General features: G+C 45.5%; 2 protein-coding genes across 2 annotated transcripts; both read right to left on the bottom strand.

Moving 5' to 3' along the window:
- Positions 1-1862: 1862 nt before the first annotated feature.
- Positions 1863-32594, bottom strand: LOC309545284 (putative G-protein coupled receptor 139; the record flags this gene model as incomplete). Its single annotated transcript, XM_082244422.1, has 2 exons — positions 1863-2830; positions 32522-32594. The coding sequence occupies 2 exons, from the start codon at positions 32592-32594 to the stop codon at positions 1863-1865; spliced, it is 1041 nt and encodes a 346-aa protein (XP_082100548.1).
- A 30923-nt stretch (positions 32595-63517) lies between these two features.
- TMEM183A (transmembrane protein 183A) lies at positions 63518-106934 on the bottom strand. The gene is made up of 8 exons (XM_082244713.1): positions 106676-106934; positions 103799-103888; positions 102158-102319; positions 97384-97546; positions 89638-89818; positions 84794-84874; positions 80156-80311; positions 63518-64075 (listed from the first exon to the last, which is right to left on the bottom strand). The coding sequence occupies exons 1-8, from the start codon at positions 106830-106832 to the stop codon at positions 63890-63892; spliced, it is 1176 nt and encodes a 391-aa protein (XP_082100839.1). The 5' UTR covers positions 106833-106934; the 3' UTR covers positions 63518-63889.
- Positions 106935-144179: the final 37245 nt, after the last annotated feature.

Raw genomic sequence — 144179 nt, forward strand, 5'->3', positions numbered from 1 at the left:
AGTGTAGATTGAGAATGGGAGAGAAAAGAACAGAATTTTGGGGTACCCCAATGGAGAAAGGAAGAGGAGAGGACGAAGTAGAATTGTCAGTGAAGGTGCAGTGGGATGGGTAGGATGATAGCCAGCGAAGAGCACAGTCACAGATACAGACTTTTTTCAATTTTTTTGTGAACCTGGAAGAACTTGAAGATAAGCAAATGTAAACAGATGCATGTTTGTTTACATCCACCTGCCTTAGACTTACATGGACTTTTTGATCAGGCGGACCTGATCGTAGTGCCTGTGTGAAAGAGGTTTGAGGCTTTAAACTAATACACTCCTTTAGAAGTTAAAGCTGAACTCCCAGAGTCCCAGATAACCAAATATTAGCCAAATACAAAAGGCATGTGTATTCTTACTTAACCACTTGCCGGCCGCCGCCCGACCATATACCGCGGCGGTCAGCCCCTCCCAGGCAAAGTGACGTACCGGTACGTCACTAGCCTGGGAGCGAATAGGGGGCGAGCGCGCGCCGCCGGAGGCACGCTCCCGCCCCCGCTCGTACCCGAAGAAGTCGGCGCGTGTGACCGGTGGACCCGATGTCCGCCGGTCACTCGCGATCGTAGGTAGAGAGGGAGAAAGGCAGGCGGCTAATGTAAACAAAGCCGCCTGTCATTCTCCCCTGGGTAAAAGCACAGATCACTCGGTCCTGCTATGTAGGACCGTTGATCTGCGCTGTCACACACACAGCCACATCCAATGACAGTAAGAAACACGCCTCTAGGGACACACTGAACTCCTCCCTCTCCAATAAAGTTAACCCCTTCCCTCCCAGTGTAATTTTTACAGTAACAGTGCATATGTATAGCACTGATTACTGTAGTAATGTCACTGGTACCCCCAAAAGTGTCAAAAATGTCAGTTAAGGGTCCGATCTGTCCGCCGCAATGTCGCAGTACCGCAAAAAAATCGCAGATTGCCGCCATTACTCGTTAAAAAAAAAAAAACAACAAAAATGATTTTTTTTACCAAACATAGGTAGCAGAAAACAAATTGGCCAAAAAATTAAAAAAATTTTGATTTTTACATTTTTTTTGGGGGAATTTCATATAAAAAAAATGTGAAAAATATTACTTTTGCAAAATTGTCGTTCTTTTTTTGTTTATAGCGCATGATCAAAAAATCGCACAGGTGATCAAATACCACCAAAAGAAAGCTCTGTTTGTGGGAAAAAAAGGACGTCAAATTAATTTGGGTACAGCGTCGCACGACCGCGCAATTGTCCATTAAAGTCACGCAGTGCCGAATCGCAAAATACCCCCTGGTCAGGAAGGGGGTAAAATCTTCCGGGGCTTAAGTGGTTAAATCTTGGTGTGCTTTGTGTGTTTTCTTCAAGATCTGTGCAGTATGAAACTGGAACTTCCTGTAATAAAAAATTGTCACCGATGCTATTTCTTCTTGTGCAGGGTATCTGCTCTTGTCTCTGCCAACTTGTATAGTTTTGTGCAAGTTACCTGTAGTGGGTGGGCCTGCTTGGTTCCTCCCACAGCTCTGCTCTCTGTACAGGCAAGGTACAGCACAGTGACGGTATCACTGCTTCTTTTACAAGGGGATAATTGGGCTTATTTATTTACTGGGTTTACTAAAGACATTTGGTGCACACAAGGTGGATTTTTACCTTGTGTTGCTATTGAGTAATATATTTACATGAAAGTTTTTGTGCCTGTAGTTCAGCTGTAAGTGATAAGTAAATAGAGAATGAAGACCCCCCCCCCCTCAATTTTTCCAGCATATTGTCAGAATGTGTTAATGTTTGATGCACACTGATAAGCCTTACTAAATTCATACAGATCTATTAAGAGACACACGTTATTAAGACTTTATTAAGAAACCATGTTCTGTGGCCTACAACAGAGTTTTCTAGATGAAACCTGAAAGATCACAGGAATATTAGCGTGCAGAATGTCCGTTCTGCATGGGTTTGCCCTTATTTTTACCATCTCTTTTAACTCTTTTCGAAACCTGGATTGGGTACAGGCATAAAGATACATATTGATTGCAGTGTTTGTGAGGTCCAGCATGGTTCCAATGTCAGCAGCAATGTTGATAATTTTACTGTAATCTTTTCTTTCTATTTGGTAATGCATTGTCTTGATAATGATTTGTGTGACAAATCTTGTGGTGCACAAGTAGACAAAAGTCAATGAAATGGTCACTAAAAGCACCACTGATTTCACCCTATGCTTTTTTATATGAGGAAATCTCGAACTTCTGCTGTCTTGACCTTCACAGTGGATTTTGTTGCTGTGGCAAATTCGTCTTAACACCAAAGCATTAAGCATAAAGATGATAATGTAGGGCAAGATATACACAAGCGTGTTTTGAAACCACACAAGACTTTCTACATATAGCCTTGATCGACCAGTGTGGTAGACACACTTAAAGCTTCCAGTTCCATTTATTAGCGTAGACTCGTTAGCCCAATAATATGGTATAGAAAAAAGGTGACCGAGGATAAAGACAGACCATATAACATAAAGAGTGCATTTTTTAGTGCACAATTTGGATTTGGGCCACGGAGTCCTAATTGCAATGAAACGTTCAATGGTGAAGCAGACCACCAGCCAGACAGATGAGTTGTAAGCTCCGAAACTAAGTACATCCCTAATCATACACCAAGGAGCTCTGCTCCAAAAAGGTTCAGTTGTAAAATTTTGAAGAATCAGTTCAAGGATGACGATGTGGATGAGGACCATTGTATCTCCTATAGACATTGCTATCATGTAACAACGACAAGATGGTGAGAGCCCACAATCTCTTTTCCAGAAAATTAGTAGTATGAGTATATTTGCTGTAAGGTAAGATATGTATTGATTAAAATTTGGCTTAGACCTTATTTACAACTTAATTTCAATGTAGACAAGTTATGCTAGAGTCTCCAGAATATTCACACACCTGGGAAAAAGCAGCAAGCAATGAATGGGCTTTCAAAAGTTGAGTGGGCAAGGAGGAAAGTTAATTTATGATTGGTTGTTGTGAGTAATTGAACCCAATTGCTCTATACTGCAGCAGAAGTAAAGTGTTTAGCCTTACCTGAACTTTTGTCATAATGGGGAAGTACAGTCAAGTCCATAAATAATGTGCAAGTACAGTCAGGTCCATAAATATTGGGACATCGACACAATTCTAATATTTTTGGCTCTATACAGCACCGCAATGGATTTGAAATTAAACAAACAAGATGTGCTTTAACTGCAGACTTTCAGCTTTAATTTGAGGGTATTTACATCCAAATCAGGTGAAAGGTGTAGGAATTACAACAGTTTGTATATGTGCCTCCCACTTTTTAAGGGGCCAAAAGTAATGGGAAAGATTAACAATCATAAATCAAACTTTCACTTTTTAATACTTGGTTGCAAATCCTTTGCAGTCAAATTACAGCCTGAAGTCTGAAACGCATAGACATCACCAGACGCTGGGTTTCATCCCTGGTGATGCTCTGCCAGGCCTCTACTGCAACTTTTTTTCAGTTCCTGCTTGTTCTTGGGGCATTTTCCCTTCAGTTTTGTCTTCAGCAAGTGAAATGCATGCTCAATCAAATTCAGGTCAGGTGATTGACTTGGCCATTGCATAACATTCCACTTCTTTCCCTTAAAAAACTCTTTGGTTGCTTTCGCAGTATACTTCGGGTCATTGTCCATCTGCACTGTGAAGCTCCGTCCAATGAGTTCTGAAGCATTTGGCTGAATATGAGCAAATAATATTGCCCGAAACACTTCAGAATTCATCCTGCTGCTTTTGTCAGCAGATCTAATGGGATAGATGGAGGACAGGTGACTAGAGGGAGCCCACCCCTCCTTAAAGGCACAGGGTCACAGTGAACACCCAACACATCGCACAATGGCGGCAAAGGTGTCAGTGCGTTGCCTGGCTCAATATAGATATCAACGATAATGCAAAAGGTGGTCACCGCCTCCACCTATAACTGGTCTTAATGGTAAGGGGCACTTGAAGGGCAGACGCAGATCAAAAAAACGAAGAGATTTCCAGTCACAACTTACCAACCAGCCAGCGACCAAACAAATTGAACTGTCTAACAGTATGCGTTAAAAACAGGGGTTTGGTTGCACACATTTGCAAATACATGCGTAAGCTGGTGGCCCTGGCAAGGCATTTTCCCTTCAGTTTTGTCTTCAGCAAGTTAAATGCATGCTCAACCGGATTCAGGTCAGGTGATTGACTTGGCCATTGCATAACATTCCACTTCTTTCCCTTAAAAAACTCTTTGGTTACTTTCGCAGTATGCTTCGGGTCATTGTCCATCTGTACTGTGAAGCGTCGTTCAATGAGTTCTGAAGCATTTGGCTGAATATGAGCGGATAATATTGGCTGAAACACTTCATCCTGCTAATTTTGCCAGCAGTCACATGATCAATAAATACAAGAGAACCAGTTCTATTGGCAGCCATACATGCCCACGCCATGACACTACCACCACCATGCTTCACTGATGAGGTGGTATGCATTGGATCATGAGCAGTTTCTTTCCTTCTCCATACTCTTCTCTTCCCATCACTCTGGTACAAGTTGATCTTGGTCTCATCTGTCCATAGGATGTTGTTCCAGAACTGTGAAGGCTTTTTTAGATGTTGTTTGGCAAACTCTAATCTGGCCTTCCTGTTTTTGAGGCTCACCAATGGTTTACATCTTGTGGTGAACCCTCTGTAGTCACTCTGGTGAAGTCTTCTCTTGATTTTTGACTTTGACACACATACACCTACCTCCTGGAGAGTGTTCTTGATCTGGCAAACTGTTGTCAACGGTGTTTTCTTCACCAGGGAAAGAATTCTTCGGTCATCCACCACAGTTGTTTTGCGTGGTCTTCCGGGTCTTTTGGTGTTGCTGAGCTCACCAGTGCGTTCTTTCTTTTTAAGGATGTTCCAAACAGTTGATTTGGCCACACCTAATGTTTTTGCTATCTCTCTGATGGGTTTGTTTTGTTTTTTCAGCCTAATGATGGCTTGCTTCACTGATAGTGACAGCTCTTTGGATCTCATATTGAGAGTTGACAGCAACAGATTCCAAATGCAAATAGCACACTTGAAATGAACTCTGGACCTTTTATCTGCTCTTTGTAAATGGAATAATGAGGGAATGACACACACCTGGCCATGGAACAGCTGAGCAGCCAATTGTCCCATTACTTTTGGTCCCATAAAAAGTGGGAGGCACATATACAAACTGTTGTAATTCCTACACCTTTCATCTGATTCGGATGTAAATACCCTCAAATTAAAGCTGAAAGTCTGCAGTTAAAGCACATCTTGTTTGTTTCATTTCAAATCCATTGTGGTGGTGTATAGAGCCAAAAAGATTAGAATTGTGCTGATGTCCCAATATTTATGGACCTGACTGTATACTTGAGTATCTGCTCATTATGGCACGCTTATGTAAAGTGTCCCCCTCCATCACTTTGATGTCCACAACCTTCTTTGTTTTTGGCTTCCAACTTCTCCTCATCTTCTTTCGAATTCAGCCACCCTGGTTTGGACAGCCCGGGATGATGTAACTCTTGTGCAGGCACATGGGAGTTCATTCATCTCAGCACCGTGTACTTTCTCCTACATGCACAATTGTCAGTGTACAAAACCATCAAAGATTTTAGGCAGAAGAGACGTACACACTCTCTTCTTATCTAGCAAGAAAAATAAAATGTTTTGGCTCTGTCCCCAAGAAAAATTCCTAAAAAGGCAGTGGTAGGAAAAGTACATCAAGGGAAATCAACACAGAACACAATAATTAAAATATAATTAAAAGCTATTTTTTTTTTTTTTTTCTAGGGGGATTCACACTTTCTATTTGTCCTGATGACCATTATCACAGTAAGTCAAAGTGAAAAAAAAACAAATTTTGAGGGGTCGTCTGAAATGGAATAGAGAGGAAACCTTCCAATGGGGACTGCCAGGGATTTCCCTCCCTTAGGAGATATTTCTTCTCACTTTCTGTTGGGGCTATGAACAGAAAATGAAGAATCTCCCCAATTGGACACAGTTGGTAAAAAAAGAAGCTGACAGGTGTTATAGCCCTCCCTTAGTTTATCCAAAATTAAAATTTTTGGTTTACCTAAAAGACTTTTCTTGGAGTACATCACAAGGCACAGATGACATATTTATTTTGTTTGTTTAAAATCTTTGCATATTTATAAAAAATAAAAATCGCACGTACATAAGTATTCACATCCTTCACACCCAAGAAACATAATTCTTTGGTCTGATGAAACAAAGATTTAATTATTTGGCCTGAATGGCAAGCCTCATGTCTGGAGGAAACCAGGCACTGCTCATCACCTGGTCAATACCATCCCTACAGTGAAGCATGGTGGTAGCAGCGTTATGCTGTGGGGATGTTTTTCAGCGGCAAGAACTGGAAAACTATTCAGGATCAAGGGAAAGATGAATGCAGCAATGTACAAAGACATCCTTGATGAAAATTTGCTCCAGAGCGCTCTGAGCCTCAGACGGGGGCAAAGGTTCATCTTCCAAAAGGACGATGACACTAAGCACACAGCCAAGATAACATAGGAGCGGCTACGGGACAACTCTGTAAATGTCCTTAAGTGGCCCAGCCAGAGCCCAGATTTGAACCCGACTAAACATCTCAGGAGTAATCTGAAAATGGTAGTGCACCAACGCTCCCCATCCCACCTGATGGAGCTTGAGGGGTTCCGCAAAGAAGAATGGGAGAAACTGCCCAAAAATAGGTTTGCCAACCTTGTAGCATCATACTAAAAAAAAAAAACTTGAGGCTGTAATTGGTGCCAAAGGTGTTTCAACAAAGTATTGAGCAAAGGTTGTGAATTCCTATGTACATGTGATTTTTGTAGTTTTTTAATTTTTAATAAATTTGCAAAGATTTCAAACAAACTTCTTTCACGTTGTCATTATGGGGTATTGTTTGGAGAATTTTGAGGAAAATAATGAATTTAATCTATTTTGGAATAAGGCTGTAACATACAATCTGGAAAAAGTGAAGCACTGTGAATACTTTCTGGATGCACTGTTTGAAGCGTCAGCTTGGGTGGCAAAATGTGTCAAACGGGCATGTCCAGTGAAGCAATTTCCGAGCATTGGAGCGCAGGCCGAGGTGGCGTTTCCGGTCTAGTATACATGCTCATTGTACTACTATACTTGTAAGTGTATTCACATTTAATTTTGAATGAAATAAACAGTTTTACGCAATGGAGATCTCTTCTATGATTTTTATGGCATTAATATATAGCACTGGTATGGTCACCATAGTGGAGGAGTTGAAGTAGATTCTTGGGGAGGTAACAAGAAGCCATCATAGAGGAGGAGGAAGTGAACTAGAGGGTGTAGTGGGCAGCCTTATTACGGGAAAGAGGAGGGAGGAATTGTATATAAGCAGAACCTATGAACGGTGCCCCCAGCTTCTGAAGATGCCCAGTGGGAGGGGCGAAACGTGTCAAGCGGGGATGTCCAATGAAGGCATTTCTGGTCATTGGAACGCACCCTGAGGCGGCGTTTCTGGTCTAGTATACATGCTCATTGTACCACTATACTTGTAAGTGTATTCACATTTAATTTTGAATAAAATAAACGCAATGGAGACCTCTTCTAAGATTCTTATGGCATGAATATTTGGCATTGGTATGGTCACCATAGTTGAGGAGTGGAGGAGCAAAGAAGGAGAGGGGAAAACCATACCAGAATTTCCTGGGACAATAAGCAAATGCTATTTTGACTCTAGGAGATAGTAACTGTCGGTGAGTGGGGACACATGAAGAGAGCACAGCACTGAGAACCCACCACATTTAAAGAGAAATCCTTGGACTATTGCACTTTGTAATTGTACTTTAAAAGTTTCAAGGACTTTTTCAATTACTGTATGTATTGACATGCACAGGAATTATAGAGTTTAAAGAGTTTAATGAGTAACTATGTGGATACAGTACTCTTAAAGGAGAACTTTTGCACAATTGCACTTTGAAAATTGCACTTTATATGTTATATATTCTTTTTTTAGTAATGGTTTCATATTGAATATATGCATAGAAATAATATAAGTTAAGAGATTCCATTGACTTATAGAAACTGTCATTGTTGGGGTGTTTACAACCTTTCCAATAGCAGCATCTCTATGATACACTATAACACAGTTTAACACATTATCTCATTGTACATATAATTTAGAATTTTTCACTTATGACTATTTCGTTTTTCAAAAGAGAACACCGGGAGGTAGCACTATATTCCCATAGCATGGGTACAATATCTTAATTTAACACAGCAACAAGGCCAACACTCCCTAAAACCCCTAAACATTGCAGGGTAGAACCCTACTACAAAGTCTTCTACAAGACCTTCCACAAAAAACTTGTGTCAAAGGTAGCTATCTTTAACCACTTCTGGACCGGAAGGTTTTATCTCCTTAATGACCAGGCAATTTTTTGTGATTCGGCACTGCATTACTTTAACGGACAATTTTGCGGTCGTGCGACGCTGTACCCAAATAAAATTTACGTAATTTTTTCCCACAAATAGACCTTTCTTTTGGTGGTATTTGATCACCTGTGCGATTTTTTTTTTTTGCGCTATAAACATAAAAAGAGACAATTCTGAAAAAAAACAAACAAACAATGTTTCTCTTACGTCCTCCGACAGTCGCCGCCTCCTCTAAGTCAACACAATTGGGTATTGTCCACCTATCCGTAGGAATAGCTGGGCATATAGACTTAGTCAAAAGACAAAAGGCATTAGCATGTACACACCCACGGGGGCTGTCCCATCTGGTCAATACCCCCCCTGCATCACCACTCCCAACTCAGTTTTAGTTTGCCTAGCATCAGGAATAGTTCAGGCTACCTTGTGCTGGGGCTTCAGTCTCAGCCTTCCTAAATCTTTTATTTGATTTTCTTTTAAATGTCAGTTTTTTTCTCTCACTTTACTAGCTGTTTATTTTGTCAGCTTTAGTGCTAGTTTATTCTTCGGATGAAGATGGATCATGCGGTGCTGGGATTCGGACTGGCCGCCCTGGTTCTCCAGGGCACAGAGGGTCAGATGGACCCCCAGCCCGCAATCGAGCGTTCAGCTATGGTTCGCCCTGGCATTAAGAACGACCCATCCCTGTTCGCTGCAGGGATGCAGTCGTGAGGTGGCTACCTCACAGGACTCGTCTGCGCTGCTGCAGCATCATGTCCCTGGCTCATGGCACTCCCTGTCAGGAGAGGACAGAGGTTTATCCGTGCATAGAGGCTCCCCCACGCCATCGGGTACAGGTAAGTACTTTTCTGTGTGGGGCCTCTGTCTGGGGTGGCAGTCTGTGTTGCTGTGTGTCCCCATGTCTGTGCCTGTGTGACTCCCTGTGCGATCCCTGCGGGGTTCGCTTTGTGCAGATCTGTATGTTTTTGCTGGGGGTCCCTGTCCCTGTGTCACCTTAGGTGCATGTTTGGGGGTACAGACTTGAGTGTTGTGCGGCGACCGCTGCGGGGGTATGTTCGCGCGGTCCGCCATGTTTTTTACTGCACATGGATAGTATACAGATCGTTTTGGCGCCCTCCGCCGCCATTTTGTGGGCTGTAGAACGATCGGTTCGGCCGCATGTCGGCGGCCATCTTGGTGTAGCCTTCAATGCATTTCCTATGGGCAGCCATTTTCCCTGAGGTCTGGCTTATAGCCAGCCCCTTCCAGCAGCATTTCCTTTTCCTCTCAGGCAGCAAGGACACAGGTAGCAACGATCTGCGGGCTCTGCAGTGTATCTCTCTCAGTCTTCTTCTGTATACTGCTTCTGGTTCAGTTTTCTTTCTCCTTTTGGGGGTCTTCATAGCTGTGACAGTAGCGGTGGGCTGCGCACTCCGCAGCGCTATTTAAGGGGACAGTACACTATTTTTTTGCACTGTAATTTTTTCTTGTCTTGAGCCATGGATTCTCAGGAAAGCAAGTTTCCTCCAGCTTTAGTGGGGGGCCCCAGTTCTCCTGTGGCTCCGCTGCGACCTGATCTGGCTGCTGTGGTTGCGACTTTAGTGGCAAATATGGAAATGCTGATGTCTGAACGGGCTGCGAGAAAACGGCCCAGGCTGTCTCTCTCTTCTGATTCAGATGGGGATAAGGCTGCTGCTGCTGCTGCGAGCGTGCCCTTTTCAGGGTCCCGCTCATCCCTGGACCCCCCGGTGTCTGAGGGGGAGGCTGAAATTGAGGGTGTTGACACATCCTCTCCAGGGTCACCTGAAGAACGGCGACCATGGATGAGTTGATTGTTTCTGTGAAGGAAACCTTGCATTTAGAGGATGAGCCCGATCCTCCGGGCGTTGTGTCCTCTTTTGGTACGCACAGGACCCACAAGTCTGCGCAGGTTTTTCCCTGCCCAGCTGAATTTCATTACACTGTTAATGAAATGTGGCGCACGTTAAAACGTCCATTCGTGGTGCCTAGTCGGTTCAAATTGCTTTATCCTTTTGCGCCGGCTACGGAATCGCGATGGTGTGTGCCTCCACAGATCACACTGTGGCCGTGCTGAACAAGGCTACCTTGGTTCCTACTGAAGATACTCCGGTTTTCCGGGATCCCACGGACCGGCGGTTGGAGTCTCTAGCCCGCCATTCCTATACGGTGGCGGGTTCGTTGCTCAAACCCGTTTTTGCGTCCGTTATGGTGGCTCAGGCGGTAGCTGATGGATCAAGGTGCTTTGAAGCAACCTAGTGTCTGATGACGTGCCGCCTGCCCGACTGGAAATGGTGGACCAGATCCACCAAGGAGTCATGTATTTGTGTGATGCAGCCTTAAATTAAGCCCCCTTGGTGGCTCGCCTCTCGAGTGTCGCGGTGCTTAACCGGCGACTGATATGGCTGAAGAGCTGGTCGACCGACCAGTCCTCACGGAAAACAGTTGCTGATTTTCCCTATGCTGGCTCTCGCCTTTTTGGCGAGGCGTTGGATACCCTGGTGAAAGGCGTCACGGGGGGCAAGAGCACTATGCTGCCCCAGAACCCGAAGAACAAGTCTTTCCGAGGCAAGCGGGGTTCTGCGCCTAGATCCAATCAGGGGTCCTTTCGTGCCTTTCGGAACCAATCCAAGGGCAAGCCCTTCAAGGCCCAGAGCAACCAGAAGAAGCCCTGGGCGGGTAAGCAGAATGCCGGCAATGCCGGCTCGGCGGGACAATCCGCCTCTGCCTGAAGGGGCGCCCTCACCCATTTCAGGGGTGGGGGGACGTTTGCGCGGTTTCCTTCAACCTTGGCTGCTTCGGATATCGGACAGGTGGGTCCAGGAAATCGTTCGATCAGGATACAAGATCGAATTCCTTTCCAGGCCGGCGGACAGATTCTTTCCCTCCAATCTCCATCTGCTTCCGGGGCGTCTGCAGGATTTGCATCGGGCGGTGCAGGACCTGCTTGCTCAGGGAGTGATTGTCCCGGTGCCTCATCGGGACAGGTTTCGGGGGTTTTATTCGAATCTGTTCACTGTGCCCAGGAAGGAGGGCAAAGTCCTATTCTGGACCTGAAAGCGCTGAACCGCTTCGTGCGTGTTCGAAAGTTTCGAATGGAGTCTCTCCGTTCGTTTGTAGCCTCCTTGAGTCCGGGAAAATTCCTGGCTTCGATAGATCTGAAGGATGCGTACCTGCACATCCCCATTTTCGAGGGTCATCAGCGGTACCTTCGGTTTGCTATCGCAGAGGACCACTACCAGTTTGTGGCGTTACCTTTCGGTCTCGCTTCGGCACCAAGGGTGTTTACCAAGGTGTTGGCACCGGTCCTGGGCCTGCTACGGGCCCAGGGCATTGCGGTCCTGGGGTACCTGGACAATCTGCTTCTGAGATCGAGGGCCAGCCAGGACCTTGTGCGCGATCTGTCCATCACAGTACAGACGCTCCAAGAGTTCGGATGGACCATCAACGTTCAGAAATCAGCGTTGTCTCCGTCGCTTCGCCTTCCCTACCTGGGAATGGTTCTGGACTCTGCTCAGGCAAAGGTGTTCTTGCCGGAGGACAAGCTCTGGACTTTGCGGGACAAACTCAGGTCCCTCAGGGACAATCCGTCCTCGTCACTCAGGACCTGCATGTGGGGCCTGGGGTTGATGGTGTCGGCCTTCGAGGCGATTCCCTTTGCCCAGTTCCACACGTGGGCTCTCCAGACGGAGATCCTGGCCAGGTGGGACAGACTTCCTCAGTCCTTGGATCTGGATGTCTCCTTGAGTCGCCAGACCAGATTGGCTCTTCTGTGGTGGATCCAGTCCCCGGCGGTGGGGGAAGACAAGTCCTTCCGCCCGGTGGTGTGGACAGTGGTTACCACGGACGCCAGCCTGTCGGGCTGGGGTGGAGTCCTGGGCAACCTGTCTGCCCAGGGCACTTGGTCGGAGGAGGAATCCTCCCTCCCGGTAAATGTGCTGGAACTAAGAGCAATAAAACTCTGTCTCTTCCAGTGGTCGGACCGTCTCCAGGGCCTGCCTGTTCGCGTACAGACGGACAATGCTACCGCGGTGGCTTACATCAACCACCAGGGGTGCACCAGGAGTGCTCGAGCGGCCCGGGAGGTGACCGATATTCTGTCTTGGGCCGAGACTCATGTCCCGGCGATCTCGGCAGTTCACATTCCGGGTGTGGAAAATTGGCAGGCCGACTATCTGAGCCGCCAGACCCTGGACAAGGGGGAATGGTCCCTTCACCCGGAGGTTTTTCAGATGCTGAGTGCGAAATGGGGATCCCCAGATGTGGATCTGTTCGCATCCCGGCTAAACCAAAAGGTGGAAAGCTTCGTGGCAAGAACGCGCGATCCGTTGGCGGACGCTTCGGATGCGTTGGTGGCCCCTTGGAATCAGTATCGTCTGATGTACGCCTTTCCTCCGATTCAGTTGCTATCCCGGTTCCTTCACAGATTGGCCTCGGAACCGCACATGGTGATTCTGGTGGCACCGGACTAGCCTCGCCGGTCCTGGTACGCCGACGTTGTTCACCTGGCAGTGGCACCTTCGTGGCGCCTGCCTCTGCGGGAAGATCTTCTGTCTCAAGGTCCGATCTTCCATCCTGCTTTACAGTCGCTGGCTTTACTGGCCTGGCTGTTGAGACCCAGGTCTTGAATGACAAGGGTCTATCCTCTGAGGTTATCCCTACCTTGATCAAGGCTAGGAAATCTTCCTCTGGTCAGATCTATTACCGTACCTGGAAAGCCTACTTCACCTGGTGTGAGTCCAGGGGGTTTTCCCCTCGTTCTTACTCGGTGTCGAGAATCTTGGCTTTCCTCCAGTCTGGAGAGGATCAGCGCCTGGCGCTGGCCACAATAAAGGGCCAGGTGTCAGCACTGGCGGTCCTTTTCCAACGCCCTGTGGCGTCTCATTCCTTGGTGCGCACATTCATTCAAGGTGTGCGACATCTGGCTCCTCCCAGGAAGGAGCCTTTACCTCCATGGGACTTGAACTTGGTTCTGTCCGCATTGCAGCGTGCTCCCTTTGAAAATATGAGGGAGATATCGTTGCCTCTGCTGTCGAAGAAGGTTGCTTTTCTTGTGGCGATCACTTCGGCTCGCAGAGTGTCGGAGCTGGCGGCGTTGTCTTGCCGCTCCCTTTACTTGATAATTCACAGGGATAAGGTGGTTTTGCGACCACCCCCATCCTTCCTTCCCAAGGTGATCTCTGATTATCACCTTAATGAGGACATTGTCCTGCCTTCGCTTTGTACGAAGCCTAAACATCCAAAGGAGATTGCCTTGCATTCCTTGGATGTTGTCAGGGCGATCAAGGTTTACCTGTCGTCTACGGAGTCCTTTCGGAAGACGGATTCCCTCTTTGTCCTTCCTGAGGGACCTCGGAAGGGCATGGCTGCGTCCGCAGCGACCATTGCCAAATGGATCAGACGGACCATTGAACAGGCTTACGCCTTGAAGGAACGGGTTCCGCCCTTCCCTGTTAAGGCGCACTCTACCAGGTCCTTGAGTACTTCCTGGGCCTATTGGCATCGGGGCTCGGTGGCCCAGGTGTGCAAGGCGGCGACTTGGTCGTCGGTGCACACCTTTTCCAAGTTCTACAAAGTAGACGTTCTGGCATCAGCTGATGCTTCTTTTGGCCGCAAAATTCTCAGTGTGGCTGTGCCATGATGGACCCTTGATTATTTCTCTGGGTCCCTGGCTGTTGGCATTTGCTTTCCTGGGCTGTTGCTCCTGTTGAGCTTTGTTTTTTTTTTTTTGCTGTTGCCCAGTTGGTTCTTACAGTGCATGTAAGGTTCCTTTCTCTGATGTGGGTACTGCGTTGCCTTTTCTACGGTTGCGTCTCCCACCCCTCATGTCTATACTGCTTTGGGACATCCCAATTGTGATGACTTAGAAGAGGAGGCGACTGTCGGAGGACGTAAGAGAAAACTGAATTTTTGTAAAATCTTACCTGTAAAATTCCTTTCTCGGAGTCCTCCGACAGTCGCTGCCCCCGCCCCTCTTTTTGGGGTTCTTATTACCTACTGCTATGCTACCAAACTGAGTTGGGAGTGGTGATGCAGGGGGGGTATTGACCAGATGGGACAGCCCCCGTGGGTGTGTACATGCCAATGCCTTTTGTCTTTTGACTAAGTCTATATGCCTAGCTATTCCTACGGATAGGTGGACAATACCCAATTGTGTTGACTTAGAGGAGGCGGCGACTGTCGGAGGACTCAGAGAAAGGAATTTTACAGGTAAGATTTTACAAAAATTCAGTTTTTTCACATTCTGTTATATAACATTCCCAATAAAAAATAAATGTGAAAATGAAATTTTTTCATCATTTTAGATCAATTTGTATTCATTACATATTTTTGGTAAAAAAAATCCCAATAAGCGTATTTTGATTGGTTTGCGCAAAAGTTATCACATCTACAAACTAGGGGAAAGATTTATGTCATTTTTATTTATTTCTTTTTTTCTAGTAATGGCGGCGATCAGCGATTTTTAGCGGGACTGCAACATTGCAGCGGACAGATCGGACCCGTAACTGACATTTTTGGGGGTACCAGTAACATTACCATAGTAATCAGTGCTAAAAATATGCACTGTTACTATAATAATGACACTGGCAGGGAAGGGGTTAACTCATGGGCGATTAAAGGGTTAAGTGTATGCCTAGAGGGTGTTTTCTAACTGTGAGGGGAATGGGCTTGTGGAATCAACACAAAGACCCGTGTTCCTAGGGCCGCCATCAGGGGGGTACAGGCAGTACTGGTGTAAGGGGTCCGAGCCTCTACAGGGGCCCGGGGGCCGCTTCCCCCTTACATACTTTAAAAACAATGGCTCCCAATCTTCTTCACCGCTGCAAGCCGCCACCCCCCCCCGCTGCTCGTACACCGGGGGGGGGGGGGTCGAGCTGATAAGTGCTATTGCTTGCGGTTTGGTGGGGGTGTTCTAGTAGTCAGTAATGAGCAAGATGCCCCCCTCACTGCACAGCCTGCACTATAGTCTGACTGAGGAGAGAAGGAGTACCTACATACAGCAGGCTTTCTTCTCCTCCCAGTGGCCGCGGGTAGATCCTGGCAAGCTTCAGTTACCTCTTTGCCTGAGGCGGAGCCTGGTTCTGAAAGAAAAAGTTTGGGCAGTAGCTGATTGGCCAGCACTCAGCATAGGGGTGTGGTTATCTGCCTAATGGAGGAAGTGGCCCCAGTCCTCGCAGGTGAATGGAGCAGAAAGAAGATCAGCGTGGAGGGTAAGTCACTGAGTTTTGTTTTGTATGTGCTGGTGCTGTAGCCTGCTGCTGGTCCACCTGTGCTTTTGTTTGGACTCCTGATGGGACACAGACTCCAGACATGATGGAGTTGCAATGCAATTGTAAAAATGGCTGGGGATAATTCTGAGTGGGGAAAGGAATTACACTGTGGAGAGCCTCTTCACTTAGTAACTCTCATCCCCACCCAGAATCATCCTCATCCATTTTCACAATGCATTGCAACTCCATCATCCCCGCCCAGGCCAGATTCCTCCATCCCTGTCCACAATGTATCCCCATCCCCACCTGGAATTATCCATCCCTTTCCACAATGTATCCCCATCCCCAACCAGAATCCTGGAGAGAGATGGATAATTCTGGGTGGGGATACATTGTGGACAGGGATTAGGGTGGACCAACATTTGGGCCCATGGGCGGTGCCCCAAGGGCCCGATGTCAGTGGGGGGCCCCATGAGAGGCTCATGGTACCTCGCAGGGATCACTAAATGGAGCCACGGTCGGTCCATGCCAAATGAAAGTCCTGTCATGGCCAAGGTCCACCACTTAGTAGCTGTGTCCTTTTTGCTGGGCCTCCTGCCAGCCACCACTGCCATGGTCACAGGGAGTGGGAGGTGCTGCAGGACTATCTGCAGAGAGTGCAGGAGCCTTTTAAAATTAACAAGTGGATAAGTACCCACTTGTTAAGTTGACCAGCTCCTGCCTTCTTTCCAGATCTGCAGCACCTCCAGTCTCCGTCCCCTGTGGGCATGGCAGTGGCTCCCGGCTTGAGACCAAAGGGAGAGGACACCCCAGGCTGATCAGTGCCTATGACTTGCCAAGGTGGTACACTGCAGGAAAGGCTTGCAATAAAAGGGGCATTGTGTCATAAAGGTGCACTGTGATGTTCGGGCGCTGTGATGTATTGGCACTGTGATATAAGTGGCATTGATGTATGTAGATTTGGTGGGACGGACAGTGGATGGGCCATGGGGAAGGTTGGTGGTCCAGCACCGGGGGGCCCAGTCCTAAAGCTGTGTAAGGGGCCCCAACATTTCTGATGGCTGCCCTACGTGTTCCTAAATAGGAGGATCACAAGCACTCTGGGCTGATTCCTGAGAGAACAATGGTCTGCTGTGTTTACAACATTCTCTCTCCACAGGGAGTGATCGCGGGTGCGAGACCTGTGAATTAGCTTCCCTGCTGGCTAATGGGGGAGCGCGGATCACCGTACAGGTACGGTGATTTGCACAGCCAAGCCAGCCTGCCGTAGTATCTTTGTGGCGAGCGGTCAGCAAGTGGTTAAAAAAGTCTGGATTGGATGCTTTGAGGTGGGCGGGACTGTGACTTTATCATGATAGGTGGGACCACCAGACTGTATAGATTGTTCTGTGATTGGTATAGGAGTGCATTGTTTACAGATGCAGCTGTTTGCTTTTACCGATTGTAAACATTTACTTTATTGATATTTTGCCTTTTCCACACCTAACCGACTGTTTACAAATTCTTGTGTTTTGTTGTTGCTCTCATTCTGACTCCACTAATGCTGCTTTATGTATTCAATTCCCTTATGTTCTTTGTACGATGCACTACGATTTATGTTCTTTGTTTGATATTCCAAATAAAAATTATTGCAAGTAAACATTTACTTTATTAATAATATATATATATTTGAAACTGGACAAAGGGAACCAATTTAAAGGGGGCAACCATCTTCCCCAGTGCTTTAACCACTTAAGCCCCGGAAGATTTTACCCCCATTCCGACCAAGGGGTTTTTTTGCGATTCGGCACTGCGTGACTTTAACGGACAATTGCGCGGTCGTGCGACGCTGTACCTAAACAAATTTGACGATCTTTTTTTCCTACAAACAGAGCTTTCTTTTGGTGGTATTTGATCACCTGTGCCATTTTTACTTTTTGCGCTATAAACAAAAAAAGAGAGTCAATTTTGCAAAAATAACAATATTTTTCAAATTTTTTTATATGAAATTCCCCAAAAAAAAATGTAAAAATCAAAATTTTTTAACATTTTCGGCTGATTTGTTTTATGCTACATATGTTTGGTAAAAAAATCGCAAAAAGCGTATTTTGATTGGTTTGCGCAAAAGTTATCGCGTTTACTAACAAAGGGAAAGATTTTTGTCATTTTTGTTGGTTTTTTTTAACGCGTAATGGCGGCGATCTGCGATTTTTTTTGCGGTACTGCGACATTGCGGCGGACAGATCGGACCCTTGACTGACATTTTTGACACTTTTGGGGTTACCAGTGACATTTCTACAGTAATCAGTGCTATACATATGCACTGTTACTGTAAAATTACACTGGCAGTCAAGGGGTTAACTTTTTTTGAGAGGGAGGGGTTATTTGTGTCCCTAGGGGCGTGATTCTAACTGTGATTGGCTGTGGCTTGAGGTGTATGAACAGTGATCAACGGTTCTACATAGTAGAAACGTATGATCACCATTCATACACAGGGGAGAATGACAGGTGGCTTGTTTACATTGGCCGCCTGCCTTTCTCCCTCTGCACCGCCGATCGTGAGTGACCGGCGGAGGATCGGGTCCCCCGGTCACACGCGCGGGGGGAGGTCCGTGACCGCGCGGGAGCGGGGGCGCGCCTCCGGCGGCACGCACTCGCTCCCGAGACCCTCGCAGGCTAGCGACGTAGTACTACGTCGCTCTGCCTGTGAGGGGCTGACCGCCGCAGTAAATAGTCGTGCGGCGGTCGGCAATCGGTTAATGCAGGCCCAAAACGGGGGACTTTCCAAGGACCTCCGGAACTCCACCTTGGATTAAAGAGATCATTTACTCTGTGGAAGCAGTACATTTTCCTGATCTGTATATTGGACTAAGCCTAAGTTCTCCAGGTGTTGGGTCTGAATCAAGGCTAACTTCTGAGGGTTCAGAACCCACCCGAACCTCTCCAAAACTAGCACATTTTAAGTCAGTTTTTGTGTACTTTCAGGAACTTTTTGAGAACTTGAGGTCCAGAATAGGCTGGATGTCTCCATTTGGCTTGGAAACCATGAAAAAGTTGAAATAAAAGCTGTGAGACCTCTTCTGTGCCAACACAGGTGCAATGATACCTTGTGACAGCAGTTTTTCCAAGGCTGCAAAGAAAACCTCTCTTTTTTTGGATCTGAAGATACCCTTAAAGAGGGTAATAATAATGATTATTGGTAATGATAATAAAGTCTTGTCTTTTTTTGTTTAAAAATAACAAATATGTTATACTTACCTGCTCTGTGAAGTGGTTTTGCACAGAGCAACCCTCTTCTCAGGACCCTCACTGGCAAGCCTGGCCCCTCCCTGCTGCCAAGTGCAAGCTGCTTGCTGTAGGGCAGCCAAGCCTCTGTTCTGTGTGTCCATTCAGACACGGAGCCGTGGCTCACCCCCACACTCTTTCTCTTCTCATTGGCTCACTGACTGATTGATAGCAGCTGGAGAGGATGGTGGGTCTCAGCCAATCATAAGGGAGAGTACGGGACAGCCGATGCTCTTATGCAACATCGCTGGATTGAGTTGGGGTTCAGGTAAGTATTAGTGGGGCTGAGGGGAGCTGCTGCACACAGAAGAATTTTTATCTCAATGCATAGAATGCATTAGGATAAAAAAATAACCTTCTGCCTTTAGAACCACTTTAAGAGCATAAACCATGGAGGGGGAAGCAGCAAAGCCTGAATTTTGTAGCGTCTAGAAGCCACACTTTAGACCCAGTCGTCTGACTTCCTGAGTCTAAATGGCCATAAAGGTCAATAGACATCTCTCCAGCTGGTATATAGCAATGAATGGTATAGCGCTATAAGATAACAATAGAGGCAAACCCCACAGTCCATCAGTCTCTAAGGTTTCCACACATATCCACTATGATGTTAGTAGTCTTCCAAGATTATAGTGTGTAATCCCAAAAGCATGCAGATACTCCAAACTCCAACCGCCAAGTGCAGGAATAGCCACCACCAAGGGAAATAAATTGGCCTCTTACCACAATATCATGATCCTCATTACAGGGATCAAAATCAGCATGAAATGTAATCCAGAGTCGCAACCAGATCCCACACCGGCTTCCTTACTGATCGTACCCGCTCCTCTCAAACAAGGTGTATATGGAAAATAAGGGGGACAACTTCCATAGTGTAACACCATCAAGAGACGTTATTGGTAGGTAAAACAGCAAAATGGCAACTCACATTTCAGCTGGAATATCGAGCGTGTAGCATGGAGTATCCTTAACTCGGTAACCCACAGAGAAAATGGCCGCCGCGTCCCCTCGTTGGTCACAGCGTGACGTGCCGCAGGCTCCTCCTACGCATTTCGTCACAATTCTGACGTCGTCAGGGGTTTTTTATTCATATTTATGCGCAGCAAATTTCCTATTTTTATCTCTCCAGCTGGTCGAGTGAGAGTGCCCCTCCACTGTGAGAAGGATTTGGAGGACTTGGGGGCCCAGTGTTTCTTAAGCCTGGTACATAATTGCTCTGGTGAGGTAATTTCTTATTTCAATTCAATGGAGTGCTGCAAAAAACACCCTCCGCCACCAGTCTCACTAAATTACCTCACCAGAGCAAGTTGCTAGTCTAAGTATAAAGCAAATCATAAACCAGCATGATGATGTTACATAGTTACATAGTAGGTGAGGTTGAATAAAGACAATAGTCCATCCAGTTCAACCTGTGTAGGTGTGTGTGGCTGTAATCATCTCAAATACCCCTTAATGTTCTGATCCTTGAGATGTACGTCTAATAGCCTTTTGAAAGCCACCATACTACCCGCAGAAACCACCTCTTGTGGTAGAGAATTCCACAATCTTGTAGCCTTAACAGTAAAGAACCCCCCACGTTGCCTGAGGTTAAAACGCTTCTCCTCTAATCGCATTGTATGCCCTCGAGTCCTCATGCAATCCCTTCGACTGAACAGCTTTTTTTCTAAGCCTAGATCCCCATTGAGATATTTAAAAATTGCTATCATGTCCCCCCTCAGGCGTCTCTTCTCCAGGGAGAATAAATCAAGCGATTGCAGACGCTCCTCATAATCAAGGTCCTCCAATCCCCTAATTAGTTTAGTTGCCCTTCTCTGGACCCTCTCCAGCTCCAACACATCCCTTCTGAGGACTGGCGACCAGAACTGGACAGAATACTCCAGATGCGGTCGGACCAGAGTTTTAAAAAGTGGAAGGATTATAGTCTTATCTCTGGAATACATCCCTTTCTTTATGCATGCTAATATTTTGCTAACCTTGGTAGCTGCCGCTTGACATGTTCATTCATAATAAACTTTATTATTCTTATATTAATTATAAGTAGATGTTCAGAGCACAATATTCCCCCCCCCCCCTTATATCAAAAGCTCCCCTCCACCATCAGAAGTCAAGTTCCCCACCCTCCCTTATATCACAATGCACCCCCCCTTACCTTGTGCTGCTGCCGGGAAGAAGCTGAGGGCAGAGCTTGAAAGCAGAAAGTGCAGGGTCTGGAGGAGGACAAGAGGAAGCCTGGAGTCAGCTGCTGCAGTCTGCTGAAAGCTGATACCAGGGAAGGCAGAGACAAGGGGGTGCTGCGGCTGCACAGAGAGGTGCAATATCTGTAGGAGAGTTATGTCCTACTCTCTTCTGTCGACTGCTGAGATGGGGAGGGGGCAGAGACAAGCCGCTCCACAGCTGCATGGAGAAGCTCAGGATCTGGTGGAGGAGTTCTGTCCTCCTCTCTGCTGCCAACTGCTGAGAAAAGGTGGAGGCTGAGACAAGGGGGTGTAACAGCTGCAGGAGAGGTGTGGAGACCACATGAAATGCCCTGGCATGTTTGACATGTGATCTAGAGCAGAGATTGCCAACCAGTGGTCCGTGAGAAATTTTTTGTGTTCCCCGAGGTTCTGCCGCAAATCAACATTGTGGTGGATGTATACCACCCAATGTTGTTTCCAGTATCCAGTCAATACTGTCAGACAGATTGATACCGGATGCCTTCTCTGTAGTTCCGGCTTCTGGAGCTGCTGGGAGCAGTGCAGAGAACAGGAGGTGGAGAAGGAAGGGAAGTCCAATGGCAGTGCTAATTACAGACTGTGGAAGGGAGCACAGAGCTTGAGAACATGGCTGGATAAGGATGGGAGATCCAATGAGGTGTCTGTGGTAGGCAGCAGTGTGTAAGAGGATTTGTTTAATCTCTGTGTATCACCTGAAACTAGTCACTTCACTGGGTATATGTTAGGGTTTATTTGTAAGGGTTTACAACCATTTTAAGTATTTTTACCATGAAAATGTCTTAATGCTATACATTATTCAGTTCCTTGGTGTACTATGCTGTGGTGAATTATGATTTTAGTAAGGTTACTGTAGCACCCTCCGAAGTAGGTGCTAGGTAAAGTATAGTGGGCCTTCCTTGTCTGCTTATCAGCATGGCCATAATTTTCAGCTAGGCTGGCATGTGTTCCCAGGTGTGCCTGTTGAGTTGGGGAGTCTCCCCACTGTGTCCCAATGAGGGCTCTCATTGGGCAGTGGAGGAAACCTGACCAATAGTACACCAGGGCTTGTATGGTCTGTGGGGAGCACATGACAGGTGGTCTTTGGCGGGAAGCAGAGTCCCAGGAGGGAGGGTACCGCTGTCTCTCCTCCTGTCAGGAAGAATCGGGTATCCCAGGCAGCTGGCCTGAGGGATACAGGGCTGAGCTGAGCTGCCATAAGGATCCAGTGTGCTGAGGACCAGCGGAGCTGTGAGGGATTGAGTTCCAGGAATGCATTCTTAGTCGTGAGTACTGCGAACTGTCCCTGGGGATCTGCCTAGTCAGAGGGGACCACTCCAGAGAAGGTCAGAGGGATCCAGGAACTAGCTAGCCGGTGCAGGTATAGAGTAAAGGGGGGTGCCAGCAGTTGGGCCCTGAAGTATACAGTATTACAGTGTTGAGAGTTGCAGCAGTGTCTACAAGTGGCTACCTCAGTCAGGAAGGACTGGAGGAAGCAGTGTAAAGGACTTTTGAGCTAACCAGAGTGTCGGAATTGAGTCTTTAGTTCAGTCACAGCAAGTAAGTATCTACAAGCGCCAGCAAGCGTTGGTCGGCATTCATTGGGCATCAAGCCAGCGTTTAAAGGCATTTTTCTTCAAGTGTCCCAATTTGTACCTAGTTGAGCCAGAGGCGTATCCCACTCCTTCCCTTCTCCCATCCACATATAAAATAAACAAAACAAACCAAAGATGCCGGACTATTCATTGTCTCAGACCTAACACTTGGGCAATCAACTTAAATGTGTTGTTGGTGTTAACGGTAACCATGGCAGACCCACATCAGGCTCATTGCCTGGAAACACTGCTACATTACTATTTTATTGTAGGTCATAGGCTGTTATTATGGGAAATAGCTACTTTTGGTGTTGATGAATTGTAAATAAAGTCTTGGTTACCTGCCAAGCCATGATTGCTTAGTAAATTAGTATAGGATTTTCAATGTTTTCCTAATTTTCACTGTATTAAGACTATAATAAAAAATACAAAACTGTAGGAACATTATTTAGAGTGACGCATGAGTAATAATATAGTGAAAAAAGGCAAAAAAAGATTCTTTACTATAAATATAGCTATTATATTCTCTGCACATCTAATAAATCTAATTTAGTGAGAGCCTTTGTTGCTGTGCAAATGTGGTTACATCAAGCAATACCAATCTCTAAATAAGAAACAAAAGGAACCATAACAATTTCTACATTTCAGCAAAAGCTCCACTCACAGTAAGGTCCGTTCACATATGGGTGATTCTGACCGGGACTCCAAATCACAGCAAAATGGGCAATGCAAGTTTGGGTGCAATTCATCTTGCATGGCACCCCAAACGTAGCGTGATTTTGCCACGATTGCTGCATGTCAAAAAGCACATGAACGGCACCAAAAGAAGAACGTAAAATCACTTCTGGCTCAGAGCCGAAATTTGAGCCCTGAGCTTCTTTGGAGCAACAGTTGTGCATTCAATTGAACTGGCTGCCCTATATGCGCCATGCGTTTTCGTGTGTGAATTTCTCAAAATAAATTGTGCGCGGGATCGCAGGTTCCCGCTATGCATAGTGTTAACGGGGCCTAAACTTTCCTAAATAGATGTCAGCAGTCAGCCAAGTTCTGTTACAGAACTAGATTTTCTTAAAATCCTGGAGTTCATTGAGGGACAGGATTCAGGGACAACCTGGTTATACAGCCACCTACAAGAGTATTTGGACACTGGCAAACAAAAAACAATGACCACCATGGCTGATACCACCCCTCCCACGCCTAGTATGCTTCAATTTGGTAAACAAACAGAACCAATAGCAAGGACTATAAATGAAAATGAGTGGAATCTGTGCCCCTCAATGAATTTCAAAGAAAAGGATTTTGAGGTGAGTACAAAAATCCAATTTTCTTTCCTGCTGAGTCCAAGTTTGTCTGTCTTGTAGAAGAAAAACTTTGGCTTGGGCTGTGTCTAGAATCAGACCCAGATACTCCAAGTGAAGAGTCAGCTGCAATACAAACTTCTGAAGGTTCACGATCCAACCAAACCCTTAAAGTCTAAACTGTTCATGCAACATTGTTGATCAGGACATGTGCCAACTGTTACTTCCAACTGGAGGTTGTCAAGATGTCCCCCAGTAGGGATGCCCTGGGGGTGTAACAAAGCACTTGGGCTTGGCCCTTGGTAAACACACAGAGTGCATGAAGACAGGCAGAATGGTAGGGTTATGAGCCGGATGTGTTGGGGACCCCCAGCAAAGCAAAGGAATAACTGATGTGCTGTAAAAAGAGAAACATGAAAGTACTCATCCTTAAAAGTCTCCTTGATGGAAGGAGGCTATGGCTGATTTGGTGGATTCCATATAGAAATATACTATCTCTGAAACCCCTTCCTCCAAAAGACCCACAAGGACTGCATGGAGGTCTGCTTATCTGTGTGGGGACCTTTAGGGTCTGTATGCTGTTTTTTTCTTATAAAAAAAAAAAAAAGCAAGGAGGGAGATGTAATTTAATGGCAATTTAAAACTTTTTTATCCTCTGTAAATGGCAGTGCTAAAAAATCACTGCCCCTGACTACATGCAATGTTTACTTTTCTTTTTTTTTTTTTTTTTTTTTTGCATTGGTACATGTTTCCCAGGGTTGTGCCCACCACCCCATGCTATTTTTGACACCCCCTTGCCTATTAACACAGAAAGTTAGCATTTTTAATTTGACAGATTTGGCTCCCATTGATTTCAGTGGGGTTCAGCATCCAAACTTCTTTGAAGTTCTTTGAACTCTGCTCAAACTGAACCCAGATCAGTTTGCCTCAACCCTAGTCTTGAGAAAAGGAGAGAAAGAGGGATCATGTTTGGCAGCACAGTGGCTACGTTGTTAGCACTTCCACCTGACAGCACTGGGGTCATTGGTTCAAAACCCAACCATGGCACTACATGAATGGAGTTTGCATGTTCTACCTGTGCCTGTGTGGGTTTCCTCCCACACTCCAAAGACATGGTGGTAGGTTCATTGGCTCCTGTCTAAAGTGGCCCTAGTGTATGTATGAAAGTGAGTTGAGGACCTTACATTTTAAGCTCCTTGAGTGCATGGACTGGTGTGAATATATTATATACCGTATCTCACCCATCTTTTGATGTGACAACACTGAAGAAATTACACTTTGCTACAATGTAAAGTAGTGAGTGTACAGTTTGTATAACAGTTTAAATTTTCTGTCCCCTCAAAATACCTCAATACACACCCATTAATGTCTAAGCTGTTGGCAACAAAAGTGAGTACACCCCTAAATGAAAATGTCCAAATTGGGCCCTATTAGCACATTTCCCTCCCTGGTGTCAGGGGACTCGTTAGTGTTACAAGGTCTCAGGTGTGAATGGGGAGCAGGTGTGTTAAATTCGGTGTTATCACTCTCACTCTCTCATACTGGTAACTAGAAGTTCAACATGGCACCTCATGGCAAAAAACTCCCTGAGGATCTGAAGAAAAGAATTGTTGCGCTACATAAAGATGGCCTAGGCTATAAGAAGATTGCCAAGACCCTGAAACTGAGCTGCAGAACGGTGGCAAAGACCATACAGTGGTTTAACAGGACAGAATCCACCCAGAACAGGCCTCGCCATGGTCGACCACAGAAGATGAGTGCACGTGCTCAGTGTCATATCCAGATTTTGTCTTTGGGAAATAGATGTATGAGTGCTGCCAGCATTACTGCAGAGGTTGAAGGGGTGGGGGGTCAGCCTGTCAGTGCTCAGACCATACACCGCACACTGCATCAAATTGGTCTGCATGGCTGTCATTCCAGAAGAAAGCCTCTTCTAAAGATGATGCATAAGAAAGCCGTAAACAGTTTGCTGAAGACAAGCAGACTAAGGACATGGATTACTGGAATCATGTCCTGTGGTCTGATGAGACCAAGATAAATGTACTTGGTTCAGATGGTGTCAAGCGTGTGTGGCAGGAACCAGGTGAGGAGTACAAAGACAAGTGTGTCTTGCCTACAGTCAAGCATTGTGGTGGGAGTGTCATGGTTTGGGGCTGCATGAGTGCTGGCGGCACTTGGGAGCTACAGTTTATTGAAAGTACCATGAATGCCAACATGTACAGTGACATACAGAAGCAGAGCATGATCCTCTTCCTTTGGAGACTGGGCCGCAGGGCAGTATTCCAACATGATCATAGGCGTGCGCAGCCTATGGCATTAGGGTGTGCACCTCAAACCAAAGCTCAAACACGCACAGTGTATACACACACACAGTATATACACACACTATACACACACAGTATATACACACACTATACACACACAGTATATACACACAGTATATACACACACACACAGTATATACACACACTATACACACACAGTATATACACACACTATACACACACAGTATATACACACACACACAGTATATACACACACTATACACACAGTGTATACACACACTCACACAGTATATACAATACACACACAGTATACACACACAGTATATACAGTACACACACACAGTATATACAATACACACTATACACACACAGTGTATACACACACAGTATATACAGTACACACTATACACACACAGTATATACAGTACACACTATGCACACATACAGTGTATACACACAGTGTATACATATACACACACAGTATATACAGTACACATACAGTGTATACACACACACACACACAGTGTATACAGTACACACACAGTATATACAGTACACACTATACACACACACATACAGTGTATACACACACAGTGTATACGTATACACACACAGTATATACAGTACACACTATATACACACACAAACACAGTATATACACACACAGTATACACACACAGTATATACACACACACACAGTATATACACACACACACAGTATATACATACACAGTATATACATACACACACACAGTATATACACACAGTATATACATACGCACACAGTATATACACACACACACAGTATATACACACACACACACAGTATACACACACACAGTATATACATACACACAGTATACACACACAGTATACACACACACACACAGTATATACATACACAGTATATACACACACACACACACACACACAGTATATACATACACAGTATATACACACACACACACACACACAGTATATACATACACAGTATATACACACACACACAGTATATACACACACACAGTATATACACACACACACAGTATATACATACACAGTATATACACACACACACACAGTATATACATACACAGTATACACACACACACAGTATATACACACACACACAGTATATACACACACACAGTATATACACACACACAGTATATACACACACAGTATATACACACACACAGTATATACACACACACACAGTATATACACACACAGTATATACACACACACAGTATATACACACACACACACAGTATATACACACACACAGTATATACACACACACAGTATACACACACACAGTATATACATACACACACACAGTATATACACACACACACAGTATACACACACACACAGTATATACATACACACACAGTATATACATACACACACACACAGTATACACACACACAGTATACACACACACAGTATACACACGCACAGTATATACACACACACAGTATACACACACACAGTATACACACACACAGTATATACACACACAGTATATACATACACACACACAGTATACACACACACAGTATACACACACACACACAGTATACACACACACAGTATATACATACACACACACAGTATACACACACACAGTATACACACACACAGTATATACACACACACAGTATATACACACACACAGTATACACACACACAGTATACACACACACAGTATATACATACACACACACAGTATACACACACACAGTATATACATACACACACAGTATACACACACACACACACACACACACACACACACAGTATACACACACACAGTATATACACACACACAGTATACACACACACACAGTATATACATACACACACACACAGTATACACACACACAGTATATACACACACACAGTATACACACACACACAGTATATACATACACACACACACAGTATACACACACACAGTATACACACACACAGTATATACACACACACAGTATATACATACACACACACACACACACACAGTATACACACACACACAGTATACACACACACAGTATATACATACACACACACAGTATATACACACACACAGTATACACACACACACACAGTATATACACACACAGTACACACACCAGCACTTTCCATCTAAATATCAGCCTGCCTGGTTGAACACACTGCTGCTGCCCCAATTTCATGGCATGCTGGTACTTGTAGTGCTCCAGCAGCTCACGGACATTGAATGTAGTAATGCAGAAGAGGAGGAGGTGGGCAGGTAGTGATTAGGGAGGAGTAGCAGAGATTGGGGGAGAAGGTTAGAGCATATCCTCCCTCCAGAAGCAGTGCACAGAAAAAACAACAGACTCAGAGATAGGAAGAGAAAACACAGCCTCCTCCCCCCCCCCCCCCTCCCCAGCAGGGGAAGCACTGACAAGAATACATTTAGTTTTATCTTCCCCAGCTCACCTTCTTCTATAAAGGCTGCAGCCCCTCCCACACTGCAGGCTGTGTACTCTCCTCTCCTCTCTTCTCCAGGTCGGCATCTCCTGCTCTCATGTCAAACAAGGCGCGCTGGGGAAAGGGGCGTGTATACTGTGCTCCTATTGGTTGAGGAGGCAGCAGAGAGGCGGAGCAGCTATAACCAATGGATTTTTTTTCAGTGTAAGGATGTCCGTAACTGACATTTCAGGGAGTCTCAGAGACAGTGAGACTCGACTGAAAAAAGTCAGTGGTGGTGCGACGGACCTGCAAGGACCGCTGATGGACACCAGTGTCTGTGTGCGGACACCTTGCCGCCCCTGGACAGGGGAGGGTGATTAGGGTGTGCCTGGGCACACCCGGCACACCCCGTGCGCACGCCTATGAACATGATAACGACTAGGGATGCACCGAAATTTCGGCCGAAAATGCAACTCTCTCATTTCGGCCGATAGGGGGTTAAATATGCCGAAAATGTATGGCCGCTGATCCGTGCAAAAAGTGAGCTATTAACTTCCCTGTCTGCCGCAATCCGATGCCTATGCCTTCATTGTGATTTACAGCTTGCTAGACCAGTGACATCCCGGGGGAGAGGGACCCAGAATGCAGAGTGTAGGAGGATCTCATTCTCCTCCGCGCTGACTGCTGCATGCTCAAACCCACCTCCTCCCTTCAGTGCCTTCACATGGTGTTCGCTGCGGAGGAAGGTAATGTTGATATGTGCTGTAAAAAAAAAAAAACGGTTTCTCCCCTTTTGTCCTGCATAAGTGTCAGTAGTAGAACGGATTCACAGCCTAGTGCTCATCCCCTTCTAATTGCAGCGTGCGAGTTAGTCAGTGTCAGTCAGTCAGTCAGTGTCAGTCAGTGAGTGTCAGTCAGTGAGTGTCAGTCAGTCAGTCAGTGTCAGTCAGTCAGTCAGTGAGTGAGTGTCAGTCAGTCAGTGTCAGTCAGTGTCAGTCATTGAGTGTCAGTCAGTGTCAGTGTCAGTCAGTCTCAGTCAGTGAGTGTCAGTCAGTCAGTGAGTGTCAGTCAGTGAGTGTCAGTCAGTCAGTCAGTGAGTGTCAGTCAGTCAGTGAGTATCAGTCAGTCAGTGTCAGCCAGTCAGTCAGTGTCAGCCAGTTAGTGAGCGTCAGTCAGTCAGTGAGTGTCAGTCAGTGAGTGTCAGTCAGTCAGTGAGTGTCAGTCAGTGAGTGTCAGTCAGTCAGTCAGTGAGTGTCAGTCAGTCAGTGAGTATCAGTCAGTCAGTGTCAGCCAGTCAGTCAGTGTCAGCCAGTTAGTGAGCGTCAGTCAGTCAGTGAGTGTCAGTCAGTCAGTGAGTGTCAGTCAGTGAGTGTGTCAGTCAGTGTCAGATAACTTATTTAAAATCATTTGGGGAAAAAACGGAATTTTTGTAAAATCTTACCTGTAAAATTCCTTTCTCTGAGTCCTCCGACAGTCGCCGCCTCATCATATTCGTCACATATGGGGTATTAGACTTTGCTCCGAAGGAGTAGCTAGGCAACAGAATATGTTAACATTAAAGCTTTTAACATATCCCACCCTCAAGGGGTGGTCCCCTCAGTCAATACCCTCCTACTTCCTGCAACCATATCTCAGTTTTAGTGGAATAGCAGTAGAGTATACAACCAAACCCCAAAAGAGGGGCGGGGGGCGGCGACTGTCGGAGGACTCAGAGAAAGGAATTTTACAGGTAAGATTTTACAAAAATTCAGTTTTCTCTTACGTCCTCCGACAGTCGCCGCCTCATCATATTCGTCACATATGGGGACGTCCCAAAGCAGTGCAAACATGAGGGGTGGGAAACGCATCCGCGCCGAAAGGCAACGCAGTCTCCGCATCAAAGAAAGGAACCTTACCAAAGGAAGGAACCCAGGAAAAAACAGGTGCTCAACAGGAGCAACAACCCAGGAAAAGACAAACAACCAGGGGATAAAAAACTCATCCCAACAGCCAGTGGTCCCTACAAGGGACCCTAGGGAATCGCCGCACTAAGAACCTTGCGGCCAAAGGAAGCATCCGCCGATGCCTGAACATCTACTTTGTAGAATTTTGTGAAAGTGTGCACGGTCGACCAAGTCGCCGCCTTACACACCTGGGCTACAGAAGCCCCATGACGACAGGCCCAAGACGTACTCAGAGATCTAGTAGAGTGCGCCTTCACAGGCACAGGGGGAACCTTCCCCTGCAAAGCATAGGCCTGTTCAATGGTCTGCCTGATCCATTTGGCGATGGTAGAGGCCGACGCCGCCATGCCCTTCCGAGGACCTCCTGACAAGCTAGACATTAAAACTGAGATATGGTTGCAGGAAGTAGGAGGGTATTGACTGAGGGGACCACCCCTTGAGGGTGGGATATGTTAAAAGCTTTAATGTTAACATATTCTGTTGCCTAGCTACTCCTTCGGAGCAAAGTCTAATACCCCATATGTGACGAATATGATGAGGCGGTGACTGTCGGAGGACGTAAGAGAAAAGTCATTTTCGGTTTCGGTTTTCGGCCAAGGGCATCCTGAATTTTCGGTTTCGGCCCAGAATTTTCATTTTGGTGCATCCCTAATAACGACCCCAAACACACTTCCAAGATGACCACTGCCTTGCTAAAGAAGCTGAGGGCAAAGGTGATGGACTGACCAAGCATGTCTCCAGACCTAAACCCTATTGAGCATATGAGGGCATCCTCAAACAGAAGGTGGAGGAGCTCAAGGTCTCTAACATCCACAAGACTCCAGTGGCAACCTGTGAAGCTCAGGTGAACTCCATGCCCAAGAGGGTTAAGGCAGTGCTGGAAAACAATGGTGGCCACACAAAATATTGATATTATGGGCCAAATTTGGACATTTTCACTTAGGGGTGTACTCACTTTTGTTGCCAGCGGTTTAGACATTAATGGCTGTGTGTTGAGTTATTTTGAGGGGACAGCAAACTTACACTGTTATACAAGTTGTACACTCACTACTTTACATTGTAGCAAAGTGTCATTTCTTCAGTGTTGTCACATGAAAAGATATAATAAAATATTTACAAAAATGTGAGGGGTTACTCACTTTTGTGAGATAATGTATATGTAAAGCTCTACGTAAATTGATGGCACTATGTAAGTACCTGAAATAAATAAAATGATTGAAACTGTAAAAAGGGTACATAAGGGTAATATTTCAATATCAAGCTAGGATCAAGAACACGGGACAGGATCTGAAACTATCAGGAGGAAAGTTCTAAACTAACCTTAGAAAATGTTATTTTGCCAAAAATGTAGTTGATGCTTGGATCAAACTTCTAGCAGAGGATATTGAGTCAGTCAACAGTAAAATAATTTAAACATGCTTGGGACAAACATAGGTAAAAAGAAAAAAGTGACAGATTTTTTTTTCTTCTACTGTCACTCTTCTATGTTAATATGTAAATAGGGGGATATCGCTTGTCAAAAAACTTTTGTGATAAAATGTGAAAAGAGGGTTAAGTGCTTCAAAAACGATAGCAAACTGGAAAAAGTATATGAAGGGTATATTTATAAATGTATCACACAAAATGCACATAAATTTCACACTGGATGCACAAATTTTTAAACTGAATTCAATTATAAAAAAATAGTTAATTCTGGATGAACGTTGTGTGAAAATTTAAGAAGATCCCCAATCATTACCTGTGAATATAAAGATAATTGAAAAAGATCCATGAAGGAAAACCGAAGACAAGAATGGTCTTAAGCAAATGCCTGAGACTAAAAAAAAAAACAACACAGTAAATAGCATACACAAACTTACATGGGATTCCGATAACAGCCAAAAATGGATAGAAAATTTTCTGTAGTGTTACCATCCAATGCTCATCCTTCATTATACAGCATCAAGATATCAGTTGCCGCTCAGTTAATCTTATTCAAGGTTATTTTGTTAAATCCAGTTTTGATGAGAATGATACCTTTGGCTTTTGTGTATCTCCTCATTAATCAAAATAAATCTTTCATTTACTTAGGCAAACAGCAAAAACCCACACAATAAAACAGATGGTAATAATTAACTGAGACTGACGCATTCAATACTGTCACCTTCTATCATGCATAGAAAGAAAACAAGCTGAATGTAATTAATTTAGAAAGCCCTTTAATTTGTTGGCTGCTCTGGCTGGTTGGAAGCTTTATGCTTTTTACTTGCTTTTTGTCTATAGACTGCTCTATAGACCCCGGGCTATAGTAGAAATACCAGGTTTATATAAACCCGTGAAACTTTATATCGTAATTCGAGGCTGCCTCCAAAAAATTGCATTTTATTTTTGAGACATTTTTGCAAACTTTGCTGAAAATGAATTAATTTGTCTAATGTACATTTCTTTTTTCTTAACTAAGCTCCATCCTTACACCAGTCTTGCACGCTTATACTTGGACTGTACTGGAATTGCTTACTCTGATTACACTGCACAGTTTGCATAACTCCTCTCAAGAGCAAGCCCACTGCTTGCATCAGGACTGGGGGCTTTTAGAAAGTACTGAAGATGGGTGCGATGATGTTTAAGGATGCTATGTGCAGCACAATGCTGGCCCCTCCCACGGGCCACAATTTGCCTTCATTCTATAGAGAAGCACAGACACCCAGTGATGATGTCACTGGTTCCCAGGGCTTTTTCTCAGCAGGAACGCGGGGGAACGCAGTTCTGGCACCTCCAGCACTGAATGTATGTAATGGCAAGGGGTGCTGGGTGTGCTACAGAATCTATTGATTCTGGCTGCTGGGGATCTATTGTCATTGGAGGGGATCGTTCTTTGCCTGAAGGGAGGTCTGTTGTTGCTGTGGGGGGCTCTAGTGTTGCTGGAGGTGGCTCTTCTGTTGCTGGGAGGGATCTGGAGAGTCTATTGATGCTGGCTGTGGGGGGGGTGGATCTGTTTTTGCTTCCGGGGGTTTATTGTTGCTGGGGGGGGGGGGCGATTTTGTTGCAGATGGTCCATTGTTCCTGGAGGGATCTATTTTTACTGCTTTTCTCATTATCGTTAACAAATTCCATATAAATTACTTTATACTACAAATGTTACTTGGTTCTATATTCTCTAACATGGGCAGTACTGGGAGGTGGGTGGGGTTGGAACCAAGGAACGATGCTCAAAGGTTGGCAGGGGTGGAGACAAGGGGATACTCGGAAAGGAGGAGTTCCTGCATCTATTCTCTGAGAAAAAAAGCCCTGCTGGTTCCAACAAAAGGTATGTAATGAAAACAGAAAGATTTTTATTTTTTTTTACTTTCATTTAATTTGCATGTTAATGAATCGGCAAAGGAGAAACCATAGAAGGCAAAAAATAAGTTGTTTAAAACTTCAGCTTTGAAGAGTAACTCTACTTTTGTTGAGGAAAATAAAGTATTCCACTCTGGATGATCAATATACATTGCAGGGATTTAAAAAAAAATTGTTACAGATTCCTACCTTTTTTATTCTGAAGAATTAGCTTTTTGTTTGTGTCCATGTGCACAGTGAGGCTCGGTTCACACTACTGCGACCTAAAAGTCGCTCGACTTTGCCAGATGACTTGAGCACTATTTTTATGTGACTTTAGAAGAGACTTTCGGGAGTGCCTGGGTAATCTTCCTGTAATGTCGGATCCAAACCATATCAATATAGATGAGGATCCGACTTGGAGGCGACTTCCATTAAAGTCTATGGGCACAACTTGGGTACACATTGTCTTGAAGTAGTAGAGGAACCTTTTCTAAAGTCGGAGCGACTTCAATAGTGCTATTTAAGACAGCTCTTATTGACTAACATGGGATTCACATGTCATGCGACGTGGGGTCTCACAAGTCGGATACCAAGTCGCTGCAGTGTGAACCAAGCCTGAGGCTGGTTTCACACTATGTGCAGTGCAGCTCGCAGCAAGGAGTCCACTGCATCCCCGTTCACTGTTTTAGGTCCGAATTTGGTCTGCATTTTGGCCTGAATTCGGACCTGAAACAGAGACAAAGATGCCCAGGATCCTTCTGCAGTGCAGCCAGTGGCCACCCCAGAGATGTGTGATCCATTTAGAGCCGGTCACACTCTCCTGTCATGTGAATTGGATGCAGGGAAGCCCGCATCAATGTGAACCCAGCCTATACCTGTTTGAAAGTGATTTTATAAGTATCAATCAGCTGATGTACCCGGAGGGCTCTAATGAGGAAAGTGGCAAGGTCTAGATCCATTTAGACGTTATTTCCCATTAGGAGTATCTCACAAAAAAAATGGGATTTTTGACTTACTGTAATATCCATTTCTTCTATGTTAATTGACGGACATAGCTTCTTAACCATTGGGTTATACTGCCCCTACAGGAGTAGGCACTAGGCAGAAAAAAGTCTGGCTATGCCCATGGGCAGTCCTAGAGTGTATAGTCCCTTGCTCTGCTATAGGTACTCAGTTTTGTTACAAGCAGTGTCAGAAGAATTACAACTCCACAGAGGGGTGGGTGCTATGTCAGTCAATGAACATTAGAGAAATGGATTTTACTGTAAGTCAAAAAATCCCATTTTCTCTTTCGTTCACTGATGGACATAGCCCATGATCTTCTTAACCATTGGGACGTCCCAAAGCAGTGTTAAACATGAGGGGTGGAAACAGCGAAAAAAACTCCCAAGCCTAACTATACCCAACCAGGTAAACAGGAACACAAGCAAAACAACTGGAGCTCACCTGAGAAAAACAATACACCCTCAAAGAGGACCAGGTTTTCTAAATAGCAGGCTGCAAAACCTTGCGGCCAAAGGAAGCATCCTCAGATGCCAACACATCCTCTTTATAGAACTTTGTGAAAGTGTGGAAAAGGAGGAACCGGACCCGTAATGGAATAGGCCAGAATCACTGTCTGTCTAATCAATCTTAAAATGGTCGCAGAGGAAGTGGACAACTATTTCCGAGGCTCATCCGGAAGCACAAATAGTGAGTCTGACTTCCTAAGAACCACCTTATCTCTGTGAACTACCAAGTAAGGTGAAAGACAGGATAACGCCGCCAACTCCGACACCCTGCACGCAGAGGTGATAACCACCAAAAAGGCCACCTTCTGTGACAGCGTAATTAGGGGAATCTCCTAAAGTTTCTCAAAAGAAGGCTTCTGGAGGACTGAGGGAACCAAATTGAGGTACCAAGGCAGCAACGGAGACTGCACTGGTGGAGTCAAGTGCCTAACTCCCTGAAGAAAAGTATGCACCAGGGAGTATGTGGCCAAAGGCCATTGAAAGAAGACCACTGAGGCCGACACCTGACCCTTAAGAGTACTCAAGGCCAGTTTCTGCTCAACACCCCATTGAAGGAAGATCAAGATCTGAGCCACCGAAAAAGAGCATGGATGAACCCCAAGAGACTCACACCACGCAATGTACGTCTCCAACGTACGATGGTAGATCTTCCTAGAAGTAGATTTCTTAGCTTTTACTAGCATTGGAATCACAGACTCAGACAAACCTCTATCCATTAGCACCTGGCGTTCAACAGCCAAGCCATCAAAGCCAGCGACTGTAAAGGAAGCTTCCAAGGAACATCGGCGACCAGCCGCACCAGATCGGCATACCAAGCCCGGCGAGGCAAGTCCGGGGCCACAAAGATGACCGGAATCCCTTCTGCCTCGATCCTGCATAAAAGTCTTGGTAGAAGCTTGAGGGGAGGGAGGTGTAAATCAGACAATACTGACCCCAGGGGGCTACCAGCGCATCTGTGGCATCTGCCAGAGGATCTTGTGACTAAGCCGCGAAGATCTGCACCTTTCTGTTTAGCTGGGACACCAACAGATATACCTTGGGGATGCCCCACCAGAGACACAACTGATAAAACACCTCCGGATGAAGGGACCATTCCCCTTGGTCCAATGCCTGCTGACTGAGGCAATCCGCCTGCATTTTTCCCCCCGGGAATGTGTATGGCGGAGAGGGCTGGACCAAACCAGTCTGCCCAACTTAGAATGCCCGCTACCTCCAGAGCCACCAGGACACTTCTTGTGCCCCCTAGCACCGGGGCCAACACTTTCATGAAGACTCATGGAGCAGAGGCAAGACCAAAGGGTAAGGCCACAAACCGATAATACTCCTCTCTTGAGGCAAAGCGGAGGAATCGCTGGTGACCGACACATATTGGAATGTGAACGTAAGCGTCCTTGATGTCGATGGAGGCAAGAAAATCCCCTTAATGCAGGGAAGCCACCATCGTGTGAATGGACTCCATTCTGAACTTCTGCATCCACACAAAGCAGTTTAGCCCCCTGAGGTCCAGAATTGGACACACCTTGCCTTCCTTCCTGGGGACTGTAAACAGGTTTGAGTAAAACCCCTAAAAAAAGGTTCTGAATTAGGAGCCAGGACAATCACCCTTTGAAATAAAAGGTCTTGCACCACCCCAAAAAGAGCCTGTAAGCGGACCGGGGACAGTCGCACGTTGAAAGGAAGAACCTTACCGGAGGGCAAGAATGAAACTCGATCTTGTAGCTAGACCAAATGACCTTGTGAACCCACTTGTCTTGTACCAGGGAAGTCCACAGGTACGGGAACCAGCGAAGACGCCCCCCCCCCCACCCAGATACGGGTGAGGGCGCACCTTTATCATGAAGGGGCCTTGTCTGCGGGTCTAGAGAAGCCCGCTCTTGACTTGCCAGACCAAGTTCGCTTGGATCCTCTAGAGGAGGCCCCCGAAGGGCTTTGATCTCTTGTCAGTCGACACTGAGAGACAAAAAAAACTTGTTTTGAGCTGAGAAGGAGGGCCCACGTCTACGACGAGGGTCCTTCCCCCTAGTAGCCTGCGAAAGAAAGGTATTCTTTCCCTGTTAGACCTTTAAGGATGTCAGCAAGGGTAGCAGCAAACAGGCGATCTCCTTGAAAGGGAAAATCTTTCAAGGCCTTTTTAGAAATCTGGTCCAGCATTTGAGCCAAAGGACACGTTGAAGGACCACTGCCGAAACAGACAGCCAAGCCACCAGGGGAGCTGCATCCAAAGAGGCATCACAGATAAACTGCATCCCCTGGACCAGCTGGTACGCTAGCTCAGCAAAGGCAGGGGGAGCTATTCCCCCTCCAGGTCACGGCACAAAAGCCTAGCCCTTTCGGTCAGAGTCTGTGACAACAGGGCAATAGTGAATATCGGCCTCAGTGCTGAACCAGCCAGGGTGTACATATTGCAGGCCACAGCCTCCGCCTTCCTGTCAGCCAGATCCTTAAAGGCCAGGGACTCTTCAACTGGAATTATGGTTGCCTTGTTTAATCTTGAAACCAGATGGTCCACCACCAGTGGAACAGTCCACTTCTCAGGGACTCCTCATAGGGGTATCGCCTAGCAAATCGCTTAGGGACCTCAAGAGGACGCTTTGGTCGTCCCCACTCTTTAGTGAAAATTCTGTCAAAACAGGAGGGGAAAGGGAACACCTTTGCTGTACTGAATGGTTTGTGAGTGCCAAAGGAAACCTGTGCCCCTGTCGCAGCTGCGTCCTCCATCTTTAAGGTCTCATGCAAAGATACAATCAGTGCATCCATCAGCGCCTTTTCATGTGCAGTTGCAGAAGTGGTGGAATCCTCCTCACTATCTGAGGATTCAGGGCACGTGGTCGCAGATCCAGCAGGGTGACCCATGTCCATGGTGGCCAAATCAGATTCAGGATCTGATAAAACAAATGAGGCAAGGGGAGGTGGGGCACTTTTTGCCAGCACATCGCCCAAAAGCCAAATCCAACCGGGACACCAAGGACTCCAGGACCGCCGTCAGTGCATCGATGGATGGGACACGGAGGGCCCCGCAACCTCAGAGAGGAGATCAGGTGGGGAGATATGCTCCAAAGACTCCATGAGTCACTATGGGGACCCCACAAAAAAAGTGTAAAACACTGCTAAGGGACAACCCCCACCCCTCTGGCAGCACCACCCGGTTGCCAGTCACAGAGCACCAATCAATCCTCAGCAGAGGGGGAGAGGACCCTGGTCCTCTTTGAGGGTGTATTGTTTTTTTCAGGTGAGCTCCAGTTGTTTTGGTTGTGCTCCTGTTTACCTGGTTGGCTATAGTTAGCCTTGGGAGTTTTTTCGCTGTTTCCACCCCTCATGTTTAACACTGCTTTTGGACGTCCTAATGGTTAAGAAGATCAGGAGCTGTGTTCATCAATGAACAAAAGAGAAAATTGAATTTTTGACTTACAGTAAAATCCATTTCTCTGATGTTCATTGACGGACACAGCACCCACCCCTCTGTGGAGTTGTAATTCTTCTGACTCTTCTTGTAACAAAACTGAGTACCTATAGCAGAGAGAGGGAGCATAGCCCCTGGGACTGCCCATAGGCTTAGCCAGACTTTATTTCTGCCTAGTGTCCTACTCCTGTAGGGGCAGTATAACCCAATGGTTAGGAAGATCAGGAGATGTGTCCATCAATGAATGAAAGAGAAATGTTTCAGGGGATGCCAAAAATATGATTTGCATCTTAGTGCAGACTTCTAGGAAAATCAGTAAGCTGATCACACACACAGGAAATTACATTTCTGTGGAGTGTTCTGTACACCATCTGTATACAGAACAACTCCAGGTAGCTATATTGAATTTTACAGAATATTACAGAGATGCAGATTGACAAGAAAAGGTAATTTTTAATAACATTAAATTACAATATGACATGAGTCGCAATTGTACATGCTATAGTATTTTTTTTATTTGCTGATTTTCTCCCATGAAAGTGAAGTTAACTTTTAAGTTATTTCTTTTTCTAAAATATATGTCATTTAGAACAATTGTTTAGAATCAACAATCTTAGCAAGTCAGAGTAAAAAGCAGCAGACACATGCAGGTTAAGGTCCGTGTACATGTTTATAGTGTATGCTTCAAATATATATATATATATATATATATATATACATACAGTATCTCACAAAAGTGAGTACACCCCTCACATTTTTGTAAATATTTTATTATATCTTTTCATGTGACAACACTGGAGAAATGACACTTTGCTACAATGTAAAGTAGTGATTTTACAGCTTGTATTAAAGTGTAAATTTTCTGTCCCCTCAAAATAACTCAACACACAGCCATTAATGTCTAAACCGCTGGCAACAAAAGTGAGTACACCCCTAAATGGAAATGTCCAAATCGAGCCCAAAGAGTCAATATTTTGTGTTGCCACCATTATTTTCCAGCACTGCCTTTACCCTCCTGGGCATGGAGTTCACCAGAGCTTCACAGGCTGCCACTGGAGTCCTCATCCACCACTCCATGACGACATCACAAAACTGGTGGATGTTACCAGTTTGACCTTGCGCTTCTCCACCTTCCGTTTGAGGATGCCCCACAGATGCTCAATAGGGTTTAGACCTGGAGACATGCTTGGCCAGTGCATCACCTTTACCCTCAGCTTCTTTAGCAAGGCAGTAGTCATCTTAGAGGTGTGTTTGGGGTCATTATCATGTTGGAATACTGCCCTGCGGCCCAGTCTCAAAAAGGAGGGGATCAGGTTCTGCTTCAGTATGTCACAGTACATGTTGGCATTCATGGTTCCCTCAATGAACTGTAGCTCCACAGTGCTGGCAGCACTCATGCAGCCCCAGATCATGACATTCCCACCACTATGCTTGACAGTAGACAAACCACACTTGTCTTTGTACTCCTCTCCTGGTTGCCACCACACATGCTTGACACCATCTGAACCAAATAAGTTTATCTTGGTCTCATCAGACCACAGGATATGGTTCTAGTAATTTATGTCCTCAGTCTGCTTGTCTTCAGCAAACTGTTTGCGGGCTTTCTTGTGCATCATCTTTAGAAGAGGCTTCCATCTGGGATGACTAGTTTGAGGCAGTGTGTGGTGTATGGTCTGAGCACTGACAAGCTGACCCCCCACCCTTCAAACTCTGCAGCAATGCTGGCAGCACTCATACGTCTATTTTCCAAAGACAACCTCTGGATATGACTCTGAGCACGTGCACTCAACTTCTTAGGTCGACCATGGCAAGGCCTGTTCTGAGTGGAACCTGTTCTGTTAAACCACTGTATGGTCTTGGCCACCGTGCTGCAGCTCAGTTTCAGGGTCTTGGCAATCTTCTTAAAGCCTAGGCAATCTTAATATAGAGCAACAATTCTTTTTTTCAGATCCTCAGAGAGTTCTTTGCCATGAGGAGCCATGTTGAACTTCAAGAGAACAGTATCAGAGAGTGAGCGCGATACCACCAAATTTAACACACCATCTCCCCATTCACACCTGAGACCTTGTAACACTAATGAGTCATATGCCACCGGGGAGGGAAAAGGGCTTTTGGGGCCCAATTTGGACATTTGCACATAGGGGTGTACTCACTTTTGTTGCCAGCGGTTTAGATATTAATGGCTGTGTGTTGAATTATTTTGAGGGGACAGCAAATGTATACTGTTATATAAGCTGTACACTCACTACATTACATTGTAGCTAAGTGTCATTTCTTCAGTGTTGTCACATGAAAAGATATAATAAAATATTTACAAAAATGTGAGAGGTGTACTCACTTTTGTGAGATACTGTATATATTTATATATATATATATATAATATATATATATATATAAATCCACAGTATCTCACAAAAGTGAGTACACCCCTCACATTATTGTAAATATTTTATTATATTATTACTAGTGGGTAAGGAGTCTAAATTAAGTTTCCTGTATGCGAGCATTAATGGAACATTTATGAGAAAATATGCAAGCGTGTGACCACTGCTCATCAGTGAATGTAGTGTTCAAGACTGTTTCCAAGAGTAATTTATGTCCCTTTGGTCCCATTCACTGCCCGGTTTCATCCTGCCTCCCTGTATGCAATGTTTAGCTAAGAGGGTTTTGGAGTTATAGGTATAAGCTTGCGTCTGCATTTTTAAACCTGGAATGAAATCTGGGTTAGAACCCAACGATGTCAGGAGTCCTGGAGAAGATGAAATGGCAAATTCCTTTATAGCTTTTTGGAATGGTTGTAAACCCACTTTTATGACTTTTACCTATAGGTAAGCCTTTAATAGGGCTTACCAGGGGCGTAACTACAGGGGTTGCAAGTGCAACCGGGCCCCATGCTCTAGGGGGCCTGTGCGGCTCCCCTGTACACCTTGATAGGAGGGGCGGCGGGGGCAGCATGTAGAGAAATCACTGTCCTCTTTCCTCCTGTTGCTGCGGAGGAAAATGGAGGAGATTGGTTTCTCTGTATGCTGCCCACGCCACTCCTATCCAGTTAATTTGTGTTCTGCTGTTTAACAGGACAGGTTCCACTCAGAACAGGCCTCGCCATGGTCCACCAAAGAAGTTGAGTGCACATGCTCAGCGTCATATCCAGAGGTTTTCTTTGGGAAATAGCCATATGAGTGCTGCCAGTATTGCTGCAGAGGTTAAAGGGGTGGGGGGGTCAGCCTGTGATTGCTCAGACCATACGCCGCACACTGCATCAAAATGGTCTGAATGGCTGTTGTTCCAGAAGGAAGCCTCTTCTAAAGATGATAGCCCGCAAACGGTTTGCTGAAGACAAGCAGACTAAGGACATGGATTACTGGATCCATGTCCTGTGGTCAAATGAGACCAAGATAAACTTATTTGGTTCAGATGGTGTCAAGTGAAAACAGCAAAGTGTAATTTCTTCAGTGTTGTTAGTGTACTAGCATGTTAAGAGGCTGGTGCAGTTACACCGATCAGCCATTATTTTAGGACTACCCACCTATTATTGAGTAGGTTCCCTTTTTGCAACAAAAAACAGCCCTGACTAGTGGAGACATGAATGCCACTAGACCTCTGAAGTTATGCTGTGGTATCTGGCACCAAGCTGACAGTAGTAGATCCTTTAAATCCTTTAATTTGTGAAGTGGGGCACATCCCACAGGTGCTTGATTGAATTGAGATTTGAGAAATTGGAGCCCAAGTCAACAACTCAAACTCGTTGTGTTCCTTAAACTATTCTTAACTATTTATGCAGTGTGACAGGGCACATTATCCTGCTAAAAGAGGCCACTGCCAACAGGGAATACTGTTGCCATGAAGGGGTGTACTTGGTCAGCAACAATGTTTAGGTAGGTGGTACATGTCAAGTTAAGCCCCGTACACACGTAGCGATTGTCGGCCGTAAATATTCGGCCGACGACCGATTGTAGGCTTGTTAGTATGATGCTTCCGACAGCCGACAGCGCATTTTCGGCCAAACAGAATCGGGTGTGCAGGCATTAAAATTTTTGTTGGCCAACGCCAGAACGGCCGATTGTTCGCCACTCAGTACAGAATTCGGCCGACAAACAGCCGATTAGCAAGACTGGGCATGCTCAGAGAAGAAAAAACACATGGAAAGTTAACCATCACATGACATCACTTCTGCAGTCCGCTGTTGTTGGCCGACAAAACTCGTGTGCAGTCTTTTGCAGTTTTCAGCCGACAGGACAGCACCGGACAAAAGACGGCCGATCGTTCGGCCGACATTCGGTACGTGTGTACGGGGCTTAACATCCAGATGAATGGCAGTACCCAAGGTTTCTCAGCAGAACGTTGCCCAAAGCATCATAGTGCATTTACTAGCTTCCCTTCTTCTACTACTGCATCCTGGTGCCATATCTTTCCCAGTCAAGCGATGCACACGCACCCGGCTGTCAGGGAAGAATTCAGAGAAGACCTGGAAAATATGCCAATGTCAAGTAATATATAAGGACAGCAGGTAAATTGATGGATTTTTGTCAGCCTTTGTATCATGTGTTCTTGTGCCTTGTGCTTCTGCTTGGTTACATGTTACCAATCCCGCTTACCCCTGACTTCTCTCCTGGCTCTGACCCCTGCTTGCTCCCTAGACCTGCTCCTGCCTTATTCCTGATTGACATCCTGTGTTTGAACCTGGCTTGATATCGACCACGCTTCTGCCTCAGCTCCAGCTGAATGACCTCCTGTGTCTGACCCTAGGCTTCTGACTTTGCTTCCTGCTCTACCCATCTGTCAGAATCCGCCAGCGCTTCCAGAGAATCACCTGTCTTGGCTACTTCTCTGCTCTTGAGGGTCCTCCTCTTATCTGGAACCATCAGGCAGCTTCATCTTCAGGCAACCTTTGCATCTTTGAGCATAGCATCCTCTGTCACCACCTTCAGGGGTAGTCTGCAATCAGCCACAAGGGGAGCCCTCTCGACACCTCAGCCTCCAGTCAGGTACGGGACACTGGCCAACCACATGATGTAAAGGAAACATGATTCATCAGACCAGGCCACTTTTTATCATTGTTTCTTGGTCCAGTTTGGACTCTCATGTGCCCATTGTAGGCACTTTTGGCTGAGAACACAGGTCCGTGGCCGCAGTCCTATACACAACAATCTGAGATGCCCATTTTTCTGCTTTCGACACAATTTTAGGGACAACATGTTTACTTGCTGCCTAATATATACTACCAACTTTTGGATGCCATTGTAGTGAGATAAATCAATGCTATTCACTTAACCTATCAGTGGTCATATAGTTATGGGTGATTGGTGTATGTGAAGGTATCTGCAATGGCCTACACTTTACAGTTTATCTGACAGCATTTTTTTTTTTAGGCTCAAATACATATGGTATTAGCTAACCCTCTGTCACAATATGTAAGAACACCTACCCCGTGCTTAGCAGATGAGCAAAATAAAGATGAGATACGTTTTTAATCACCTTTTCTCTATACATAAAATACATACTTTAAACGAGTCCACAGGTTGGCTACACCTTTTGAGAAAGGCAGGTTTGCTGAAACGTGTCAAGGTTACGCCACGGACAGCCTATCCATGTACTTTTGATGCACTATTCTTGAAGTCTGTAAGTGTAATTGCTTTATTTTTATTAATAAATCGTAGCAGTATTACACTATTTCTTGCTCCTTTTTGGTTTATGTTCATCATGTCCGAATGAGAGCCATCCTTATACCAGCTACAATATTACACTAAAGCATCCGATGTCATTGTACGGACTCGAATATCCATCATATACCATCCAAGCCTTAGCCCCGGTTCACACTTGTGCGTGTGCGGGGTTCGCATGTAATGTCGGAGCGCACTGCTCCTTCATTACATGCGATCGGCTGTGCGGTGCGAGTTTAGCCATACAGTTTGTATGGCTAAATTCGCACCGCAGCCGCAGCAAACACGCACAGGGACCCTTTTTGGCAGCCGCATCAGGATCGGATCGCACAGCAGTTCACACTTGTGCGATCCGATCCTGTGCTAACTGCACGATCGCACTGCGATATGCGATCAAACTGGGGGTGTCGTTAACATTACATTGACACCCCCAGCGTATCGCATATGGCAGTGTGAACTGCCGGGGGTGCGTGTGCGATGCGGAAACAGGCTGCGGATTCGCAGCCTTCCCACATCGCATAACTGTGAACCGAGGCTTATTGATCTAGGTACTATATAGTATTCTGGGTCCTCTACTTCTGGCGAGTGCATTTAACATCTCCTGTCGGTGTTGGGAATTCACATGCACTTAAATCACCCATTATAATTTTTTGGACACCATTCCCTTCACCTTATAGACACTTGTGATTTTTGTTATGGACACATCACCATGGACTTTATTTTGATTGTTTATATTTATTTATATGCAATTGTTTATTAGCGCTGCACTGTTTACTATTTTTTCCAAAATAAAGATGAGGCTTTGAGCCCTTCCAGCATCAAAAGGATTTGGCTCAAGAGCATCACAGGTTGACAGGCCACATGAATATTCAGGGTACCTTGAAATTTGTAAAGGCTAAATACTGGTGGGAGACAATGGGTAACACTATCTGACAGGTAGTGCAGGAATATCCCTGGTAGTGCAGGAAAAAACCCCTGGGCAACTGACCCAGAAGCCGGCAGGTGGTGCTGTGCTGCAGGAGGAAGAAAAGCGTGCGGAATCAGAGGCAGCTAAGCTAAGCGCGTATGAGGAGCACGTGTGTGAGGGAGTGAGCCCCAAAAACAGTGAGTGTGTGAGTGGTAATATACTGTAACCCCCCCCTCCCCAGAAAAGCAGGCGGCAAAACTGTGCCCCCCCCACCGAGACAGAGAGAGAGCGGGGGAGTCGAGAGAGACCGACAGCATACCCCACTAGCTGCCTGGCAGGAAGAGGAGCCGAGGCGAGACCAGAAAGTGACAGAGGAGGGAGGCGGAAGCAGTGCAGAGGACTGACCGACCGAGGGAGGAATCGTCAACAAGCACTGCAAGTGTCGGGTTACAGGAGCACAGTGACACATACTTGGTAAGTATGACTGTGACTGTGATTGAAGACTGACGGAGGGTGTAGTGTAGTACCTGAGTGTCAGTGAGCACCTGAGTACCTGAGTGTGAGTACCTGCGTGTCAGCGAGTACGTGGGTACCTGAGTGTCGCCGATTGCCTTGAGTGTGAGAAAGTATAGTTAGGAAGCTAGAAAACAGCTACACAGGACAGACTTAAATTTCTATTTAGAGTAAATAGTGGGTACAATGCCCGGCGCGTGTGGAGATGAGACTCGGTGCACATCTTGTGGCATGTATACAGTACGTTCCTCGATCATGTGATCGAGGGTGAATACAGCTGCACAAAATGTAAGCACGTTGCTACCCTGGAAGCTCAGGTTCTGAATCTAGGGAAGCAACTGGCAACACTGAGAAGAATCTCCATACTGAAAGAGAGCTGGGAACGTACCCGTCAGATCCAGGCAGGGGCCTGCACAGAGGAGGGCGGAGATACAATGGTGCAGGCATGAGAGCAGAGTAGTTGGGTGACAGTTAGGAAGGGTAGAAGGGAACAAGGCAAGGAGACCAGTCCTGGGCTGGAGCATTCCAATAAGTACGCTCTGTTGCGTGATGTTGGGGAAACCAGTCAGGGACCAGCATTGTGGGAGCAGAGCGACGCCCCTAGCTGCAAGGGGGAAGAACTCCTCCAGTGAGGGTGAGAGCAAGGGAAAGGAAAGACAGGTTCTGGTGGTAGGGGACTCAATTATTAGAAGGACAGAGAGGGCAATCTGTCAAAAAGACAGCAAGTGCCAAACTGTCTGTTATTTACCGGGCGATTGGGTTCGGCACATCACGGATCTGGTGGACAGATTATTGGGTGGAGCTGGGGAAGACCCAGCTGTCATGATACACGCAGATACCAATGACAAAGTCAGAGGGAGATGGAGAGTCCTAAAAAACGATTTCAGGGACTTAGGAGCTAAATTGAGGAGTAGGACCTCCAAGGTAGTATTTTCAGAAATTCTACCTGTACCTCGAGCCATGCCAGAGAGGCAGCGGGAGATTAGGGAAGTGGCTGAGGAACTGGTGTAGTAAGGAGGGTTTCGGGTTCTTGGAGAACTGGGCCGACTTCTCAGTCGGCAACCGGCTCTTTAGTAGGGACGGATTGCACCTAAATGGGGAGGGTGCAGATGTAGAATTAGCCAGTGGGGAGCAGGGTGCAGTGGGCACAAATGGGGACATTAGCAGTAGGGTATTCAGAGTTCCTAAACCCATGGTGGGTATGGAGAAAAATCGCAAGACCAGCCTAAAAACAACATCAAACGAGGTTATAGTATGCAATCGGACAAAATTACAAGGTTGTATACCAATGCTAGAAGCCCGGCCAACAAGATGGGAGAGCTGGAGCTGCTGATGTATGAGAAGGACTTAGATTTTTGTGGGAATTAGAGAGACTTAGTTTGACAGCTCTCATGATTGGCTGAGGACCATTCAGGGGTATTCCCTTTATTGCAGAGATAGAGATGGTAAAAAAGGGGGAGGGGTATGTCTGTATATTAAGAACAGTGTACGGGTAAGTATGAGGGACGATATTAATAATGGAGCTAAGGAGGAGGTAGAATCCCTATGAGTAGAACTTCAAAGGGAAGGCACTATGGGGAAAGTAATATTGGGAGTATGCTATAGGCCCCCAAACCAGAGGGAGGAGGGGGAGGCGGACCTCCTTTCACAGATTGGAATGGCAGCAAGGATGGGAAATGTAATTATAATGGGGGACTTTAATTATCCAGATATAGACTAGGCAGGAGGAACCACGCATTCTTCCAAGGCTCTGCAGTTCCATAATGTTTTGCAGGACAATTTCATGGGTCAGATGGTGAACGCACCGACAAGAAACAATGCAGTACTGGACCTACTGATTACCAACAATACTGACCTAATCACGGATATAGAAATACGGGGCAACTTAGGAAACAGTGACCATAGGTCAATTAGTTTCAATGTAACTCATAGTAATAGGAAACACAAGGGTAATATAAGAACATTGAATTTCAAAAGAGCCAACTTCCCTAAACTGCGCTCTTTGCTAGACAATATCAAATGGGATAGAACCCTGGGAGCATGGAGGAAAATGGGAGTGCTTCAAGAACATGCTAAACAAAGGGATTGGCCAGTGCATTCCAAAGGGGAATACATTTAAAAGAGCAAAAATAAACCCTGGGTGGCTAAACTCCAACATAAAAATGTATAAAGCCTTCAAAAAATACAAGGCTGCGGGGTCATTGGCAGCATTCCAACATTACAAAGGGTGCAATAAGTATTGTATTGTAAATGCAAAATCAAGGTGGCTAAAATAGAACACGAGAGACAATTAGCGGAAGAGAGTAAAAAAAACCCAATAAATTCTTTAGGTATATAAATAGTAAGAAAGCAAGACCAGAACACATTGGCCCCATAAAAGATTTCGAAGGGAATCTGGCTACAGAGGACAGAGAGAAGGCAAAACTTCTTCACAAAGGAATTGGGGGGGCTACACTAACCCAGCTTGTAATGTTATATTAACCACTTTAAGACCGGAAGATTTGACCCCCTTCCTGACCAGACCCTTGGTCATGCGACGCTGTACCCAAATAAAATTTACGTCCTTTTTTTTCCCACAAATAGAGCTTTCTTTTGGTGGCATTTGATCACCTGTGCGATTTTTAATTTTTGCACTATAAACAAAAAATGAGCGACAGTTTTGAAAAAAAATATATAATTTTTCACATTCTGCTATATAACATTCCCTTGCATAAAAAAAAAAAAATTAAAAAATCAAAATTTTTTAACATTTTAGGCTAATTTGTTTTTTGCTATATATTTTTGGTAAAAACAAAATTGCAATAAGTGTATTTTGATTGGTTTGTGCAAAAATTATCGCGTTTACTAACTACGGGAAATATTTACGTCATTTTTATTTTATTTTTTACTAGTAATGGCGGCGATCTGCGATTTTTAGCTGGATTGCGACATTGCGGCGGACAGATCGGACACCTGAAATTTCTGACACTTTTGGGGGGACCAGTGACATTACTATAGTAATCAGTGCTTAAATATGCACTGTTACTGTAATAATGACACTGGCAGGGAAGGGGTTAACCCTATGGGTGATCAAAGGGTTAAATGTGAGCCTCATGCTTACTGACATGTGTGTGTGTATGGGGGAGGGTTCAGTGACACAGACAGAGATCGCAGGTTCAGCTATGCTGAATCCTGTGATCTCATCCTGTGTGTCACTGAGAAGATCCGCCTGCTTTGTTTACATAAGCAGGTGGGTCTTCTCTCACTTTCCCCGACGATCGGGGAAGAGAGGCGGCCGCTGGAGGGAAGAGAGGCGGCCGCTGGAGGAAAGTCTCCGGCAGCGCATGCGCGCCTCCAAAATCACTAGGAGTTTAGCGACGTAGGTCTATGTCGCTCGACCCAGGGGAGCAGCACTGCCGCAGTAGGATTACTGTGAGCAGTCGGCAAGTGGTTAAATAATACACCTCAGGAGGTACCCCCATGGTTAACAGAAGATAGACTTAGAACTAAACTAGAGAAACCTAACATAAATAAATCACCGGGACCGGATGGCTGGCACCCGAGGGTTCTTAAAGAACTCAGCCAGATGAAAGCCAGACCGTTATTCTTGATCTTTAAGGATAGTCTACAGACGGGAATGGTGCCAGCTGATTGGAAAAATGTCAACATGGTACCAATATTTAAAAAAGTGCCGAGATATATCCCGGGTAACTATAGACTGGTTAGCCCAACATCAGTAGTCTGCAAGATTTTGGAGGGTATGTTAAGGAACTATATACAAGACTAGTAAAGTAAAGAGTAAGAAAACTTTGGATTCATGAAAAATTGTTTTTGCCAGACCAATCTATTAACCTTCTACGATGAAGTGAGTTGCCATCTAGATAAAGGAAGGCCTGTGGATGTGGTGTATCTGGACTTTGCAAAGGCATTTGACACAATTCCCCACAAATGCTTACTGTACAAACTAAGGTAGGTAGGTATGGACCATAGGGTGAGTACCTGGATAGAGAACTGGCTCCAGGGGCGAGTCCAGAGGGTGGTGATAAATGGGGAGTACTCGGATTAGGCGGGTGTGGAAAGTGGGGTCCCCCAAGGATCTGTCCTGGGACCAATCCTGTTTAATTTATTCATAAACAATCTAGAGGAGGGGATATCCAGCACAATCTCTGTATTTGCGGATGATACTAAACTAAGCAGAGCAATAACTTCAATGCAGAATGTGGAAACCTTACAAGCAGGCCTGAACAAAATAATGGGGTGGGCAACTGCATGGCAGATGAGGTTTAATGTTGAAAAATGTAAGGTAATGCACTTGGGTGTCAGAAACACAAATGCAAGCTACTCGCTAGGGGGAAGGGGGGGACCTCTGGGTGAATCTAAGATGGAAGAGGACCTGGGGGTCCTAGTGGACAACAGGCTTGGCAGTGGCATGCAATGGCAAGCCGCTGCAATCAAAGCCAACAGAATTCTGGCATGTATAAAAAAGGGATTCACTCCAGAAATAAAGAGATTATTCACCCACTTTACAAGACTTTGGTCGGGCCACATCTGGAGTATGCCGTCCACTTCTGGGCACTGGTCCTCAGAAAGGATATGCTGGAACTGGAGAAAGTCCACAGAAGAGCAACAAAAATAATTAGGGGAATGAAGGACATCAGCTATGAGGAAAGACCACAAGCATTGAAAAATATAGACAGTTTGGGACTTTAAATGTCCCAAACTGTCTATATTTTTCATGTAATCAGGGATGAAGACGCTGTGCCTTACAGGCTGGTGCCTCATTTAAAGTCCCATCATGTTTTTGGTAGATGCAGTCCACTTTATCTTCAGTTTTTTCATATACAGGGATGGAGATGCAAAGCATGACCTGCCTGTGCCTCATTTAAAGTCCCAGAATGTTTATATTGCAATCAGGGATGGAGACGCTGTGCCTTACAGGCTGGTGCCTCATTTACTGCATCTACCAAAGGGATGGAGGTGCGTGCTTTTCAGCTAGTCAATTTCAGTTTGCATTCCATTGTTACAACACAGCCAATTATAGCTATGATACATTTAGACCATAGATGGGAGCAGGTTGGGGGAGGATTGGACCACCTCCAGTCCCACCTGTTTCCCATCCATCCATTAGCAACCATGTGCTTCTACTGTGGAGACACTCAGATTCATTAGTGTTAGGACTGCAAGTTACACAGGGTGCCGTGAAGGGGCCTTGCTGCTTACACATGCGTTTGTAAATGCGTGTTATCTAAACCCCTGTTTTTAACCTACATTGTTAGATAGGTTTATTCAGTTTATTGGCAGACTTGAGGGTGAGTACATCAAACTGGGGGCTGGCTGTTTTCCATGCACCTCTTTTAATACTCTCTATCTTCAGTTTTTTTTCAGACTACAAGCATTGAACTTATTCTCTCTGGAGAAGAGATGCTTGAGAGGGGATATGATATCGATGTACAAATATGTATGGGTGACCCTAGCATAAGGAACAAACTTTTCAGAGAAAGGGAATACAATAAGACATGTGGCCACTCACTTAAACTAGAGGAAAAATGGTTTAACCTTAAAATACGTAAGGGGTTCTTTACTGTCAGAGCAGTAAGGATGTGGAATTCTCTTCCACAAGCAGTCGTATCAGCAGGGAGCATCGATAATTTCAAAAAACTATTAGATGGGCACCTTAAAGACCACAACATAAAAGGGTATATAGAGTACGGTTAACAACACACACACCATAGGTTAAACTGGATGGACTGATGTCTTTTTTCAACCTCACTATGTAACTATGTAATATTTGATCTGTGCACAAATGAACGCTAGGCCTAAGGGACAGAAACCAGAGTTAGCAAGGGTACCTTTACTCGAGGGACCCTAGGAAAGTCTGCAGATTGACTTTATAGGTCCATTACCAAGTTCCCCTGGAGGGTATAGATCAGGGTTAATGAATTAAAATTCAAGAAGGTCCGGTTGCTAAAATTCTTTGGGCTGAAGTCCGAATCTCAAGTCTGTGCCCATCACAGTACTCCTTTACATCAGGTGTCCCCATGACAGTGCCAACTTACATCAGGCATTCCCGCTAGAGTGCCCCCTACATCAGGTGTCCCCATCACAGTGCGCCTCTACATCAGTTGTCCCCATCACAGTGCCACCTTACGTCAGGCATTGCGGTCAGAGTGTCCCCTTACAGCAGTTGTCCCCATGACAGTGCTCCTTTACATCAGGTGTCCCCATCACAGTGCCACCTTACATCAGGCATTCCCATCAGAGTGCCCCCTTACATCAGATGTCCCCATCGCAGTGCTCCTTTACATCAATTGTCCCCATCACAGTGCCACCTTACGTCAGGCATTCCCGTCAGAGTGCCCCTTTACACCAGTTGTCCCCATCACAGTGCTTCTTTACATCAGGTGTCCCCATTACATCAGGTGTCCCCATCACAGTGCTTCTTTACATCAGGTGTCCCCATCACAGTGCCACCTTACATCAGGCATTCCCTTCAGAGTGCCCCCTTACATCAGTTGTCCCCATCAGTGTGCCCCCTTAACATAAATTGTGCCCATCAGTGTTCCCCTTAACATAAAATTTGCACATCAGTGTGCCCAATAGCATAAATGTGCCCATCAGAGTGCCCCTTAACACACAATATGACCATCAGCCTGTCCCACAGCATAAATATGCCCATCAGCGTGCCCCTTAACATAAAATATGCCCATCAGCGTGCCCCTTAGCATAAAATTTGCCCATCAGTGTGACCCTTATTTTATGTTAAGGGTCACACTGATGGGCAGAACAATATGTGCCCATCAGTGTTGCTCTTAACATAAAATGTACCCATCAGCGTGACCCTTAACATAAAATAAGTAGCATGCACTTTTTATGTTAAGGGGCACATTTTAGTTTATGGGGCACTGATGGGCACAACAAAATGTGCCCATCATTGTGCCCCTTAACAAAATATGCCCAACAGTGTGCACTTTAACAATTATTCTCATCAGCAATACTTTTTAAAATGTGCCCCAAATACCTTTGGGGCAGGAGTCAGAAGGTCAGGAGGTCTGCCCTCGGACCACGTTCCGCCATTTAATGACAGCTGGTATAGATAATTGGTAGCTGTGGACGTTTTTTGAAAGTGGATGGAAGCTCTACTGCTGAGAAAGGACTCAGGTACTGCTACAGATAAAGCCTTGTGGACCGATGTATTTTTAAGATGGTGTGCCCCAGAGTCCTGGAATCGGATAAGGTGACTCACTTTACTGGCAGGGTCAAGAAGAGTATCTGTGAGCTACTGTGAGTAAAACAAAGATTCCACATACTGTACCATCCACAATCTGCAGGGATAGTTAAGAGAATGAATCAAACACTAAAAGAGAGGCTTAAGAAGATGGATGGTATTGCAATCAGGAAAGAATTGGCTGATCCATCTGGCTTCAATCCTGATGGCTTTACGAGGATCTGCAGCGAAAGGTACATCATTAACCCCATGTCAGTTGATGACAGGGAGAAGGATAAACCACAGCCCTCCAGCAGATTTAATACTTAGTACTCCTCTTAGGGAGAGTGCTGAAAGGGACAAATTTCTGGTCCAGCTGCAAGAACAAGTACAGGTATATTTGCAATTCACTGTAAATAACATGGCACCTAAAGAGATGGAGCAGCCTGAAAAGCCTCCAATTAGCTTGAAGATTGGAGACAGTATTATGGTGAAAAACTGTTTCCAAATTTTCCTGGGATGCAAACTGGACAGGACTTTTCACAGGTCATTATGACCCTTAGCAATCAGGTTGTCAAAGTGAAAAGGCTCACAGAGTGAGTGGAAAAGGCATGAAAAGGAGAGAGATAGAGAAGTAGGGTTCATGCCGATCAATGTAGGAGGTACTGCTGAGAAGCATTGATTTCACTTTTGTTCTTATTTTTCCAGAGTCCTAACGATAGCTAGAGGTGCATGGTGTGCCCTGGGCAATGTCTCTAAAATCCAGGCAAAGGGATGAAATTATGTGGTACCGTAGATTGCCAATCTATCTGTAGACGTCAACTATAACCGCCCTGTTAATCTGAGAGTCCTGAGTCTGGGTATGGGAAGGAAGATACAGGAATGGTTGACAGATTGGGATAGGAAGGAGAACCTGATGAGGATACTACAGCAAGGGAGAGCTAATGCTACTATAGTAATTTACCATGATAAGAATAAAATAAAGGAAAAGTTGCACCGCTTTTGGAATGGCATAGTGAACACCATTAACAATACTTTTCAAGTAACCGTTTCTCTTGACACTAAACCTTGCTTATTGGTTATACTAGATGAGGTTATAATCGACATATATGTCAGAGAGGTGGTGTCCAGAGCACTGTTCCAAGCTCGAAAGCTGATCTTGCAACATTGAATCTCTCAAACCTCTCCAACTTTAGAGATGTGGTTAGCCAACATGGGATTAACTTTGAGATGAGCGCTTGATATATCAGCATAGAGGCAACCCGACCCAGTTCAATAAGATCTGGGGATGCTGGCTTACTTGCCCTGGGCTTGACCCCATTGGACCTAATTCTTGATAGGCTATTAACTTGAAGTGGAAACTAAACCGCTCTGTTTGCCCCCTTGGAGTGACTTTAATTTAAAGTACTGGGGAAGAGATATGATGAGAATGTCTTAAACCATACCAAGGGATGCATATGCTGTGAGATATAATGACTAATTACATCTCAGGTTCAATTGTTTTTTTTAAACCTGCTTTGGCTTTGTACAAGAACATTATTCTACTTTGTATTCTGCGAAAGTGTTGTATAATCTAATACTCCGGAATGTGCATTGTTTATTGTACTGTTAAAAGTTAATAAACTTTATTCTGATTTAAAAAAGAATAAAATAAAGGAGGTAGTGCATCAACTAGAGAGCGATGCAAGAGGGTATTGGGGAGAGGTAATATTTGGACATTCCAGTAAGGCCAACGGTCTTTTGAATTATTTGATACATCCCGTTGTAGTATTGCTCATTCTTGCTGTGGTTTTGTTATTGATTCAGGTTTGTATGTGTTGTTGGACCTGACCTTTATATTTATTTGTCTATGCGAGCTGAGGGATGAATTGACGATAAAGTCTCTTTATACAAGTTAGAGGCTTTGTTGCCAATTAGGAGTCCTGAAGTACCTCTGACATGCCATAATTGCGGTAGGAAAAGCCATAGTGAGCAAGTCTGCCTAATCCTAACCTGTATATACAATGAAGGTTTATAGGAGGTTGGGAGTGGGATATGTACTGATAGGAACATATTAGGTTGTTACTAGGCTCAATATATATATATATATATATATATATATATACACACACTGTAACTTGGTGATTTGTACGCTATTATAGTACATGTATTATGTTAGTGATATAGTTGGGTAAAGGCCCTCCTCAAAGTTCAGTATCTGAAAGCTGTATGGTTCGGAGTGTGTGCTAAAGAATGGTTGAGTGAATGGACTACCCTGGCCTGTAGTGGACCCCCATCTTGAAAATGCCAATAAGGAGAAGACACAGAATGGTGCCAGGAGAATGTTTACCCAGCAGGGTGTTTGTAACAAGGGGTACCAAATGGGAATTTCATTTAGTGAAGGATGTTTTCGCATGAAGTAATGTATTTGGGGGGGGGGCAGAGGAACATCATCTCAGACCTCCTGGTGAGGTGAAAATTAAATTTCCTGACTTGCACCAACATCAAAGGAACCAGATGTGCACCAGAATAACCTGTTCACATAGTAATGCTGCCCCCTTGTGAAAGACAGTAACATACGTCCTGGAGGATGTTTGGGGTAATAACATACTTCCCGGTGATTAATAAGAACAGCCCCTATAGCTTCTCATTGGACAGAGGACTACACAGGCGCCAGAGGGTGTTTGTGTGGGTTATGTCTGAGTGCTTTAAAACGTTGAGGGCCAACGATGAAAGCCCCCTCTTTTTCCTGGAGCCCAGCGAACATACAGAACACTGAGGAAGATTTCATGCAAGGTATCATCTATGCTATTTTGTTTTATAGGCTCTGTATTACTATTCTTAGATTTTATGTTAGTAGTCCATTTTCTTTGTAAATAAGACCTTTGCTTCTTTGAGCATTGTGTTCGTTAATATTGTTGTTATATCATCAGAGCGTTGATAGACTAGCTAAATTATAGGAACAGACAAGATAGTACATATTTATAATTCAAATAGGGGTAATTGGGGGGGGGGGAGGGGGGGTTAAGAGAACGGGTACTTGTTTTTGACAGGTTCCCTGTCCTCACTTCCATCAGACCTCACCGTGACGAGGTAAGTCAGAAGTTCGACCCCTTCCCCCCTCCCTTTGCTTCCAGACCAGTTACCGAGCGCAGCATACTTCGCGCATGCGCAGTAGGGCCACGGTTGTGAAGACGCAAGGCTTCACTGCCGGATTCCCTTAGCGGCAATGGCGGCGGCAGCACCTGACAGCTGATGGAAGCATTGGCTGCGGTGCCGACATCGCTGGACTCCGGGACAGGTAAGTGTCCTAATATTAAAAATCAGCAGCTACAGTAGGTGTAGCTGCTGACATTTAATTTTTGGAGGGGGGGGGGGCGGGACTCCCCTTAAACAGTTATTTAATATGTTCAAAAAATGCACAAAAAAATAAAATAAATAAAAATGCTTTTATAGTAGCATATTTACCCCCCCCCCGCAAGTTCATGGTTTTGAATTTAACCTGTTAAAAGTCTGAGACACTCTGATGATAAAAGGATCGTTCTGTGAAGGTCAACAAAAAGCAAGCAAACAGTCAAAGAAGAAGGAGGTATAATATCCGCCCACGTTAAGTGCGCTTGCAATATATCCATAACCAATATTAAAGTGCTTATAAATGAGAACACTTCAAATAATGTTGTGCAAACAACCAGGTAAGTGCAACCATACAAACATATGCAACAACCAGCAAAAACAAAATTGGTCCAAATAAATTAAAAAAATTGACCATAATAAATCAATCTAAGTGATATTCATTTCATATGCATGGTGGATATAAGTAAAACTTGAGTCCAAAGGTTCCCAATGTTATTATTCCAAAAAATAGGAACAAAAATACAAAAACAGGAAGCAGTGATAGAAGTGTTCATAAAGGGTCACCAAAGTGCTCAAGGGGGGTTTGTCAGAAGGCTCACCGGACTTAATGGATCCCCTCTAACCTTACGGTAGGGGGATCATTCAGGCTTAATATTAAGATGGAACCTCTCCCTCCAGAGCTCAGATGCAGCTGGTCTTCACACTGCTTCTGGTTATGGGGTCCCCTTTGATACTCTCCGTGGTCAGCCAAGTAGGATTAAAGGAAGATAAGGAGCCTCATAGTGAAGTCCGTTTGGAAATATATGCTTTATTCAAAAATAGTTGGTCTGTCATATAAAACAATTGTACATGCGTAGGAGACAAAGACCAAAGGAACTAGTATAAAAAAACTAAAATACACAGTAGTGAGGAGGCAGGCACGGGTGTTTTGGAGTCACTTGCAAGTGAGCTAAGAGACAAGGAATGCCGGCTTCCACGTGCGTTCCACTCCGTCTATCCAACTACCGGTCACGTGCCCCCTGCGTGTGTTCCAAAATGACGCGTTTCGTCATCAATATGCGACATCTTCTGAAGACACCCGTGGCTGCCTCCTCACTATTGTGTTTTTTTTATACTAGTTCCTTTGGTCTTTGTCTCCTACGCATGTACACTTGGCTGACCATGGAGAGCATCAAAGGGGACCCCCATAACCAGAAGCAGTGTGAAGACCAGCTGCATCTCAGCTCTGGAGGGAGAGGTTCCATCTCAATATTAAGCCTGAATGATCCCCCTACCGTAAGGTTAGAGGGGATCCATCAAGTCCAGAGAGCCTTCTGACAAACCCCCCCTTGAGCACTGTGGTGACCCTATATGAACACTTCTATCACTGCTTCCTGTTTTTGTCTTTTGTTCCTTTTTTTTGGAACAACAACATTGGGAACCTTTGACTCAAGTTTAACTTATTTATTTCATATGCATGATGGATATATCACTTAGATTGATTTATTGTGGTCAATATTTTTAATTTTTTTAGACCAAATTTATTTTTGCTGGTTGTTGCATATGTTTGTATGGTTGCACTTACCTGGTTGTTTGCACAACATTATTTGAAGTGTTATTTATAAGCACTTTAATATTGGTTATGGATATATTGCAAGAGCTCTAAACGTGGGAGGATATTATACCTCCTTTTTACATGCACTTACCCGTCCTTTGACGGGCAGGAGTTTATTGCAGCTGCACTATATATATATATATCATAATATTTATATTTCTATTATACAGTATTACTTCATTTTTTAATATATATTCCCTTTATTTAACATTTATACTTGGTGGACACATTTATATTTATTTATTATTAGACACCCATTGGCGCAGGTGTATCCCCCCCCCTTTTTTTTATAAACATTCAAAGAGAATCTTTATTATCTCTTCCTTTTTCCCTTAGATACAGTATATTAATGTGATTAGGATATATTAAAAAAATAAGAATTAAAAAATCTGCACTTGCTGACAATCCAGTATAGTTTCTCTTTGAAAGGAAATAACCAGCCGAGATGTTTTTTCACAAAATTAAAGCTCAGTCAGGACTGAAAACATTTTTTTTATTCTGCATTTATTAGCACACCTTATCCAGCTTTCAAAATGACTCTTTCGATGTAACAGTGAATGAAAGTGTTTGTACTCGCGTACATCTGTGGAATATTTGATTACTACATTATTGGTACAAAGACATACAATTCTGAATAAAATAAAGTATATATTTTTTGAAAATACAATTTTTTTTTTAGGAAATCAATACATGAAGAATTATAAATAGGGAATCGATTTTACTTTCTGCATATGAGCTCAAAAAAAAAAAAAAAAAAAAAGACATCCAGTGCCAATTATTACATTCGATACAGAAACATTATAGCCACTGAAGCAATCATGGTATGCAAAACAGTCTGCTAGCAGCATATAGAAGACAGTGTAGCCTAAAAGAACCTAAAAATCACTGAATTATAAATAAAAGGGGTATTCTCAACACCAACTGCTTAATAAAGCAGTGCAGTAACCAACGGCAACAAAGTTTGTTATGTTTACGGATTTTACATCATTTGTTTTTTGCAATACCCTACTGATTAAAGCAAGCCATGAATATGATTTTCTTTCTGGCAACCATTGGTTGGCAGAAAAAAAAATTGTTCAATTCCCCAAATCAACACAGTCAGGAATCCCTCCCATGGGGTACAATCAGCCCACCCATAGATGGTTGGAATCTCTGCCAGTCCTCACTGAACCGGCCGAGATTTGAACTATCTTTGGCCAGCTTAAGACCAGTTATGTTTGTGTATTCTAAAGCCTTAAGGTTTTTCACCTTAAAGGGATTGAAAACGCAGACTTTTTTTTTTTTTTATCTTAATACATTGTATGCATTAAGATAAATATAACTTTCTGTATGCAGCAGCCCACCTTAGCCCCTCTAATACTTACCTGAGCCCATCTCTATCCAGTGATGTTGCCGGTGTGTCTCAGCTGCCCTGAACTCCCCTCCTCATTGGCTGAGACATCAGCGTGGCACGACTGGCTCTCGCTGCGGTCAAATCAAAGTCAGCCGATCAGGAATGGGAGGAGGCAGTGCCAGATCACAGCTCTGTGTATGAATGGACACAGGGAGCTGTGACTCGGCTCGGGTTCCCCCACAGCAAGCTGCTATCTGTGGGGGCACTCAACAGAAGGGAGGGGCCAGGAGCACAAAAGGAGGGACCAGAGAAGAGTATGACATGTTTGTTATTCAAAAAAAAAAAAAAAAAAAAAAAAACTGAATTTACAATCACTTTAATGCATTCTTTGCATTAAGGTGAAAAACTTTCCGGTCTGCAGCTCCCCAAGAGACCCCCCTTTTTGAGCCCGATCCGATTCAGTGACTTGCACATGAGCAGTGGCTACCGCTGCTGTCTCCCTTCTCATTGGACAGATTTACTAGCAGCGGATTCTGGAGTGAGCATGCACAGGTGCCCCCATGGAAAGCAGCTTTCCATGGGGGAACCCGTCTAAGAGGAAGGACCTGGAGCGCCGGTGGGGGACCCCAGGAGAGGAGGATCAGGGCTGCTTTGTGCAAAAAGAGGGTTTAGTAACACTTTAAACTACTTAATATAATTCAATGGCATTTAGGGCATGTAGATAAAAGTGAAACTAAAGCTGCCTATACTTCCCTCTGTTCCAGCAAGCAGCCTCCCTGGCATCAACTACCCTGCCTGTTTATCTACAGGGTTCAACATTTTCAATCATCTTGACTGGCAGGCCCAGGTTGATGTAAGAGCTTTGAATGCATGACACAGTGTTAAATTATGAAGAAGTTTGCTAAAAGGCAGGCAGGAAGCTTTTATTGCAGAAGAGACATAGTATGCCTTCCTGTTTGTAAAGTTTTTTTTTTTTTCCACTTAAAGCGGAGTTCCAGCCATTTCACTCACCTGTCCCAACGGTCCAGCGATGCGGCCGCCCGAAGCCTCGATCCTCTCCCTCGGCGCCGGCATCACTGCTGTGGGCACCCGGCTGTGACAGTTTGCGGCTTCACAGCCGGGTACCCACTGCGCATGCGCGAGTCGCATCTTGATTGGCCGGCAATCTTCGGGACCTCTGACATGTCCGAGAAGATTGCAGGGAGGGAGGGGGAGAGGAGAACTTCCGTTCAGGGCACCGCGGCGCTCCGAGCGGAAGTGGTTCACGGGGTTTCTACCTGGCTTCTTCGCATTTTTAATTGCAGTTTGTTGAGCCAGCTTAAAGGTCAGCTGATTCAGCAGGAAGTGGCTGAAATTTGAGCCATGTATGGCTAGCTTTAGGTTGGATTCACACGATTGTGGTACTGCACGTCACTGCAGTGTGGCACTCCAACCTTCCCAACGCACCACACAGTAAAGCACTACTATGCCCTGCACGTACCCTTTTCTATTCATTTTAGGGTGTTAGGCAGCCCATTTAAATAAATGTGCTATCTAAGCACAATGCAAACAAACCAGGCATACTGGCTTTTTTGCAGAGATGGTGCAGGTGGAAACATCCCATACTGCCATAATAACCCTGGTCCTTTTTCATCTCATTGATGTCAGAGTGACTAACAATCTATCTGGTTTAGGGCTGGTTCACACCAGATGCATTCCGGTGAGGTTTTTTTCAGCAACAAAAATGTATGAACAGTTCCAATGGCCTAGTGCGGTCAGTCCCGTGCGTTTCAGTGCAGAAAAAACAAAAAACAAAGTAGAACCTGCTCCACTGAACTGTACAACAGCAAAATGTATAAAATAAAAAAAAAACGCACTGGAATGCACATGTCCCTATTAAAGGATAAAGGGAAAAAAGAAAAAAACGCAGCGGACTGCATTAAAACAAAACAAAAAAAAACAACACATGCAGAAACACAACAGGACTGCATTTCTATAGTGTGAACCGGCCCTTAAAAGCATAGCTGTAAGGAGGGTTAGCTTGTGTAACTAAACCTACTTACTCTCTGGTTTGCAATTCTCAGGCAAGGAAGAGCTCAGGGTGTTAAATGGTAGTAAAGCCATTGTAATGATTTATACGTGCAGGAAGCCTATAATATAAGGCTTACCTGTAGGTACAGTAATTTCCTAAACGTGCATGGTTTAGGAGATATTTAGTTTATTAACACCAGTGGGGTCATTGGCGCATGTGCACTGCGCTCTCTATGTATGTTGTCCCATCCATAGAGAGCTATGCCATGGCGCATGCACTATAGTGACGTCATTGTAGCTTGGCCAGTCAAACGGCCATAGCACGCAAACCCGGAAGGAAGTCCCAGTAAACATGGAAGCCCCAGGGGCAGCAGTGACAACATGACAGCACTCTGCTTTGTTTTTAAGTATTTCATAATATGTGATGCATACTAGCACATTATGCTCTTAACTTGCATAAAGAAGAATTTTTTTGTTTTCTTTTTTGCGATTTACTACCACCACATTCTACCAAAGACTAAAAACTTAGTGTTGATTTGAGAAGTTAAGAAGAGAAATATTACATCTCACCAAGATAATTCAAACAAGACCACCATGATGCTAGTTTTTCATCATATTCAGCAAATTCAGAAAGCTTTTCTAACCCAAAAAATGCTGAATTTCAGAGTCACCTGCAACAACTGTGTTTCCTTTTGCAGCTTCTCTGACATTGTTCTTCTAAATTCAGACCGAAGTCTTTGGAAGTTGGGTAATCTACTGTAATACTGCAGCTTTCTATTTACAAGAAACATGAGCGTGAAGACATTTCTCCTGCCATGACAAAAAATAAAAAATACCCTGCCGAGGTCAAGATGTTACAAGTTAACAGAAAGATTTTATTCTTTCTACATTTGCTTAACCCTACTAATAAAGTATTATTAAAAGTAAAATGTATCTAAACTCAGGAACACAATTGGAAATACTGCAGCTTAACAGTCCTATGATACAGCAGCTGCGTTTTTTTTTTTTTCCAAAGCCATTTTCCTTTATTTTCACATGGCGATCCTGCCAGTAATACACTTCTTGTGCAAAGGTGACAATTGCACACTTATCAGCATTGATAACCCCAAGTCAGGCAGTCTGTTAGGACTACAGAACATCATCCCCTCCCCTCATCTACATAACACAGAGGGGAGTTTCGGTAGTCATAAAAGTGAACTAGGCAGGGTCGAGAAGACTGCTTGAGATTTCTCTGCAGAGAGAACAGAATGTCACAAGCTTGTTGGATGGCTAGTGGGAGCAACGGGTATAATTTTTCATTTATCAAACAGATAATATAAAATTGAAAAAGTGTTTGTTTTAACAGACCAAAAAAAGAACCAACATCATACGTTTACTGTTAGGGTTTACATACACTTAAATTATTGAGCCCAATATTTATAGTAGGCATAATGAAAATATATTTGCTTAAGCGCCGGTTCACACTGCAGCGACGCTACCTCGGAGGTCGCGGTGCGAGCAGCGCGCCGCTACCTCGGAGCGGCCGCCACGGACTTCATAACATTGAAGTCTATGGCGGTCGCCTCCGGGTCGCCCCAAAGAAGCTCCGGACCCTTTTTCTAGGTCGGAGCGACTTGTGTCGTTCCTATTAGAACGGGTCCGCAGCTTCCCTATGGGAGGCGACCTGCGGCGACCTGTGAGGCGACCAGGTCGCCCTAGTGTGAACCGGCACTTAGAAATGACCGGACTCAGAGGCTGAACACATTCATTTCACTAACAAACAATGCTATAAACAGTAAGAAACTGATATTTTCTGCAAATAAAATTAGATTTTTTTCATTCAAAACTTTCAAGTATACACTTAAATAATAACGTCTGTTGTGCTTTGGCACTGAACTGTAAAAATGCCTGTTACATCAAAAACCAAACTGCAACCAAAAACTTTTTTTCTTTCATTTTGAATAGAACAGTGAAGAATTAGAACCTCAGATTATTGACCTCAGTGTTTCTGCTAGGCCAAGAAATGATGACAAATCTCTCAAATAGGTACAAAAACAAAAAACGTCACAGACATTTTATTTAATGTTTATTGCGGTCAGTGTCGTCTTGTTACAATGAAGACTTCTCCCCCCATTTCTTGCACATACAATATAATGTGGGCAGAAAGTGGGGTTCAATGTTCCCAACAGGAGAAGAAAAAAAATTGCTTCAGTTAGGCTTTAAGTATTAAAGAAATTCTGTACTGAAAGTAATATCTGGGCTTCTATTGCTGACACCTAAGAATAGTAGCTGCTTGTCTGCTACTGGCCTCAACACTTTCAGGATCATTGACTAGAAATCTTAACAGCCAGGCAACTAGCATTTTCAAGAGGAGAGTTTAGCAATGGCAGCTTGTATATTTCCTTAGTACATATTTAACAACCCTGTAATTCATATTTTAATGTTAGGCATTCTCTTTGGTTCTTGGAGGGCCTGCTACCAGAATGGAGGTCTCAGTTGAGATACTAAGCCTTGGTCGAGAAAGGATATTTAGGATGCCACCAGTCTAGAAGATGTACGCTATGGACAGGATCAAGAACTATTTGTACTCCTTGTTCTCCACGAGGCTTCTTGCCATTGAACAATGGACAGTCTTGGAAGATCAGTCGCACACGATGATGCCTCATGTCCGTACTGACGTTTATTGTGAGCTGAAACAAAAATTAAAAAAAAATTAGCTTCCTGATCAACACAGAAAACCATGAATCATATTTCACAATAACGATAGGTTAATGTGTGCTGTGGAGCTGTAAAACTTGTACATTCATGCACACAATCTCAAGATTTTTCTGACAGGGAAAGCCTTGGTACTTCTTAACAAAGTTTGCCTTGCCTTTCTCTCTCTGCCATGTAATCATACCCGTCAATGAAGCTGCCCCTTATAGTGATCGGTCAATATGAAGGCATGTGTGTTTGGGTGGCAGGGCAGAGAGGTGCTTAGCAGTAAGCTCTAATAATACCAAAAGTGCAGAAGCTTTGCATGTTATGACAGCCTGGCATTTTGATATGACAGAAAATATTGGGAAGCCTCAGCAGGTATGCACAGAATTCATAGATGCCTACACTTCATATCTGCTAGGGATGCACCGAAATGAAATTCTTGGCCGAAGCCGAATAATAATGAAATGCTTGGCCGAAGGCCGAATACCGAACGCAGTGTTTCGCATTTTTTCCATTTATTTTGCCAATTTTTTGTCCTCTCTCTTGTCCTCTCGTGTCTCTCTCTCTCTCTTGTCCTCTCATGTCTCTCTCTCCCTAAATGTTACCGTAGGGAATGGGATTCAGTGCACACTGCAGCCTTGTACCATAGGGTTAATGTTAGTGACACTGTAGGGATTGGGAAGGATGCTGGGAATGGAAATCAGGAAGCATGCAGGCAGCCTTGTAAATTTTAATTGCAGATACAGGGCACTGGGCAGGTCAGGGTTAATATGGTAACATCAATTACTCAGTGACAGTCAGTCAGTGTCAGTGTGGACTCGATCAGATTATACAGTGACAGACAGTCTCTCATAGTGGTGGTAGTAGGAGGCTGGAGGTGGACTAGTAGGAGCCTGGAAAGGAGCACAGCCACATACATACATTACTCACTCGTGCACTGCAGGCCGCCCCACACATTCAGTGAGTCTCACTCTCCTCCCTAGTTTTTTCAATGGCACATTCAGGAAGCCAATCACGCCGTGAGTAGCGGCACAGCGGAACCAATCAGGTGTGCAGGCACGCGTGATTGGTTCGCTGTGCAGCTAATCACGGCGTGATTGGCTCCCTGAATGTGCCATTGAAAAAACTAGGGAGGAGAGTAAAGCAGGCCATAGACGATTCGAATTTCGTACGATTTATCGTTCGATAAACGAAAGCGGCACTCGTGCACATCATCGAGTGTACCATCAATGTGAGCCGAAAATCGTACGACAAAACACTATTTTTTGTGCCTTTTAACCACATCTCTACCCGACACACTCCCTACTGTTCTGTGTTTTGTTAGGCGAAATCATACAACTCCCCCACTAATGATACGAAATTCGGCCGATTTTCGCAAAAAAAACCAACATGTTGGATATGTGAATTTTTGCTGTCGTACGAAAATCGAACGTTTTAACATACCACACTAAAGATACGAAAATCGTTCGATAACACTGCCATTTACGATTTTCGAACGAAATTCGAATCGTCTATGGCCTGCTTAAGACTCACTGAATGTGTGGGGCGGGCTGCAGTGCACGAGTGAGTAATGTATGTATGCTCACCGCTGAAGTGTCCCGGCTTCCCCTGCCTAACACGGAAGTCTGTGAGTCCTCCTCCGAGTCCGTTCCCCCTGCCTATGTAAATATCGTGACCTCGGCGATATGAATATCGCCTACGGCCACAGAACGATAGTCGATATCATATCGACTATCGTTCAGCCCTATTGTTCGGCACAAATTTATTCGGGCCGAACACCGAAAGTGCTTTTTTTGCTATTTTCGGCCGAATAATGTTCGGTTGACGAACATTCAGTGCATCCCTAATATCTGCAACAGTTTGCTCCTTTTTCCCCTCAGTGAAATACACACATACAATAATATACACCTGCAACCAAAATGTTTTTTTTATCTTTGGTTAAAAGAGAAGTTTGGCCGAAGTTCTTTTGGCCATACTTCTCTTGTGGGTCACTGGAGTGCATTTACTTGTGCACTACTGTGACCCAGGATCAGGGTAAAGGCTGCTGTTGGGTGATGTCACAAAGCCACCCAATTAATCAGCTGGCTCAGCCTCTCAGTGCGTAGTTGGGAGTCTGGGCCAGCCGCTCTTCACTGCCTATTCGTTCCAGTGCTCCAGTGAGTACTGGACATGCAGAGCAGAGAACGGTGACTGACAGTCATTGCTTTCTACTCAGAGCAGACCTGAGAACTGACTGATCAGCAGTCACATGATCACTCGGTTATCGGGCTTAGAGGCGGCGGGGGGGGGGGGGGGGATGGGAACAGCTGCAGCATCAGACCAATGCTGCAGCAGGTAGGTATGTTTTGTTCATTTTTTTTACGATTCTCACACTTCTCCTTTAAAGCTTTTTCTGCACCCCTGTGACCAGTGTTCAGCTGGCAGAGGGCTAAAGCCCACTTTTGGCTGCTGTCACAGAGCAGGTCCAGGCTCTGAAAAGATCCTGCTCATATGGCCGGGATCTGCCAAGAAGCCTGGACCAACAGCTGGCTCAACCTTTTAGCAAGCTGCTGAGAGCCTGAGCCAGCTGCTCCTGCCCCCTCCACAGCCTAGCGTTCCAGTGAGCACTGGAGAGGCAGAGCAGACATCCAGTGACAGGCAGGCTGAGGACCGAGAGCAGAGAGATCAGCAGTGTTCTATCGCTCCGTTCTCGGCCGTAGAGGCGGCGAGGAACAGCTGCAGACGCTGCATCAGTGCTGTAGCCATCTAGACGAGTATGATTTTTTTTATTTTTGTGATTTCCATACTTCTCTTTTAAGTTCTGGAAAGGTATAAGGGTCGGAAAGTGTCAAGTTTATTTTTATTGATGTCTGTCTTCTTTCGTAAACATTTTCTAATCCCTCCTCACTCTAAATAGCATAAATATGCTTTTGTCCTCACGAAAGATATCCTATCACTTCTCGTCCTGGTGACGCCTTGTCAGTCGAAAAGGAAAACTGGAAAACAGATGGCAATGAAAACCTGACAGAGGGGGTGGGGTGGGCACATTACTGTATATGCAGATGTGCTGGGAAGCTTTACAGCACAAATCACATCAACAAGAAGGCCGGCAGCAAAAAAGGTCAGCACTGCGGTGAATGTAAGAGTTACATCGCCAGCAGCAAGAGGATTAAACTGCATTTGTGCCAAAAGTACAGACCTGGGCTAATGCCCGAATGCGCCCCACACCCCAAGCACGCTCCCCTCTCTCTCCTACGTCATGTATCCTGGGCTCCACTTGTCTATTTGCAGCCCCCGGCACGGCATACCCGGTGCCACAGAGTGGCGACGGTGGGAGGAAAGTGGACACGTCTGCTCTCCTCCCGTTCTAGTTGTTGACCTGGAAGTGACATCATTTCCAGGACCCCATTGACAGTTTCCCCCGGGAATCAAGGCCCGGAAAGAATGTAATGCAGTGCAGACCCTTGAGGTCTCATTAAAGAGAACCGGTCACCAAAAAAACCTTTGTCCACTATGTGACGTAATTAAATTTTTTTTTTTTTTTTTAAATAAATTGTAAAAAAGCACATAAAATCCCCCCCTCCCTTTAAATAAATTGAGGCCCCCTTACCCCCATACATACGCACATACAAACACATGCGGCAGGGTGCATATGCCTCAAAAAGGTAATCTGCAATGCACGTTTCATATCGCCGCGCAAGCTGGAATGAGCAATAATTCTAGCACCAGACCTCCTTCGTAATGCTAAACTGTTGACTTATGGGGGGCTTTAAAGCGTTGCCTATGGAAAATATAGGGTACTAACAATTTTAAGGTTTGACATGCAGGGTATCTATTTAGTTGGTGCATCTTCCACTTTTATATATTAACCCAAAAAAATTGGATTTGGACTTACTGTAAAATCCATTTCTCTGATGTTCATTGACAGACACCACTCCTAAACTTCTTAACCACTGGGTTAAGAAGTTTAGTTTGCACCCTTCAGGAGTAGGACACTAGGCAGAAAAAAAAAGTCTGGCTACGCACATGGGCAGTCCCAGGGGGTATACTACTCTCTGCTATAGGCACTTAGTTTTGTTACAAGCAGTGCCCGAAGAATTACAATTCCACAGAGGGTGGGTGCTGTGTCCGTCAACGAACATCAGAGAAATGCATTTTACGGTAAGTCAAAAATCCCATTTTTTTCTTTTGTTTATTGACAGACAGCGCCTGATCTTCTTAAACATTGGGACGTCCCAAAGCAGAGAGGGGTGGGAACAGCAAAAAAATAACTCCCAAGGCTAACTATAGCCAACCAGGTAAACAGACGCTCAACCAAAACAATTGGAGCTCACCTGAAAACAATCCACCCTCAAAGAGGACCAGGTCCTGTAACAGCAGCCTGCAAAACTTTGCGGTTAAAGGAAGCATCTGCAGATGCCGACATGTCCACTTTACAGAACTTTGTGAAAGTATGCACCGACGACCAAGTGGCCACCTTGCAAACCTGCGTCACTGACGATTAATGACGGAAGGCCCATAAGGCACTGAGCGCACGAGAAGAATGCGCCTTGACAGGGAAGGGAGGAACCTGACCCTTGAGGGAATAGGCCCGAACCACCATCTGTCTGATCCATCTGGAAATGGATGCAGAGGAAGCAGACAACCTTTTCCGAGGCCCATCCATGAGCACAAATAGGGAGTCTGATTTCCTAAAAGACTCCATAGCTGCCAGGTACACCCTTAATTGCCTGAACCACATCCAAGGCATGCAAGGCAATTTCATTTGGATAATTTGGCTTAGGACACAGGGAAGGCAACACAATGTCTTAATTCAAATGAAAATCAGAGACAACCTTTGGAAGGAACAACGGACAGGGGCGAAGAGCCACCTTATCTCTGTGAACCACCAAGTAAGGTGAACGACAGGATAACGCCTCCAATTCCAACACCCTGCACGCAGAGGCGATAAGACACCAAAAAGGCCACCTTCTAAAACAGCGCAAGCAAGGGAATCTCTGGAAGATTCTCAAAAATGAGGCTTCTGGAGGACTGAGAGCACCAAATCGAGGTCCCAAGGCGGTAACGGAGACTGCACTGGAGGAGCCAAGTGTCAAGCTTCCTAAAGAAAAGTACGCACCAGGGACTGTATGGCCAAGGGCCATTGAAAGAAGACCGCTAAGGCCGACATCTGGCCCTTGATAGTACTCAAGGCTAATTTCTGCTCAAGAAGGAAGGTTGAAGGAAGGTCAAGATCCGAGCCACCGAAAAACAAAGGATGAACCCCAAGAGACTCACACCACACAATGTACGTCTTCCACGTACGATGGTAGATCTTTCTAGAAGTAGATTTCCTAGCTTTTAACAGCATTGGAATCACAGACTGAGACAAACCTCTATCCTTCAGCACCTGGCGTTCAATAGCCAAGACGTTTGTCTACAGAAAGGAGCATTCTGGCTAAGGCCAAGTCCAGAGTCAGACCCAGATAGTCCAGCTTTGTGGATGGAACCAGAGCAGACTTCTGAAAATGCAGAATCAAGTCGAACTCCTTCAGAGGTCGTATGGTGATTTCCAGGTTTTCCACAAGAGCAGTAGGAGACTCCACTTGCAGAAGGAGGTCATTCAATTAGCCCAGTACCACGATGACCCATTGGCATAAAAATGCTAACACTGGGGCTGACACTTGTGAAGACCCGAGGAGCAGAGGCGAGACCAAAGGGTAACGCCACAAACAGATAATGCTCCTCTCCCACGGCAAAGCGCTGGTGATCAGCACATATTATAATGTGAAGGTAAACATCCTTGATGTCGATAGAGGCAAGAAAATATCCCTGATGCAGGGATGCCACCACCGTGCGAATGGACTCCATCCTGAACTTCTGCACCCATACAAAGCAGTTCAGGATTGGACACACCTTGCCTTCCTTCCTAGGAACTGTAAACAGGTTTGAGTAAAAACCCTTAAAATGCTCCAATGTCGGAACCGAGACATTCAACCCTTGAATAACCGCCCCAAACAGACCCTGTAAGCGGGGACAGGCGCAAGTTGGAAGGAAAGGACCTTGCTGGGGGGTATGAGTGAAACCATCTTGTAGCCGGACAGTATGACTTTGTGGACCCACTTGTCTTGTACCAGGCAAGTCCAAAGGTCCCGGAAACCAACAAAGATGCGCCCCCCCCCCCCCCGATATGGGTGAGGGCGCACGTTCATGCTGAAGGAGTCTTGTCCGCGGGTGGATATGCCCGCTCTCTACTTGCCGGACCAAGTTTGCTTGGATGCACCAGAGGTCGCCCTGAATGACTTTGATCCCTTGTCAGTCGCAAAAAAAAACTTCTTATGAGCCGAGAAGGATGACCCACGTCTAAGACGAGGGTCCTTGCCCTTACTAGCCTGCGGAAGAAAGGTACTCTTCCCCCCTTGTCATCCAGGGTAGCTCCAAACAGGTGATCGCTTTGAAAAGGAAGATCAGTCAAGGCCTTTTTAGAAGTCTGGTCTGCAGACCAGCATTTAATTAAAAAAATACGCCGAAGGACCACTGCTGAAACAGAGAGCCTAGCGACTAGGGGAGCCGCATCTAAAGAGTCATCACAGATCAACTGCAGCCCCTGGACCATCTGTTCCGCCAGCTCAGCAAAGGCAGGGGGGAGCTGCTCTCCCTCCAGGTCACGGCGTAAAAGCCCAGCACACTCAGCCAGAGTTTGCGACACCAGTGCAATGATAAATACCGGTCTCAGTGCCGAACCAGCCAGGGTGTACATATTGCAGGCCTCCGCCGCCTCCTTCCTGTCAGCCGGGTCCTTGAAGGCCGGGGACTCTTCAACCAGAATCATGATTGCTTTGTTCAATCTGGAGACCGGAAGGTCCACCACCGGTGGAACAGTCCACTTTAAGAAGGGACTCCTCATAGGGGTACCGTATAGCAAATCGCTTAGGGACCACAAAGGGACGTTTTGGCCGTTCCCACTCTTTAGTGACAATTCTGTCAAAAAAGACAGATGAGGCAGGGGAAGGCAGGGCCCGCTTTTTGCTAGCCTGTCGCTGAAAAACCACCTCCACATGGGACACAAAGGACTCCAGGACCGCTGTCAGTGCATCGATGGATGGTTGGGACCCAGGGGGCCCTGCAGTCTGAGAGGAGATCAGGTAGGTAAATGTGCTCCAAAGACTCCATGAGTCAATAAGGAGAATCCACAAAAAAAAAAAAAAAGAAGAAGGACACCCCCACCGCTACGGCAGCACCACTCGGTAGCCAGTAACAGAGCACCTAATCGATCCTCAGCAGAGAGGAAGAGGACCCCACCAGAAACAGGCACCTGCAGCCACCAGTATAATCTGCACTCCACGTGCGGCGATCAGTAAGGGCAAAGATCCAGGAGTCAGCACCAGGGGATGAGGAGAGGCTCCCACCGCCAAAATCGCCACCCATAGTGCTCAACTGTCATGGCCGCCGCTATTTTCAATGGCAACAGCTGCCAGCCTACACAAACATGGCCAAGCACACAGGCTACAGCAGAATGGTGGCCCCTCGAGGATCCCTACCCCCACCCCAGACAGCGGACCAGGCCACCCCACAGCTCCAGCGTCAGTGAAGAAGGGGGGGGGGGGGGAAGAGACGATATGGCCCACCAGACCGATGAGGGGGTGCCTAACGGAAAGAGCCCAGGTCCACCCCAAAACCCTCCAGGGGGGGACAGTTACATACCATACCAGGTGGGCATCGCTCCAGACAGAACCTCCTCTCCATCAAAATGGGGGACTGTCGGCCAGGAGGAACACTGCGACTCTGGCCAAGAGCAGGTTGTATGCGAACTCACAGGCCAGCCCCCAACCAATGGGGCAAAGTGCGGCCCACCTAGCGCGGAGCTGGCAAGACTGGGGTCTAGATTATCCAAACCGTCGCCCAGTCCTTCAGTTGATTGTAGATCTCTCAGGAAAAAAAAAACAGGAGAAAAAAAATGAAATATTCCAGATAAATAAATCCAGAGATCCCTGCAAGGAACTAGGTCCTTACTCCTGACTAGGCAGAAAGAAACCTGGAGTACCTTCAGCAGAGAGAGGGAGTATACCCCCTGGGACTGCCCATAGGCATAGCCAGACTTTTTTTCTGCCTCGTATCCTACTCCTGTAGGGGGCAATATAACCCAATGGTTAAGAAGATCAGGAGCTGTGCCCATCAATGAACAAAAAGAGAAATTGGGCAATTTATTGCGTTTTTGTGCCCCCTAAAATTACCTTTTAATGTTGTTTTTACCTTTGCAGTAATATCGTGTGACATAAAAGAATTGGAACTACCACTTTTTCATTCTATAGACTTTCAGAAAAGATATAATGTTCGGGTGTTTTATGTAGTCTTTAGGCCCTAAGGGATTTTTTATACGTGTGCAGAAAAACACAAAGACAACTGACAGCAAAAGGGTTAAAAGGAGAAGTTCGCCTTCGGGAACATGTTACAACCGTAAGGTTGGCTAGTAAAAAAAAGAAAAAAACTGGCTCCTAACATTTTTAGCTGGCTCCTAGATTCATAGCAAACTTGTCAAGCCCTGCTACAGCCATTAAATTTACACACTCTTAACAAGCCATGAAAAAATAAAAGTCAACCCTGTTATTTCTAGAATAATCCTTCAACATCACAACAAAGCATCTAAAGGATTTCAGCCAGTCACTTTCTAACTGTTCAGAAAGGGAGTCCTCAAACTTTCTAAACAAAGGGCTAGCTCACGGTCCTCAAGACTTTAGAGGGGCAGACGGACCAGTGGGAGTAGAAAATGTCCAATGTCAGTGGGAGAAAACCATGCCCCAACCTCCATTGTCAGTGGGAGTAAAAATTGCCCTAGGGTTGGTGGTTAGTGAGAGTAAAACATTACCCAGCACCTGTGGAGAAAGAATGTTGCCCCAATTTTGATTTTAGTGGGGAAATAATGCCCCATCTTTAAAGAGGTTGTAAACTCATTCAAAATTATTATTTTTTTTTTCCAACCTGAAAGAGAAACACATAATGAGCTAGTATGCATACTAGCTCATTATGAAATACTTACCTTAGAACGAGCCCCCGCTGTGCCGCCCGCTTACCTGTATGACGGGCGACATGTACAGTCGCCCGTCTTTCGGGATCGCGGCATCCGGCCATCTGATTGGCCGGACCCGCGATTACGTCACTCCCGCGCATGGGCGCAGGAGCCGACGGTCACGGCACGGGGCTCTGAAGGAATGGCACCAGCGGCCGTTCCTTCAGAGCGCATGCGCCAGTGATGTCACTGGCTGCATTTAAGGTAAATATCTCCTAAACGGTACATGTTTAGGAGATATTTACAGTACCTATAGGTAAGCCTTATCATAGGCTTAAAGCGGAGTTCCATCCAAAAGTGGCATGTCATTTTTGGGGGGGGGGGGGGGGGGGAGCAGGTACCTAGTTTTGACATGTACCCGCTGAGCGGCGCCCTGAGCGGAAGTTCTCATCTCCCCCTCCCTGCAATCTTCTGGAACATGTCAGAGGTCCCAGAAGATTGCCGGACAATCAAAACGCGTAGCGCAACTCGCGCATGCGCAGTGCGTACCCGGCTGTGAATCTGCAAACTGTCACAGCCAGGTGCCCACACCAATGATGCCGCCGCCGCAGAGGAGAGAGGGAGAAGAGCGAGGCTTCGGGCGGCCGCATCGCTGGACCATTGGACAGGTGAGTGTGTTTAGGCTGGAACTCCGCTTTAACTATAGGTACAAGTTGCAGAGGAGGGTTTACTTCCTCTAATATCTGTGGGAGGAATAGTGCCCCATCCTTGGTGAAAGAATAATGAATAGTGCGTCATCGCTGTATTAGCGGGAGACATAGCGCCTGGTAAGCTGATTAAAAGCAAGCAAAGGGTCGCTTCTGGCCCACAGGCTGCAGTTTGGGGACCATTATCTCAGCTACAAACTTAAATAAGAGCCAATTTTCAAGTTCCTTTCTCATAAGACACAAATACTTTATCATGTATTGGCTGGGAATAGATTTACTTTACAAGTAAACTTTATAAAAGAGATGGCACACAAATGTGAATGGGCTTTTAGGCCTACAGCAGATTCCACTGTCAGCAAAAACTGAATTTTTGCAAGATCTTACCTGTAAAATTCTTTTCTCTGAGTCCTCCGACAGTCGCCGCCACTTCATATTCATCACTAATGGGGTTATTGACCTTTGCTCCGCAGGAGTAGCTAGGCAACAAAATAGTTAATATCAAAGCTTTTAGCATATCCCACCCCTAGGGGGTGGTCCCCTCAGTCAATACCTCCCTGCTTCCTGCATTCCCAACTCAGTTTCAGTAGCATAGCAGTAGAGTACATAAACAAACCCCAAAAGAGGGGCAGGGGCGGCGACTGTCGGAGGACTCAGAGAAAGGAATTTTACAGGTAAGATCTTACAAAAATTCAGTTTTCTCTTACGTCCTCCGACAGTCGCCGCCACTTCATATTCATCACTAATGGGGACGTCCTATAGCAGTGTAAACATGAGGGGTGGGAAAAAAAAGCAGCCGCGCCTAAAGCAACGCAGTACCCACAGAGAAAAGAACCTTACCAAGGTAAGAGAACCAACTGGGCAACAGGAAAAAAAAAAAAAAAAAGTGCTCAACAGGAGCAACAACCTAGGAAAACAAGTAACCTAGGGATAAAGACATCCCAACAGCCAAGGACCCAAAACAAGGGGCCCTAAGGCACTGCCGCACTAAGAACCTTGCGGCCAAAGGAAGCATCCGCCGATGCCTGAACATCCACCTTGTAGAATTTTGAGAAGGTGTGAACTGACGACCAAGTCGCCGCCTTACACACCTGGGCCACAGAAGCCTGATGACGATAGGCCCAAGACGTACTCAGAGACCTGGTAGAGTGCTCCTTCACAGGGAAAGGGGGAACCTTCCCCTTCAAAGCATAGGCTTGCACAATGGTCTGTCTGATCCATTTGGCGATGGTCGCAGCCGGCGCTGCCATGCCCTTCCGAGCACCCTCTGGAAGAACAAAAAGAGAATCCGACTTGCGAAAGGATTTTGTCGATGACGGGTAAACCCTGATCGCCCTAACATCATCCAAGGAATGCAAAGCCACCTCCCTTGGATGCTTAGGTTTCGCGCAAAGCGAAGGCAAGACAATGTCCTCATTGAGGTGAAATTCCGAGATCCTCTTCGGAAGAAAAGAAGGGTTAGGTCGTAAGACCACCTTATCCAGGTGAATCACCAAGTAGGGAGAGCTGCAGGAGAAGGCCGCCAGCTCCGATACCCTGCGAGCCGAAGTGATTGCCACCAAAAAGGCAACCTTCTTAGACGAGACGAGATCTCCCTGAGCTTCTCAAAGGGAGCATGTTGCAATACGGACAGAACAAGGTTCAAGTCCCATGGAGGTAAAGGATTCCTCCGAGGAGGAGCCAAGTGACGCACCCCTTGAACAAAGGTGCTAACCAAAGAATTAGACGCCACAGGGCGTTGAAAAAGAATGGCCAGCGCAGAAATCTGACCCTTAAATCGTGGCCAACGCCAAACGCTGGTCTACTCCAGTTTGGAGGAAAGCCAACACTCTCGATACCGAGTACGAGCGAGGGGAATACCCCCTGGACTCACACCAGGCAAAATACGCCTTCCAAGTACAGTAGTAAATCTTCCCCGAAGAGGCTTTTCTAGCCTTGATCAAAGTGGGAATGACCTCAGGGGAGAGACTCCTATCCTTCTGGACCTGGCTTTCAACAGCCAGGCCGTTAAAGCCAGCGACTGAAAAGCAGGATGGAAGATCGGTCCTTGAGACAGGAGATCTTCTCGAAGAGGCAGACGCCACGGAGCGTCGACCGCCAGATTCACAAGGTCTGCGTACCAAGACCGGCGAGGCCAGTCCGGTGCCACCAGAATCACCGTGCGCGGTTCCGAGGCCAACCTGCGAAGGAACCTGGACAGCATCTGAATCGGCGGAAAGGCATACATCAGACGATACTAACTCCAGCACGTCACTAACGCCTCTGAGGCGTCTGCCCGAGGACCGCGCGTCCTTGCTACGAACCTTTCCACCTTGTTGTTTAGACGAGACGCGAACAGGTCCACATCTGGGGACCCCCACTTCGCGCACAGCATCTGAAAGACATCCGGGTAAAGGGACCATTCTCCCTGGTCCAGGGTCTGGCGACTCAGATAATCCGCCTGCCAGTTCTCCACTCCCGGAATGTGAACCGCCGTTATCGCCGGGACGTGCGTCTCGGCCCAAGACAGAATGTCGGCCACTTCCCGAGCCGCGCGGGCACTCCTGGTGCCCCCTTGGTGGTTGATGTAGGCCACCGCTGTGGCATTCTCCGTCTGCACCCGAACCGGACAGCCTCGAAGCCGGTCAGTCCAACGCAGAAGGCAGAGATGTATCGCTCGCAATTCCAGAATGTTGATCGGAAGGGAGGATTCCTCCCCCGACCAAGTTCCCTGGGCGGACAGAACGCCCAGGACACCACCCCAGCCCGACAGGCTGGCATCCGTGGTGATCACCGTCCACGACAAAGGACGAAAAAAGACTTGCCCCCCGACACCGCCGGGGACTGGAGCCACCACAAAAGACCCCTTAGGGAGAGGCGGCTCAACGAAATCCGCAGATCCAGAGATTGCGGACGCCCGTCCCACTTGGCCAGGACCTCCGCCTGAAGATCCCGTGTGTGAAACTGGGCGAAGGGAATCGCCTCGAAAGCCGAGACCATCAATCCCAGACACCTCATACACGTCCGGAGGGACGAGCACTGATTGTCCCTGAGGGACCTGACCTCGTCCTGAAGTGTCCGGAGCTTGTCTTCCGGAAGACCCGGAACCTTGGCAGCCACCACCGAGCGCAGGGAATCCATGCGAAACTTGCGAACCCGCACAAAGTGGTTCAGAGCTTTCAAGTCCAGAATCGGACGTACCTTGCCCTCCTTTCTGGGCACAGTGAACAGATTGGAATAGAACCCCCGAAATCTGTCCCGATGAGGCACCAGAACCACCACTCCCTGGGCCCGCAGGTCCCGCACCGCCAGGTGCAGATCCCGCAAGCGCTCCGGAGTCAGCTGAAGGTTTGAGGGGAAAAATCTGCCCGCCGGCCGAGAGAGAAACTCGATCTTGTAACCAGATCGAACGATTTCCTGAACCCACCTGTCCCGAATGCGGTCCAGCCAGGGTTGAAGAAAACCGAGCAAACGTCCCCCCACCCCAGAACTGGGTGAGGGCATCCCTTCAGGCCGTATTGTTATGGGCAGCGGACCCGGACTGGCCGGACTTCTGCTTACCCATCCACGGCTTCTTCTGGGAGCCTTGGCCCCTGAAGGGCTTGCCCTTATAGTGCGACCGATAGGCACGCAAGGACCCCTTAGAGGGTCTATACCACGAACAAACTTATTCTTGTGAGTCTGGGGCAAGAGAGTGCTCTTACCCCCAGAAATACCCTTTATCAGAGTATCCAAAGATTCGCCAAAAAGGCGAGATCCCGCGTAGGGCAAATTAGCTAAAGTCTTGCGAGAAGATTGGTCAACAGACCAACATTTCAGCCATATCAGGCGACGGTTCAATACCGCCACACTTGAAAGACGCGCAGCCAAAGGGACCAAATCTAAGTCCGCATCACACAAATACATGACACCCTGATGAATCTGATCCACCATAGCCAAAGTTGTCGGCGGGGCAGAGTCAGCCACCAGGGTGCGCCTGAGCACCTGCGTCCAATCCGCAATAGCCTGGGCTGCCATAATGGAAGCAAAAATTGGCTTCAGCATAGAGCCAGCAACCGTATAAGAATGACGGGCCAGAGACTCCAATTTCCTGTCCGTAGGGTCCCGGAACACCGGGGTATCCTCAGCAGGGATCGCAGTGGATTTATTTAAAATCGCCACTGCATGATCCACCTGAGGCGGCACACACCAGCGCTCATCAGTGGCGGGTGTAAATGGATAACGCAGCTTGAACCTACTCAGCACAGCAAAAGGCTTTTTTAAATTGCGCCATTGCTCATCAACCGCGCGCAGAAATTCCGTAGAGCAAGGAAAACCTGCGATGTTTTGCGTTTCCTTTGCGTCCCATAAGAGGACATCAAAACAGGAGGACATGGTTCATCCTGCAAATGCAGCGTTTGCTTGATAGAAGCAACCAACTCATCCATGAGTGCAAGCTCTTCAGACGAGCCAGGGGGAGAATTATCAACCCCTTCCACCTCAGCCTCCCCCTCAGACCCCACAAGGTCTAGAGATGAGTGAGACCCTGAGACATCCAGCCATAGCAGCCCCATCGCCCTCTGAATCAGAGGAAATAGACACTCTGGGCCGTTTTGTGGATCGATCAGCCACCAGCATCTGCACCTGAGCAGCCAAATTTGCCACAATAGTAGCCAGATCAGCTCCCTCGGGGGAAGCAGCAGCCCCTTGGCCCCCCACCAAGGCGGGAGGAAACTTGCAATCCTGAGAATCCATGCCCCAGTAGTATTAGGAAAAAAGGAGTACTGCCCCTTTAAGATCGCGGAGAGCGTAGCCCACCGCACCCACTGAATACACCGACCCCCACAGGGATAAGAACACTAGGCAAGGAATACAGGAAAATGGAAAGGTAAAAACCTGGAGAGATCACACAGGCTGCTGCCACCGATCGCTGTCCCAGAGCAAAAGGAAATGATGCAATGACTGACCGCCCCTGTAAAGCCTGTAAAGGGGCGGTCTTCATAGGCAAATAGAAAATGGCGCCGACATGTGGCCTGATCAATCGCCGCCAAAACGCCACACCGGACCGGCCACCATCATTCTGCCGCAAAAAAATGGCGGATCGCCGCAGCGATCGCCGCACAGCATGTCCAAAACCAGACTGCTTCATGTATGCACTCAGCAGAGCAGGAGAGCCCCCCCCCCCCCCCCCGCAGCCCACACACAGGCAGTAATTCCACACAGGAACTGACAGGGAGCTCAGCAGCCACACAGACATGCAGGGTCACACAGTCCCAGACTGACACCCAATAGACAGGTCCCCCCACATAGAGATACACTTACCAGTCCGGATGGCGTGGGGAGCCTGCTCCAGCGACCAAACCGCTGTACTGAGGACAGGGAGTGTCGCAGCCGTGACGCAATGGAACTGCGGTGCGAAACCGCAATGGCGTCCAGTGAGGTAGCCACCTCACAGATAGCCTCCCTGCAGCGAACAGGGATGGGTCGTTCAATGTGCCAGGGAAACCTGTGCTGAACGCTCGATGGCAGGCTGGGAAGCCCCTGGCCCTGAGCCCTGGGATCCAGGGTGGCCAGTCCGAGACCCAGCTCCGCACGATCATCTTCATCAGAAGAAGCTAACTAATGCTGAAAACAAACAGCTAAGTAAAAGAAAGAGAAAAAAACTCTAAATAAAATCAAAAAGAGAAAAGAAGCCGAGACAGAGCCCCAGCACAGGAACAGCCAGCCTACTCCTAAGCTAGGCATTAGAAACTGAGTTGGGAATGCAGGAAGCAGGGAGGTATTGACTGAGAGGACCACCCCCTAGGGGTGGGATATGCTAAAAGCTTTGATATTAACTATTTTGTTGCCTAGCTACTCCTGCGGAGCAAAGGTCAATAACCCCATTAGTGATGAATATGAAGTGGCGGCGACTGTCGGAGGACGTAAGAGAAATAATATATTAATAAGAGGTCAGTATCCTATTCTCTCAGAAGTAGTGCAGTACTTCTGGGACAGACCAGAGCGATTCACAGAGAGGAGGGAGAAGAGCGGGAATTTCAAATCCCAGGACCAGCAGCATTGGCATTGCCAGCTCAACATCCACAAAGGTAAGTACAGGATTGGGGGGGGGGGGGGGGGGGAGCTGGGGAGGGTTCACGGTGTTAGTTTACCTTTACTTTTTTCTGTAAAGCTGAAACACTTTCAGCTGCAAGAATTCAGTCGCTTAACCCACTTAAAGAACAGCTTACGTAAGATTCATGTACTGTACATTTCCCCTGTAGTGTTAACATGAGTCAGAATGACTATGGAATACGCCTGGCATAACATAAGTCACATTGCACCTATTTTACATTGTTGGTTTGACTTTGTGTAGTATTTCAGTGTATGACTAGTATAGAGATACATACGAGTGCTTGCAGGCAAGATTTTCAGTGCAATGAAAGAAATAATAGATTACTTACATAAGCCAGTGTCATGCCCATGACCACAGGGATGAAGATAAAGTTTAGGGTAGTAATCTGAAGAAGGCAACAGTCTTGGTCTGGGTTATAATGGACTTCTTTGTACTCTGTGGGAGGCTGCAGATAACTAACACAATGATTCTTCTGTTTTAGAGGCTAAAAACAGGAAACAGAACACCTTTAGGAGATCATATGTACTAAATGTAAAGTGTTTTTTTTTTTTTCAGTATAGCACACAGATATAAAAAAAAACAGTTAAATTTGAGAAGTCAAAGAAAAACAAAAACACTTTCATGAGAGAATGTGTAAGGGTCCATAGCTGTTTTTTTTTAGAATGCTAGTGGCCTGGCTGTTTTATTGATGCTCTGGCTGTCATCCTGATGCTCCTTTACAGCATGCTTGAGTTAAGGTTGTGGTTCACATGTAGCCAGACATGGCTTGTCAATTAGTATTTTCATAAAGCATCCAGCAATAGAAGCCCCATGTACTTTAATAAATAGAGTTGGGCCTTATGTTGTCAGGAGGGTGAATGGGAAACAATTACTACAATACACATATTGCTCCCTAGATATTATGGAGAACAACTATAAAAACTTAATGCGTGGTGGTTTAGAACAACAGCTTTGCTTCACAAAATGTCCCCAAAATCTATTGACCACTACTTGAGATGCGAGGAGGAAGGCTAGACCCCGTTACATATTTAGCTGCAGTACCATGCTATACAAACCCACTGGTTGGTAGGCTATACCGAATGGCTGGTAAGCTACACCTATAGACTTCTCTCCTACCCACTACCTCCAACATCATATCGCCTAAAGCCCCGTACACACGCTTCGAAAATTGGCAGGGAATTTTCAGCCAACGTCCGATCTGCCGATTTTCAGCTTGTTAGTATGATGCTTCCGACAACCAACTCCGACTTTTCGGCCGAAAAAAATCTGGTGTGCAGACTATAAAATTTTTGTTGGCCGTCAACACAACGGCCGATTTTCGTGCAGTCAGTACAGATTTCGACAGGGAAAAATCTGATGAGCAAGTCTGGGCATGCTCAGTGAAAAAAAAACAAAGAAAACAAACCAACACATGACATCACTTCTGAAGTAGAATTTTGTTGGCCGAGAAAATTTGTGTGCAGTCTAGGCACATTCCAACCAACAAAACAACTTGGACAAAAGTCGGACGATCGGTCGGCCGATAATCGTTGCGTGTGTACGAGGCATTATTTGGGAAATTCTACTTTAGGTCTTTGATCGTGCATATGGTCAACACAGCTATCATGTGTACCCCAGTTTATTGGTGAACTAAACAGCACCCACTTTGAAGGACTGGTTAACAAGACCGAACAATGAAGCTTAAATGAAGAAACGTATTAACCCAGCTCAAGACACACTAACCAAATACACTTTGACCTGGGCATTCTGGATACACTACAAAACTACAGAGTAATGTCCCTACCCACAAAAACTACAACAAGATTTAGTTCCCACATTCTTGGTGTCGAAATAGGACCCCCCTTTCCAAAAAGGTACTTGCAGGACCAAAGCCCATGGGAAGGCACCAGCACTCAGTGGGTAGTAATTTGCTAGACCTGCTTATTTGCCCAGCTCCAATCATGAACACTCACCTGGTTCCTCTTTCTTCAATGTTTGATGTCACCACTTTGCCCTTCCACCTCATCTATTAAGAGAACGCTTTGCATTCATTCAGAGAATACAACACATTCTCTAAATGGTACATGAGCTGAGCGACTGACCTCCTGTGTTCACAATGCATCAGGCCAGCCACCCAACACAGGACCCGGGAGCTAGTGGCGATCACTGGCTTAACAGTGTATACTTTAGTGATTTCCAGCTTCCAGGGGCATTGGCCAGGCATGGTACAGTGCCTTGCAAAAGTTTTCACCCCCTTGACTTTTTACCTATTTTGTTACATTAAAGCCTTAAGTTCAATGTTTTGTTTATCTGAATCTTATGTGATGGATCAGAACACAATAGTCTAAGTTGGTGAAGTGAAATGAGAAAAATATATACATAAAATTATTTTTTAGAAATAGAAGAAAACAGAATATTGGCATGTGCGTTATGTATTCACCTCCTTTGTTATGAAGCCCATAAAAAGCTCTGGTGCAACCAATTACCTTCAGAAGTCACATAATTAGTGAAATGATGTCCACCTGTGTGCAATCTAAGTGTCACATGATCTGTCATTACATAAACACACCTTTTTTTAAAGGCCCCAGAGGCTGAAACACCTAAGCAAGAGGCACCACTAACTAAACACTGCCATGAAGACCAAGGAACCCTCCAAACAAGTAAGGGACAAGGTTTTTGAGAAGTACAAGTCAGGGTTAGGTTATAAAAAAATATTCAAATCTTTGATGATCCCCAGGAGCACCATCAAATCTATCATAACCAAATGGAAAGAACATGGCACAACAGCAAAAATGCCAAGAGACGGCCGCCCACCAAAAACTCACGGACCGGGCGGCAGAGAGGCAGCACAAGGACCTAAGGTAACCCCGGAGGAGTTGCAGAGTTCCACAGCAGAGACTGGAGTATCTGTACATAGGACGACAATAAGCTGTACGCTCCATAGAGTTGGGCTTTATGGCAGAGTGGCCAGAAGAAAGCCATTACGTTCAGCAAAAAACAAAATGGCACGTGTTGAGTTTGCGAAAAGGCATGTGGGAGACTCCCAAAATGTAAGGAGGAAGGTGCTCTGGTCTGATGAGACTAAAATTGAACTTTTTGGCCTTTAAAGAAAAACCCAACACATCACCCAAAGAACACCATCCCCACAGTGAAACATGGTGGTGGTTGACTTTTTCTGTTATTTTGTCCTATTTTTTATTTGCTTCACAATAAAAAAAAAAAAAAACACACATCTTCAAACTTGTGGGCATGTTCTGTAAATTAAATGAAGTAAATCCTCAAACAATCCATGTTAATTCCAGGTTGTGAGGCAACAAAACAAAAAAAATGCAAAGGGGGGTGAATACTTTTGCAAGCACTGTATATGTATAGTTACATAGGTCCATTTTGGACCAATGTAAAAAATATCCATACCAGTATTCTTTAAGTCTTTAGACTGGGTAAAAATTTGCAATTTTTACTAGAGATGCACTGAAATTTCGGCAGCAAAATTTTGCAGATAGAGAAAAGTGTTACTGTGTTTATGGTATGTTTTTTTATAGGTCACGTGACTCAAAAACTGCATCAAAAACATAACATAGATGCATTATTGATGCATTCTTGCTGCGTTTTCAATGCATTTCAACAGGGAGGTGCATTTTTGGTGCTGGTTTTTTTTAACTGACCAAAAATGCAGCAAACAAAATTTTTAACACCACAATGGAAGCGCAACGGACCAGTATGAAGACATACATAACATTTAAAAGGGATGCATTTTTCTTGAGCTTTTCTTGCACTAAAGATGTCAATAATGGCAGACAATAAATTCATATTCATTTAAAGTCATAAGTCCAATACAATGCAATTCTATATTTAAAAAAAATGTAATTTTCGGTTTCAGCCAAGTGCATCCTGAATTTTCAGTACCAAAATTTCCATTTGGTGCACCCCTAATTATCACAATATCGTATTTTAAAAAAGAGCTTTGTGTGCATTACTTTAACAGTAACAAATAAGTAATGACAAAGTACTGTATAGCTGAATAAGTAAGCTCATAAAAGAAATGACAAATTTGACAAATTTGCTATGATATATAAGGATTATACAGGTGAGGAAGCTCAGTTATTGACTGCAAACTTTTCAGAGCACTTAAAAAGAAAAGTGTGGGATTTGAGGAAAAAAAAAAAAAAAAAAAAAAACTCTAAACATTTAACTATATCTTAATTCACTCACAGACCTGGAACATGTGAGCTGTAACGGAGTGTAAGAACCAGGTAAACTTGTTTCAAGCCAGCAATTCAGACAGCATGAAAGTCAAAGCATCAGAATGACAACCAGGTGGGTAAAATTATCAAAAGAGAGTTTAGCAAGGGCTGCCTTCAATAATCTGTCATGAAAGGTACACTGTGGGAATGCTGAACACCATCTCAAATAATAGCTTGCTACTCTTAATAGAGAAGAAAAAAAACCTACTATCCCATTGTACCAAATTAAAAATGAATGGCATGCACATAAACTCAAATTTTATTCACAATGGAAAATAAAAACATTTCAAAATGGTTTAAAAACAGAGATGTACATACACACACACATATATATATATATATATATATATATATATATATATATATATATATATATATACATACACACATATACATACACACACACACAATATATATATATATATATATATATATATATATATATATATATATATATATATAAAAACACACCACGAAACAAAAAACGAGGTACAGGTAATTTTTAAATTGATGTCATCAACGACTTTCAAAAAAGTTGGGTCAGGGCAACAAAAAGCTGCAAAGTAAGTGGTACTAAGAAGATAGAGCTGCAAGAGCATTTTTTTGAGATTTCCAAATCACGGGAGTCTGTATTTATGTTGATTTAACATAACTGCCCAACTTTTTTTTACATTGGGGTTGTATTAAGCAAAGTAGTTCTGCTTTGATGCAAAATAAAAATACCATAGTAGGTTATTCCATACCAGCTTCTTAAACTTGAAGTAAAACTCCCACAATGGCTCAGGCCTGTTTCCAGTTGCTTTTCTGCACCAGAAGAGTAAACACTAAAAAACAAAATCAATGTCTTAGCACATGTTAAAGGTACTATCGTAAAAGAAACAAAAAAAAATATATATAAATATTACACAGCAAATCTACACATTATCTAGCTTATTAGTAGAACACAGAAAAATAAAATGAAAAAGTAAGGCAAGCCAACAGCAATACATAAACATATAAAAAGCTCCTGCACCATTTGCATTATTCAGCTCTTTATTACCATTTTCATAAAAATAGCTTAACACCTTTTTTTCTTTTCAGTTGCTTTACTTTTTATGTATCTGTCAATGCATTATTGCACTTGCTACGCTTCAGGCTGTGGGTGAACTGAAGGAAAACTTCTACATCCCCTCTCTCCAGCACTGAATGACATCTAGAGGAAAATTGGTCCTGGTCTACAATGCAGCTCTGGTAACAGAGTGAGAAGGCAGAGATGGACAACACTTGTATGTTAAAGCATTAGGCGATATGACGACATTTCAATTTACATGAATTGGAGAGTAGATCATCAACCCTTGTATGCCAATGCAATGCAGAGACGTTATGTCACTATACATGAATGGGAGGCCACAGATCTGTTGGCTGACAACACTGCAAATTCAGCAGTAGGACTGGGGTGCTGTCTGCCCAGCACAGGACATGAGTCTACATTAGAAGGACTCTCAGGATCAATAGGTAAATGGGACAATAAATGGGACATTAACGCAGATCTTCATCCTGAAAGGAAAGTTCCCTCCTATCCACTCCTCCTCGCCTACAAAGACTGGGTACTTTTTGTTTTTATTTACCTTTTTCTTCCCCAGGAAAAGATGCCCCTCCCCCCACCATGCATGTCACTTGGCTAGACGAATAACGTGCACTGTGCTCCCTGGGATATGCACGTTACATACCCAGGAGGTATAGTCCTTCATTCAGAAAAGAAGGAGGAGGAGGTGGTGGTGGGGGCCTAGCAGCTCATCATTGGGAGGCCAGCCGATAGCCTGCTGATGACGTTACACAAGAAGATGGCGGTGCGGGACTGAGCAAGGGCAGAAAAGAAGAAGATCTCAGCAGGACAATGCTGGATCCACTGGGTAGGCGAGTATCTGAAATGTGTAAAACATCAGGTAAGCAAGGGTTAGAGAGAAAAAAAAAAAAAACTGACGATTGTGCATTTGTGCAACACTGTACCCAAATAAAATTGATGTCCTTTTTTTCCCCACAAATAGAGCTTTCTTTTGGTGGTATTTTATCACCTCTGCGTTTTTTTTTTTTGCGCTATAAAACAAAAAAAATTCTGGGAAAAAAAATCCCCAGTAAAAAACAATATTTTTTACTTTCTACTATAAAACATACCCACTAAAAAAAATTTTCATTAGGAATCTGGAGTAGTTCTGTTCACTAATCCTCAGAAGGGATGTGCTGGAGCCAAACAAAGCGAATAATGAGATTGGAGGACCTCAATTAGGAGGAGTGACTACAAGCATTCAATTTATTTTCGCTGAAGAGACGCTTGAGAGGGGACATAATAGCGATTTACAAATACCTCAATGGTGATCCCAGCATAGGAAAAAACTATTCAGTCTCAGGGAGTGTAAGAGGGCACGGATCCACAAAATGAGATTGGAAAAGGAGAAGCGGTTTAACCTTAAGCTGCGTAGGGGGTTTTTCACTGTCAGCGGTAAGAATGTGGAACTCTCTTTAATAATTGGTGGTGTCAACAAGAGTATTGATATTTTTAAAAGACTCTTGGTCATGCATCTTAAAGAACACAATATACAGGGATATGGGAAATTATAATCATCACTGACACACACACCTACACAGGTTGAATTGGATGGTCTGTTGTCTTTATTCAACCTTACCTATTATGTTACTATGCTGCAGTATCAATCAGTACAAATTTAGAGATTGTAGTCTGTGCAGAAGGAAAGTTTGAAGTAATACACCAGCAAAAAAGTGTTGAATTATTATTATTATACAGGATTATATAGTGTCAACAGTTTGCGCAGCGATAGATGTACTGGATTATTAAAGTGATTATAAAAGGTTGTAATTTTTTAAATACCAAACATGTTATATTTACCTGCTCCTTGAAATGGTTCTGCACAAAGCAGCCCCGATCCTCTTTTTTCTCGGTCCCCCGGCAGGGATCCTGGCTCCGCCCTCCTGCCGAGTGCCCCCAATAGCAAGCCTCTTGCTATGGGTGCTCCTGAGCCACCCTGCTGTGAATGGACATTGTCCACTCACACCCAGAGTGCAGCACGGCGCCGCCCCCTCCTCATTCCCCGTCTATGATTGACAGCAGCTGTGTGACCAATGAGAAGAGAGAACACACATGCACATTGCTGGATCGGGGTGGGGTTCAGGTAAGTATAAGGGGGGACTGGGGGGAGCTGCACCCAGAAGGTTTTTTATCTTAATGCATAGAATACATTAAGGTAAATAAAACCTTCTGCCTTCAGAACCACTTTAAATACAATGTGCAAAACCAAGAAACGTAAATGTTAAAACAGACAAAACACAGTGCGACACTGCATTATAAATGTAGTGTGTATAATTGAGAAGCAAATATGTTCAGTGCCGTCATGTATACTGAATGGGAACATGTATGTTCAGCAATCAGTGGCAGACTGACATCTATGTTACTAGGAATCAAGCGTATGGAGAAATCAGGTAGTCTAGCCATCAACAGAAATTATCCACTATTCTCAATTACTTGGTAATTAAAAAAACCCACACACTTCTCAGAATTCTATTGCTTGTTTCCAACCAACCAGGTTTTCCTGAGTACAGGGATCTTGACATGTTTTTTCAAGTGAAAAACTTACACTTCTTTCAAAACTCCACAGGGTGACTTCAGGAGGTTGATCAACTCACCAGTTATGTAATTCTGCGGCCAAACATGCAACTTCCTCACACATTTTAGGTATAGCTGAAGGCGGTCTATGTTAACATTACAGAGTTCTTACAGTAGAAATTCAGCGTACTCCACAAGTTGCTAAAATGCAAAAAATAAAGTACAAATCCACTAGGGCCTAGCTTGGATTATGAAGCACGAGAGCTATGGCAAATGCAAACTCTTGCCTTAGTGCTCTCCCCCCCCCCCCATCCACCATTAGAATGTCTTGGCTAAAGCAACTTTTTTGGACCTGTAATCTTTGTATAACCTGCAATATAGCAGCGGATCATTTTACCAAACAGTCCCATCCAGGGCTTTTTTTCTTGAAGAATAGGTACAGGAACTCCCCCTTTCTGACTCACTCCTTTTCTCCACCCCTACCCACCTCCAAGGACCGTTCCCCGACTCCACCCCCTGCCCACCTCCCAGTACTGCCCTTTATAGAGAACGCAGAACTATTTTTGGTACCAAGTACTGTAAGTATGGAATTTGTTAATGATTGTTATTAATAACAAGAAAATCTGTAAAATAGATTTCCTGCAGCCAGCAACATCAATACACCCTCCAGCAACAATAGATTCCCCCCAACAATGCACCACCCACAACAAAATATCCCAAAGTACAACAATAAAGCCCTGGCAGCAACAACAGATCTCCCCACAGCCTGCATCAATAAACCCCCCTTAACCTCCCTGGCGGTATGATTCTTTTGGATTTTAGGTGCTGAAAGCGGTACCATTATTTTGCATGTAATTCTTGTGAATGAGCAGCCCAAACCAACTGTATACATTATATATATATATATATATATATATATATATATATATATATATATATATATATATATATATATATATATATATATATATATATATATATATATATATATGTATACAGTTGGTTTGGGCTGCTCATTCACAAGAATTACGTATATATATATATATATATTTACATAAAAAGTACAGTAAAACTGCAGGAAAGGGCACTGGGGGGCAATGTAATGTGATTTTATTTTATTTTGAATGGTATCAGTGTGTTTGGTGCATTTTACATTTGAATTTGCCGCCGGTTCCACCCCCCGGCGGACGTCACGTCGCTGGAGACGGAAGCCGGGGCTCGCAGACGATCGGGAGGAAGCTCCGTCGCCGCACACCGCTCGCAGTCTTCGCTGGATCCCGGAGAAAAGGTAAGTAAAACCTCCTCCAGCATCCAGCGATCTTCTTAGCGCTACCCCGAGTGTGACTCGGGGTTACCGCTTTTGGCACTAAAATCTTACCCCGAGTAACACTCGGGAATACCGCTAGGAAGGTTAACAGTAGATCTCTCCCAGCAACAACTGACCCCCCAGCAACATAAGACAATCCCCAGCAACAACAGATCCCCCCTGCAGTGCAAATATGGATCCCCTCCAGCTACAATACATCCCCTAGCAGCCAGCATCAGTAGACCCTTCAGCACACCCCAGTACCCCTTGCATACATTCAGTGCCGGAGGTGCCGGAACTGCGTTCCCCCGCGCTCCTGCTGAAAAAAAGCCCTGGTCCCATCAATAAAAAGAGGGCTGAAATACAAATACAATGACTGATATTTTGTTATACAGCACAGAGGCCCTCTAGTGAACAATGACAATTCTACAGCACATCAAACATTCCTCCTGCATTTTAGACTGCAACTATTTGTCGTTTTATTATTAATATTTTTACAAGAACAGCAAACTGAGCTGGTAGAATCAGCTTGAAAGAAGACCAGGTGCTGGTATGAGAATATACATATAGAGGTTTCTCACTTTCACTGGCAAGATATATTTTATTATGAAATGCCTAACTATCATGTCATGTGACACTACATAGTTATAAAAAGTCATGCAAACCAAAAACAAAACACTTACTTTTGAATTCAGTAAAGTGCCTGGGGTTGACTCAGGTAATGATGGATTTTTAGCAACTCTTGAACTAAATGGTTCGTACATGTGATACAAGGAACGGATAACACATACACGTAAAGATCTCAGCCTGTACATACACTCTGGAAGAAGACGAATAGGAAGGTAGGTGCTTGTTCTGTAATGCCTGAAAAAACAAACAAAAAAAAAAAAAAAAAATCAATGTGAAATCATGTGGAAACAGCATAAAACTAAAATGTAGCTTACTTTCATTACCTCATATTCTTAACCACTTGCCGACCGCTGCCCCGACTATATACGGCGGCGGTCAGCCCCTCCCAGGCAAAGTGACGTACCGGTACGTCACTAGCCTGGGAGCGAATAGGGGGCGAGCGTGCGCAGCCGGAGGCGCGCTCCCGCCCCGGCTCGTACCCGACGCGTGTGACCAGCGGACCCGATGTCCGCCGGTCACTTGCGATCGGACAGAGAGGGAGAAAGGCAGGCGGCTAGTGTAAACAAAGCCGCCTGTCATTCTCCTCTGTGTAAAAACACAGATCACTCGGTCCTGCTATGTAGGACCGTTGATCTGTGCTATTACACCACTAGCCACATCCAATGACATTTAGAAACACGCCCCTAGGGACACACTTAACCCCTCCCTCTCCAAGTTAACCCCTTCCCTCCCAGTGTCATTTTTACAGTAACAGTGCATATGTATAGCACTGATTACTGCAGTAATGTCACCGGTACCCCAAAAGTGTCAAAAATGTCAGTCAAGGGTCCGATCTGTCCGCCGCAATGTCGCAGTACCGCAAAAAAAAACAAAAAAAAAAAAAAAAAAAAAAAAAAAAAACGCAGATCGCCGCCATTACGCGTTAAAGAAAAAAAAACTACAAAAATGACAAAAATCTTTCCCTTAGTTAGTAAACGGAATAACTTTTGCGCAAACCAATCAAAATATGCTTATTGTGATTTTTTTTTACCAAACATAGGTAGCAGAAAACAAATTGGCCTAAAATTTAAAAAAATTTTGATTTTTAAATTTTTTTGGGGGGGAATTTCATATAAAAAAAATGTGAAAAATATTGTTATTTTTGCAAAATTGCTGCTCTTTTTTTGTTTATAGCGCATGATCAAAAAATCGCACAGGTGATCAAATACCACCAAAAGAAAGCTGTTTGTGGGAAAAAAAGGACGTCAAATTTGTTTAGGTACAGTGTCACACGACCACGCAATTGTCTGTTAAAGTCACGCAGTGCCGAATCGCAAAATAGGCCCTGGTCAGGAAGGGGGTAAAATCTTCCGGGGCTTAAGTGGTTAAGGTAACTAATACAGAGGTTAGGATTTCAAGTCCAACCTAGGTTTCACAGCATACACACTTTTTTTTTTTATAGAAAAGTGTGTACTATTGCACTATCTTTGAGGGCCAGTTAACACCAGAAAACAGTGCAGAAAACCTGCGTTCTGTGTGCATTTCCCATTCAGTGTTCAAATCCAACTGCACATGTGATCAACAGCGGGTGTCACTGCAATGCTAACACCACCCCAAATGCAGGTGACAAACCTGAGAACAAAACAGGAGTACCATGCGATCCTCTATTCTGAGTTTTGCAAGGTACTGCATGCACTACTTTTTGCTGCCGTCCTGGCGCAATTTCAGCCCACTCAAAAGAATGGGCTGAAATGGCACTGTAACTGGAGCGCATATGAATCACACAGGAACGTACAGCACATTCCTGTGCGATTCATGGTGTGACTGTGAGCTGGCCTTAAAGTACTATTTTAATAGCATTTATTTTAAAACACACATATAACATGCAAGACACCTATTCTCTCCTAAGCTAAAGATCAGACAGACAGTCTCCCTTTACATGGTAAACAGTTTCACTTATCCCTGTTGGCCCGAAAGGTATTTGCTTTAAAAAGGAAGCAATTATTTTTTTTAACCACTTAGTGACCGCCCGCCTCATAGTAGCTTTATTGCTACAGGGCGGCCGTTCTGCACAGAATCATGTAGAAGTGATTTTGCTCTTCTGGGCAGCTGGCGCTTTACTTCTGCTTTGATTAAGTCACAGCAGAAGCCAATCAGCAGGTGCCAGGCAATGGATGTCTGCTGGCACCCGCTGATCGGTGAGGAGATAAACTGGATGGAAGTCTGCCTAAGTAAACAATGCACAGCTCCGTCTTGGCAGCTTGGATAATAATTGAGAATAAAATGTAGCACATCCCTTAGTGAAAGCAGTCTATAGGGCACACAAAAACACTGGTTAGGCCCACATTTATCTCTGTAATCTCCCTGGAGGTTTAACCCCCTACCAACCAGTGTAAAAAAAAAAAAAAAAATTTATATATATATATATATATATATATATATATATATATATATATAGGATAGGTTTTATAGCAGAAAAAAAAAATATTTTTTAAAATTTTGTCGGTCTTTTTCTGTTTATAGTGCAAAAAAAAAAAAAAAAAAAAAAAAAAAAAAACAAACAGTGGTGATCAAATACCACCAAAAGAAAGCTGTATTTGTAGGGTAAAAAAATACATTTTATGTCATTTATGTACAGTGTTGCATGTCCTTGCAATTGTCAGTTAAAGTAACAGTGCTGTATAGCAAAAAATGGCCTGGTCATGAAGGTTCCGGTTGTCAACCTGCATACACTCTGAGCACTTTATAGGTTTTCCTATTACTTCTTTTGCACCCATTACTTTTTTACCATGCATTATTCCGCACTGTGTCTGGTGATGAGCATCTTGGTAAAGGCAGAGCTTTGCATCCTCGTGCCAAAGCTGTGCCCTTGATGACTGTTGGGGTAACGGTCAAGAAACAGCAAGAGAGATGTGGGGAAAGCACAGATCCACAGAATACATGAAGCAGAAGCAAGTGATCTTTAGGCCTCACACACATGAACAGTGAAAGGCTGATAATATGCCCAATGTAAAATTATGTGCACTTTTCTGCACCCAAGGAGCCACAGGCCTCACTGACAGCCTGGCGAACAAGTGAATGGCTGTACACATGCAAATGCTGAGGATTCTGTGCAACAGCATTCACCCGCACATGTGTACAACTAATTTCCTGGACATTAAACTAACTGGCCTCGGAAACGCATGCATTCCAAAATCAATTAAAGTGTTAATAAACCCACAACAGTAAAATCTAAAATCTGTCTGTAGATGCAGAATAGCATGCTTGGTATACTCACTGTATAACCTAGGTGATTAATCCTCTGCATTGTGTATGCACAGATCCTCCCCCTCCTGCACGTTCACTCTGGACAAGTGCAGATAAGCACAGTAAGTGTAGTTTGGCTGCACATGCTCAGTTTGGTCTCTATTGCTAGATAGGACACTTCCCGGTTTTAGCTGAGTTATTCAGGTCACATGGTATTAAACATCACACATTTGGGCCTGTATACAAATCTTGAAAGGAGTTGTAAAGTCAGGAAGGTTTTTTATCTTAAGGCATCATCCTTATCACACCTGACAGCCCACTGCAACCTTGCTAACACCCCACCCCCTGTTATCCTTATCTTCATCACACCTGGCAAGCCACTGATCCCTCATCTCCATTACACCTGGCACCCCACTGCAACCTTGCAAACACCCCACCCCCTGTCATCCTCATCATACCTGGCACACCACTGCAACCTTGCTAACACCCCACCCTCTGTCATCCTCATCACACCTGGCACCCCATTGCACCCCTCCTAATACATGGTCATCCTCCTCCCCCTTTAAAGCAGCGTATTCCAATGTTGAGAGGACAGAGGGTCTCTTCTCCACAAATGTGTTGTGGTGGGTAACGTGGCCTGTGGACGGGGGCATACTGAAATATGGAACACTAGGTTAACCACTTCAGCCCCGGAAGGATTTACCCCCTTAATGACCAGGCAATTTTTTGCGGTTCGCCACTGCGTTATTTTAACTGACAATTGCGCGGTCGTGCAACACTGTACCCTAAAATGAAATTGATGTCCTTTTCCCCCCACAAATAGAGCTTTCTTTTGGTGGGATTTGATCACCTGTACAGTTTTTGTTTTCACATTCTGCTATATAGCATTCCCCAAAAAAAATTGAAAAATCTAATTTTTTCATCATTTTATGCCAATTTCTGCTACATATTTTTGGTAAAAAAAAATCCCAATAAAAGTATTTTGATTGGTTTGCGCAAAAGTTATCGCGTCTAAAAACTAGGGGAAGATTTATGTAATTTTTATAATTTTTTTTTTTTACTAGTAATGGTAGCGACCTGCGGTTAACCCAGGTGCGATCAAAGGGTTAGGTGTGAGCCTAGGGGGGTGTCTTCTAACCGAGGGGGATGGGCTTGTGAAATCAGCACAGAGACCTGTGATCCTAAATAGGAGGTCCATTCCAGAGAGAACAACAGTCTGCTGTGTTATTCAACAGCAGACAGGGTTAATAATTCTCTGCATTGTGTAAAAAGGCTGTTCGATCCTGTCTTCTCTGATCATCTCCTCCTACCACAGACTCCAAAAAACAACCTTATATTTACAGAGTCTATAGAGTCAGGCTGCCCAGTTTGGTGTGCATTGCTGAAGAGTTTTTTTCTTGAGAAGGTACATGTGATCAGTACAGGGCCAATCAGCACTGTCCAGACATGTTCAGACAGAGAACCAAGGGTCTTGAAGCCTGATAGGACAATCGTGGGAGAAATAAAGACACCTACAAGCTATCAGCACTCACTGATAAAAGTCACAAGATTGCTCTAATTGCTATATAATGCTGATGAGAAAAGGCATTTATCAGTTTATATTTACTAAAATAATTGCATTTCCATGTTCTGTGTACTGTAGGAGACCAGATATAGTGAATGCAGGATCTGGGTTTAGTAACACTTTAAAACACTAAATTGATGGACGTAAAGTAGTAAACACGATCACAAACACCAGTCTGTCAATTTGTACTGGTTTCTGACATCACCTAAGAGGTAAAATATCAAAATTTGAAGGCACTAGCATTGAAAGATCAAATTCCTACTGCTTGGCTAAGAGGTTAAGGAATATATCTACATGTTCCACATTGCATACCTCCAATATAATTTAAAATACATGTTAGAGATCTGGAAGCGGTCAAGATCTGTCAACTTTCTGCTATTAGCATAATCGAGGCAAGGAACTAAGCACACAGGCATAGCACTTTAAGGTATCAAGTCTTGGACTACATATTAACTTGTCTTCTCTACACTTGTGTTATAATTTGAATATTCATATTTATTGGCAACCAATTTAGTGCTTTTCTAGCAATGAGTGGATTGCCACTAAAACTGCCTATGCTTTGTGGCTCTAGCAGCAACTCGTCAATTTTCTGTGCAGATTCAAAATCTTATAAAATTGTAAAATCTGCCCACTTTCTGCAAGCTCAGATTGTCCATTACAGACCCCCTAAGGGTTGCATCATCACTGGCAGGCTGAGCTTACAGTACTACAGAACTGAGTGCCACTGGGTAGTGAGACCTCCGGTGTTAATGTGGTCTGGTGGTATTTGGCACTTTTCTATAGTTTAATCACTTGTCTACCGGGACAATTTTTTCATTATCTGCACGTCAAAATCTGCATTTTTTGCTAGAAGTTACAATAAACTTCCCAAAAAATATTTCCCGGAGACTAAAATAGTGGCAGTTTCAGTTTTTTTATACATCACACGATACTTGCACAGATTTTTCCCCAAACACCTACTGTATTTTCAGGAAAAAAAACACTAAAACTAATTTTAGCGCGAACAATATGATACACAATTTTCTTGGGTTTCATTAAGTAAATAGATACCAAACATTTCAAGTCTTAAAACTGTGCATGCCCATGGAATCGCAAAAATTCTTTATAAGTAATGCTTTGAAAGCCTTTAAGTTATCAGTTTAGTGTTAACTACGAATTATTATCCTAACGTCGATGTTTGCAACGATACCTCACATGTGTCGCAATTTATGTTAACATATACAGACTCACCCTGTGCTGCACTTTTTTTATGGGGTGTGTGCAAGGCTGCTTTAAATTTTTTATCTTTTTTTACTTTATTGCCATCACATGGGGGCGAACAAGCCCCATGTGTGAAAGCATCAGTGTAAAAGGTCCCCAATACTTGGACGAAGTATTTCTGTCTTAGGGCTCCAGAATCTCAAGTGATGCAGTGACCTGGCCCCTCAATTCCCCCCAAACATCAGCCTAAGCTCGATGAAGGGAAAAACAAAAGACTTTATTCAACAACTCACTTTCAATATATACAGTCTCATGAGTTTGATTTCATTATATGCAAATGCAATTGCATACAGAACATAGTCAACATACCTTGGTCATCTGGCAAGAGACAATAGGTGAATGAAACTGCAACACTATCACAATTAACTCAACAAACAACAAGCCCCCAAAACAAAGCCGAATATGTATTCCTAGAGGTGTTAAGACAAAACCACCTCTAAACAGATGACAACAGAAGACATAGGCTCGCAGACTGCCCGTCTTTGTTTTCAAACACCCTACTATAAATGTCAATACATATCCCCATAGTAGACAATAGCTGGGTTTGACGTCATTAGCATCTCTTTAGTCTCTCAATGTGTGGAGAAGTCCTCTGCTGCAACAGGCAGCTTTAGGCCTGTAACATTGATCCCAGTCTGAATCTGTATCTTGGGGTGACATGGATTTGAGTCCAAAGCAGCACTACTCCCACTGTCCTCCAGCATATACCCCCACACAGAGGTGCAAGCCAGGGCCCATAGTCCGTGGGCAGGAGTCTGGCCTCCACACACCTCTAGTAGCCCGTGGCAAACGTCCCAGCAAATGGGCGTTCATCACAATCGGCAAGTGACAGGTGCTCTTTATGGAGACATTGGGGGTCAATTAGCCCAATCACTTTCATCAGAAAACCCTTCACTGGCTCTTAAAGCCAGTGTCAAGCTCGCAACTGTGGGCTTGATTTACCCATTTGTCTACCGTGACATTTATAAAGATATACCTCGTCTTTGATAGACAAGTGGTTAAAAGAGAATTTCAGGATTTTTTATTTTAGAATCATACCTTACCTAGGTGGATTCAGCAATGGTCCGATGCTGCATCTGTCCCCTGTCAGCTCTAAGGCTGAGAACCGAGCGATCAAACACCACTGCTCCGTGAGCAGAGAGCTGGCGACTATCAGTCACTGCTGTCTGCTCTGCCCCCCTGCGCTCACTGGAGCAGTGGGCTGTGTAGAGGGCTCCAGCTCTCAGTGGCTCGTCCCAGAATGAACTGCAAATATGGCTTTTCCACATTACAAAAATCATACATATATAAATTGTTTTTAATGGCCTGTCCTCCAAAAAGTGATATTTCAGTTCTAGGTGGAAATGGGATAGGCAGAGACACACACTAGTTTCTTATTACTGAGTATTGCAGTCAAGATATCTTCCTGTAATAATTCCAGGTTAGAAGTGAGCTCAACTTAGAATTCTGGGTGTTTGCACCCACCATGGATGTTGTCACTCCTTCTACATAAAAGTAAAACTAATTATACATACAGGGAGAAGATTGTAATGGTTGCTGCTAATACACAGGTTAGTGAACTGAAGAAATGAGGTCTTTCCATCTAGATCCCTGAGGGTTTTTTTTTTTTTTTTATAAAACAAAAACAACATTAGGTGGTTTATCTACTTGGCATCTACCAAAATCTGAAATATCAGTCTTGGGGGGACTTGTCCATTAGGGTGATTAAAATATAAGCTGCATCAATAATATTCTACACTTCTTATCACACCTTTTGTACAATCTCATCCAAAAGACAGCAGTGCAAGTAACGGTCCAAGCTTTCTTACAAATGAGAGCAAATGTCAAAACATCTTCAGGTCTTATGTAGTTGGCAAGGACAAGCCAAATGTCGATAGGATAGTCACCTCCAGTTCCGTCTTCTACAAATGCCTCTGAAAAATAAATACATATTTTTTCATGCCAATTTATTCAATATTTCTAATCTACAAAGTGCTCAGGCACATTTCTTCACTGTAATGTCCCCCTGTCCTCTTCCTCTGACAAAGCAGTGTTTTGACTGGGATTGCTAGTGGTTGCTACTGTAGCAGATTCAGTTTAGCCCAACGGTGCCCCTAGTGTTTGCCTGTTGGTGAACACTAAAGCAGATAAGGATGCTGAGTAGAGTTAACCTCACTTTAGTGCCGGTTCACCTTTCTGCGATCACAGATCGCATGTAATTCGGAGCGCACTGCTCCTAAAATGACATGCGATCTCTGTGCGGTGCAAATTCAGCCATACAGTTTGTATGGCTGAATTTGCACCGCAATCGCACCCAACACGCACAGGACCCTTTTATTGGTCCGCAGCAGAATCGGATCACATGGTGGTTCACACTAGTGCGATCCGATTCTGTGCGAACTTTCAGATCGCACGGCGATATGCGATCTTATCTGGGGGTGTCCTTAACTTTTAATTGACACCCACAGCATATAGCATATGGCAGTGTGAACTGCCAGGGGTGCGGATGCGATGCGGGAACACGCTGTATATTCGCAGCGTTCCCGCATCGCAGAAATGTGAGCCAGGACTTATAAATAATAACACAATCTTTTGCAGGTAGGAAGGAAAAAAAAAAATATAAAAAAAAAAAAAGAAGGTTCATTTTTTTTTTTTGGAGCCTATAAAGCATTGCAGCAGCGATCAACAGATTGCTGGTGCCAAACAGGTCTCCTGCAGATCTGTCAGCATATCTGTGTGCCCATACAGGCAGGCAGATACACTGGCAGGAAGAATCAATTACCTATCACGGCGCTCCACAGTGCGATGGTAGTTAATTGAGAACTACAAGCCGACAGCTGCAAAGGATGTCGGGCTTGTAGTTCATGTACACACAGTGCTGTGTGAATAAATGACCCGGCTGCGTGGGCAGAGCCTAGCACGGCCACACTGATTTCAAAAAGTTACAGCTAGTACGGGGGACTTCTACCCATACTGCGGTCACAGAGTGCAGGGATCGGGCAGCAGCTGCAGCATTGAACATGTTACATGTACCACCCGAAAAACAATGAGCTTATCCCTTAAGTCCTAGTAAAGCTAGGTTTAGACTTATGTCTAAACCTGCCACTCCTCTAAAAGCCGATCCACATTTGGATCGTTTTTCAAAGGCTATTTTGACAGGCGGTGAGGAAGCAATGCGGCACCTCTTCACGGTCTGTTTTAACCACATTTTTGCGGAATAAACCCTTGAAAAGGTCGCGTTTGGTGGGCTTTCCGCCCACCGACTGCAATTTGTTGGATAGTTTTTGCTGCAGGCAGGAAGCAAAGCACAGTGACTGCGGCAAGGAAACACCCACATTCACTGCCACCAGAGTAGGAGGGGCAGTTGGGGTGCAATTTAAAGTGGCTTACCAACATGTTTTTAAATGCAACCTCCCCCCCAGCTACTAGTCTACATGAGGCAAAATAGCAGTGCAAAAATTGATCAGTCCTGGCTGTCTCCCATATCTAATTTTAATGAAGAAAAATTGTGTTGCAATCTGTGTCCCTACCGGAAAGATTTCCCAAAGCGTCTTGACCTGACATAAGAAGGGGAAATTTCCCGTAAGAACACAGATATTGGCAAACAATTGCTGGAAGTTCTAGGCCTTCCCCACTCTGTTCAAAGCTAAAGAAAAAGAAAGGAAAACCTAGTATGTATCAAATACAAGTCATGACAGGAATTAGAGCAAAAATGGCAAAAGCTGTCTGGCATTTATGACAAAGTGCCTGACAGGACTGCCATTATTAACTACTTTAAGACCAGGCTTTTTCTAGCACTTTTTGTTTACAGGTATAAAACTGTATTTTTTGCTTGAAAATTACTTATAACCCCCAATTATTATATACCCTAGGGCAGTGATAGCGAACCTTGGCACCCCAGATGTTTTGGAACTTCATTTCCCATGATACTCAACTACAATGCAGAGTGCACGAGCATCATTGGAAATGTAGTTCCAAAAAATCTGGGGTCCCAAGCTTCACCATCACTGCCCTAGGGTATAAAATGGCGACCGTTGCAATTTTTATGTCACACGGCATTTGTGCGCAGTTTTGCAAACGCAATTTTTTTGAAAAGAAAACTTTAATGAATTAAAAAACAAAACAATATATACTATATTTTTTTGTAAAAATGTGAAAGATGTTACACCGAGTAAATAGATACCAAACATGTCACGCTTTAAAACTGCACACATTCGTGGAATGGCGACAAACTATAGTACCTAAAATACGCTTTTACAGGTTACCTGTTTAGAGTTACAGAGGTCTAGCGTTAGGAGGTATTGCTCTCGCTCTAACGTTCGCGGTGATACCCAACATGAAGTGCGAATACAGTTTACATATGCATTCGTTTTTGTGTCTGAGCATGAAGGGATGGGGGATTTTGATCACTTTTATTCCTATTTTGGGGTCAAAAAGACCCCAGATGTCTCTTTTACCTTTCAAAAGCAAAAGATCAAAAAAAAAAAAAATGTTTTATTTACTTTCAGCCTGGACCGGAAGTGACATCATACCGGTCCTCCAAGGCCATAGAGCAGGGGTCTCAAACTGGTGACCCTCAAGCTGTTGCAGAACTATATAATTCCCATGAGACATTGCAAGGCTGACAGTTACAAGCATGACTCCATAGGCAGAGGCATGATGGGACTTATAGTTCTGCAAAACCTGGAGGGACGCCAGTTTCAGATCCCTGCAGTAGAAGCTCTGGGACTAGCCAGCCGCACAGTTGGATAGTTTCCCAGGCAGGTCCAGCAGAAACGTTAAGCCTGAGAAACACTAGTGAGCGGTGGAGGACATCTCCTCCTGCTGCTTCTAAAAGCGTTCCAGAGGTTCATGAGCTTTCATGAGAAAGCGATCCGCTGGCTGTAAAAAACAACACCGGGTTATTGCCATCTTCGGCCATAATCCCGATAAACCACTTCAAAGCCGCAATGTATATATACGTATTGCTGTCTTGAAGTGGTCAATATTTGGGAGTTGTTAAGGGCACTTACAATTTGACATCAGAAAAAAAATTAGTACTTCTATGTAGTAGCTACATTTTTCCAGACTATTTTCATCAAGTACAAAAAATACCCGTTAAACAACTTCAGCTTATACCTGTATACACCATATGTACCAGAGCAATTTTTACATTTCTGATATATGAACCCATTTGGCAGCAATATTCTCATTACTTAAGATGATAAAAGAAAGTACGCCGATCAGCCATAACATTTGGTCAGGACCCACCAAAAGTCATCCACGCAAGGAAAACTGGCAACAGGGTCATGTGCAGACAAGTCTCGGGAATGCATGTGGGGAGTGAAGGCTCCTATTCTGATTCAATGGAAGAGCTACTGTAGTTTAAATTGCTGAAAAAGTTATTGCTGGTTCTGATAGAAAGTTGTCAGAACACACAGTGCTTCACAATGTGATGTGTATAGGATGGTTTAACAGCAGACTAGTCAAGGTGCCTATGCTGACCTATGTACACAGCCAAAAGCACCTACAATGGGCATGTAAGCATCAAAACTAAACCACTGAGCAATGGAAGAAGCCGAGGCCTGGTCTGATGAATTCAAGAATGGTTTGAGGAACACAATGAGTTTAAGGTGTTGACTTGACAACCAAATTCTCCAGATGCCAATTTAAATCGAGAATCTGTGGGATGTGCTGGAAAAACAAGTTCAAACCATGGAGGCTCCACCTAGGTACTTAAAGGATCTGCTACTGACGGCTTGGTGCCAGATACCACAGCATACCTTTCGAGGTGTATTGGAGTATATGCCTTGAAGGGTCAGGATGTTTAGGTAGCAAAAAAGGGGACCTACTCAATAATAGGTATGTGGTCATAAAGCTATGGCTAATCCACGTGATAGAAAATATGGACGCCAAGTCAACACCTTGAACTCGATGTTGTGTTTACCAAACCTTTCTCGAACCATTTTTGCAACGTGGTAGGGTATTTTATCCTGCTGAAAAAGGCCACTGCCATCAGAGAATACTGTTCTCATTAAGGGGTGTATTTAGTCAGCAACTATGTTTAGGTGGTTGGTACTTGTGAAGTAACAGCCACATGAATGGCAGGACCCAAAGTTTCCCAGCAGAACATTGTGCAAAGCATCACACTGCCTCAGCCAGCCTGCCTTCTTCCCATAATGCAGCCTGGTGCCATCTCTTCCTCAGGTAAGGGATGCACACGCACCCGGCCATCCGAAAGAAGAAGAACAGACCGCCTTCTTTCATTGCCCCATGGTCCAGTTCTGAGGCTCATGTGTCCATTGTACGTGATTTTTGGCTGTGGAAACAGGTCGGCATTTGTACCCAGATACAACCCCATAAACAAACTGCGATGCCCATTTTTTCTGCTTTCGAACTAACAACTTCAGTGCCAACATGTTTACTTGCTGCCTAATAGATCCCACCGACTGTCAGATGCAACGATGTAACGAGATAATCAGTGTTATTCATATAACCTGTCAGTGGTCAAAAAGTTATGGCTGATCAGTGTATAAAAAAAAAAAAAAAATTGTGAACTTCCTTACCTTTATGTTTTTTACTTTTCTTTTTTCTACAAGAAGTATCATTTTGATTTTCACTATCCTCCAGTTCATCGCTGCTCTCATAATGTTGTCCATTCTCTGATAATATAGATAACCCATCTTCAGTAGGCACTTGGGAAGCTTCAAGACCACAAAGTGCTTTTACTATTGCAGGAAAATAAAAAACACAGATCACTTTGCTATAGCATGATAAAAAGAGTGATCTTTTTTAAAGATCATTCCTAAGACCCTTAAAGCGGTTGTAAACCCCCCAAAAAAAAAAAAAAAAAAAACCTGCAAGACAAAGGCATAATGAGCTAGTATGCATCGCATACTAGCCCATTATGTGTTACTTACCTTAGAACGAAGCTCCGACACGGACCACCGGACATCGCTGCGGGCGCTGCCATGATCCCTCGGCAACTCTTCTGGGTTCGGCGGCTCCGGCGCTGTGATTGGCCGGAGCCGCGATGACGTCACTCCCGCACGCGGGAGTGATTTTCCGGCAAGCTCCCGGCAAGCAAAACTGAAGGTCCCCCCGGACCTTCAGAGCGCATGCGCCGTGCCGGTTTAGGAGATATTATTTGTACCTACAGGTAAGCCTTATTATAGGCTTACCTGTAGGTAAAAGTGTCAAAAAGCGGGATACAACCGCTTTAAGATCAAAATTGCTAAGGACAGAACACAAGAACACCCATTGGTGAAATAATTACAAAGGCAGATATCACCTGCAGTTTTACTATACAATCTATATAATCTCCTTTAGATCTACCATCAACTAGGACTGGATATAGACTGATTGGATAAATAGGTGTGTCCTCCTATTATAAAGTTTTGGTAAATCTAAAGGAGATTGTACAATCAGATTGTATAGCGTATGGCCACCTTTATGGCCCCTCCACACAATCAGAAAATTGTATGAATATTACCCCGTATGAATCGATCGTATGATAATCTGATCGTTAAGCTGGATACACAATATACAATTTTCATTACATTTTTTTTCCCTTTAAACCTAAACACTTTAAATGTGTATGCAATCAGGCAGGCCCTTGCACTACATAGTTTAAGGTAAATTTAAAGGAAATCTAACAACAAAAGTATTATAGTGTGTATCCAGCTTTAGTACACAGCATTCTAGGAATTTAACTGTTTTTGAAACCAGTAAATTAATGGGTTTAGTTCTGCTTTATGATTTACTGCTGTTTAAGGGACTCTGGGCTTCAGCAAAATGCCAGCCTCTTGCAAGAAGAAACAGGAGCAATGCTGGAGGCAATTTACAGCACACACTAAATGTTGGTAGCATAATTATTCATGTGGAATGTATGTTCCTTGTTAAACAACATTATTTTTCCAAGTTGTTATGGGTAAAGTTCTGCCTTAACTTGGTACTTGTTTAGACCCTCATGTAGGAGCTTTTAGTTGTACTTTAATTGCCATGTGCAGGCAGTGGGGAGATTTCCTGTCACTTACCATGTGATCACCAATTGGGACACGGGCAGCAATAAACACCTAACAAAAGAGACTAAGATTTGCCAAATGAAAATAGCTTTAGCCCCAAGATCTACTTTAGGAATCAATAGAACCTGCTATTGTGTAATCAATATCAGAACATCTTGTCTCAATTAACTGACATGCACTCACCTTCTTTTTGAACAGCATTGGCCACCGCCTTTTTTATTCGGCCAGACTTCACAACTGCTGGATCTGAATTTGCATAATCTGCCACAGTAACTGAAAACAAATAAAGGACATTCACATCAATGTAAATTTTAGTTTTAGTCAGCAGTAGAAACAGAGATAAACCTGTAGTATACATATTTTTCATTGCATAAGTCAATCATATTTACTAATACATAGTAGGATATAACCAAATAAATGTATGGAAATGGGGTATAAGTAACACTTCTAAATAAAGGCGGGCAATTTAAAAAGGAGTGCACAGAGCATTCTCCTACAGGACGCTGCAGTGTTTACTGCACACCGTGCCTGCATTTTAGGAACAACTAAAAAACTGCAAGCCATAGTGTGGAGACTGGTATCCTTCGCAGTGTCCTCTTCAAAACTTTACAAAGAGCCCACCCTGATAGGGGGAGATGCTGAGCTCAATTCATCATTTGAGACTCCTAAGCAAGCTAAATGGAGTGCACATATATAAAGAACAGCACTTTGCTTTAGAAATGGGACTTTATATATTTTTTTTTTAAAGCAGTGGTATGACAGATAAGGCAGTTCCTCGGTTTTATAAATAGGCCTCAAAGTGTTAAGGCTCCTGGTCGATCTTCCCATGATTTGTACAAGAACCAAGACCTGCCACGTTCTTGCAAAGTCAACATGACTGACAAACATGACTGGGACTTCTTGGTAATCGAAAACATTACTGACAGCTCATATGTTCATTGGCTGTCAGGAGTATTGTAGGAACGGACCATTTGCTGCTTGCATTCAAGTGGCTTTCTACATCTTAGGAGTCCCTTGTTAAGACTTGTCTACTTAGGAGTCCCTTGCACCTTATGTGTCCCGTTAGCTTTGTCCCTTTATGTTAGTCTTGTGCCTTTATGTGTCTGTTAGCCGTGAACACCTTCAGCCTTGCCCCCTCACCCATGCCCCTGTCAGGCCTGTCCCCATCAGCCCTGTCCCCTCACCCGTGCCCCCCATCAGCCCTGTCCCCTCACCCGTGCCTCCCCATCGGCCCTGGCCCCTCACCCATGCCTCCCCGTTGGCCATGGCCCCTCCCCCGTGCCCCCCCGTCGGCCCTTGCCCCTCCCCCGTGCCCCCGTCAGCCCTGTCCCCTCATCCAAGATAACTATCAATATTCCCATCGCACACATTCCTGAAAAAGGCTCTAGGATACTGGGTGCTGCAGAAACCACCACCTGAAAACTGGATCAAACATGACACAGTGTAGATTTGTGCCAGCACACCACGGATCTTCAGATTGACTCCAAACATTTTTTTTTATTGAAGTATGATCACATCACAGACAAGAGTGCAACGTTTTAAAATCACGCAGGACCCCTTTGTCAGGCATGTAATCATACTTCAATAAAAAAAGAACTTTGGACTCAATCTGAAGATCCATGGTGTGCAGGCAAATATCTACATTATTAACCAGTCAGTCACACATATGGGGGCTAGATTAACAGGGGACGCATAGGGGGGACGTGTCCCCTGTTAGAGCTTTCCTCCCCATCGTTCCCCTGTTAGAGCTTTCCTCCCCATCGTTCCCCTGTTAGAGCTTTCCTCCCCATCGTTCCCCTGTTAGAGCTTTCCTCCCCATCGTTCCCCTGTTAGAGCTTTCCTCCCCATCGTTCCCCTGTTAGAGCTTTCCTCCCCAGCAGTCCCCTGTTAGAGCTTTCCTCCCCAGCAGTCCCCTGTTAGAGCTTTCCTCCCCAGCAGTCCCCCTGTTAGAGCTTTCCTCCCCAGCAGTCCCCCTGTTAGACCTTGCCCTCCCCCACAAGCGTCCCCTGTTAGATCTTGCCCTCCCCCACAAGCGTCCCCTGTTAGATCTTGCCCTCCCCACAAGCGTCCCCTGTCAATCTTGTTCCCCCTACGCATCTCCTGTTAATCTTGTTCCCCCTACGCGTCCCCTGTCAATCTTGTTCCCCCTACGCGTCCCCTGTCAATCTTGTTCCCCCTACGCGTCCCCTGTCAATCTTGTTCCCCCTACGCGTCCCCTGTCAATCTTGTTCCCCCTACGCGTCCCCTGTCAATCTTGTTCCCCCTACGCGTCCCCTGTCAATCCTGTTCCCCCCCTACGTGTCCCCTGTTAATCTTGTTCCCCCCCTACGTGTCCCCTGTCAATCTTGTTCCCCCCCTACGTGTCCCCTGTTAATCTTGTTCCCCCCCTACGTGTCCCCTGTTAATCTTGTTCCCCCCCTACGTGTCCCCTGTTAATCTTGTTCCCCCCCTACGTGTCCCCTGTTAATCTTGTTCCCCCCCTACGTGTCCCCTGTTAATCTTGTTCCCCCCCTACGTGTCCCCTGTTAATCTTGTTCCCCCCCTACGTGTCCCCTATTAATCTTGTTCCCCCCCCTACGTGTCCCCTGTTAATCTTGTTCCCCCCCTACGTGTCCCCTGTTAATCTTGTTCCCCCTACGTGTCCCCTGTTAATCTTGTTCCCCTTACGTGTCCCGTTAATCTTGTTCCCCCCTACGTGTCCCCTGTTAATCTTGTTCCCCTTACGTATCCCCTGTTAATCTTGTTCCCCCCTACGTGTCCCCTGTTAATCTTGTTCCCCTTACGTGTCCCCTGTTAATCTTGTTCCCCCCCTACGTGTCCCCTGTTAATCTTGTTCCCCCCCTACGTGTCCCTAGTTAATCTTGTTCCCCCCTACGTGTCCCCAGTTAATCTTGTTCCCCCTACGTGTCCCCTGTTAATCTTCTTCCCCCTACGTGTCCCCTGTTAATCTTGTCCCCCCTACGTGTCCCCTGTTAATCTTCTTCCCCTGATCTCAGTGTCATGGAGTTCAGGAGGTCCCCAGGTGTCAGTGACAGGTCCACGTGTTTCTCCTCCCCTCACCTCTGTGGGAGCTCACATCATCGGCCCGATACTTCAGCCGTTTTCTGTTCCCTTTCCTGGGCATGCCTTTCCTGGGCATGGCTGCAGCTTGACAAGTGAGGAGGTCACACTGGCTGTGGGTGAGGGGGTGCCGGCCCGGGCCATGACTACAGACCATGGAACGGGCAAAGGAATGGAGGAGAAGATAGCAAAATTCTGCCGGGATCTTCGGCCATCATGGAACTGCGTCACCCCAGCACGGCATGACGAGGCTGACCTGGAAGCGCTCTCACTTCCGCCAACCACTGCGACCCGCATTGGATGGCTAAACCACAACTGCACAGACAGGGCTCACCTGACTGGGGCGCGTCTGCTACCTCCATGTCCCATAGAAAAAGAGGAGGAGGGCTCGTATTTCTCCTACTTGTAGTCATGAGTGCTGGGGGAAATGAGAGCAGTGGTTATGTGTTTATTATACTATTTCTTGCTGCTGCCATCACATACAATTTGGTGGCAGTGGGGTGAGCACATATGATAGCCATACATGTGATTAGAAGATTCTTCAAAGAATTGGACGACACAGGCATATTCATAGACAGCTAGGTTATATGTTGCTAGCTTCAGATGATTGGACACTAGAAAACCGAACTGTAAAGACCCCCCATATAACCCCTCCCACTTACAGGTAACCTCAGCCTTTTGCTAGTGTTCCTAGGTAGTGGATGCTCTTTTATTTATTCTTATATTTTCTGCTCCATATTAGCCATGTACTTCCATAGCTTCCAGATCAGTACAATAGGCATGCCACTTGGACTGTTCCCAGACCCTGCTAAAATGATGGCGAGGAGTGCGGAGTGTATGGCAGTGGGTGGTATGTACAGGAGAGGAGTGCGGAGTGTATGGCAGTGGGTGGTATGTACAGGAGAGGAGTGCGGAGTGTATGGCAGTGGGTGGTATGTACAGGAGAGGAGTGTGGAGTGTACGACGGTAGGTAGTATGTACAGGAGAGGAGTGCGGAGTGTACGACGGTAGGTAGTATGTGCAGTAGAGGAGAACGGAGTGTACGACGGTAGGTAGTATGTACAGGAGGTGAGTGTGGAGTGTATGACGGTAGGTAGTATGTACAGGAGGGGAGTGTGGAGTGTACGACGGTAGGTAGTATGTACAGGAGGGGAGTGTGGAGTGTACGACGGTAGGTAGTATGTACAGGAGAGGAGTGCGGAGTGTACGACGGTAGGTAGTATGTGCAGGAGGGGAGTGTGGAGTGTACGACGGTAGGTAGTATGTACAGGAGGGGAGTGTGGAGTGTACGACGGTAGGTTGTATGTACAGGAGGGGAGTGTACGACGGTAGGTAGTATATGCAGGAGAGGAGTGCGGAGTGTACGACGGTAGGTAGTATGTACAGGAGGGGAGTGTGGAGTGTACGACGGTAGGTAGTATGTACAGGAGAGGAGTGCGGAGTGTACGACGGTAGGTAGTATGTGCAGGAGAGGAGTGCGGAGTGTACGACGGTAGGTAGTATATGCAGGAGAGGAGTGCGGAGTGTACGACGGTAGGTAGTATGTGCAGGAGAGGAGTGCGGAGTGTACAACGGTAGGTAGTATGTGCAGTAGAGGAGAACGGAGTGTACGACGGTAGGTAGTATGTACAGGAGGTGAGTGTGGAGTGTATGACGGTAGGTAGTATGTGCAGGAGAGGAGTGCGGAGTGTACGACGGTAGGTAGTATGTGCAGGAGGGGAGTGTGGAGTGTACGACGGTAGGTAGTATGTGCAGGAGGGGAGTGTGGAGTGTACGATGGTAGGTAGTATGTACAGGAGGGGAGTGTGCAGTGTATGACGTTAGGTAGTATTTGCAGGAGGGGAGTGTGGAGTGTATGACGGTAGGTAGTATGTACAGGAGGGGAGTGTGGAGTGTATGACGGTAGGTAGTATGTGCAGGAGGGGAGTGTGGAGTGTATGATGGTAGGTAGTATGTACAGGAGGGGAGTGTGGAGTGTACGACGGTAGGTTGTATGTACAGGAGGGGAGTGTGGAGTGTACGACGGTAGGTAGTATGTACAGGAGGGGAGTGTGGAGTTTACGATGGTAGGTAGTATGTGCAGGAGAGGAGTGCGGAGTGTACGACGGTAGGTAGTATATGCAGGAGAGGAGTGCGGAGTGTACGACGTTAGGTAGTATGTGCAGGAGGGGAGTGTGGAGTGTACGACGGTAGGTAGTATGTGCAGTAGAGGAGAACGGAGTGTACGACGGTAGGTAGTATGTACAGGAGGTGAGTGTGGAGTGTACGACGTTAGGTAGTATGTGCAGGAGGGGAGTGTGGAGTGTACGACGGTAGGTAGTATGTGCAGTAGAGGAGAACGGAGTGTACGACGGTAGGTAGTATGTACAGGAGGTGAGTGTGGAGTGTATGACGGTAGGTAGTATGTGCAGGAGAGGAGTGCGGAGTGTACGACGGTAGGTAGTATGTGCAGGAGAGGAGTGCAGAGTGTACAACGGTAGGTAGTATGTGCAGGAGAGGAGTGCAGAGTGTACGACGGTAGGTAGTATGTGCAGGAGAGGAGTGCGGAGTGTACGACGGTAGGTAGTATGTGCAGGAGAGGAGTGCGGAGTGTACGACGGTAGGTAGTATGTGCAGGAGAGGAGTGCTGAGTGTACGACGGTTGGTAGTATGTGCAGGAGAGGAGTGCGGAGTGTACGACGGTAGGTAGTATGTACAGGAGAGGAGTGTACGACGGTAGGTAGTATGTGCAGGAGAGGAGTGCGGAGTGTACGACGGTAGGTAGTATGTACAGGAGAGGAGTGCGGAGTGTACAACGGTAGGTAGTATGTACAGGACAGGAGTGTGGAGTGTACGACGGTAGGTAGTATGTGCAGGAGAGGAGTGTGGAGTGTGCGACAGTAGGTAGTATGTGCAGGAGAGGAGTGCGGAGTGTACGACGGTAGGTAGTATGTACAGGAGAGGAGTGCGGAGTGTACGACGGTAGGTAGTATGTGCAGGAGAGGAGTGTACGACAGTAGGTAGTATGTGCAGGAGAGGAGTGCGGAGTGTACGACGGTAGGTAGTATGTGCAGGAGAGGAGTGTATGACGGTAGGTAGTATGTGCAGGAGAGGAGTGTGCGACAGTAGGTAGTATGTGCAGGAGAGGAGTGCGGAGTGTACGACGGTAGGTAGTATGTACAGAAGAGGAGTGTGGAGTGTATGACGGTAGGTAGTATGTGCAGGAGAGGAGTGTATGACTGTAGGTAGTATGTGCAGGAGAGGAGTGCGGAGTGTACGACGGTAGGTAGTATGTGCAGGAGAGGAGTGCGAAGTGTACGACGGTAGGCAGTATGTGCAGGAGATTAAAAAAAGAATAGCGCACACATGCAAAAGAAAAGGCTATCAAATATGGAGACAATCCATAAATAAAAATGGGGATTTAGTTCCACCATATGGCCATATCGTGCTCAAGCCCACCACTGCGTCAAAGTACCCCATTGTCAGTGCGTCCTACACTATCCATAAAAAAGGGGTGAATCCAGCCTCTCTAACCCTTGGAGACAACACTCCTTGCTGGGAAAGATGTGCTAATGCACTACAGGGGACTCCTCCTATATCTACTTGATAGTGGACTCTGATAGAGTACAGGTGTGTGTGTGGGATGGGGTGCTCAACCCCAGAAGTCTGGTCAGACCGAATACATAATAAACAAGCAAAAAAATTGGGGGCGCAAACCCTGAACATGTATATCTAAAGAATGTGTGGCAGTGGGTAGTATGTGCAGGGAGAGGGGTGTGGAGTGTATGGAGGTGTATAGTATATGCAGGAGAGGAGTACTGAGTGTATGGCATTGGGTAGTATGTGCGGGAGAGGGGTGCGGAGTGTATGGCATTGGGTAGGATGTGCAGGAGAGGAGTGTGGAGTGTATGGCAGTCGGTAGTAAATACAGGAGAGGTATATGGCGTTGGGTAGTATGTGCAGGAGAGGAGTGAAGAATTTATGGCAGTGGGTATAATATGCAGGAGAGGAGTGAGGAGTGTATGGCAGTGGTTAGTATGTGCTGGAGAGGAGTGCAGTGTGTATAGCTTTGGTAGTATGTGCAGGAGAGGAGTGCAGGGTGTATAGCGGTGGGTAGTATGTGCAGGAGAGGAGTGCGGAGTGTATGGTGGTGGGTAGTATGTGCAGGAGAGGAGTGCGGAGTGTATGGAGGTGGGTAGTATATGCAGGAGAGGAGTGCAGTGGGTAGTATGTGCAGAGAGAGGGGTGCGGAGTGTATGGTGGTGGGTAGTATGTTCAGGAGTGGATTGCAGTGAGTAATGGGCCATACACACTATAAGATTTTCTGAAGACTTTTTCCTTTAGATTTACCAAAACCATATAATATGAGGTCAAACCTTAACACTTTAAATTTGTATGCAATCTGGCAGGCCCTTGCACTACATAGAAAAGGTAAATCTGAAGGAAATCTACCAACAAAAGTTGGATAGTGTGTATCCAGCTTAAGGAAGTGGGTAGTATGTGCAGGAGAGGAGTGCAGAGTGTATGGCGGTGGTTAGTATATGCAGGAGAGGAATGTATGGTGGTGGGTAGTGTTTGCAGGAGGGTGTCAGTAGGACAGTGGACAGTGTCAGTAGTTCTTTTTATTTTTACAATTTAATTTTGTATTATTTTTATCATTTTTTCTAAATGCTTTAGGGGAGCCAGTGGATGGTGTCATCAGTAGAGATGTCCCGAACTATTCGCCGGCGAACAGTTCCCGACGAACATCGCTTGTTCGCATTCGCCGCATTGGGCAAACATATGCGATGTTCGGTCCGCCCCCTATACGTCATCATTGAGCAAACTTTGCCAATCAACATATCCTCCCTCCCAGACCCTCCCACCTCCTATAAAAAAGCAAGGACAGCATCCATCTTAGATTTATTCTGAAGCTGCAGTGTTAGTTAGAGCAGGGAGAGTGCTGCTGCTGCTGAATTAATAGCTAGGCCAGTGTTCTGTGTCCACTCCAGTCCTCAAAGACCCATCTGCTGTAAGGACAGCGTCCTGACAGCACCCCAAAAAGCCCTTTTTAGGGCTGGTACATCAGTCTGCTTATATATACAGTATATATATATATATATATATATATATATATATATATATATATATTGCAGTTACCTGCCCATGTGTGAGAGGTCACAGGCCCACAGACTGTACTGTGTGCACACCACTCATATAGGGTGGCACAATACCTTGCACGCATAGTATCACTAATATTCTGAAGCTGCAGTGTTAGTTAGAGCAGGGAGAGTGCTGCTGCTGCTGAATTAATAGCTAGGCCAGTGTTCTGTGTCCACTTCAGTCCTCAAAGACTCATCCGCTGTGAGGACAACGTCCTGACAGCACCCCAAAAAGCCCTTTTTAGGGCTGGTACATCAGTCTGTTTTTTTTTTATATATATATATATATATATACAGTATATATATATATATATATATATGTATATTGCAGTTTCCTGCCCGTGTGTGAGAGGCCACAGGCCCACAGACTGTACTGTGTGCACACCACTCATATAGGGTGGCACAGTACATTGCACGGCGCACGCGCAGTGCCCAAAAATTGGAAGTAAGAGGAACGACCAACCATCTTTTTCCATCTCCTGGTTCCTAAAATCGATTCCATACACCGGCCCCTGATAGGGGACGTAACAGGGATTAAACTGATAAGAATATTACTACTTAACCACTTAAGACCCGGAAGATTTTACCCCCTTCCTGACCAGGGCCTATTTTGCGATTCGGCACGGTGTGACTTTAACGGACAATTGCACGGTCGTGCGACGCTGTACCTTAACGAATTTGACGTCCTTTTTTTCCCACAAACAGAGCTTTCTTTTGGTGGTATTTGATCACCTGTGCGATTTTTTTGATCATGCACTATAAACAAAAAAAGAGCGTCAATTTTGCAAAAATAATATTTTTCAATTTTTTTATATGAAATTCCCAAAAAAAAATGTAAAAATCAAAATTTTTTAACATTTTAGGCCAATTTGTTTTATGCTACATATTTTTGGTAAAAAAAATTGCAAAAAGCGTATTTTGATTGGTTTACACAAAAGTTATTGCGTTTTTCTAACTAAGTGAAAGATTTTTGTCATTTTTTGTTGTTTTTTTTAACACGTAATGGCGGCGATCTGCGATTTTTTTTTTTTTTGCCGGACTGCGACATTGCGGCGGACAGATCGGACCCTTGACTGACATTTTTGAAACTTTTGGGGTTACCAGTGACATTACTACAGTAATCAGTGCTATACATATGCACTGTTACTGTAAAATGACACTGGCAGTGAAGGGGTTAACTTTGTTTTTAGAGGGAGGGGTTGTGTGTGTCCCTAGGGGCGTGATTCTAACTGTGATTGGCTGTGGCTTGAGGTGTAGGAACAGTGATCAACGGTCCTACATAGTAGAACCGTATGATCACTATTCTTACACAGGGGTGAATGACAGGCGGCTTGTTTACATCAGCCGCCTGCCTCTCTCCAGCTCTAACGGATGATCGCGAGTGCCCGGCGGACATCGGGTCCGCCGGGCACACGTGCGGGGGGGTCCGTGACCGAGCGGTAGTGGGAGCGCGCCTCCGGCGGCGCGCGCTCGCTCCCCAGAGCCTCACAGGCTAGTGACGTACCCATACGTCACTTTGCCTGTGAGGGGTTGACCGCCGCAGTATATGTACTTACGGCGGTCGGCAAGTGGTTAACACACCAATCATATAGGGTGGCACAGTACTTGGCATGGCGCACGCGCAGTGTCCCAAATTGGAAGTAAGAGAACCGACCAACCATCTTTTTCCATCTCTCGGTTTCTAAAATCTATTCCATACACGGGCCCCCTGATAGGGGACGTAACAGGGATTAAACTGATAAGAATAGTACTACTTAACACACCACTCATATAGGGTGGCACAGTACATTGCACGGCACACGCACAGTGCCCCAAATTGGAAGTAAGAGGACCGACCAACCATCTTTTTCCATCTCTCGGTTTCTAAAATCTATTCCATACACGGGCCCCCTGATAGGGGACGTAACAGGGATTAAACTGATAAGAATAGTACTACTTAACACACCACTAATATAGGGTGGCACAGTACATTGCACGGCACACGCACAGTGCCCCAAATTGGAAGTAAGAGGAACGACCAACCATCTTTTTCCATCTCCCGGTTCCTAAAATCTATTCCATACACCGCCCCTGATAGGGGACAAAACAGAGATTAAACTGGTAAGAACAGATTTTTTTTAATTTAAAAAAAAAAGAGGACAGCCTCTGCGGAGCTGGGTATTTTTTGGCCGCGTTACTGAACGCTCATGCACAATGACTGTAGGCTCATGCGCCCTTTTGTGGAGGTGACAAACCTGGTCAGTCAAACCCAAGGCAACATCATCAACCTCATCCCATATGTGTTTTTTCTGGAGCGTGCCCTGCGAAGAGTGCTGGATCAGGCCGTAGATGAGCATGGAGAGGAAGAGTTGTGGTCACCATCACCACCAGAACCAGCCTTGTCGTCGTCGATTGCTGGACCTGCAGCAACGCAGAGAGAGGAGTCTGAAAAAGAGGAGTCAGAGGAGAAAGGTGGCGTTGAGGAGGTGGAAGACCAACCACAGCAGGCGTCCCAGGGGGCTTGTTGTCACCTTTCAGGGACCCTTGGTGTTGTACGTCGCTGGGTGGAGGAAGAGACCTTCAATGACATCAGTGAGGACAAGGAACGGGACATGGATAGCTTGGTATCCAACCTTGTGCAAATGGGAAGTTTGCGGTTGTGCAAATGGACTCTTTGCGGTGCGTTAAACGGGGAGTTTGGTCTGTCACTGTGAAGTGGGCGTAACCCTTACACTACCTGATCGATACAACATCATACCTGATCGTATACACACACTGGATGTTTTAAAGCATGTCATTCCAAACAATTTAGGAATGTTAGGTTTATGCCCTTTATGGATTAAAACCCGACTCTGCGTCAACTACGTAATTTTCCATGGGAGTTTTGCCATAGATCCCCCTCCGGCATGCCACAGTCCAGGTGTTAGTCCCCTTGAAACAACTTTTCCATCACTATTGTGGCCAGAAAGAGTCCCTGTGGGTTTCAAAATTCGCCTGCCTATTGAAGTCTATGGCGGTTCGCCCGTTCGCGAACATTTGCTGAAATTCGCCGTTCGCGAACGGAAAATTTTATGTTCGCGACATCTCTAGTCATCAGTAGGGCAGTGGATGGTGTCAGTAGAGCAATAGAGTGCCAAATACCCTCTCTTTGCCCTTGCTACAGCATAATGACACAAAGCTCTGTGTACAGTCCTACCATGAAAGGTTAACTGTGTTAAATTCTGTTTACTGAGAGGAGGGAGAGCACATCCAGTTCCTCCTCTGGTCTTCCACCCTCTATGCTGTTGTCTGTATTTTGCCAGCAAAAGTAAAAGCTATGTGGGCCGCCTGACCTTCTCTTGACAACCGATGATGTCATTGGTTGGTAGGATTCAGGCGGATGGCTTACTTAGCTTTCGATTTTGCCAGCAAAATACAGATAACAGCATAGAGGGGGAGGGAGCCCAGAGGAGGAACATGATGTGCTCTCCCTCCTCTCTGTACACAGAACTTAACATAGTAACCCTTTCATGGTCGGACTGTACCTAACTTTGTGTCATTTTGCCACAGAACCCCTGGGGTCTCTTTGTGGCGCTCCAGGGTACCGTGGCACCCAGGTTGAAAAACCCTTCTCTTGAGTATAGGGATACAATATGTGTTTGTACAGCCTAGTCACAAAGAGAGGCCCAAAATCCAAGGAGCACCTTAAAGCCTTTGTTACCCCAACATTTCATCATCCTGATATGTGTCTTTTGTGCCATGTACTTGTGTTAAAAAGTATCCTGTTTTCTTTGTATCTCTTGCTTTGTGCAACATTCCTGGTGATCCTGCCTGCCTGCTGTTTTCCTATTGCAAACTGATCACATAGGCATGAGAGCACATCCATTCCAGCGTGGTCAGTTTTCTGGCAGTGCTGAGAGAACATCCCGGCTGTCCTCCAATGATGAGACTTCTGCTGACATGCCCTCCTGCACAGATAATCAATGGAAAGATCAGTGTAATGCTGTTTCTCTGCCTCCTATTGACACGACCCCTGCAGTCTCCACCCCCACCTCCCTAACTTCCTTATGCAGAGGTCATGTGATCACTTAAAGAAAAAGAAAAAATATATTTAAAATGTTTATATATATACAGTATCTCACAAAAGTGAGTACACCCCTCACATTTTTGTAAATTTTTAATTATATCTTTTCATGTGGTAACACTGAAGAAATTACACTTTGCTACAATGTAAAGTAGTGTACAGCTTGTATAACAGTGTCAATTTGCTGTCCCCTCAAAATAACTCAACACACAGGCATTAATGTCTAAACTGCTGGCAACAAAAGTGAATACACCCCTAAGTGAAAATGTCAAAATTGGACCCAAAGTGTCAATATTTTATGTGGCCACCATTATTTCCAGTACTGCCTTAACCATCTTGGACATGGAGTTCACCAGAGCTTCACAGGTTGCCACTAGAGTCCTCTTCCACTCCTCCACAATGACATCACAGAGCTGGTGGATGTTAGAGACTTTGCGCTCCTCCACCTTCCATTTGAGGATGCCCCACGGATGCTCAATAGGGTTTAGGCCTGGAGATTTGCTTGGCCAGTCCACCACCTTTACCCTCAGCTTCTTTAGCAAGGCAGTGGTAGTCTTGGAGGTGTGTTTGGGGTCGTTATCATGTTGGAATACTGCCCTACGGCCCAGTCTCTGAAGGGAGGGGATCATGCTCTGCTTCAGTATGTCACAGTACATGTTGGCATTCATGGTTCCCTCAATGAACTGTAGCTCCCCAGTGCCAGCAGCACTCATGCAGCCCCAGACCATGACACTCCCGCCACAATGCTTGACTGTCGGCAAGACACACTTGTCTTTGTACTCCTCCCCTGGTTGCTGTGACACACGCTTGACACCATCTGAACCAAATACGTTTATCTTGGTCTCATCAAACCACAGGGCATGTTTACAGTAATCCATGTCCTTAGTCTGCTTGTCTTCAGCAAACTGCAGGCTTTCTTGAGCATCATCTTTAGAAGAGGCTTCCTTCTGGGAAGACAGCCATGCAGACCAATTTGATGCAGTGTGTGGTGTATGGTGTGAGCACTGACAGGCTGATCCCCCACCCCTTCAACCTCTGCAGCAATGCTGGCCGCACTCATACGTCTATTTCCCAAAAGACAACCTGTGGACATGATGCTGAGCACGTGCACTCAACTTTGGTCGACCATGACGAGGCCTGTTCTGAGTGGAACCTGTCCTGTTAAACCGCTGTATGGTCTTGGCCACTGAGCTGCAGTTGAGTTTCAGGGCCTTGGCAATCTTCTTATAGCCAAGGCCATCTTTATGTAGAGCAACAATTGTCTTTTTCAGATCCTTATGAGATACTGTTATATATATACAATTATATCTATGTATTGGTGCTTCTTAAAAAATTTGAATATCATCAAAAAGTTAATTTATTTCAGTAATTCAATTCAAAAAGTGAAACTCATATATTTTATATATAGATGAATTACAGACAGAGTGATATATTTCAAGCATTTCTTTCTTTTTATTTTGATGATTATGGCTTACAGATAGTGAAAACCCAAAATTCAGTATCTCAGAAAATTTAAATATTACCGGTTCATAAGACCATTAAAAAAAAAAAAAGGATTTTTAATACAGAAATCTTGGCTTACTGAAAAGTAAGTCCATGTAGGGTATAGTATGCACTAAATACTTGGTTGGGGCTCCTTTTGCAATAATTACTGGATTAATGCGGCGTGGCATGGAGGCGATTATCCTGTGGCACTGCTGTTATGAAAGCCCAGGTTTGATAGCCGCCTCCAGCTCGTCTGCGTTGTTGGGTCTGGTATCTCTCATTTTCCTCTTGACCGTACCCCACAGATTCTCTACGGGGGTTTGAGTCACGTGAGTTTGCTGGCCAATCAAGCACAGTGATACCATGATCATTAAACCAGGTATTGCTACTTTTGGCAGTGTAAGCAGGTGCCTAGGCCTGCTGGAAAATGAAATCAGCATCTCCATAAAGCTGGTCAACAGAGGGAAGCATGAAGTGCTCTAGAATTTCCTGATGGAGGGCTGTGCTGACTTTGGACTTGATAAAACACAGTGAACCAACACCAGCAGATGACATGGCTCCCCAAATAAACACTGACTGTGGAAAATATTGCATTTCATTTGGAAATCAAGGTCCCAGAATCTGGAGGAAGAGTGGAGAGGCATGAGATATAGTGTGAAGTTCCCACAGTCAGTGATGATTTGTGGAGCCATGTCATCTGCTGGTGTTGGTCAGACTAGCCTGGGATTTCATGTAAGTTCTGCCATCCTGTCAAATGAAGGCTTTGTCCCGGCTGAACTCGCCTCTTCCTCCTCCTTGACTGTGATGCTTTCCTGCACACAGACAGGAGGTGGAGGTGGTGAGGAGTCATGGCAGGATCTAGGGGAGGGGTAGGCACCTGTGTGCCCCCTGGCCGGCCCCCCATGAATAGTGTGCCTGGTCGCTCTGCTCCTCTACTCATCCCTGCACTCAGGAGAAGGGAGCCTGGAGCAGGTATGTTAAGTTTAGTGTAAATAAAGTGATAGTGCAGTGCAATGTAGTGTCAGTTTAGTGTTTCAGTGCAGGTTACCTCCTGCAGTATATTGAAGTTTGTCAGTGTAGTGTCAGGGCAGTTTTCCTGCAGTATACTACTGCATCTGGGCACTTTTACTGCAGTATATTGAACTCTGTTAGTGCACATTTACTGCAGTATGTTAAAGTGCGTTAGTGCGCATTTACTGCAGTATATTGAATTGCGCTAATGCACGTTTACGGCAGTATATTGAACTGCATTAGTGCACATTTACTGCAGTATATTAAAGTGCGTTAGTGCACGTTTAGTTCAGTATATTGAAGTGCACATTTACTGCAGTTTATTGAAGTGTGTTAGTTCACCTTTACTACAGTATATTGAAGTGCGTCAGAGTACTTTTACGGCTGTATACTGAAGTGTGTTAGTGCACTTTTATGGTAGTATATTGAAGTGCATTAGTGCAGTTTTACTGCAGTATATTGAAGAGCGTTAGTGCAGTTTTACTGCAGTATATTGAATTGTGTTAGTGCATTTTTACTGCAGTATATTGAAGTGCATCAGGATACTTTTACAACAGTATATTGAAGTGCGTTAGTGCACTTTTGTGGAATTTTTTATTGAAGTGCATTTGTGCACTTTTATGGCAGTATATTGAAGTGCGTCAGTACAGTTTTACTGCAGTATATTGAAGTGTGTCATTGCAGTTTCACTGCAGTATATTGTGGTGTGTCAGTGGAGAGTGTCTGTGTAATGAGTACTGATTAAAGTGCATCCAAGTACACATTTCCCCTTCCCTATTACATGTCGGTAATAAGCCTCCCCCCCCTTCCCCATCATGTCTGGGAGGCCAACAAGGAGTGGCAGACGTTCCCATGGCACTCTGAGGGGGGCCAGCAGCGTAGGTGTCTACAGGCAAATGTGGACGTGGTCTGTCCTCAGGCAGGGCACCATTTCCTCTATTTATTGATATTGCCGTGCTATTGAGCCACATCATGCAGAGGAGGTGGTGGACTGGCTTACTAAACCTTCCTCATCCTCCTCATTCTCTATCGCCAAAGCAAAGACTAGTGTGCAGTCCACTGCAGCTGCCAGAGCAGCTTTTTCTGCCTCCTTATCCACAGTTACTCCTCCCATGGCTTTAGCATCAGGCATGGAGGAGTCAGCTAAGCTACATGAACACAGCGTCAGCCACTTTCTCCTTGACAATGCACAGGCAATACTTGATTTATCAACAGTACCTTTATAAGGTTAGAGTATGAAGGCACCACTAACACCCACAGCCAAATTTTTCCCGCACCTGTTACTTCTATCCAAAGTCTGTGAAACAGACACCAGAATTTATCCAAAAAATCTCTAATCTTGTTCTGAGTGCACTAAATTGTGGCCTCATCCTACAGACTATAAAATAAAGAAAGCTTGCAGGGAAAATGTCAGCAGGTTCTATACATATACAGATTTGCCACTTTACTGGCAGACTTAGGGGACCCCCCAGGCACTATATTTAAAGGAAGTTTTTTTTTTTTTTTTCACTTTAAGCATCAGTAAATCACTGCTCATTTAAAAATTATGTTTTTTACAAACTTTTTTCTTTTATACATTTCCCCCAGGGCAGTACCCAGACTCCCATACTCAGGGGCGTACCAAGGGGCCGACGAGACCGGCGCCCGCCAGGGGAGCAAAAAATTGGCAGTGTTAGTGATTTTTGCACCCTCGGGTCAGCCTGCACCCCCGGCGCCCCCAGGCAGCATGCGGCTCCAATCCCGGAGCTCTGTGTCCACTCCGGGCGGCGGTTGCTGGCCTCTCCAGAGCAAAAGCAAAGCACAATCATCCTATGTAGTTCCATATGATATCTTCTACTTTCCACATTGGCAATTTGGCATATTGTATTAATCTTCACATATCCACAGCGGGTGATCACCAGACAAAGGAGGACAAGGGAGGTGAGACCAAAGGAGCCAGAAAACACATAAAGTGACTAGGAATCGCAGACACTAATTCCTGTCAGTAAGATGATGATAATTCATGTACAGTGGGTACGGAAAGTATTCAGACCCCCTTAAATTTTTCACTCTTTGTTATATTTCAGCCATTTGCTAAAATCATTTAGGTTCATTCTTCTTCCTCATGAATGTACACCGGCACGGTTTAGGAGATATTTACAGTGCATGCAGCCGCTCGCGCGAGCGGCGCATGCGCTCTGAAGGTCCGGGGGGACCTTCAATTAACTTGCCGGGAGCTTGCCGGAAAAATCACTCCCGCGCGCATGCGCGGGAGTGACGTCATCGCGGCTCCGGCCAATCAGCGCGCTGGAGCCGTCTCTTCCGGCCAATCAGCGCGCCGGAGCCGCCGAACCCGGAAGAGACGACGAGGGATCATGGCAGCGCCCGCATCGATGTCCGGGGGTCCGTGTCGGGGCTTCGTTTTAAGGTAAGTTAAACATAATGGGCTAGTATGCGATGCATACTAGCTCATTATGCCTTTGTCTTGCAGGTTTTTTATTTTTATTTTTTTTTTTTATAGGGTTTACAACCGCTTTAACTCAGGTGCTTTCCATTTCTTCTGATCATCCTTGAGATGGTTCTACACCTTCATTTGAGTCCAGCTGTGTTTGATTATACTGATTGGACTTGATTAGGAAAGCCACACACCTGTCTATATAAGACCTTCCAGATCACAATGCATGTCAGAGCAAATGAGAATCATGAGGTCAAAGGAACTGCCTGAAGAGCTCAGAGAAAGAATTGTGGCAAGGCACAGATCTGGCCAAGGTTACAAAAAGATTTCTGCTGCACTTAAAGTTCCTAAGAGCACAGTGGCCTCCATAATCCTCAAATGGAAAACGTTTGGGACGACCAGAACCCTTCCTAGAGCTGGCCGTCCGGCCAAACTGAGCTATCGGGGGAGAAGAGCCTTGGTGAGAGAGGTAAAGAAGAACCCAAAGATCACTGTGGCTGAGCTCCAGAGATGCAGTCAGGAGATGGGAGAAAGTTGTAGAAAGTCAACTATCACTGCAGCCCTCCACCAGTCGGGGCTTTATGGCAGAGTGGCCCGACGGAAGCCTCTCCTCAGTGTAAGACACATGAAAGCCCGCACTGAGTTTGCTAAAAAAACACCTGAAGGACTCCAAGATGGTGAGAAATAAGATTCTCTGGTCTGATGAGACCAAAATAGAACTTTTTGGCCCTAATTCTAAGTGGTATGTGTGGAGAAAACCAGGCACTGCTCATCACCTGTCCAATACAGTCCCAACAGTGAAGCATGGTGGTGGCAGCATCATGCTGTGGGTTTTTTTTTCAGCTGCAAGGACAGGACGACTGGTTGCAATCGAGGGAAAGATGAATGCGGCCAAGTACAGGGATATCCTGGACAAAAACCTTCTCCAGAGTGCTCTGGACCTCAGACTGGGCCGAAGGTTTACCTTCCAACAAGACAATGACCCTAAGCACACAGCTAAAATAACGAAGGAGTGGCTTCACAACAACTCCGTGACTGTTCTTGAATGGCCCAGCCAGAGCCCTGACTTAACCACTTGCCGTCTGAGTACGGTAATACTACTGCGGCAAAGTGGTTCGTTATCGTCTGACGACGTAGTATTGTCGTCAGACACTCCCCCTTCTGGGCGGCGCTTGCGCGCCGCCAGAGGCTCGCTCCCGCTGTTTTCATTCACAGCGGGAGTCGGGCCAGGGGAGGAGCAGCGGCGATCGCCGCTGCTCTGCCCCGATCGCCGGGGATCTAGTGTGGAGATCCGCCCGCCTGTGTAAACACAAGCGGGCGGATCTCCATAGTGACAGGGAGTGACAGATCGGACTGTTCAGCATAGCTGGACATCCGATCTGTCCATGACTCACTCAGTCACCTCCCCCCTACACGTCAGTAAGCACCAGGCATACATTAACCCCTCCCTCTCCAATAAAATTAGCCCCTTCCCTGCCAGTGTCATTTTTACAGTAACAGTGCATATATATAGCAATGATTACTGCAGTAATGTCACTGGTACCCCCAAAAGTGTCAAAAATGTCAGTGAAGGGTCCGATCTGTCCGCTGCAATGTCGCAGTCCCACAAAAAAAAATCGCAGATCGCCGCCATTACGCGTTAAAAAAAAAACACCAAAAATGACAGAAATCTTTCCCTTTGTTAGTAAACGCAATAACTTTTGCGCAAACCAATCAAAATACGCTTATTGCGATTTTTTTTACCAAACATAGGTAGCAGAAAACAAATTGGCCAAAGATTTTTTAAAAAATTGGTTTTTACATCTTTTTTGGGGGGAATTTCATATAAAAAAATGTTAAAAATATTGTTATTTTTTCAAAATAAACGCTCTTTTTTTGTTTATAGCGCAAAAAGTAAAAATCGCACAGGTGATCAAATACCACCAAAAGAAAGCTCTGTTTGTGGGAAAAAAAGTACGTAAATTTCGTTTGGGTACGGCGTCGCATGACCGCGCAATTGTCAGTTGAAGTCGCACAGTGCCGAATCGCAAAAAGGGGCCTGGACGGAAGACAGCAAAATCCTCCTGTGGTAAAGTGGTTAAACCCAATTGAGCATCTCTGGAGAGACCTAAAAATGGCTGTCCACCAACGTTTACCATCCAACCTGACAGAACTGGAGAGGATCTGCAAGGAGGAATGGCAGAGGATCCCCAAATCCAGGTGTGAAAGACTTGTTGCATCTTTCCCAAAAAGACTCCTGGCTGTATTAGATCAAAAGGGGGCTTCTACTAAATACTGAGCAAAGGGTCTGAATACTTAGGACCATGTGATATTTCAGTTTTTCTTTTTTAATAAATCTGCAACAATGTCAACAATTCTGTTTTTTTCTGTCAGTATGGGGTGCTATGTGTACATTCATGAGGAAGAAGAATGAACCTAAATGATTTTAGCAAATGGCTGCAATATAACAAAGAGTGAAAAATTTAATGGGGTCTGAATACTTTCCGTACCCACTGTATATTACGCATCATAAAGATCCTCTATGAACATAAAAAAGGAAAAGCAAGCAATCTATGTATTTAATGTCAAGGAATTATAGAACAAGATAGCCCCACCTAGTGGTGCAAGCAAGGAATTTCCTTGCCCGAGAGTATGTGAGTGAATTCCTAAAAGGGAAAAGAGCAAAAGTGAGATGAGGTAGATAAGAAATAGCACAGATAGGAAAGGGGAAGGTATACCGTGATAAGCACACTAGCCCAAAAAGTATCAGCACCAAAAGGAAAAAGGTGCTGGTTAAAAAACAAAAATTATATTAATTTGATAAGCACCAAAATTCAGTAAAAGAAGAAAAAGTCTCACCAATTATATTGTAGGCCCATGAGTATCCATGGCCGAAATGTCACACATGCAGCCCAATCAACAGGGAGAGGGCACATGACATTCTCTGTCAGCAATCCAGGTGTGTAAAATAGAACAAAAGGAATTGCTTCAAAAGGGGTATAAGGGCCTGTATAAAAAAAATTAATAATCAAAGGGTATCCTAAGGGTTACTACTGCAAAGGCACATATAACCCCCCCTCTAATTGGGAGCCATAAAAAAGCACATAAAAAGAGGAGAAAAAAAGATAAATGATATATGTATGTAAATAATAATATACAAAGTCCAAAGAATGGGGAATGTGGCAATCCCATATTGATAGCAGTACCTATTTTAAGTTAGCCACAGATCAAGATTCCATAAGTGATCAACATGATGCATTATTAAAACAGTAAGAAAAATAAAGTCCTACTTGAAGGAGTTAACAGCATACAACCAGAGATATTACCTAAAGCCGGCTCCTATTGGTCCTCTCCACCTCCCAAGGATGGGGAATCACCACCATAACCGGGGCATTTATGGAAGTCCTATAAATATGAGTCACAGGCAGTACGTCTACCACGATGTGGTGACGTCACAAGCCCCGGCCGGTCCACTGCACATGCGAGGCCACCGCAACGTGCATGCGCCGGAATCCCGCAGCATCGTGTGAGCCAAGGCTGCCCCAGCAGCATCAGAGGGATGGGACGTGAACGAATGGGCGGAAGTCGCCCAACGCCACAATACCCAATGCCGCAGACCTCAAACTCTCCTGCCTGTCCCAAAAGCTGGGCCTAAGATTTGTTGGTCCCTTCGAAATCAGAAGAGAGATTAATCCAGTAGCTTTCGAACTAGCACTACCCAACTCCTATAAGATCCATCTGGTATTCCATGTATCTTTGCTTAAGCCAGTTGTACCTAGTCCTTTTCCTGGAAGAGAAGAGTTACCCCCACCTCCAGTCTTGGTGAAGGTTGAAACTGAGTACGAAGTCGAGGCTATAATGGATTGCAGGAGAAGGGGTAGGCAAATCCAATACCTCATTAAATGAAAGGGGTATCCGTCAGAGGAGAATTATTGAGATCCCGAAAGTAATGTGCATGCTTCTAGGCTGATACAAGATTTCTACAGCAGACACTCAGAAAGACTGGCCCATTTGGCCATCCGAAGGCTGCCCCTTGGGCGGGGGCACTGTCAGGGAAATGGCCGAAGGAGAGCTGGCAATGTTGCCAGTAATACTAATGGGCGCATCCGGCGCATCCCTGTATGCCCTGGTAGGAGAACAGCGTGTAGGCGTATGCAGTGGCGCAAATTGGCGAACGCGCGTACGCAATGAGTGACAGACACAGCCACTTGCTGGCCTATAAAAGGCTGCTCTAGGATCCTTCTCATTGCTGGATTATCGTCAGCTTCCCGTGTTCCTGAGCCTCCTGTATTCTTCTGTTGGATTTCCTGTTGTGACCCGGCTTGCTCCTGACTCTGCTTGATCTTCCCCTCCTGGCTTTGACCCTCTGGCTTGCTCCACCAACCTCGCTTCTGCTGATCTACCGTATATGACCCCAGCTTGCTTCAGGGACTCCTCTCCAATATCTGTCAGTTCTCCTGTGCATGACCCCGGTTTATACTACGGATTTCGCTACCTTCTCCTGCCTAAAGACCTCGGCCAGTTCCTGTCTCTCCTACCAACCATACCCTTGGTTTTACTTTCTGTGTTTGACCCTCTGTCTAGACTTACCACTGCACAAGGTTGCCTAGCTCCTCTGGAGCTCTCTAGAGACTCTCACCTTGCTGTGCTTCCAGTTCTTCCAGCTCTTCCAGCACTCTCCTGGTGTCCACTGGCTCTACTCTTCTGCATCCCTTGGCAACCTGTGCTACTTTGGGCGCTACACCTCCTGTACCACCTTCAGGGGTGTGCCACACTTAGCCGCAAGGATCAGGTATCGGACACCCATGGTGGCAGTGGGGTTATGGTATGGGCAGGTGTATGTTAGGGACAACGAGCACATATTTTATTGATGACATTTTAGTATTCAATAATTTTTATTAGGTTTTTCAGAACAGTGAGAAGAACAGTGAGTGTCCATACATACAAAATAGTGTCTCATTTGTATCAAACATTATAGCACATATGATCTCGTAATAGTACAGCGCCATGGGAGGCATGATCAGCGTCCAGAAGTTGTGTTAGTCCATTATTGGACAGGCGAGTAGAGGCCCCGCCCCCCACCCCAGACACCCCGACTGGGCTCAAACTGTGTCCACGGCACCTTATTGATGACATTTTGAATGCACAGAGATACCGTAACGAAATCCTGAGGCCCATTGTTGTGCCATTTATCCACGACCATCACCTCATGTTGCCGCATGATAATGCATGGCCCCATGTTGCAAGGATCTGTACACAATTTCTGGAAGCTAAAAACATCCCAGTTCTTGCATGGCCAGCATACTCATCGGACATGTCACACATTGAGCATGTTTGGGATGCTCTGGATCGACGTATACAACAGCATGTTCAAGGTCCTGGCAATATCCAGCAACTTCACACAGCGATTGCATAGTTGCCAACATTAAAAAAAATTTCCAGGGACACTTTGCAGCACAGCTATCAATTTCCAAACCCACTTCCCTGAAGCTCCGCCCACTCTGCATAATTAATCTCGCCTACTTATCAGATTATAGGGTCTACTCAATATAGAGATAATTACAGGAAATTAAAAAGGGAATTTCAAACCTAAAGCGGAGTTCCACCCAGTGAACGTTTTTTTAATAAAAATACCCCCGGGACAGTCAGGGATAGTGCATTCCACAATGGCTAGCCTCTGATCTGTCCCGGGTTGCACTTACCTTTTAGAAGAAATACTTACCTTGAAAATGTATTCTCCAGCGCTGCCATCTCAGGTGTGGGCAGCTTGAAGCCAGCGCGATCCTCTTCTGTGTCCTCTTCCGTCTTCCGTCTCCCACGATGCACTGCACCGGCCCCGCCGTCACTTCCGGTGCCGCAGCGTCATCTCTGCACAGCTTCTGGGCATGTCCAGAAGCTGTTTAGCAAGGTATGACCGCGCCTGCACCGGAAACTGACGTCGGGGCCGGTGCAGGCGCATTGATTCCTGGGAGCGATGACATTCAGCTCCCAGGAATCATTGCAAGCCAGGAAGTGACGAATCGCCGTGGCCGCCGAGGGGAGAAAGAAGGAAGTAAGGTAAGTATATTTTCTTCTAAACCAGGTGAGTAAAAAAAAAAAAAATTGCCATTATCCATTTGTTTTTCAGGTGACCCCGGGCATGAAGATGGAGGTAAGTATAATTTTAGGGTGGAACTCCGCTTTAAGGCCAAAGTAGCAGAATTGGAATGAAGCCCCGTACACATGCAACGATTATCGGCCGACCGATCGTCCGACTTTTGTCCAAGTTGTGTTTTGTTGGTTGGAATGTGCCTAGACTGCACACGAATTTTCTCGGCCAACAAAATTCTACTTCAGAAGTGATGTCATGTGTTGGTTTGCTTTCTTTGTGTTTTTTCTTCACTGAGCATGCCCAGACTTGCACATCAGATTTTTCCCTGTCGAGATCTGTACTGACTGCACGAAAATCGGCCGTTGTGTTGACGGCCAACAAAAATGTTATAGTCTGCACACCAGATTTTTTTCGGCCGAAAAGTCGGAGTTGGTTGTCGGAAGCATCATACTAACAAGCCGAAAATCGGCAGATCGGACGTTGCCTGAAAATTCCCTGCCAATTTTCGACTCGTGTGTACGGGACTTAAGTCTCCCATTCAGCTGCACTACTTCTGAGTAACATTTATGGGCAGCCTGATTAACAGGCGCTTCCAGGGACAATATAAATTACCTGGGACAGGCTCCTATTTGCAGGGACTGTCCCAGGAAAAAAGGGACAGTTGGCAAGTATGCCATTGAAGGGGAGTGGACCAACATTCCACAGGCCACAATCAACAACCTAATCAACTCTATGCAAAGGAGATGTACTGCACTGCGTAAGGCAAATGGTGGTAACACCAGATACTGACTGGTTTTCGGACCCCCCCATCCTAATAGAGTAAAACTGCACATTTTAGAGTGGCCTTTATTGTGGCCAGCCTATAGCACACCTGTGCAATAATCATGCTGTTTAATTAGCATCTTGATATGCTACACCTGTGAGGTGGATCGATTATCTCGGCAAAGGAGAATTGCTCACTAACACAGATTTAGACAGATTTGTGAACAATATTTTAGAGAAATAGGCTTTTTGTGTACATAGAAAAAGTCTTAGATCTTTGAAATCAGCTCATGAAAAATGGGGGTAAAACAAAAGTGCTGCGTTTATAATTTTGTTCAGTGTGTGTGTGTATGTATATATATATATATATATATATATACAGTATCTCACAAAAGTGAGTACACCCCTCACATTTTTGATAATATAGAAAAGCCATCTTCAGTAGGCGCTTGAGAAGCTTCTAGACCACAAAGCGCTTTTACTATTGCAGGAAAAGTAAAAACACAGATCACTTTGCTATAGCATGATAAACAGCATGAGCTCTTTTAAAGATCATTCCTAAGACCCTTAAGATCAAAATTGCTAAGGACAGAACACAAAAACACCCATTGGTGAGATAATTACAAAGGCAGATATCTCCTGCAGTTTTAAGCTTACCATATACTATACAATCTTTAGAAGAGGCTTCCTTCTGGGACGACAGCCATGCAGACCAATTTGATGCAGTGTGTGGCATGTGGTCTGAGCACTGACAGGCTGACCCCCCCCACCCTTTTAATTTCTGCAGCAATGCTGGCAGCACTCATATGTCTATTTCCCAAAGACAACCTCTGGATATGATGCTGAGCAAGTGCACTCAACTTCTTTGGTCAACCATGGCGAGGTCTGTCCTGAGTGGAACCTGTCCTGTTAAACTGCTGTATGGTCTTGGCAACCATGCTGCAGCTCAGTTTCAGGGTCTTGGCAATCTTCTTATAGCCTAGGTCATCTTTATGTAGAGCAGGGGTGGGGAACCTTTTTTCTACCAAGGGCCATTTGGATTTTTGTAACAACATTCGGGGGCCGCACAAAATGTATGCATAAATGTAATAGGCATTGCTTTGCGGCAAAAAACGCTGTAAAAAATTGCGTGACTTTGAGGTCACAAAAGTGTGAAAGGGGCCTTCAGTAATCAAGGTATAGTGTGCCCTCCTTTCAATGCAGACTGACCACAGCATGCCCCCTTTCAATGCAGACTGACCACAGCGTGCCCCCCTTTCAATGCAGAGTGATCACAGCGTGCCCCCTTTCAATGCGGAGTGACCACAGCGTGCCCCCTTTCAATGCGGAGTGACCACAGCGTGACCCCTTTCAATGCAGAGTGACCACAGCGTGCCCCCTTTTAATGCGGAGTGACCACAGCGTGCCCCCTTTCAATGCAGGGTGACCACAGCATGCCCCCTTTCAAGCTGGAGTGCCCACAGCGTGCCCCCTTTCAATGCGGAGTGCCCAGAGCGTGCCCCCTTTCAATGCAGACTGACCACAGCATGCCCCCTTTCAATGCGGAGTGACCACAGCGTGCCCCCTTTCAATGTGGAGTGACCACAGCGTACCCCCTTTCAATGCGGAGTGACCACAGCGTGCCCCCTTTGAATGCGGAGTGACCACAGCGTGCCCCCTTTCAATGCGGAGTGACCACAGCGTGCCCCCTTTCAATGCGGAGTGACCACAGCGTACCCCCTTTCAATGCAGAGTGACCACAGCGTGCCCCCTTTCAATGCGGAGTGACCACAGCGTGCCCCCTTTCAATGCGGAGTGACCACAGCGTACCCCCTTTCAATGCGGAGTGACCACAGCGTGCCCCCTTTCAATGCGGAGTGACCACAGCGTACCCCCTTTCAATGCGGAGTGACCACAGCGTGCCCCCTTTCAATGCGGAGTGCCCAGAGCGTGCCCCCTTTCAATGCAGACTGACCACAGCGTGCCCCCTTTCAATGCGGACTGACCACAGCGTGCCCCCTTTCAATGCGGAGTGACCACAGCGTGCCCCCTTTCAATGCGGAGTGACCACAGCGTGCCCCCTTTCAATGCGGAGTGACCACAGCGTGCCCCCTTTCAATGCGGAGTGACCACAGCGTGCCCCCTTTCAATGCGGAGTGACCACAGCGTGCCCCCTTTCAATGCGGAGTGACCACAGTGTGCCTCCTTTCAATGCGGAGTGCCCACAGCGTGCCCCCTTTCAATGCGGAGTGACCACAGCATGCCCCCTTTCAATGCGGAGTGCCCAGAGCATGCCCCCTTTCAATGCAGAGTGCCACTTTCAATGCGGAGTGCCCAGAGCGTGCCCCCTTTCAATGTGGAGTGCCCAGAGCATGCACCCTTTCAATGCGGAGTGTCCACAGCGTGCCCCCTTTCAATGCGGAGTGCCCACAGCGTGCCCCCTTTCAATGCGGAGTGCCCCCTTTCAATGCGTAGTGCCCAGAGCGTGCCCCCTTTCAATGCGGAGTGCCCAGAGCGTGCCCCCTTTCAATGCGGAGTGCCCAGAGCGTGCCCCCTTTCAATGCGAGTGCCCAGAGCGTGCCCCCTTTCAATGCGGAGTGCCCAGAGCGTGCCCCCTTTCAATGCGGAGTGCCCAGAGCGTGCCCCCTTTCAATGCGGAGTGACCACAGCATGCCCCCTTTCAATGCGGAGTGCCCAGAGCGTGCCCCCTTTCAATGCAGAGTGCCACTTTCAATGCGGATTGCCCAGAGCGTGCCCCCTTTCAATGCGGAGTGACCACAGCGTGCCCCCTTTCAATGCGGAGTTACCACAGCATGCCCCCTTTCAATGCGGAGTGCCCAGAGCGTGCCCCCTTTCAATGCAGAGTGCCACTTTCAATGCGGAGTGCCCACAGCGTGCCCCCTTTCAATGCGGAGTGACCACAGCATGCCCCCTTTCAATGCGGAGTGCCCAGAGCATGCCCCCTTTCAATGCAGAGTGCCACTTTCAATGCGGAGTGCCCAGAGCGTGCCCCCTTTCAATGTGGAGTGCCCAGAGCGTGCACCCTTTCAATGCGGAGTGTCCACAGCGTGCCCCCTTTCAATGCGGAGTGCCCACAGCGTGCCCCCTTTCAATGCGGAGTGACCACAGCATGCCCCCTTTCAATGCGGAGTGCCCAGAGCATGCCCCCTTTCAATGCAGAGTGCCACTTTCAATGCGGAGTGCCCAGAGCGTGCCCCCTTTCAATGTGGAGTGCCCAGAGCGTGCACCCTTTCAATGCGGAGTGTCCACAGCGTGCCCCCTTTCAATGCGGAGTGCCCACAGCGTGCCCCCTTTCAATGCGGAGTGCCCCCTTTCAATGTGTAGTGCCCAGAGCGTGCCCCCTTTCAATGCGGAGTGCCCAGAGCGTGCCCCCTTTCAATGCGGAGTGCCCAGAGCGTGCCCCCTTTCAATGCGAGTGCCCAGAGCATGCCCCCTTTCAATGCGGAGTGCCCAGAGCGTGCCCCCTTTCAATGCGGAGTGCCCAGAGCGTGCCCCCTTTCAATGCGGAGTGACCACAGCATGCCCCCTTTCAATGCGGAGTGCCCAGAGCGTGCCCCCTTTCAATGCAGAATGCCACTTTCAATGCGGAGTGCCCAGAGCGTGCCCCCTTTCAATGCTGAGTGACCACAGCGTGCCCCCTTTCAATGCGGAGTTACCACAGCATGCCCCCTTTCAATGCGGAGTGCCCAGAGCGTGCCCCCTTTCAATGCAGAGTGCCACTTTCAATGCGGAGTGCCCAGAGCGTGCCCCCTTTCAATGCGGAGTGCCCAGAGCGTGCCCCCTTTCAATGCGGAGTGTCCAGAGCGTGCCCCCTTTCAGTGCGGAGTGCCCACAGCGTGCCCCCTTTCAATGCGGAGTGCCCCCTTTCAATGCGTAGTGCCCAGAGCGTGCCCCCTTTCAATGCGGAGTGCCCAGAGCGTGCCCCCTTTCAATGCGGAGTGCCCAGAGCGTGCCCCCTTTCAATGTGGAGTGCCCAGAGCGTGCCCCCTTTCCATGCGAGTGCCCAGAGCGTGCCCCCTTTCAATGCGAGTGCCCAGAGCGTTCCCCCTTTCAATGCGAGTGCCCAGAGCATGCCCCCTTTCAATGCGAGTGCCCAGAGCGTGCCCCCTTTCAATGCGGAGTGCCCAGAGCATGCCCCCTTTCAATGCGGAGTGCCCAGATCGTGCCCCCTTTCAATGCGGAGTGCCCACAGCGTGCCCCCTTTCAATGCGAGTGCCCAGAGCGTGCCCCCTTTCAATGCGGAGTGCCCACAGCGTGCCCCCTTTCAATGCGGAGTGCCCCCTTTCAATGCGAGTGCCCAGAGCATGCCCCCTTTCAATGCGGAGTGCCCCCTTTCAATGCGAGTGCCCAGAGCGTGCCCCCTTTCAATGCGGAGTGCCCACAGCATGCCCCCTTTCAATGCGGAGTGCCCCCTTTCAATGCGAGTGCCCAGAGCGTGCCCCCTTTCAATGCGGAGTGTCCAGAGCGTGCCCCCTTTCAATGCGGAGTGCCCAGAGCGTGCCCCCTTTCAATGCGGAGTGCCCAGAGCATGCCCCCTTTCAATGCGGAGTTCCCAGAGCGTGCCCCCTTTCAATGCGAGTGCCCAGAGCGTGCCCCCTTTCAATGCGGAGTGCCCAGAGCGTGCCCCCTTTCAATGCGAGTGCCCAGAGCGTGCCCCCTTTCAATGCGAGTGCCCAGAGCGTGCCCCCTTTCAATGCGGAGTGCCCAGAGCTTGCCCCCTTTCAATGCGGAGTGCCCACAGCGTGCCCCCTTTCAATGCGGAGTGCCCCCTTTCAATGCGAGTGCCCAGAGCGTGCCCCCTTTCAATGCGGAGTGCCAACAGCGTGCCCCCTTTCAATGCGGAGTGCCCCCTTTCAATGCGAGTGCCCAGAGCGTGCCCCCTTTCAATGCGGAGTGCCCCCTTTCAATGCGAGTGCCCAGAGCGTGCCCCCTTTCAATGCGGAGTGCCCACAGCGTGCCCCCTTTCAATGCGGAGTGCCCACAGCGTGCCCCCTTTCAATGCGGAGTGCCCCCTTTCAATGCGAGTGCCCAGAGCGTGCCCCCTTTCAATGCGGAGTGCCCCCTTTCAATGCGAGTGCCCAGAGCGTGCCCCCTTTCAATGCGGAGTGCCCACAGCGTGCCCCCTTTCAATGCGGAGTGCCCCCTTTCAATGCGAGTGCCCAGAGCGTGCCCCCTTTCAATGCGGAGTGCCCCCTTTCAATGCGAGTGCCCAGTGCGTGCCCCCTTTCAATGCGGAGTGCCCCCTTTCAATGCGAGTGCCCAGAGCGTGCCCCCTTTCAATGCGGAGTGCCCACAGCGTGCCCCCTTTCAATGCGGAGTGCCCCCTTTCAATGCGAGTGCCCAGAGCGTGCCCCCTTTCAATGCGGAGTACCCCCTTTCAATGCGAGTGCCCAGAGCGTGCCCCCTTTCAATGCGAGTGCCCAGAGCGTGCCCCCTTTCAATGCGGAGTGCCCCCTTTCAATGCGGAGTGCCCCCTTTCAATGCGAGTGCCCAGAGCGTGCCCCCTTTCAATGCGGAGTGATTGACCACAATGCAGAGTGAACAGCGTGCCAAGCCCCAGTGCACTTAACTTACCTGTTGTAGCGGCGGGCGGCTTCCTCTCTTCGTCTCTTTGAGTCCTCCCGCGTCCCGCCTCCCGCCTCCTCCTCGGCCAATGACATTGGCCGAGGAGGAGGCGGATCCGTGAGACAGTAGCGAATTTTCATTCGCTATTGTCACACAAATGGGCGGGCTCGAGGTGCACTGCTCTGCTGCGCCTCGGGTCCACCCACAGTGTCAGAACGGAGTAATCGGCTCCTTCTGACACAGCGGCACGGGAGGGGGGGGGGGGGGGGCGGGGCGGATCGCAACGATTGTGCGGGCCGGACAGAAGAATCGTGCGGGCCGCATGCGGCCTGCGGGCCGGAGGTTCCCCACCCCTGATGTAGAGCAACAATTCTTTTTTTCAGATCCTCAGAGTTCTTTGCCATGAGGTGCCATGTTGAACTTCCAGTAACCAGTATAAGAGAGTGAGAGCGATAACACCAAATTTAACACATCTGCTCCCCATTCACACCTGAGACCTTGTAACACTAATGAGTCACAGGACACTGGGGAGGGAAAATGGCTAATAGGGCCCAATTTGGACATTTTCACTTAGGAATGTACTCACTTTTGTTGGCAGCGGTTTAGACATTAATGGCTGTGTGTTGAGTTATTTTGAGGGGACAGCAAATTTACACTGTTATACAAGCTGTATACTCACTACTTTACATTGTAGCAAAGTGTCACTTCTTCAGTGTTGTCACATGAAAAGATATAATAAAATATTTACAAAAATGGGAGGGGTGTACTCACTTTTGTGAGATACTATATATATATATATATATATACCTTAGTACACATATACATTATGTACAGTATTACCTTAAGGCTTTCTAAGGGCATCAATTACGCGTTTAATTTCCTAAATACCTATCACATTTCTGGAGTCCCTTTAGCACCAAGACAGTGGAAACACCCACATAATGACCACATTTTGGAAAGCAAACACTCCAAGGTATTTTTTAAAAGGCATAGTGAGTCTTTTTGAACTGTAATTTTTTTTTTCCACAAATTTTTGAAATAGCAAAAGAAAAAGAAAATGTATTTTTTAACACAAAGTTGTCAATAAGATATTTCTAACACACCGTATGGGCATGCTTAGAATTACACCCAAACCACATTTTGATACTCTTCCTCCTGAGCATAGGGATACCACAAGTGTAAGACCTTTTTAATGTTTGGATTGATTATATACCTTACATTGCATCTTGTGTATCACAAAAATCAACCAACACTGCATAGAGAACAATCTACTGTATTTGTCGCCTCTGTGCAAGTGGTCAGGGAATACATCTTAGTGTAGCTTCACCTATAGCAGTCCCCGTTCCAAACAACCAAGCAGGTCTAACCTACTGGTACATGGCTGCCCCATAACGCAATGCTATGACCATTGGCCAGGAAACACAGGAGGCTAAACAAAGGGTGAATAAAAGAGTTCCTGTGGTTCAAGTTGTGCAGTTGTCCACAGAGTGCAGGGTGGTACTGACTGAGAAAGAAGTCCTTAGTTGTGGTTTTGGGATTCAGCTTTCGGACCTGTTGTTTGGGAGAGCTTAATAGGTATTAGAAATACATGCCAATGGCCTTTCTTTTGAAGTCTATACGAAATTACTGAGAATTCTGGAAGATTGCAGTAACAAATACTACCCCTCAAATAAATTAAATCTAATCATTTAATTTGTAAATTGTAAATGTTTTGTATATAAAATACAACTTACACCTGTTCAATGCAAAATTCACAACTGTAATGTATATGTTATTCCAGCAGGTGTCACTACATATCTACTTCTTACCGTTGATGTCTGGCACCTTGTACTAGTTTATCATTAATCTTGTGACTGCTCCAACTTTATCAGGCTTGGAGAATGTAACTGTTATATCCCTTAAGATCTCAGGGCCTCACATAACAAGAATAATTGAATCAAGCTAGTTTTAAGCAGAAAAATGTAATTTCCACTCTCCACATGCTGATGCGGTTGTGTCCGAAATCAGACCATCAGGGTCATCCTTGGTTCGACAATAAAAAATGAGAATTCAAGTCTAAGTGTTAGTGATGTAGATTCATTATGTTAGTATTGATTTAGGAAACTGTATAATCATATAGAAAATGCTACATGTCAAATCTAAGATGTAGCATTAATGGGTTTCCAATTGTCAGTACCTGGATCGATACTGAAACTAAAAATCTGTAACTCAATTAATAAATGTTAAAGATTATATGAAATTTTGGAAAAAAACGTTATTTTAAAACAGCTTGTCACAAATCAAAAAAATCTGCTGGCAGGTATAAAATGCAGACACCTGGATGTATCTACAGATACCTGCAGCAGCTGCTAATGCACACACGCAGCGATTATCGGCCGACCGATCGGCCGTCTTTTGTCCAGTGTAGTTGTGTTGGTTGAAATGTGCTCTAGACCTGCACTGGACTTTTGTTGGCCAACAAAAACCAACTTCAGAAGTGATGTCATGTGATGGTTTACTTTCCGTGCGTTTTTTCTTCTCTGAGCATGCCCAGTCTTGCTCATCAGATTTTTGTCTGCCGAAATCTGTACTGACTGACGAAAAATCGGCCGTTGTGGTGACGGCCAACAAAAATTTTATAGCATGCACACCAGATTTTATTCGGCCGAAAAGTCGCAGTCGGTTGTCGGAAGCATCATACTAACAAGTCGAAAATCGGCCGATCGGACATTGGCCGAATATTCACGGCCAACAATCGTTGCGTGTGTACGAGGCATGAGTCTCCAGTTGACACTCGCTGCTCCATTGAGGAGACTGGAGAATCCAATTGGATCCGCCTGAAAAACTGACAGTTGGGCCCAAACGGTCCACCCGTGTGAAAGGGCTCTAAAACTTTTTTTAGATTTAAATGGAGTGGAGAAGGTTTCTATTGGGTTTTTGTTTTCTGTAATTTTCTTCACCACTTTTCTCTGGGAAAGGTACATCAATAAAAGCCTTACAGAACTTCTAACCTTGCTTCACCGCACTTAAAAGGGGTTTTTATTACTGTCTCTGTCCCCATTGAAGATATTTCCTATCACTTCTTGTTCCATAATGGGCATGGCAACAAAAATGCCAAAGTTCTAACCCTTCCCTACTCTATCCAAAACACAAAGGAACGATCAAACAATTGCTTTTTTGACATTTTTTAGTGCAAATATGTGCATATGACATGCGGCAAACAAATTAAAAGGGGGGGGGGGGGGCATCTATCAACCAAAGCAGTGACCCAGTTAGATGCAAATCAGGCTACCTCTAACAGTCTCTGCTACAGGTTTACAGTGCATCTAAATTCATACCTCCCACCTTTTTGAGATGAGAATGAGGGGCACCTACTACCAAAAGTACGTAGGCATAGATAGGACACACACCCTGCCACGTCCCCTATAAGGAGAATTATACAAAAAAAAAAAAAGTATTAGTTAAACCCACAAGTGCTTTTTTTTTTTTTTAACCACTAGTATTACTTTATACTGGCTTTTGAAATTTACAAATGCAGCAATTTAAAAATTGGATGAAAAGTTTACCATGTGAAACACTTTTTGAAAGATAAAAAGTGTGTTTTATATAAAACTATGTAGATCAGACCAAAATGAGGGACAAATCAAGAGGAAAGAGGAACAGAGGGACTTTGTTTCAAATCAGGAACAGTTGGGAGCTATGTCTGAATTCCTGGGCAGCCGACTGAATTGCAAGGATTTATTACTGAAGCTGAGGTAGATTTAAATTTTTTTCGGTATGTAAAGTGTTACTAAAATCAGATTTGTTTTTTTAATTAAAATAACAAACATGTTATACCTACATGCTTTATGCAGTGGTATTGCACAGAGGGGCCCCGATCCTCCTCTTCTAGGGGCCCCGACGGTGATCTTGGCTGCTCCTCCTCTTTTTATGTCCACCATAGCCAGCCGCTTGCTATGAGGAGAAATGTGGTCTGTGCGCTCCCGACCTATGTGTCTATGGAGCCGCGCTCCGTAGACTTACACAGCAGGACTTTGGCCGTCCCTCACTTCCTCTTCACTGCATTTGATTGACAGCAGCAAGAGCCAATGGCTCCTGCTTGCGCCCCCTCACAACCACTGCCCAGAGATGTCAGGAAGAGGCCCTTGTCCCCATCAACATGTGGGACAAGGTGCTTTGGGGTGGGGGGTGCAGAGCCAATGGCTCCTGCTGCTTCTCGAATGCTGTGTGAAGATAAAGTAAGGGGAGAATAGATGCAGCAGTGCCCAGCGCTGATCTCCTCTCCCCTCTCTCCTCACAAAGGGGGGAATTGCAAACAATGCATTAAGGTGAAAAATGTTTTTAGGTTTAGTAACACTTTGGCCTCATGCACACAGGTCATTAGAAAAAATGAGCTGCAGAGCCACTATCAATGCCAGGAAAAAGCAGCTGTAAAAATGTGCTTTTACTAGCTTTTTCCATTGGCTTTAATGCACGTTTAGCCACGTTAGCTTTTAGCAGCGTTTTTCTGCCTCTATTCAAAATCATTGGCTATTAGCCATCTTTGATACAGCTTTAAGCCCATTGATTTGAATGGAAGTCACATCCAAGTCGGATCATGATCATCTGACTTACGCTTTGAGGATCTTGAGGGGGAACTTCACACCAAAATGGACAAAAAACGGCATGGGGGTTCCCCCCAGGTTCCATACCAGGCCCTTCTGGTCTGGTATGGATTTTAAGGGGAACCCCACGCAAAAAAACGGCGTGTGTTCCCCCCCAAAATCCATACCAGCCCCTTATCTGAGCATGCAGCCCGGCAAGTCAGGGGAGGGGAGGGGACGAGTGAGTGGCCCCACCCCCTCCTGGACCATACCAGGCCACACGCCCTCAACATGGGGAGGTGGGTGCTTTGGGGCAGGGAAGGCTCTGCATCATCAGGTGACGACACAAGGGGGTGGGCTCTCTGGGTGACCTCACCTCACCGCTATATAAGGAGTCACAAAGAGTGGAGCCGGCATAATCATGGGAGACATCGACCGGGTTGACAGTGGAGAAGACCAGTGGGATAAGACCGGAGGGAGACAATCGAAGGAAGAAGATCAGAGGGAGAAGACCGGAGGGAGAAGATCACGGGAAGATTTTTGATAAAGGACTTCTCAAAACCGTCTCTTGTCATTATTTACACTACACTGCCTTTTTGGAGGTGAATGGGTAGGGGTGCAATGTACCCCATACTCATTCACATAGGGGGGGGGGCAGGATCTGGGGGCAGATTCCAATAAGTCCCTTGCTCGCACACCCTCACAACCACCACCCAGAGATGTCGGGAAAAGGCTCTTGTCCCCATCAACATGTGGGGCAAGGTGCTTTGGGGTGGGGGGGGTGCAGAGCCTCCCCTCCCTCGAAGCAGCCACCTCCCAATGTTGAGGGAATGTGGCCTGGCATTGCTCGTCTCCTCCCCTTTCCTGTCCTGCTGAGCTGTATGCTCAGATAAGGGTCTGGTATGGATTTCGGGGGGGGGGGGAACCCCATGCCGTTTTTTTGCGTAAGGTTCCCCTCATAATCCATACCAAGCCCTTGAATCTGGGGGGGACCCCCATGCCATTTTTTTTTTCGAGTCGGGCGACAAGGAGTTCTCTGGTGGCTGTGCTGGGCAAGTCCTTTCTCCCCTTGTACTGGACAGTGGTCACTACGGATGCCAGCCTGTCCGGGTGGGGAGGGGTCCTGGGGCTGAACTCGACCTAGGGCTGTTGGACGTTGGAAGAGTTCAGATTGCCCGTCAATGTCTTGAAATTTCGAACGATTAGGCTTTGCCGGTGCAGATTCAGTCGGACAATGCCACCGCCGTGGCTTTTGTGAATCACCGGGGTGGAAAAAACTTTCCTTGCTGATCCCCCGAGAGGCAATCATATATTCACTGGATCAACTTTACCTATAAATATTAGTACCCACTTATATTAAGTACACCCAGGAAAGAATCCAGGCCTTTTTTAAAGCAATCTAGTGAGCTAGCCAGAACCACCTCTGGAGGGAGTCTATTCCACAATTTCACAGCTCTTACGGCGAAGAAACCTTTCCGTATTTGGAGACGAAATCTGTTTTCCTCAAGACATAAAGAGTGCCCCCTTGTCCTCTTTGTTGACCTTAAAGTGAACAACTCAACACCAAATTCACTATATGGACCCCTTATGTATTTATACATGTTGATCATATCCCCCCTTAATCTCCTCTTCTCAAGAGAGAATAAATTCAGTTCCTCTTTTCTCATAGCTGAGCTCCTCCATGCCTCTTATCAGTTTGGTTGCCCTTCTCTGCACTTTCTCCAGTTCCCCAATATCCTTTTTAAGAACTGGAGCCCAAAACTGAACTGCATATTCCAGATGAGGTCTTACTAATGATTTGTACAGGGGCAAAATTACATCTCTCTCTCTGGAGTCAATGCCTCTGTTAATGTAAGAAAGGACTTTGCTTGCTTTGGACACCGCAGCTTGGCATTGCATGCTATTATTAAGCTTATGATCTACCAGAACACCCAGATCCTTCTCCGCTATGGATTCCCCCAGTTCTACTCCGCCTAGTATGTATGATGCATGCATTTTCTTAGCCACCAAGTGCATAACTTTACATTTATCAACATTAAACCTCATTTGTCACATAGTTGCCCAAGGAAACAGTGCTTTGAGGTCAGTTTGTAAGTTGGAGACATCCTGTAAAGAAGTTATTCCACTGCAAAGCTTGTTGTCATCTGCAAAGACTGAAATTGTACTTTAAATCCCAGACCCTATATCATTTATAAAGATATTAAAAAGTAAGTGTCCCAACACTAAACCTTGGGGTACACCACTGATAACCTTAGACCATTCAGAGTAAGAATCATTAACCACTACTCTCTGAATTCTATCTTTTAGCCAATTTTATATCCATTTACAAACTGATCTTTCCAAGCCTGTAGACCTTACACATTAGCCATGTGTGGGGAACTGTGTCAAACGCTACGTCCACAGCCACCCCTCTGTCCAAGGTTTTACTTACTTCCTCATAAAAAGAAATCAGGTTTGTTTGGCAACTTTTTTTTTTTTTTCATGAATCCATGCTGTCTGTTGCTTAAAATATTATTTACAGCAATAACTCATCTATGTGGTCTTATTAAACTCTCCAGTATCTTCCTGACTATAGAAGTTAAACTAACAGGCCTATAGTTACTTGGCAAAGACTTTGATCCCTTTTAAATATGTTTGTCGTCATCCCCTGGAGACTTCCTCTCAGGGACGATCTGTTGTCTCATGGGCCGATCTTCCATCCTGTTTTACAGTTGCTGGCTTTGACGGCCTGGCTGTTGAGAGCCAGGTATTGAAGGACAGGGGCTTGTCTAGTTCGTGATTCCAACCATGTTGAAGGCGAGGGAATCTACATCTTGAAAGCTTTATCATCAGATGTTGAAGGCATACATTTCTTGGTGTGAGGTTCGAGGATTCCATCCTTATTCCTTTTCGGTGGTTCAGATTCTGGCCTTTCTTCAATGCAGTTGAATCAAAACTGGCTTTAAGCACCGTGAAAAGCCAAGTGTCTGCCTTGGCAGTCTTTTTTCAAGGACCTTTGGCTTCCCATTCATTGGGGTGTACATACCTTCAGGGGGTTCATCATTTTACTCTGCCTGTAAGTTCTCCTCCGCCAATGTGGGATTTAAACCTGGTTCTGTCGGTTCTTCAAAAACCTCCCTTTGAAAACATATGGGAGATCCCCTTCCTTACGCTGTCACGAAAGGAGGCTTTTTTGGTGGCTATTACCTCTGCTCGCAGGGTGTTGGAGTTGACGGCCTTGTCTTGTCATTCTCTCTATCTGGTGGTTCACTGGGATAAGGTGGTCCTGCGACCACGGCCGTCGTTCCTCCCAAAGGTAGTCTCTGATTTCCATTTGAATGAGGACATTATGCCCCTGTCCTTGTGTTCCAGGCTGGCTCATCCCAGGGTATTTGCCGTTTATACTCTGAATGATATTCAAGCTATTTGGCAGCCACTGAGTCTCTTCGGGGGTCAGAATCACACTTTGATTACGGACGGGCCACGGAAGGGGCTTCCTGCTTCCTCTGCTACCATTTCCAGATGGATCAGACAGACGGTGAACCAGGCTTATTCGCTTACGGGTCAGGTTCCCTCCCTTTCCCTGTGATGGCACATTCTACTTGGGCACTTAGTGCTTCTTGGGCCTTCTGTCATCAGGCGTCAGTAGCGCAGGGGTGCGTGGCGGCCACTTGGTCGTCGATGCGTACTTTTCAAAGTTTTACTGGATGTTTTGACATCTGCGGTTTCCTCCTTTGGCCGCAAAGTTTTTGCAGACTGCGATTTAGAGGATCCATTTTTCGCTCTTGACGGTGTATTTTAGGTTGGGCTCCTGTTGTTCTAGTTGAGCTATTATTGCCTGGTTTGGCTTGTGTTTAGCCTTGGGTTTGGTATTTCCACCCCTGTGGAGCTGTGTCTGTCAATGAATGGAAGAGAGAATAGGATTTTTGTAGTCACCGTAAAATCATTTTCTCTGAGTTCATTGACAGACACAGCACCCACCCCTCTAGGGAGTTTGTATGCTTCTGTTACTGCTTGTTACAAAACTGAGTATCTCTAAGCAGAGAGGGGGGGGGGGGGGTTATGCCAGCTTAGGACGGCCCACAGGGCATAGCCAAGCTTTTGTGTTGTTTGCCTAGTCCTACTCCTGTAGAGGGCAGCATTTTGTCACATTTTCCACACCCTATTAGCTAATACTGTATCTGTGCTAAAATGTAGCATACAGTGGTGTGACCAGGTACAGATCTGTACATCATGGTGACTCCCACTGATCAGAATCTGTATATACACTTACCAGAGGAAGACTGAATCAGGGCAAGCTGCTCCTTCCCTCCCTTCTCCATTTTCCTAGCTGAGCAGAGGGGTTAAGGCAGCTAGTAGGTTTCCATTGATCAGTGTTGAGGCAGACAGCTCTGTGCTGCTCTTCTTTCTGCACTTCTCTCTTTGTCTCCCTCAGAAATGACTTCCTAATCACAGGGGAGAGAAGGGAAGAAGTGATACAGTGAGCTGCTATAGCTTAGTGTATTGCTCCCTGTACCAGATGTGCACTGTTACTTATGCAATATTCACTTAATAAACATATGTAGGGGACCTGGATTGGACAGCGGTTTGCACCAAGTTGGTCCAGGTCTCGCCCAGTTTCTTCTCCGAGGAGGCTAGTCATGTACTTGTTTTTTTTTGGAGATTCTCCATTATCTTGTATCCCTCACTCCCCTGGTCTGAGGTCCACTTCCCACATATTCCTGGCCTGAGGCCTGTTACACAGAATAAAGAATATCCAGTCCAGTTGCTTTTTAACGCTTTACTGCATCAATTTAAGCACACCAGCCTCATACCTTCTTCATAGTGTAAGTTCAGGACACTCAGTACGACTCACAGTACCATAACATCCAGCTATCTTCATCGTTGTTACCAGTTAGCCCCCCCAAAGGTGGTTCCATACACAAGATGTTCCTCTCTCATAGGCCCCAAGGCCATTATAAACTGAGCCACAGATCTTCTAGGTGTAGGTTAGGGGTGGCAAGGTTCTTTCATTTGGGTGTCAATCTCTACTTCTCATGGCAGCCCTGCCCTGCCAAAAGTTCTCTCTCTTGCATACAGGACATACACCTACATTGTGTTGGTCAGGGGTATTCTGCTCCCATACCCGAATTGCCAAGCCCTACCAACAGGTGATACTAAAAGTGGCACAGACTCCACCTACTACATTACCGGGGGATTGGCATCAAATAAAGGGCACTACACCTGCCAACACACAGGCACTGTGCCATGTATAGTTTTTCGAGGCCCAAATGTTTTGGCCAGAATTTGGCTCCCTCTAAAAACAGTAAGAACTAAAACCATTTTCTGATTAAATATATTCTCAAACCAGGCAGAATTAATATGCTGCATTTATTTAGTTTTGTGTTGACTCTATAAGCTCAGTTGTTTGAGGCTTCAAAATTCCCTACAGCTCATGAAAAATAATATAGTAATTACACAGGAAGCATATTCAAGCAAAAGTTGTATAATAGGCTTTCCTAAACTGTTTCATTTTATTCGTGTCACTTATGCACATGAAGCTTGTTCTGTTCCCTTCGGGACATGGGGCAGTAAGTGGCGAACAAAGTTAACCCCCTGGGAATGAGAAGAGATTATGACAGTTCACTGATTCCCTGGACTTGTCAAAACAATAAGGATAACTAGTGTATCATCTGCAGTTTAATGCAAGTGCCTGTGCCACTGTCATCATCGTTGCCTCGTTCTGTCAACCACTCTCTTGTCCATTAACCCACCAAATACACACACTCAGCTATGCAACACTGTCTCAATTTAGATTGCACCATGCATGTCTTTTAGCATTCACCTCCCTTCGTGCACATTTCCCTAGCTTTCAGGTATATTTACTAATAGAAGCTGCACTATGCACACATTTTTTTTCTGCTGACAATCTTTTCTCATCTGTGCGTCAAGTATTCCTTTACATTCAGGGCTTTAAGTGGCCTAAAAGAGGTGCCAGTACTCTATTATAATGTATAATGTGGCGATTGGTATCGGCGCTACCTTACAGTATAAAAACGTGACTACCCCAAAGTGTAGGTGAAGATATATAAGGGTGTCAACAGAAAATGTTTATTTGTGAGGAAATGAGATAAACAATACGTGTGTGTTTATTAAATTTCAAATAAAAAACAAATATAGTGATACATGTGCAATACGCATATCGAAAACGGTGGAAAAAAATATATATAATGGGGGGGGGGGGGGTTCCCACAACCACAAGTGTTATATCAGGTATATACTTATTCCTGATATATTTGTGCCACACAAGTATTGAAAAATAAACAGGTGCTGCTGTACAGAGTTCAAAAATGACCACAACCACAAGTGTTATATCAGGACTTCCCTGATATATGTGCCACACATGTGCTAAAAAAAAGCAAAAACTGCTGTGCAGAGTCCAAAGAGTCCACTAGGTGGCGTCTGCAATACGACCTGTGTAGCTGTATAGGGGGT

This window comes from Pelophylax lessonae (assembly GCF_965119305.1).
Source record: "Pelophylax lessonae genome assembly, chromosome: 2".
Classification (NCBI taxonomy): Eukaryota; Metazoa; Chordata; class Amphibia; order Anura; family Ranidae; genus Pelophylax; species Pelophylax lessonae.

What these genes read in the sequence shown, in the direction of transcription:
- TMEM183A (XM_082244713.1), bottom strand. Translation starts at nt 106,832, where the DNA reads ATGGTCTGTAGTCATGGCCCGGGCCGGCACCCCCTCACCCACAGCCAG. An exon ending in GCACTTTACTGAATTCAAAA is followed by an intron (nt 84,875 to 89,637) that starts GTAAGTGTTTTG and finishes TTTGTTTTTTAG; the next exon opens with TGTTTACTCTTCTGGTGCAG. An exon ending in ACTTCAAGTTTAAGAAGCTG is followed by an intron (nt 80,312 to 84,793) that starts GTATGGAATAAC and finishes TCCTGTTTTTAG; the next exon opens with CCTCTAAAACAGAAGAATCA.